General features: G+C 43.0%; 1 protein-coding gene and 1 long non-coding RNA gene across 2 annotated transcripts; both read left to right on the forward strand.

Moving 5' to 3' along the window:
- Nucleotides 1-8,038: 8,038 nt before the first annotated feature.
- On the forward strand, nt 8,039-33,990 carry LOC131923065 (uncharacterized). Its single transcript, XR_009382495.1, has 3 exons — nt 8,039-8,371; nt 32,306-32,430; nt 33,837-33,990. It is a non-coding gene; the product is annotated as an uncharacterized LOC131923065 (long non-coding RNA).
- A 651-nt stretch (nt 33,991-34,641) lies between these two features.
- Epha4 (EPH receptor A4) lies at nt 34,642-59,390 on the forward strand. Its single transcript, XM_059278795.1, has 10 exons — nt 34,642-34,747; nt 34,982-35,093; nt 43,338-43,396; nt 45,003-45,116; nt 45,782-45,967; nt 50,310-50,371; nt 50,805-51,014; nt 52,869-53,018; nt 56,424-56,617; nt 59,231-59,390. The coding sequence occupies exons 1-10, from the start codon at nt 34,642-34,644 to the stop codon at nt 59,388-59,390; spliced, it is 1,353 nt and encodes a 450-aa protein (XP_059134778.1).
- The last annotated feature ends 84,789 nt before the right edge of the window (nt 59,391-144,179 follow it).

The following is a 144,179-nucleotide window of genomic DNA, read 5'->3' on the forward strand; positions in this document are numbered from 1 at the left end:
AAGAGCACAATAGAAATAAGAGACAGACTAGGCATTGGCAGAGTCTCAGCATTGACCTCTATGGGAAGCTAAGACTTCTTCAGGACAGCAACAAGTGATGGATGTGTCCAAGTGGTTCAGCTTTGAAATCGTGGACAGCTCTGCCTTGGCATTCGTATTGTGAAAACACATAAACTGCTGTGATAAAAGGTTCTGCACCGTTCATAAATCTCAGAAGCGGCATCCCTGGACAGCAGTCTTTATGTAAACTAACCCAGCCGTCAGGGTCAAGGGAAAGCAATTAGTGGTGGCAACGTATACAGCTGTCATGGGGGAAGCAGGGGCTTCATGTCGGAATCCGAACCTGTACACCCCCCGACTGTTTACTCTGCTTTACAACTTGTCTTTCAACCAGAGAGAGATTAACAACAAAAGCTTATCTGAAGGGTGGAAGGGCTTTTCCAGCTAAGACACTGAAGTATTATTGACAGCCCCAAAGTTGCACGTGCTCCGCGCGTGCGCAGCCTTATGAAATGGAACCGGAGCCCCAAGGTGCCTCTTCCTCGGAAGATAATGTCTTGTAACTGGTTGCCTTGGCGTTTTATCGGGTGACAGTTGCGCTTAAAGGAATTGATCATGTTAAGAGTTACGTTTTCTGCCCAGGCTCCTGGGATGCTCCTTGCTACTTCCAGAATTAATTTCATGGCTCAAGCATTGAATTTTAAAATGGTGATTAAAAATCAGTTAAGTATTAAAAATCTGTAATGGGTCTGGATGCCATGGGGCCACAGGAGCCCTGGTACTGTGACTTTTCCTGTCAACTGACTGACGCCTTGTCTTGGTTACAAACTAGAACTTTTTTTTTCTCTAATATTTTAATATGAAGTTGCCCTTCCTTCCTTTCTTCCTTCCTTCCTTCCTTCCTTCCTTCCTTCCTTCCAACTTTTCTCTCTCTCTTTCTTTCTTTCTTTCTTTCTTTCTTTCTTTCTTTCTTTCTTTCTTTCTTGTTTATTTGTCAGCTTTTGTGACACACACACACCCAGGCTGTGGCAATGTTGTGTCTGATAAGGCAGTTGCACTGTCCAGATAAAGGAGTCATCGCTTACTCCCTCGGCAATTAGGTATTAGATTGCTAAATATCACTAGCGTGCAGTGTATCATGGGACTATAAGCAATAAACCGTGAAGGAAGCTGAGTAGGTGAAATACTTGTCTGCAGGCATGAGGACCTGAGTTCAATTCCCCAAACCCATTTTTTTTCCTCTTTGTTTCTTTTGTTTGCTTGTTAATCCAATATGGCGGCATGCTCTTGTAATCCCAGCCCTGAGGCTCACTGGCCAGCCAAGCTAACCTACTTGTCTAAACCCAGTAAAACAAGGGAGCTTATCTCAAAATCAAAGTGGACGGCCTGCGAGGAAAGGCTCCTGGGGCTATGCTCTGGCTTCCACGTGCACCAACATGCACGTCCGTCCACATACGTGAATACACTCAAAAACAGTCATAAAGCGAGAAATAAGAATGGAAACTAATATTCTCACAGGAAGGAAATAAAAGGTTATGTGATGGGCTGCCTCGGGGTCTGTTAGCACTTTGATTCCCGTTGTCACAAGAAATTAAATTTTCGGGTGTTCGTGGAACTTTACACCATATGTCCGTAGGCCTGTTAAACCCACATCCAAATGGAATCATCATAGCTCAAGTATTAATCTCTTCCTTTACGAATTAAATCTGTTTCCAGTTCATAGGGGTTGGGTAGAGTGCACCAGCTCTTGGTGCTGCGGATTCAGCTTCCCATGGCATAAAAGCACACGATGGCTATACCTCACCTTGGACACACGTTAATGCCCAGGTTCCTGGTTAACTGGTGGGTTTACATCATGTGCGTAATTGTGCATGTGCAGGAAATGTGCATGGGAGTGTACTGCCAGCGGAGACCAGAAGAGAACTGGAGTTAGATGCAGTTGTGAGCCGCCACCCGACATGCGTGCTGGAAACCAAACTCAGGTCTTCCGGCGTGAGCAATGCTCACTCCCCCCACCCCCCCACCCCTGACCTTGCACTCACGGAGATCCACCTGGCTCTGCCTCCCGAGTGCTGGGATTAAAGGCGTGCCCCACCACTGTCCTGAGCAATATCCACTCTTAATCACTGAGCCATCTCAGTTGTAGGTGCTGTCTTTCCCCAGAAGACAACACATGCTTAGTGAAGGGGAAAGACAATCCCTTTTGTGATATAACATGATATTTTATGTGCTGTGATAACCCTTGGTATCTGCTATAATTTGGCCTCTAATTTCTTCGGGGCTTCTTACTGTCAAACCCTTGTCAACCGAATATAAGTTGACATTCCACAAGAAAACAATAATTACCCGCCGTAACACCTTTCCCCTGTACCTGCTAGGTGATGTGGAAAGCATTTCACACCCGCTGAAGGAAATGATGCTCATTTAACGTCCCCAGTGGAGTGCGTTGCCCATCTTGGTTAGAGCAGTGGGAAGTAAAAGGCATTTCATTCCTTCCCTCAGACAATGACATGAGGTGTAACTTAGATTTTAGAAATCAGGGTTGTTCCCGACCTCCTAGTCGGAGCTTCCTATATTGACTTGTGGTGCACTTAGTGTCCATAGTTTTATAGAATTAGGAGGGTACCTGTATTTACTATGCTACGGCAGAATACCTGACAGACAATTCTCGGAGGTGGGGGACGGGAATGTAATGTTGCTCACAATTAAGGGGATGGAGGTCCATCATTGTAGCAAGTCACAGAGGTGGATCTTGGGAGCTGCAGCAGGAACAAGAGTAGCTGGTTACATTGTTGCAAGCACACAAGTCTGTGAGTGGTACCACAGCTTCAGAGACCCTCTTCCTGGGAAGAAGGATCTTCTAATCCAGCGGTTCTCAAGATGTGGGTCACAGCCCCTTCAGGGGTCGAACAACACTTTCACAGGTAAAGCCTAAGACCATCGGGAAACACAGACAAGATACTTATAATTCGATTCATAACAGTAGCAAAATTATAGTTATGAAGTAGCAACGAAGATAATTTTAAGTATGGTCAGGGGTCACCACATCATGAGGAAATGTATTAAACCAGAGCATTATGAAGGTTGAAAACCACTGATAATCCCTCTCGGAATGATTGACAAGCAATGGCCAATTTCAGCTGCTGTCTACTTTTGCCAAGATTTCCTGGGTACAGCCATGCCCAGTGGTGGAGATACTTGCTGTGGCTGCTGAGCGGTTGTTTCCAAGAGCATATGGCCCGTAAAGACTAAAATATTTACAACGTGGCTATGTAATAAAATGTTCTTACAAAGAAAGAATGCTGACCCTGCTCTATTCATAAATTAAAGGTTATTGCATTTGCCTTTTGTTTCTGTTAGTATAGTTATTATCTGTGCCACTAAATTATATTAAAAACAAGAAGGGCATTCAAAATGTGAAAACTTTAAAAGAGTTTCACATGCCAGCCCCATTCTTGGGGTGCAGAGACAGAGAATGTCGAGCTCATGTGTGAATGCCATGGGGAGATTCACAAATGCGATTCAAAATGAGTGATTCAAAATGAAACCGAGCAGTGCCTGCCTTCCCTTACGAGCATTTCAGCATTTGATTATTTCATATTTAAAAACGGCTTAATTTGGTGATAAAAATAAATTAAATGGGGGAGGGGAGCTCTATTAAAATTCTATTAAAGGCAAATATGAGGCTTCCTTTGGAGATGTTAGAATCCATTTCTTCCAGAGAGATTTTAGCTAGCTTCATGATAAATTATCACCTGAGAACAAAGCAGAAGAGAAATTGGAGCCTTCAGTTCTGACTTGACAAAGCTTTAACTGACAGGCCCCGTTTTAAAGCCCCAGGTGCAGTGGTTAGTCACGGAGTCTGTAGGAACGGATCAGAGCAGGGTGCATGCTTGCCCGCTAAGTCCAATGCACACACACACTTCATATTTAGATGCCCTTAGCCTGTTTCCTCTATGAAACCTCCTCCTAACTAGGAATCTGTCACAAATCCATTAAAATGAATCAAAGTGTTTTTTCCCCCCTCTCTACTCTCCAACAGGTGATGAAATAAGAGCTCAATAGATATTTGTTAAGTAAACAAGCACTCTACAGCACCCCCAGCATTGGTAACCATTGATACCGGACACATAGTCTTTCCCAGCTTTTCCAGTCTGGTTAGTCTATGGGAATGAGTTAGTACTAGTGAACCTTATGGGAGAAACTGAATGGTGCAGCTTTAACTCAAGGAAGCCTGTTTTTACCCATACTGTACAAGTTACATTCAAGGACTTCACTAGCCATCCATCTACTCACTCATCAAACATTTATTGCGCTTTCTCTGAACTAGATATTAGGAAATAATGGTAGACAGTGGGAAATAATGAGAACATTGATTCCCTTGAGGATGACTTAGACACAGGTGATAGATGAGGACAGATGTGGAACGGATGTCTGGTTAGCAAGAAACTGTCAAGCATCACAAGCGAATTGGGCCACAGAAACAAACAAGGAACTGAAATAGGTGTGGTACCATACTCGCTGCCAGCCTTGTATTCAGGCTAATATCGATAGCGGTTAAGACATTTTGTTCCTCACAGTGACCCGTCAATGTGTGTTCAGTGAGGGCAGTATAGGCAGAATGATTAGAAAATTTGATCCTATTCTGCTGTAGCTTTGATTGATAAGTCATATAGTCCTCACTCTGCATGCATTTGGGATTGGCTCTAGGACCCTCAGGGATACCAAAATCCATGGACTGTCTCCACCCATATCTAACATGACATGAACCACACCATTTTCCTGAATACTCTTTGGGGACACTTATAACTAATACAATATCATGCTATCTGAGTAGTTATACATGCTGTATTTCTTGGGGAATAATGGAAAAAACCAAACAACTAGTATGTTGTTTTATATTCATGAGAACACATTCTTTCTTGAATTTACACCCGGTTGATTAGATCCCTGGAAGTCGACTCCGTGAGTACAGAGCCCTACTGTACTTGAACGGAAGACTTCACTTGCAGATGACCTTGTCTCTGACCAGGAAGGAGGGCCATTCACCTTTACTACCTGATACTCAGATACAAAACTTAAATGGAAGAGAAAATAGGTCGTGATCAGGTTTTCTTTTGTATGCTTCCTATTTACTGGCTGAGAGTTCATGTTTCTCAGAACGCCTGCTTTCTCTTATGAGATATCCCTGCAAAGAGTTGCCATAATGGTGTTAAGTATAGCTGGAGACCTAGGTTAGCTTTGGCGTCATCAGGTCCATCATTTTTTCCTACATTGTCTTGAGGAGAATTTTTCTGTGCTGAAGAAGCAGTGGCCCTTCACTATAAATGAGGAACACACTCATTCCATGTTTGTCGTCTTTTAATTGGCAAGGGATATAAAAAGAAACCACAATGCCACAGACAAAACACAGCCACCATTATGATTTCAGCTTGGAAAGCACGTGTGCTTCTCTGGGTCTTTATAGGCCAGTTGGTTAATTATACCAGGCAGGGATTTCCATGTTTCCTTTCCCCCTTTATCATATGACTATAATTGTCCAATTCATACACGGCTACAGTGTTCTCATCATGTTCTAGGACAGCAAAATACGACACACAGGCAGAGCTGTTCTTCAAACCATTCGAGGAGGTGCATTGAACTTGAACCTCTTTTAGCATTTAACTCAAGGCCTCCTTTAAGAACCAAAATGACTGTTTGAGACCACAGCTTGTTTTCACATCATCCCTCCCCCGAACCCCCGCCCCATGAAATCCTGCTGCATCTTTGTATTGCTTTCCACATGGCAGTGTTACATCTCCGGGTCCTGTGACCATTTAGTTTTCTGCTCCATTTCTTCTCTGTTTAGACACCGCCGTGCCCCGTCCTACATACTAATTACTGACTTCTTGCCTCTGCGGTACTTGGTTCATTGTGTCACATTTTCCCATGTGAAAGTGGACCAGCGAGCCTTGGCAAGGAGGTTAATGGATTTCAGAGTCACTCTTGCTTCGCCCTGGAAGTCACAGGAAAGTAAGAACCGGTGGCTGACCCATTTTATAAACCAGACTGCGGCCAGCTTCAGCTGCAGACCGGCGAATGGCTTTCACCGCGGTGGCCATCACATGTCACAGACTTTGAAGAGTAGAAAGTGCCCACTCCATCTTGAAGCAGCGCTTCTGCCTGGTGGAGCAGAAATAATCCCCGACTCTAGGACACAGTCCTTTGAGACTTTAGTAAAATTCTGTTATGAATTACATTGTGTAGATTTGTACTATTATCTGTTTTCTTTCTACATCGCAGCTCCCTCGTCTTTAACATTTAATACTTAACACCATACTTGGCTCTCAGAGTCTGATATTTTCAGTAACTCCATCCACACATATTTGTTCATCCTTACTTTATCCTATCTGCTGTGTTCAAGACCATACATTGAGTCTTGAAATCTAAATAAGAGGAAATTTAAAATTCTGTTTCTGGGGGGTTTCTGAAGTAGGCTTAGCTTTAACACAAAATTTACAATAGTTTTGATAAGGTTCCCCCCTCTTAAGATTTGAAGGCTGGGGGGTAGATCTTACAGTTAAGAAAGGCTGTGGATAATTAGTCTCGGGGGTTACAATGAGAAGCTGCTTACCTTTTTAAAGTAACATCTTCAATTAAGCTGTATGAGAGAGAAGGAGGGGAGATTTCCCACGCAGAACGTTTCCACCAAATCCATCGGCCCCGTTCATCACCGCAAGTCAAGTGACAAATATTGAATGTGACTATATGTCCACAGGTGACCTGCCTCACTTCTGTCTCCATCACCTCTTTGGACCAGACTCAGTGTTCCGTGGTAGCTAATGAGGAAAAGCATCAATTCTATACAGGCCTCCAGTTAACTTCCCTTCCCGAGACAAGTGTAGAATTACCTTCAAAGCAGTTATCCCCCAAAACATGTGTGTATGTGTGTGTATATACACATAAATACGTGCATTACGTGCATATGTACACACACACACACACACACACACACACACACACGTATGTGTGTAGAAAGAATAGGTGTTTTGTGAAAACTCAGTTTGGCTCTTTGCCTTGTTTTTGTTGTTGTTATTATTATTTTATTTGCCTGCTTTAGTTTGGTTATTTTATAGTAAAGACTTCTTTTAAACATTTGAAACTGAGTTAGACCAAGAAAGCTCCTCCTTCAGCTCTCAACTTCTCCCATCGTCTACCTGACAGCATTTAGGACATAGCCTCTTGGCTAAAGGGTTGATGGTCGTATCTTCTGTTGTTTCTCAACTACCCATGATGCTTTGGATCACCAGTCATCGATGATGACAGTCACCATCAGCGCTCCCATTTCGGGAACGTTTTGATGTCAGCGGGAACGAATGTGGTTTTGGATAGCCCTTATCTATGGAAGAGTGAGAAGTAGGTTTGTGGTAGTCATAGACAGCCCGGGCCTAGCTCTGAGATCTCTTTGCAGCTGTGTGTTTCGTTCACATCGTGGCAATCATGTTAAACCAGTTCCTGCTAATAGCAACATACCAAGTGGTTTAACTTTCACTTAAATCTGTGGCCGCAGACTCCTATCTATATCGCTCTGATCATTTAATTTGCTATTGGTAATGCGTCCCACTGAGCAATCAGAACATGTCTTCAAAAGCCGTCTCTTAAGTATTCATTTTCCAGTCCCCCACAGCCCTGGGAACCGGAATCTCATTTGTAGAGCCGACTTTCAGAAGGTAAGATGGAGACCAGATAACATATGCTGCTTCCCTGCCAACTGAGAGCAGGCCTGGGCTTTGAGCCCGCTTGCTGTGGAGTGGTTTCATGTCTTGAAGTGGCATGTTTATTTGAGCTGGAGGTAGAATGAGACCCACACGCACAGCTTCTATCGTATTGTTCTTTTGAAGGATTCTTTTTGTTAGCTTTCTTTGCCTTTTGCTTGCTCTGCCAAATGGGCCTTCCTTCTCTCCTAGAGCTGCAGAGAGAGTCATAGAAACCCCCGACGGAGTCCAATGGGATCTCAGTTCTTGTTGTGATGGTCTGTTTTCTCTTCCCCCAGGCCCGCCATCTGCTCCCCTCAACTTGATTTCAAATGTCAATGAGACGTCAGTGAACTTGGAATGGAGCAGTCCTCAGAACACAGGTGGCCGTCAGGACATTTCTTACAATGTGGTCTGCAAGAAATGTGGAGCGGGTGACCCCAGCAAGTGCCGGCCCTGTGGAAGTGGAGTTCACTACACGCCACAGCAGAACGGCCTCAAGACGACCAGAGTCTCCATCACCGACCTCCTAGCACACACCAATTACACGTTTGAGATCTGGGCAGTGAATGGAGTGTCTAAATATAACCCTAGTCCGGACCAGTCAGTGTCTGTCACCGTGACAACCAACCAAGCAGGTAGGAATAATAATTCCTGTTGTTAAGTCATGGGTGCTAATAATCATGAATTGTATTACTGTTCTGAAATCAAAGCAAAACCTATTATAAACCTAGAAGCTGTGTTAGAATACAAAAGATTTGGAGGAGGACAGTTATTAGTTTAGCAAATATTGTATTGCTTCAGACAGCAGCTGCATACCATGCCTTGTATTGGGCAGCAGGAATAAAATGAAGAATCAGTGTGATTGACAGACGATAACACATTAGCAAACTGAGGCACTTGGGTGCATTTCATACTTGGTTTACTTTTCTTTGTCTTTTAAGATTGAATTGTTTATGTGTGAGTGTATGTGTGTAGACAGACATACAGACATACATCAGTAGAAGAGCCTATGAGCACAAAGGCACTAAGAGGTCAGGAGAGCTGGTGTCCACCTCTAATTCCTGAAGAGAACAACTTCAGGAATGGGGCTCTCCTTCTGCCTTGGAAACCAGGGATTGGATTTCGGTCAGGCTTTTCTGGCAGGCAGTTTTACCTGGTGAGCTACCTCCCTGGCCAGGTTCCCTGTTTATTTTTGAAGAATTCAGGAGAACGAGGAGGAAAGTGGCTGGTTTTGTGAGAGTCTTATGATAGCAAGCATGAGCAGAAAAGGGTTGTTAGAAGCTCTCAATCCTGCTGTCTCATATTTAACTTCTCAGTGTTTCAGGGAGTAACCTCCATAGTTAGGTGAAATACGCGTATTAGTTGATCTGGTAATGAAAGTCTGCCAAAGACTTAATTCAAAGCCATTTTTTTTTTCATTTTACTCTGAATTTCCTAGTATATATTTAAAAAAAAATATTGGGAAAGATTTTGAACAAGGGCTGCCATGAAAAATCTTGGTTTTTTTGAGACAGGATTTCTCTGTGTAGCTTTGCGCCTTTCCTGGAACTCACTTTGGAGACCAGGCGCCATGAAAAATCTTAAGATGCTCATGTATGAACAGTCTCTTTACTTATAGTTATGAACCATGAATGTGAACTGGGCAGGCTTTTTATCTCTTTTATGTGTATGTTCACATGTGGGCAGATGTGTGTGTCGGTGGTTGTACATTCACGTGTGTACATATGTATGGTAGAGATCAGAGGACGACTCTGATTGTCACCTTCAGGTACAATCTTGTTTACTTGATTTATTATTATTATTATTATTATTATTATTATTATTATTATTATTATTATTAAGGCAGGGTGTCTCATGGGCCTGAAACTGGCCAAGTAAGTTACGCTGTTTATGCAGTGAATGCAAAGGATCCCCTCATCTCCACAGTTACAAGACTCTACCTCCAAGCTTGGCTGTTTTTCCCAGGCATGCAATTTACTGACTGAGCTACGCCCCCAGTGCCTGGGCTTTTGCCTTTTAATTTTGTAGTTTGAGAGCATCAGCGCTGTTTGACGTTGTTTCATTTTTCTAAAAGGTCTAGAATGATGTCAGAGTTTTTAGAAGTATCACAAGAGTAATCGCAAGTAATGTTTGTTGTGTTGTTGGTGTGTGTGCGCGCGCACGTGTGGACATATCACAGCCCCTTGGACCATCATTGGTACCTCTGTATAACAAGCAGACAGCATGTGCAAAGCAGTCTCCACACTTAGAAGAATATGGTTATGACTGGTCAGTCCTTAAATGAGGATCCTCATTTCACCCACAGTGCTGGGGAAACCAGGCCTTTGTGCACACTAGACAACCACTCTTCCACTGAGCTACACCCTCAGTCCTCTCTCTTTTATTACACCCCTTCAATTACCCACATACAAATAAGAGCATTGTGTTCTTACCCAATTTAAAACTAGGACTGGAACTTTACACATCTCTGCAGGGTCAAGTTTGAAGGCATTCTCTGACAGCAGAGAGCAGCCCTCAGGAGATAGTCTCCATCTCTACAGGGTTTAGGAAGAGACTTCCATGATTCTTCATATACTTAAGGGCTCCAGCCAAAAGATTATGTCAACCCCTGCTATGCCAAAAGGTCCAAAGAGCACGGTGAAGGCATGCTGAAAATCTTCCACACGAGTAACACGTGCAAGAACTTTATTAGAAAGAAAGGAAAGAGTCAAAACTTTTATGAAAAATGTTGTTGTAATTATTTTAGACCTAGCAGAGAAGTGGACAGGTAATTCCTCTGGAACAATGAGATGTCTCTTCCCTGTCATGTTGAGCCATCCTGCAGGGAGGTTGGCTTAATAGAACAAAACTTCATCTCTTTATTTTAATTTTCATGGAGGTGGATGCTGGGAAGCTGTTCAAAATTAAAAATAAATCTTTCAATAAGGAGACCACCTATGAGGTGGGCCAGAAAGTGGTTTTGCTCAGTGGAGAATCCATATATGTGCAGGGCTGCCTCCATGTCTTGCCACACTTGGAAGCTCCTCACTGATTCAAACTCACTGGGTAGTTTGTCTTTGCTTAACAAACCCTTTCTTCATAAGAGTGAGAATTAATAATGTAGGCCAAATTCCTGGGTGAATGTAGCAGTCATCAGCTCTATCAAAGCTCCCCTAAGCATATTTACATATGCACAATTATATTCTAATTGCATTTGGTTCCATCATTCCATTAAATTAGATTCCTTAAGGCCCTTTATAGGCAATGATGGCTTACTCTATAAGGAATTCATAGAATTAATGGATGCTAGCATTCAGTACCCAGAGGCTTCCCAATCGCTCTCTACCTTTGTTGTGTTTCATGTTTTTCTGTTGTTGGTGTTTTGTTTTGTTTTCCTCTCATGAGTAACATGTTTTTTTAAAAAACAAACCCAAACCCACTATTAGATAACAAGGAGAAAAATCTTAGTGTAGACAATGGCCTTTCCTTAAGATTATTAGGAAATCAACAGAATCGATAGATAGCCTTTGTGGATTCAGCATGGCCTATTCTCACTGTGAGAAAAAGGGGTGTGAGGTTTGGATTTAGAGGGGCTTTGATGGGAGGTGGTGTGAACGGGCTGTGTTCTCACAAGAATGTGTGAACCCTTTGAACCATGTGAACCCAGAGAGAGCAACAGCCTTTTCCTCTCCCCCACTGGGTTCAGAAACAATTGGCACAAAGGACAAAGGAAATCAGGGTATCTGGCACTTGATTATTGATAAGTTGATTGATGGATGCCAGCTTTGTAACTGACCAAAAGGGCTTAACGGAGTGACGAGGTCATTACCCAGTAGGCTGGTGGCAAGGGTCCTAGGAAGGAAGCCTGTACTGAAGCTGAAGGGTGGCATTCCATATGTGGTGTGAACTGTGCACTACCACTCTGGAGTACCTAGTCTCACCAGATGCTGAAGGCAATGCCATCTACTCTAACCTCCATCTCAGGAGTGATGGAGGAGATTGGGTGTGGGGATCTACCCAAGGTTTCACCTCATTAAATAAAGTCTGAGGGGGGAAGCTCCTCCCAGACTCCCTGACCTTCATGACAGGCGAAAGGAGTAAACTGAGGCTTGTCTTCCTGTATCTTCCATCCTGTAGCCTTTCATTTGGAAAATTGTCTTGGTGTTTATGAAAAATGGATATGCAAACTGCCGCGTTTGATTTGTTTTCCTGGAGGCTGTCTTTCAGTTTACTTGGACTTCAGTGGACCATCTCAGGCAAAATGAATGCAGGGTGTGTTTCTAGGAGAGAGAAATGCTGTGTAAACAAAACAAGGTTTTTCTGGCTAAGGAACGGAATTGTGATAGTTTTCCTTAAAATGCTGCGGGAGCAGCCAGCATTAATACGGTTGAGTCATCTTTACTTTGCTTTCGCCGGTCTCCTCAGGCTGGTTGGTTGGCTCTGGGACCAGATCGTACTGAGAGGGGATGGTACTTGTTTGACCTCAATCATTGGTGACCTCTGAGTAGTTTTCTCTACTGACCCTGAACTGTAGCCACTGGCAGCGGCAGCCATTTTTTAAAGAGTGGTCTGTTTGTTTACGTATGAGAGAGTGTGGATGGGTGCATGGGTGTGCACATGAGGGCACGTGTGTGGAGGTCGTCCTTCCAGCATGAGACAAATGCCTGGTAACCATTTTACCTGCTGTGCCTTCTCACCAGCCCTGGTGTACGTTTTGGGTTTTCATTGGCTTGTAACAGGATGGAAATGATCTGGCCACTCCCCACCCCCACGCCCACTTTCTGGCAGCAGTATTGTTATAGTAACAAACATCTATAGCACTGAGGCCAGAAACATTCAGATATTTTATAGATTATGTAAACCTGCCCGATGTATTACTACTTGACAGAGTTACTATTACGATTGAGTGTATCACGACTAGACAGAGTTAACCCATTTGTTTTTACTGTAATAAAAGTTAGGTCAACAAACATTGAGTAACTTCTACTGCCCTTTCTGTGGGATCCTGTGCATTCGAATGTCCAGTCATGACTTTGGAGTTGATAGGTCTGGACTCTTGAGGATAACATTCAGAAGCGGATGTTAAGAGTGATCCCGAGGTGGGAAGCAATTCTAAAGAGTTTCAGTATAATTGTCGTCATAATTTTGCCACACAGGTGTGACTTTACAGTAATGCCCGTTTCCTAAGGATTCCATAGCCAAGTGGCATTTACCTGATGGGTTGTAGCAGTGTGTGAACCAGGCTCCCTGTTGCCTTGGTTGAACTCCTGTAGGCTGAAAGTATATGTTAGTCATTGCTGTTCTCATGCAGTTCATGTTGCAGCCTTCAGGTGCCTCTGTGAAGATGTTTCCCAGTTGCTTTGCGGTCACACAAACCGGTAGTGCTTGTTCGATTGGCATTGTTCTGTAGGCTTGCCCAGTTAAGGAAACTGCAAGAAGAAAGCCACGCTACCAATAAAATGGTGTGACATTTTGTCCTCACCCCACTGTACCAAGGGCAGTAGGAGTTACTCAATATGTTTGTTGACCTAACTTTTATTTACAGTAGAAACAAATGGGTTAACTCTGTCTAGTAGTAATACATTCAATAAACTCAAAATAATGGGAAGAGAAAAGAAAATAATTAAGTACAAGAGGCACACTGTCTGTTATTACTCAACTGGTAAGTTCCCATTCTTTCCTTCGCTGCCATCTTTTAATTAGACACATTATGTTATTTGAGTGGGATAATGGCGAACAGTGGGAATTCTCATCCCCACTGGGTATAATTGCTACCTGTCTTCTAGACAGCAGAAGGAAGCTTCAGGGAGAAGGAGAAGAATCTTGGGGCAATTGAGTGAGGTGATGTGCCATGGGCATAAAGGAGCCAGGTTTCCTGGGGGTCTGAAGCTGAGATAGGCTTTGTGTGATTCAGGGGTGGATTGGGGCTCCAAATAAAATGAAAAAACAAAAAAAAAAAACAGAGTTTGGGACCCATATGAAGAAGGTTCTTAGTTTTCCCGTGTCCTATTCTGACAAGGTTGAAGAGAATACAATTGTCAGACAAGGAGACCACTGCATTAGTATGCTCAAGGCAGAGAGAGAGAGAGAGAGAGAGAGAGAGAGAGAGAGAGAGAGAGAGAGAGAGAGAGAGAGAGAGAGAATTTGGTTTACTATGAAAGGTGTTGAAAGGCAAGGTCATAGCTCCATAGGAATCTGGCCAGTGCTTAGGTGTAAGAGGTAAAGGCCATACTGGATGTGAAATCGAAGGACAAGCAGAAAGCACATTCCCATCGCTTTAAAGAATTTTGGTGGAATACAACACTCAAATGGCGTGGACTCAGGACCAAGGCTTTTCTTTAAGCTTGCAAAAGGAGGGGAAAAAAATTACTAGTATTAGAATTGCACAAATGTTAGCTGTGTTCAGTATCCTACTGCCCATATCCTCAAACAACCCCTAACGAATGGCTTTCGTATTTCTGAAGAGCTAAAGGCAATCAAAAGATGAGTAATAGTTCGTTGGCATATGGGCATGTGGAATTTAGATTTTGGCATCTATGGATAAAGTTTTATTGGAACACAAGGCCAGTCATTTGTTCACATGTTGTGTGGGAGGGCTTTCCGGCTGCGGAAGCATGGCTGGGTAGCTGTAGCAGAGCGAATGACCGGCAGCGAAAACACAATTAACTCTCTGGCTTTACATTTATTTTATAAGCTGGTCTCTGCTCTGGCATACTAAATCAAGCAAGGAGAGTAGTCAGAACGGAGGTTAAGATGTTGAAATGGCCATGCCACTTGTGGGAAACTGTGCTTCAGGGGAAGGATGTGGCGGCTTAGCACTCCGGTTAATCCATATGAAACAGTTTGCGTTTGGCAAGACGCGTTATTTGTAAGATGTTTTGATTGTGTTTAAAAAAAAAAAAATTAACCAAAGCAATTACGATTTCAAACATGACTCGCTTCCTTCTACCACGAATCTTTGCTCCCTGATACTCACATTGAAATGTGTGGAAACGTGCTTCTCTCGCGAGGTTGGTGTGTACAGGTTCTCTTCAGCTTTTGAAATTATTTAAATTTTTATTTTATTTTATTAGGTGTGTGCATGCGTGATGGGGGGGGCACATATGCCATGGACAAAGGACAACTCTGTGGAGTCAGTGTTTTCCTTCCATCTTTATATGAGTTCCGGGCGTTGAAGCCCAGTCATCAGCCGTTCTCCTCCCGGAACCATTCTGAGAGCTCCTGGTTCTCTTGAAGGTCTCCGTCATTTACCACTTCGTGTCTTCGATAATCACACGCTCTGATCGTTCATGCTATCCTCTCACTGAGATGATTTCCTGTTTGCTTTGATCTCTAGGAAATCGTGTAATTTTTCCTTACCCCTACAAAATCTGAGGGGGAAGCAAGCAATAGAACTAGCGAGATCTCCCAAGGAACTCAGATTGTAAAGAAATCCCACTGAGGCTGCGCTGATATGTTGTCTGCGCATCCTTTGTTGTTGGTCTGTAATGTTAGGAGTGCAAAAGTGGTGGCTAGTGGAGAGACCTTTGCTTGCTTGGATAATTATAAGCTTGGCCAAGCACACAACGGGCTTCAGAGAAGCCAGGCTGTGGTTTTCTCATTAACAGCTCTACTCCAGCCACGGGCTCCTGGTCCTTCTGAAATGTGTATTTGAAAAACACACAGTACAATTTTTTGAAAGAAAAAAAAGTCTCTTGATTTAAACTTAATACCAAAAAACAATTTTATTTCCATAGAATCTTGTTGTCTCCATTGTAATTAATAAGCCTACATATTAGTTCATTATTATAATTCTAAAATCAAGTACATGAGCAATTCAATAAAATAGAGCTTTTTTTTGTGGTGGGAGCCAGGATTTCTGGATTTATGTTCATGGTTGGTAATATAAGGTCTGGTGAGGACAAAAACTGAAAAGCCTTCCAAAGGAATCTACTAAATTATCTAACTTCAAGGTTGATTGAGCAGCATAGACAAATGGTACTATCTACAGCGCCCAGTGGTAATTATTGTGTATGAGTGAAAGTTCTCATTGTTTAGAGAGGTAAATATTTCATTCTCAAAAAATGGACGTTGCTTTTTATTTATGCAGCCTAGCCAGAGAACACTGTTTTTCTTAACTCCATTTGCTTTCCTACATAAATATACACACGTGTTCATCTTTGAGATGGGAAATCCACCCCCTTGCATGCTCTTGGCAGGCTAATTCTACTTTCTCATTTCTCAGTGTTGTGCTTGTTACGTGGAGCTCCACTGCCAACTTGTACACTATGGAGAAGCCATCAAGAGATCCGAAAAATAAATGCCTGCCTGAGATAGATTGAAGAGTGCAGGGCTCACATGGGTTTTTAAGGTGGGCTTCTGCACTCTCTAGGTGTCCTTCCAACCAGCACAATTAATCACTATCTCCTTTGAGTAGCCAAAGAAGACTCCAGAGTGCTGTCTGCAATTGAACATCAATGAAAAGATGCAGAGAAACTTTATCAAAGCTTCCATTAACCTCCTGCTGATATCTCTAAATAGTCAGGACTAATTCTGTTTTGAGATCTAAAGTCTGCTGGGATTAATTGGAATCCTTGCCCATGTCTTCCCAAGATGAGTCATGGTATGGCTATTCAGGAAAACATTGTATATGGTCTCAAGTAGATCTGAAAGTACTGTCTTAGGTTTGTAATTTGTTCAGAGAAGCAAGCCTTAGTGTTGGAACATTAAAAAAAAAATTTAATTAGCCTTTCCATGGTGCCGACCTGGCTCCAATGCCCTCAACACGTGAACCTTCTTTCTCCTTCTTGACTTGTGCCCAAGTACAGTGACAGTTCTCAGATATACAGTAGTGACAAAAGAAAGATAGGGCCACACATTTGTGTACTGGTCTCATGAACAAGGTGGTTTTCATTGAGAAGTGACACTCTGCTCCGGTGTATTGCTTTCGAACTTTAAGAACAAAATCCGTGTGTGTCCCAAACCAGGTCTGGCTACCCATGCTCAATAAACCAACTGAAAGAGCCAAATTAATACTGATAAGTAGGAAAAGGAAATGTACTCAATGTGGCCTCTTTGGGAAGAGGGAAAAAGAGTTCCAGCAAACTCCTGAGTCTGTCCTTAAGGTCCTGAAGCAAGATGAAAGTTTCAGTAGGGGGTCAATATCCACATCTGAGCAAGTGCAGTAAAGGAGTGGTCCCACCCACCTCTTATCATTCATTGTCTGGCCTTCAGTCCCATCCTGTAAGGTGGTCTGACAAGTTGTTAGATCTGTGTGAAGTCTCTGGCTGGCACCTTTTTGACTCCCAGCAGGAGAGTCCTTGTGTTTGTGTGGGATGGGGGTGGGGGTCCCATTTCTTTTAAAATAGTGGACTGGGGAGATAAACTTTAACCACAGAGGAACATCTTCATTTCCACCAAACCCATTACAATATGAGGGTCTGTGTTAGTGACTGTATAGACACAGAGCAGGCGAACCACTTAAACTTAAAAATCCTTTACCTGAGGGGTTCATCGCTGAGCCTTACACCGTAGTTCTCTACTGAGCTATCTTTTGTGTTTTGTTATGATAAAACGTAGGGGCCACTTACTGAAATATAACCTCTACAAAGTTTATTGTGGAGAAAGTTCCAGTGCCTTGACACATTTGTGCTATTTTGCTCTCTTTCTCAAGTTGGCAAGGAAGAGTGTACCAACTGGTTTCATTCTGCAGTTCCCAAACGATACCATAGATGGACAAATTCCTCGGGCCGTTTGAGGCGCACTTTCAAAAGCACCTTTTTGGGTGAAAGTTGCAGAATGGATGTTTTTAAGAAGATCTCACAGGGACCTTTGGTCTGTGGCATATGCATCCAGATTTGGGAGGCAGCTTCAGTCTCTCAGTGAGAGCTAAATAAGGACCTGCCACCAGCAGGTTCCCAGGATGTAGCACACTTCGGTAAGATCCATCCATTAGAACACACGGGGAAAAGGGACAGCTCACAATGGCTCCCTGCAGGGTTCGTGTTTGTCTGGATAAGGCAGTGCAGGCAGTAAATCTGCCATCTGTGGAATCAACTCTTTTGGTGGGAGGGTGATTAAGTGTGTATTTGGGTCGTAATAAGGTAAAGTAGATGGAAACACAGCTTCATCCATGTACCCTTAGCTAAGGCCATAGAAAGAAGCCAGGCTCTCAAATGTGCTAGTAGCAGAAGGCTTGCATTAGCTTCCCCCACTAAGGTAGCCAAGGACTATTTTTAGCTCTGGAAATTACTGGGGATCCCAGATGTTGAGAGTGTAGAATGGATTCCTTGATTGTGTTGGAGCTCAGTGAACCTTTCCTGAGCCTATAGGGTTCCTAGGACCCTCAAGCCAAGAGCAAGGCTTGAGGGAACGTCCTAGGAAGTATTTCTTCCAATTCTGCATTGGGGGCACTCCCATCAACTCGTTTCTTCTCACTTAAAATGGAGGGTTAGTTATCACTATAGAATGTGGTGGGTCTCTGTTGAACCCTAGACAATGGACGTTAGGAGAAGGATGTCTTCTCATGAGGGGCAAAAAGCATGGACAGAGAATTTTAAAGCCGTAAATGGTGTTTACAGCTTCCATTTGCAACTTACTCCACCACAGAGAAGTCAGTCACCAAAGTGACAGCCTAAGACAATGCAATCAGGAAGTCTTCACAGAATGCAAAAACGGGTTATTTGGAGGAGAAGCCCTTGAAATATAAGTGCTAATTTCTCAAAGCATATTTGAGCTAGAGCTTCTCTTTGCACAGTACATTTTTCTCTTCCTCCTCTATCTCAGAAGCCATGTACAATAACTTACCCCAGCACACCGGAGCTGGGCTTTATGTGTTTCTTAGTGACGGTGCTGAGGGAGTATTTCTAGGTGAGATCTTGTTCTAATGAGGTTCTTCCAACTGGATCTAGGAAATTTCACACTTGAGCAAATTGTGTTTAAAGAGAGGTTCTTGAGCATTGTTGTGACGCACACACACCCCCATTTAAAAAAAAAAATCCCAAACCGTTATGGCTTTCCTAATGCATCCTTTGTTATATTTTATGACTACAAAAGTCATCTTGAATTCTTAAGCACAGATCTAGTTGAAGACATCTATTGGCCTTAATAACATTTTAAATTTTAATGGCTCCGTTGTTTCCGCTCAGAGCTTATACTGCATGTAGGAGTTTAAACTATCTGGCACACATAATTCTGTTTCTGGCTGATACCCCAAATATTAAAAAAAAAAAATTGTGGTTGCCAATTCCCAAGCTTAAAATCCCTTCTCATAAATGACTCTTCTGTTGCTAACCTGTAATATAGCCTTTTAAGAGAATTGTCCAAAAGATAAAGTTTCAGATGTGAGGATGGCTGGAAGACCATTTCACGGCTGTGGTTTTTGGAGAGCGTAGCATATGGTGACCATACAGAGCAACCATTTTCAAAAGGAGCTGTTTATAATCTAATGCAAAAGTCCCTGTCTCTTTCTCCAACCCACTGGTGGCTCCACTCTGCCCTGTCTACCACAGCAGGAGAGACAGCAGCATGGAAAATGGACGCCTGCGTCACAGCTTTTGCCCCATAAATATTCAATCCCCTGTGTTTAGAACTTCCCTAGACTTCCATACTGTGGAATCAAAGAGAGGGACTAAGATTTGATGTCTCACCAGGCCATGGTGCACGCCTTTAACTCCAGGACTTGGGAGGCAGAGGCGGGCAGATCTCTTGAGTTCAAGGTCAGTCTGTTCTATAGAGTGAGTTCCAGGACAGCCAGGGCTGTTACCCAGAGAAACCCTCAGACCTCGTGTTTTCATCCATTCCATCACTCTCTTTGTCCTTCATTTCCACGTTGTTATCCAGAGTCATCATTTTTTTTCCACCCCATGCTTCTGTAAGCCAAGTGACATTTGGGCTTGGAGAGCTTCCACATACAGAAACCACTTCGATTTGCCAAGGAAAGATTCACCAGCATCTTTCCTGAGACAGTAAGGCCCTGTAATATTCTTTGTCCTACAATTTAGTGTTATACTTTATTGTTTTCCGAAGAGTGCTGTCTGAATATTCTGTCTTCAGACAATGTACTTCAAATGCAATGAGAGAGAGAGAGAGAGAGAGAGAGAGAGAGAGAGAGAGAGAGAGAGGTTAAAAAAAATAGAGTTTAAAAGTTTGGGTAAAGGGACTCATTCTCAGTTCAGAGTAACCCTGACTTTTGTGAGTAGCTTTTTTGATCTCTTAAAATGACCAATAGAAAGTAGGTTCTGCGTTCCAGATACATACATCATATATATGGGATGGGGAATTGGATGGCCTCGAAGATGACTAATGGGGCTCTGGACCTTGCTGCCTTTGGGTCACCTTTCTGAATGTGGACGACATCCTAAGTGATCCAAAATGTGACCATTTGGCAGCCATGAGTGACTATGTTAATGGGATTGGTCTCAGTCCAGGTCTTTGTGGACAGGTGCTCACATCATAACTGACACTAATTGACTTCTTAGTGTTTCAACTTGGAAGACAGTGGCCCATCTCTGAGACAGATATAATGAAGGAGTTCATGACACATTCAGTCTCCCTTGAAAGTCAAGAAAGTAAAATCACTGAGCAGGAACCCCCCCCCCCCCCAATACCTTGTAAACATTGCATATGTCTCTCATGGGCCCCATTAGACCAAGAGATAGGAAATAAGAATCTAATTTTCAAATTTTGCCAATAACTCAGAATGGCTAATGCCTCTTGTCTTTGAGCTTTTCTTTTCAATTTTCCTCTAGGGTTGCATACCATTTATGAAAATTGGTACTTTGTTTAGGGTTATTTATAACAATAGCTGCAAATGATACTTGTTGATAGAAAATATAAGGTTATATTCATGTCTCGGTAAAATGAACACCAATATGAAAAGTCACATGCGACCCCTTTATCAACCCTTTATCAGTAAATTTCAAAGCCTGGTCTGGGTGCAGTGGTGTATACAACTGCAATCCCAGCACCACGGAGGTAGAAGGAGGAAAATCAGAGTTTCAAGGTTGTCTCTTTCATAGCAAGCGTGAGGCCAGGCTGAGCTACATGAGACCTTTTCTCAAACAAAAAAAATCAATAGAATAGAATAGAATATCAAAGAATGAAATTACAGGAGACTCAGCCAACACAGATTCTCTTGTTACAAGTACTTGAATCCAGAAGAATAAGACATCATTACTTACTTTCACTTGGGCATTGACCTGAGACTATTAATATTAGTAAGACCGACCCTGGAGATTTTCTGGGTTTATCTACTGGCATTCTTCTTCTCTTCCTCCTCCTCCTCCTCCTCCTTCTTCACAGATGATTCAAATATCCCTATAGCAAATGACAAAGCTACAACTCTTCCCGAATTAATTATCACACTTTTTAAAAAGTCAAAATGACAACGTGGTTGATCTATTTACTGACACCGCCAGGCTCATTTGGTTAATGTTCAACGCCTTACCTCTATGGAAAGGCTTTATAGAAGTAAGAAATGGAGAGTAGCTGATAGACGTGAATGAACAGGACTTTATCGGACAGTTTCTGGAGCAAGATTTCAAGCTACTCTGTGTATAAATGTGGAAATTTGAGTGCGGGAAGCAGCAGGCAAGAGCGAAGATTTACTGAGTACATCTATCATGTTGGCGTTTAGAGGTTTGGTGATTAAAACATGTTTAATTGAGGACCAGTCTAGATGCTCTGGATGTCAGGAAGCTAAATGTTGCAGCAATGTCAGGACGATTAGCAGCTGTCTGGGAAACAAAGCGAACCCGCAGCCCGCCGGCCAGCTTTTCAGTTTGCAGCCTTGGAAGACGCAGGGCTCCCCAGTGGAGCTGACAGTTGACGAAATAGAGCCTTGGTGTGGAGCAGTTAATCCTTCTCTCCCCTGGCTGCTCAGTACAAGAGGTTTTCCTTACATATTCCAAATAAATGTTGGAGCACATCTTGGGTCACAGAGGACCTTGCTTTGACAAGGGAGTCTCTATCCAAGTCATATACAGAACAGTTGAAACACTCAATAATTCTTTAATCTAGGGAAGCCCAGCATGAACATCCCTCTCACTGGAAGCATCTAAATCAGGAAGGGGAAAAAAAAAAGAATTACGCTGTTTTGCTGTGGCCAGATTTACCGTGTTCTTATCTTAATACCGTTGTCTTGTGCGGGCAAATTTTTATAAATGACCCTCAAGTGGGAAGGCTTGTCTTCCTGTTGCCTCAAACTGGCATTCTGACTTAGCAGGAAGTACACGCGTGGAGTCCTGTGGTGTTTCTATTGGCAAGTGTTGACCTATACTTGTCGGAATCCACCAACAAATCTCTTAAACATGCAGAAAGTAAAAGGAACATTTGCAGACATACTCGATGCACGCATAAAGATCCCGGAGCAGGCAACCTCGTACGGATTCCCTGTGAGCTGTCATGTGCGATTCTAGGACCAGCCCTGTGGTGGTGCTTAAAATAGTGTCTGTTAAAAATGACATGATAATGCAATTTTCTTCATTACCAAGAGCAGGGATCCAGGTGTGATTTCGACAGCATCGTGTTTTTATTTATTTGTTTGTTTGTTTGTTTTGGTTTTTCAAGGCAGGGTTTCTCTGTGTAGTTTTGGTGCCTGTCCTGGCTGGCCTTGAACTCACAGAGATCCACCCAGCTCTGCCTTCCGAGTGCTGGGATTAAAGGCGTGTGCTACCGCCTCCTGGCAGCACAGTGTTTTTATAGCCACTGAAACTGCACTTTGCAAAATTTGCCTCTTTCTTGACTTTTTCCCAGCCCAAGGAGGTTTACCAAGGATTTCGGATGAGTCTTTCTGATGATGATTGCAGTAATTTACTACTTGTACACTTTGACAACCTAAGTATTTGTTTTAGGATCTCTTTGTCATGAAAAATATATGCATAAATATAGAAAAGCAGGCAGTATTCCAACATATAACTATTGAATTGTCTCAAAGCAAACACCTGTTTGACCATCACCTGGACCAACGCACAGAACAGTAGAATATTGTAAATCTTTCAAAAACTTCTCCTGTACCTCTTACCCTTCCTAATTCCAAATACTATTATTTTTATATTATATTTGATTTGATCTTATTATGATTTTATTTGTTTTATTTTTCTCTCAGTTCTTTGAGTTAGTTCAACATGAGGTGATTCAACATCAAAAGCTTTGGGATTTGAGTGTGAGCAGAGGAGGCCATATCCGGTCGTTCAGGCAACTGCCGTTATACATGGGAAGCCCTGTATCTGATATACAGCTGACATTGGGAAGATTGACTTCATGGTGGTTGCTGCTGTTACTGTGGAAAGGAAGGTTAGCTTTCAAGTATACAATCTCTCACCAGTAAATGGGCATGGTGGTGCAGGCTTTCGAAGTCAGGTGGATCTCCAAGTTTGAGTCCAGCCTGGTCTACAGAGAGAGTTACAGGACAGCCAGAACTACCTTGAAGACCTGGCCCCAGCAACCATCTTTTGATAGCTTGGCCTCAGTAACAAAGTTTGTCTATTCTTCCCAAATGGTACAGCCACTGGGGAGCAAGTGTTCCCATGAGTCTGTGGGGGCATAGTTCCCACTCAAACAATAACAGAAAGGAAATGCAGTGCTTTCTACAGCTCGGTGGGTGAGAAGGTGAGTGCTAGTGTATGGCTTTGAAATTCACCAGTTCACAGAATTACCTTGAGGCAAGTTCAACTCTTGGTCCTATATTGTCCTCATCTATATGATGGGATAATGATAGTATCTATTTCATGAGGTGGGCATGAATGAATTCATGCCAGACATTTAGAATAAAGCGTGGTCCATCACTGTTGCCTAACGTGGGTTCATCGTGTCTAACTACAGTCGCGCGGTGTAGAGGGAGGATCCTCTATGTGAAGTCAGACGGACTTAGGTTTTTAACTCGTTTGATAGCATTTGGCAAATTATTTCTCCTTGCTGGAATTCCTGAATTGGAAACTTAAGGATGGAAAGGTGTTTTGTGCGTGTGTAAACGGCCTGCCGTGAAGGCGGAAGGCAGCCTTCCTTTCACTTATGCCTCTGCCCAGTTCTTACCCACACGGGCCCAAGTCTTCCACTGTGTCCGCTGCTAATTGTACAATGGAGACTGAATTACCTCCTTTCTAAAAAAGAAAAGCTCATCCAAGGCCACCGTCTTTCCCGTTTCCCACGAATACAAGCTCAGCCGAATCCCTTGGCCCAGTATTTTGTCATTTTGCTGAGCCCACTGGAAGAAGGCTCATGGCGGTGACCTGTGTCCCTGAAGAGCCTCACAGCCTCTGCCACTGGCCCTGGCTCACCTCACGGTAGCATGCTCCAGTTCCTCACAAATGAGTGCAGATCTGCCCATCATCCATAGCCAGGAACCTGGAAGGAACCTGGACACCATTCTGGCAGCTTCAGACCACAGATCAATCTTTTATTGGCCACAGGACACTGCACTTCATTTGAGTTCATTGTTATGAAAATGTCTTTTTGGCTTAGATGGCCCCCACTTCACTCCAGCGGGCACCTGCTGTAACCCTCAACGTCCACAAGCGGGTTATTGCAATAAAGCATAATTTCTTACTGAAGTCACATTCAGTTGGTGGTGATGTGGGGAGAGTTGGCATGGGGACTCCAGGATAGGCTGAGGTTGGCATCAACCTCCAGCTGGCAGATTACAGATGAGAGAGAATGGAGAAGTCACAAGGGAGATATTCATGAGTGAGTCTAGAAAATGAGTAATTACTTCAACCAAATTCCATAGCCTCAGACTCAGTCGTATGATCGTCCTTGGATACAAAGAAGTCTAGGAATGCGGTTTGGGCTGAGCAGCTCCATCTTTGAAACAGCTATTTGGGTAAAGGGAACTCACATCTCTGGACAGTAACGAAGGGGAGTGTGTATCTCTAAACTGCCCACTGCAGCACACAAGCACTTTACATGGAAGTTAAGAAGAGCTTCAAGTCCTGTCACCTAAAGTTTTATCGATGGCTTTCTGTAAAGAGTTGGTGGAAAATAATTTGCTGCCCACCTCTTGGGGGGTTGGGGGAGGAGAGAACCTTATAAAGTTTTGATTCCACATTAAGCCGAAAAATAAAGACTGACTGAAAGCCTCTGCAAAGTCTGAGCACTTTGGAACTTAGTGTTCCAAAATCAGATTCTCCAAACTCTTGGAAGCATGGCTCAGTTGCACCCTTCGATAAACATTCTCATGCGCTGCTTACACTGTAGTATTTGTAGAAAATGCATGCTGCCCTACCCTCAGAAAAACCACTGTCTGGAAAAGATGCAATGTTCCTATCTTTCAAAGTTTAAAATTAATCCATATGGATCGTCCATATTTAAATCTAAATAAATGTCATTTCATTGAGACTCATCTGAAGGTTTGGCTGAAATTGTAGCTGTATGTTTTTTGTCAAATTGAAAAACAAAAGCTGTCCCGGCTTTTGTTTTTCTGTTTCTTTTGCTTGGTTGTTTCTGTTTTTGTTTTTTAATTTTAGGTGGTTGTTGTGGTCTTTGTGCGGGTCTCACACTATAACTCAGTCTGATCTGAAACTACTAAGCTCAGGATGGCCTTGAACTTAGGGCAGTCTTCCTGCTTCGGCCCCCTGGATTACAGATACGTGCCACCAAGCCCAGCTGCTCAGTTTCAGAACGATAATGTGCTCACGTGGCGTAGTAACTTATGACTTCAGAGCTGTGGGGAGTAGGGTAGGGTTCTTACACGGTGGATCCTGAGGTGCTTGAGTTTTCTAATGATTTTGCTGTGGAGAAAAGCAGCAAAGCTAATCCAACTGATTGAGTGTACTACAAGCATCACGTGTGTGAAGCTTTTGGCACTATGAAACACTATAAGAATAATAGCGTTTTTTAAAAAAACAAAAACAGAAAACCAAGTGTATAGAAAGTGCTCAGTGGTTAGTTCCTGGTGCTGTAGATATTGCTGAGTCCATGATGAGAAATTCTTTTCTCTCCTTGAATGTGGGAGAAAGCAATTAATATTAGTACCAGAGTTCTTAGCATCTCCGAGATGCAAAACCCTTAATCACAAGGATATCATTAGTGCTCTGAAGCATTTAATTTTGATGCTTGACAGCATTTTAAAATGCACAAACCTTTGATAAGGAGCAAATCAGAGCCTTGGTGTTGAATTGAGAAAGGAAAGAGTGAACAAAACCCACCTTAAGCTCTAAGTAATTAAAGTTAAATATGCTGTTTGAATAAAGCAGAGATATTTATAAACTGGGTTTATTTTTCCTCAGAGGAAAAGACCGTTTGGATAAACATCATCTATATAAATCTAGATTCCAGGGAAGGAGAAAGGTCCCCTTGCTGTGGCCAGGTTGTCTTCCTTCCAGACAGTGGCCAGTGTAGCATCAGCGGGCTATTCAGCCTTCTAGACTTTGTAGGCTGTTTTCACTCATCCTTACCCACAGGCAGGAGACATTGCATTGTATCTGTTTATTTCCTGCCCCATCCACCACCACCATCCTGCCCCCAACACTAATAATTTGAGTCAGGAATGAAAAGCAATTGGGTAATTTTAGCTGTTTTCTCTCCCCTATTAATCCCCCCAAACAGTTTTCTCATTCATAGCTCATGATGCTGGCTGGACTCAAGAAAGCAGTGGTCCAGCCCAGAAGGTACATCTTTGCCTGTATCTCTTCTCCTTGTCTCTTTTCTCTTCCCCATCCCATTCGGGTGTCACGAGCACCAAACTGCAGCAGTAAAATGACTTGTAGGTGTTTAATGGCAAGTCATTGAGGAAGCGAATAAAAGAAAATTGCAGTATTCACATCAGTGGGGAGCAAGGAGAACTGCTGAGCTTTGAACCAAAGAAAGTTAAATTTACCATGTTCTTAGAGGGAGCCACCTCTGTGTGACATCAAAGCCCCTCCTGTCATTCTTCCTCCTGGTGAAATGTGCCACTGTTAGCATTGCGAGGGAGCCCTCTAATCTAGGCAGTTTCTGTTTATCCAAAACACACACGTGGAGACGAAACCACATGTGCCTTCTGAATGCTTTGTGGCCGGGCATCTCCAACCAGATGCATCTGCAGGTACAGAGCAAATGGAGAGTCTCAATTCTCATTTTCCCAGGGATATGTGAAATTCTGAATGCAGAATAACTGGTGTGTGAGTGTACGAAATTTATTTAGGTTTTCTATTAGAAAGCTCAATTCAGTCATTTTCCAAACATGGCTGAATTTTCCCTTTAATCTTCTTGAGGGTTTTAGTTTTACTCTATGATACAGCAATTTTCCTGGTTTGCATCAGTGTGTAGAAGGATAGTCTGTTCCAAATGTCTAATGTTGGCGCTCCACATTGGACTGCAGAGGGCTCTGGATCCCTCTTGTGCCTCACTAACCTGGGGGATGGACGTTCCCAGGGCTGTAGGGTAGCTTGTGATGACTCCTAAGGCAGCTGCCTGTCTGCAGCGGCCCTTGTAGTCTTACACAATGAAATGGAATGCTGGGGACCTTCTGGACTTCGGAAGATGACCTGCGGATCTCATCTATGTCCTCACAATTAAGAAGTCAGGCAAAGTATTTGCACACATCTTAGAGGTACAGATGAGAGACATCGAACAAACTGTCAACACCTTTGTCAGCCTGAAGAGCAATCCCCTCAAAATGTCTGGAGCAGGTGCAGTGAAGCCTGGCTTTTCTGTTAGCTTACATTTGAATGACATTTTACAGCCCGTGTGTTTGAAAAGTGTTCAGGAACGTCACGTGGACCTCCGAAACGGAGGTCCCATTTATAATTAGAATTGTCATTTGCTTCGCCTCCAATTGTCAATGTCTTGGTTAAACTAAATGACAAAACTAAACCCACAAAAGGTCACGAGAGGTGGGTGCAGATTGGAGAGTTTGAAGGATGACTCGTGACTGGCACTTAATATTCAGGAAACGTTTCACCGACCACAAATAAAGTAGATCAATTTTAACGTTTAGTTCATTATTATTCACTCAAATGTATTGACCACCCACGGTCTGTGCTAGACATCCTGAATCCCAAGGATGTAGTGACAATCCAAGTAAGACCTGCCCCTACAATAAACATTCTAACAGCTTAAGCTTGTACCTGGTAGGCAGGTACTTCACTAACAAAGCCTTAATGTGAGAAAAGGCAAGGGACTTGCCCAAGACGGAAACTAACACATTTTACAATGAGATATATTTTTGTTTTGGTCTTTGTTTTCTCAATATTTTTTGAAAGTTCAGCATTCTACTAAACCATTTAGGTGAAAAATACTTAAGATATGTGGACTGAATGATTTTCCCATCTTTTCCTATTTTTCTTTTGTTGGAATCCTGTTTCTTCTCAGCAGGTCTGCTCTTTCCTGTCTTACTTCCTCCTCACACAAGCTTTTCCTTTTATTCTTCCTTTTCTTTCATTTTTTGAGACAGGGTCTCTTGTGGCCTAAGCTAGTTCCTGGATTTACTATATAGCAACGTTCAACCCGAATTTCTGATTCTCCTGCATCCGCCTCCCTAGTGCTAGGGTTCTAGGTGTGTTCCACCGTTCCTGATGTAAGATGTCAGAAAAAAAGTCCTAACGCTCATTCAGTTCTTCCATGGAAGAACGCTGTCCCCAAAGGTGATGGGAGTAGATCACCAAGCAAACCAGCAGGCAACTGTCACCTCCTTTTCTACATGATCTTCTTATATAGACTAAAATTCCTATAATGGTTAGAATCTCCATGTTTTGAACTAAGTATTGGTTTGTTTTGCTTTGTTTTTAATTCTAGTTGGGGTCTTGATGTTATTTTATTTATTATTCATCTATTCGCCTAGTTTTGTTGGCAGCGTACAGAGCCTTGGCACGTTAGAACACAGGACCCAAAACATTTCTAGGTGGGCCAGGCATGGTGGCACATGCTTTTAATTTCAGCACTCAGGAGACATGGGCAGGTGGATCTCTGAGTTTGAGGCTAGCCTAGTCTACAGGTTGAGTTCCAGAACAGCCTGTGCTACACAGACAAAACAAAACAAACGAAAAGAGAAAGTGCATTTCTAAGTGGACTGGGAATAGGCAGTGTGGGTAGATACTGGTGGTGGCCTTGAAAGTGGTCCTAGGGAAGGACCCCTGGGTTGTTACAAAAGAAGGAATTGCCTTAAAATGAAAAGAAGGAGGAGGAGGAGGAGGAGGAGGAGGAGGAGGAGGAGGAGGAGGAGGAGGAAATGCCTTAATAAATCCCCTAAGTTAGTTTTTTTTCTCAACATCCTCAGTAATTCTGAGTTTGCCAAGGTCAGGATCTCAACAGTGATAGGATAGCCTCAATGTTTCTTTCATGCAGGCAAATCTCACATTTTAACAAAGTTGGGGGAGGCAGTAGTGCCCAGTGAAAGCTGATAACATGGTTTCACTTACATTTTATATTTTCATGGTTATCTGTCATTAATTGGAAATAATAATAGTGTTTAACTTATTAACGGGAAATTTTCTTCCAAGATAACAGTTTTAAATAAATAGTGTGTGTGTATTTCAGAAGAACATTGCTTATTCATGATACAAGTTAGAGGCGTGGGCAGCAAATGGGTTGTATGAGAAGACCAGTGCTTGGGAACCACTGGGCTAAGAGCAAGATTTGGGTGTTCTGTTGCCAAATACCTCATCTAGGGAAACGAGCTGCAGGCAGGCACACGTGGCAGGCTGATGGCTTCCAGATGTGAAGTTGGAGGCTGTATTGGAAACAGGAGAGATAAAGGCAAGGGGTGAGCCCATATGTGGCTTATGATGTGGAGGACATCCAAGTTGCCTCTTGTCCAAAGTATGGCAGTATGGCAGAGCTGAAGTTTTCTCAGGCCTGAGTTCTTCCCAGGGGAAGGACGAGCGAAGCTCTTCTGAGAGAGCATGGCATGTTCAAATGCCTGACTTGGGTATGTTTCCCGGAGTCACCCGGCCATGGACAACTTTTGTCACGGTGCCCATTTAAACACACCTCTCAAGAGCAGCTGTTCAATAAAGAATTCAAATATGACAGTCCAATCCCAGGGTACTTTTTGTGAATTAGAGCTGTTTAACCCATATTTCTGTAGATGGTACCAGAGGCATACGTCAACTCCGAACTCTCCTGACTTCCCTCGTCCGATCATTTTCCTTGTCTTTCTTTTACATTCTGTTTGTTTCTCTTTTCCCATTCCTCTCTCCCGTGTTTTATGACATCCCAGACAAGATCCACTCTGTCCGTTTTATTTCACATCAGCGCACATCAATTTTTCAAGTAGGTGTGCATTAAGAATATTCTATTAGCTATTGTATTGTGTTGTTGAGACTCCCTGCTTGGGAATTTCAAACACCCAAGCTGAGCTCAGATTCCCTTTGGTGGCTGCAGGAACGCTGCTGTTCCAACTTCAAAAACTGAAATGGATTCGTTTCCCCATGCCGCAATGTCCGATGCCCTAGCCAGAGAGAAGCCGCTTTAGTTCAGCAGTGATCTCTGAGGGCAGACAGGCAATTGTTGCCCAAAGAACCTGTCGATTTTCCAGAATCTAACCCAGACTGCTTCTGAGAGAAAGTTCATTTGATAATTCTCTGATTTGTTTCTCTCCTGCCTTTCCTCTAATGGCTTCGCTTTCCTATTTCATTTCCCAATCTCAAGCATCAGAATTTAAAGAGCCCCCTTTTATGAAGTGTATGCTAAAGTGCTCTTTTAGGGAATATATTTATTACCTGGAGTGAAATGGCTTTTCACAGCCAGGCAGCCTTCTGAGCCTGCCTACCTCTCTGCCTCTACATTTAAGAAAGCTGTTTCTTGAATTTTATAGGATAAAAGTTCTATGCCAACCAGTACAGAAAAAAAAATCATGGTGTGTGTGTGTGTGTGTGTGTGTGTGTGTACATCTAACGAGCACATTTCCGTTTTTCATTTTCTTCAGATGTTCAGTGGCTTCCATATGTCTGCTGCATGCAGCTTTGTTCAACCAGTTGGGCATTACTAACCTTGGCCTTGCCTTTGATGGAGACCATGTGTATTGTATGCACTGTATCTTTCAGTGGTGTCTATGCCTGAGTTCCAGTCTGGAGTAGCTGAGAGAAAGAGAGAGAGAGAGCAGCATTGCGGAGGGATGTCTGAATGTATGTTTCCATCTTGCGGCATCCCTAACAGAGATGTCAGGCTGTCAGTATCTGTGTATAGGAGACAACCCGTGCGAGATTGGCTATGTCATGGAGACTTCCTTTTATGACTGGCCTGTCCTCTCCACTCTGCCACCAAGACACACATCCCATATGGTCAGGCAGGTCTGGTGGCTTTCCATATTCTGGTTCTGGTGATAATTTATTTTACTTACTCCTTCCCGCATTGAGAAGTGGCAGCCCCGTGGGTACTGGGGGGTTGTATGAGGAGGATAACATTTGTTTGTTGGAAGCCCATTTTCCCATCTTCCCACAGTTTGGGGGAGTAAAGTGAACGTGCATTCAATTTAGCAAGCCCCCTAATCTCTGGTACTTCAGGCCAGCTTTGTGAGATAAGATGAAGGATTTCATGAAAGTTTCCTCTTCTCTCTGGGGATTGGACATTGGCACTGGCCCACGTCTGTCACAGCAGAGCTGCTAACAGCTGGCTGGAGATGACAGCACCACAGAGGAGAGATGCAAGCACTGGGCAGCCTGATTTTATAAATCTCAAGTATGCACCCCCCACCCCACCTCCACCCCCACTCCAATAACGTACCCCAAAAGACTGCTTTTATGTTTCTCTCACTGGAGAGGAAGGTTTGCCACTCAGCAGGCACAAGAACAATTTCAACTCTTGTAAAATGGTTGCATAATGTCATTTATGTCCAGAGAGACCATTGTGGCTTTATTTGTGTTCTTCATTATTTGCATGGCCGTGTTTAAATGGAAAAGTCTTACTGTAATTAAGCAGTACCTTTATTTATAATGGAAAGTGTATAAATCCTTGCCTACCAGCATTCCCCACAGCAACTGTGGAAGGATGGCGAGTCCCCCTGATTGTATAAAATTAAATATCAGTAAGATGCATCAGCACTTGGGGGCAGGGTGAAAGACTTACTGAGTTTGAAGAGAGGTCACCCTGAGGCAACTATGGTTTGTAAATGGACACCCCAGGCAGCATGCCCTGTACCCACAGCCCACCCAATAGCAAGAGTGTTTTCAGATACTAGGGATATAACCCTGTGGACTTTTGGAGTCACTCACCAATACTTTACTTCACAGTTGAGTGTGTGTGTGTGTGTGTGTGTGTGTGTGTGTGTGTGTGTGTGTTGGATAGTGGTCATGGGATAATGTCAAGTATAAAAAGATACCCAGTATCCTCCTCATTTTCCATCACTTCCCCAGTTCCAAGCTTACAGTGCCAGCTACACCCAGCTTTCTTGTGGGTGCTGGGGATTCAAACTTGGGTCCTCGTGATTGCAGAGCAAGTACTTTATCCGTTGAGCCCTGTCCTTAGCCCCCTCACAGATGATCTTTCAAAGACAACCCATATACAAAGCAAAGTCTGGAGAGAATGGTAATGAAAAATGCTGTGCTTGTTTGGAGACGCCTAACATGGCGAGGAGGGAGGCGAGTCCGTGGAACTCTCCAAAGTAAAGTGAAATCATTCAGGGATGGTTCCTAAAACATGTTTCTTTCTAAAGTAACATCCGTTCTCCCCGCCCCTTCTTTCTCTCTCTCTGACAGCGCCATCATCCATTGCCTTGGTCCAGGCTAAAGAAGTCACCAGATACAGTGTGGCTCTGGCTTGGTTGGAACCAGATCGACCAAATGGAGTAATCTTAGAGTATGAAGTCAAGTATTATGAAAAGGTATTTCTTCCCTTCTCTCCCTCCCTCACTTCCTTCTTCCCCTCTTCTTCCCTTCCTCTTTCCTTCTTTCCATTCCTTCCCCTCTGTTCTTCAAGCATTAAACATTTCTAAATCATAAAACAGCACTAAATACCGAAATCAAATGCATCTTGATTCCCATCAAGATCTGATTATGAAATGTAATGTTTGGCTCGTTACCTTGCAATACACACATTATGTTCTAATATAATTATATTTTCTTTCTAGTAAAAGAAATCAAGACCTAATCTATATACCTTCTATCATGGAGAATGACTCATAACTGCTAAAATAATGATATGTTTAAGCAGATCACTGCTGTTCAAATGAAGGTGTGGGTTTTGATGACTTTTAACAGAAACTGGGTGAGGAAAATTACGTTCTTCAGCCCCTTATAGAAAGGCATTAATTCGGCAAATAACTTGTCTCTAAAGAGAGCTATTTGCATCTAAGCTTGTCCTGAAAATGAGCAATCTTTTTGTTTTGCTTTGTTTTCTTTTCTTTTGTTTTTCAAGACAGGGTTTCTCTGTGTAGCCCTGGCTATCCTGGAACTCACTCTGTAGACCAGGCTAGCCTTGAACTCAGAGACTCACCTCCCTCTGCCTCCTGAGTGCTGGGATTAAAAGCATTGCTTATTGGCTTCCTTAATAGAAGCAGAAAGGGGACTGGATTGTTTGTTATCAGATTACAATATTTTTGCCATTTTCCAGACAGTGAGGGACCTTCCTAAGGGAGGCAGTATATGGAGTAGAAGGACTAGAAATGGGTGTAATGGTTTCCAGTGCACAGTTGTGTCCCAGTCTACTGTACACTGAGGACTGGGAGGATGTGCACAGGGGGTGAGACTCTGAAATAAAGACCAGCTTGCTGGTTCAATTTACTAATAATAATTTTAGGGTATCAACCATCATATGATATTCTTTTCTTTTTTTTTTTTCTTTTGTTTTGTTTTGTTTTGTTTTGTTTTTCGAGACAGGGTTTCTCTGTGTAGCTTTGCGCCTTTTCCTGGAACTCACTTGGAAGTCCAGGCTGGCCTCGAACTCACAGAGATCCGCCTGGCTCTGCCTCCCGAGTGCTGGGATTAAAGGCGTGTGCCACCACCGCCCGGCTGATATTCTTTTCAAAATCAGATTGGTTCATCCTCAACATGGCAAAAAAAAAAAAATTATAAATAAAAATAATCATCAGTGTCAACAGTGACCCTGGACTCTGTCTTTTTTTTTTGAGTCTGTAAAACGTGACACCAGTACTTCAACACTGCAGAGCATTTCAGGGACCATGGGGCTTAGAGAATGTGTCCAGTGTCAGGTCACTGGCTTCCACCTCCTACCTAGATTCAGGCGATTCATTCTGCTGCTTCACCCATCTTACCTTCCTGCAATGTGTAGGACCAGAATGAACGAAGCTATCGCATAGTGCGGACAGCTGCTAGGAACACAGATATCAAAGGCCTGAACCCTCTGACTTCCTATGTGTTCCACGTGCGAGCCAGGACTGCCGCTGGCTATGGAGACTTCAGCGAGCCCTTGGAGGTCACTACCAATACAGGTAAAGAGACCACCCAGAACCACCCATTCCCAGATGCTTTTATTTATAGGTTGAGCCTCACCCTACTGAAATCCAAAGAGCTGTGTATAATTTTTGGCTAGGTAAGCATTTGGCTATTTTGGACATTTCAATGAAACAAGATGATAACCAGTGTCTACTTATTAGAAACCTTCATACTGTTTGGAGAGGAACATTTTTCATAATAGTTTCTTATCTGTCTTCCGATGAATGAAAAATGATGTCAACGTTAGTCTTTTTGAAGCTTCTAACCGACCATGAATAATGGGTTTGCTAACCTGACTAATTGAGGGTTCTGTAGCCACCTCACATTAAGAAAAGTTTTCTTCCTGAGAAGATTAAAGAACAAACCAAAATTACCCATTTTTTTTCCCTACTTATTTCTAGGAATCTGTTTAAATCGTGTCATTAGTGTGCATGTATGTTTTTAAGTCCTTTGTGCAAGCACTAAGTCTTGCTCCCTGGAGAGCTGGCATGGCTGACTGGACAATAGTTTCCTGAGTGAGAGATGCTGCCTCCTTCATTACTGACCCAAACTGGACCTACTTGATAAGAAGATGGTGGGACTGAATTTTCAACATCTGTTATAGAATCAAAGTGATCTTATTGACAGATTATCACATGAGGATGAAGAAGACGGATAGGAAAGTTGAGATAACTTTAAAGAACACCGACATCCTTGGTTTTATCCGGAAGGCTATAAAGAGGGTGGCTTTGAGCCCAACTCTAATAGGTTGAGTTTTAATAGCTATGTGTGGAAGTAGAACATGTCCCTCTTAAACTTTCCAAATGTCTTTTTCACAAAGGACTCTACTTTTTAAAAAGTAGGGATGGGGGAGTGGGGGCTTCCAGAGGTGTTTGCTTCGTAGATGCTGTTGCATGGATAGCTTCAGGAAGTTGAATGTGCTAACAAGTTCCTTCTCTTAGGACCACCCGCTATGTGACCCCCATGTGATTGTCATTCCAGTGCCTTCCCGGATCATTGGAGATGGAGCCAACTCCACTGTCCTGCTGGTGTCCGTCTCTGGCAGTGTGGTGCTTGTGGTCATTCTCATTGCGGCTTTCGTCATCAGTCGTAGGTAAGGACAGGAACGTGTCCTCCTCCTTCTCAGTTTTCTCAGGAGCCTCTTGTCTTCTCCACACAAAGCCAAAGGCTTTTGCATGCTGGGTTCTTCCCTTCGCTTTGATCATCCCACATCCCTCCTGTTCTGGGTGTCAGCCTTCTCCATGGAGAGGCTTGGAAAATGTCAACTGATTCCAGGAAGCCAATGGGAGGTTTCTAGATGCATTGAGCTGTGAGGTGTTAGGTTTATCTCTCTAGTAAGCCTGGACTCTGCGCCCCAACATTGAGCATTGGCATTTGACAGCTGTATTTGGTTTCTTTTATATGATAGCAGTGGCTATTTATTGCCTGCCTCCAAGGGTTGATTGTTGGCAAGAAACTGTGATAGACACATTAGGTACCACAGCAACGTAGTAGACGCGTCAGCATATGATTGGTTAACAAGAATGGTAGGGAGTATGAATGAGCACTGTGCCTCCTCATCCCTTGGAAAATGCCATCAACGTTTTCAGAATCTGATTGGGCGGCATCTTTATCCCATGTGCAGTTAAGGGGTACCTTGATACTCGAAAGGGAAAGGGAAGTACTGATGGCTTGGTTGTACAGTCTTTGGAACAACGTTAGGGTGATGCACACACGTGAGAGTTTGCCCGAGAGGCCCACTAGTCACATGCGTTTCCTAATATCATGATCGCACCCTTGCTTTCCAGAATACCCCAGTACACAAGAGATCCATTTGTTCCCTCTAATAATAACACAACATGGACCAATGTTGTGCTCTGTCTGGTGTCTTTGTGTGTCAATGGCTTCATTCCTTTTGACCAAGTCTGTAAGTAGGTGTATTTGACTAGAGTGGTGAGTTATGTCTCCAAGAAATAAAAAAATTGAAAGGCAATCAAGACTTTTCTGTATTTGCTGCCATGAGATTTGCTTGTGAACATGTGCCATGTGTAACATGCGTTATGTGGTGTGTAGGGAGTGATGCATTATCCCAAACTCCTCCATTTGCATGGGAGAACATGGAGATTACATGAGTATCTGTTTGCATTAGTGCATATTTCAGTGTTTCAACAAACACAGGAAGTACAAAACTAGGGGAAAAATGAATGAATGACAAGAATGACCTCTACCTCAAAAAAGTAGCCTGAAGTCCAGCCACTCTGTGATGCTTAGAGATGCATGAGTATTCCAAACACTTGGCAAGTGAACTCGTCCTGTGCATTGACTGAGGACATTTTGCAGTTGTGGTCCAGCTCTTCTGGAGATTTCCTTTCATTTTCTTTTCCTTCCTTCCTTCCTTCCTTCCTTCCTTCCTTCCTTCCTTTCTTTCTTTCTTTCTTTCTTTCTTTCTTTCTTTCTTTCTTTCTTCTTTTCTTTCACAGTTTTTTTTTTTGTTTCAATTGTCCCCACATGCAGCCATCAGACTAAACAATTAGAGATAAGTCATTCTCTTTGGATATTCAGCTTCAAACATCAGCTTTGATGACAAGAAAGAAAAACCATGACATTATAATGCAGGGAGACAGGATTATTCAAAGTTGAGGCTGTGGAAAACAGCATCCTCAAGTCTGAGGACTTAATTTCCTTTGTGCTTTTATTGATCACTTTATTATATAAGAGAAGAGTGGCCATGGGCTGCATGGGATTTCCAATTATGAGGCCATCCCCCCTTAGAGAACTGAGCCTGTCCAGTTACTCAATGATGATTTCTGCCCCTTCCTCCCCGTTTAAAAAAAAAAAAAAATGTCACTTCCCAAGGCTGATAAACACTGCTCGGTGATTGGTCCTCAATGGATCACATTTTAGAAAATGAAATGTCAGCCCCTTGCCCTCATATTGATTCTTCCTTAGTGCCAGCCATAAAGCTGTCAGGGGAAGGGCTGCCTGGAGCCAGGTAGTTGACAGGCCTTCCGTGGAGGATGCTCACTCAGCTAATTCTTCTCCCCATGCAGGCTGTCTGCTCTGTTATCTGGGACAACTACATGTGTTAAAATAGGACAAACAACAGGTGAGCAGAGAAGAGACAGGGACTGCAGACAAAGGCGCCAGGCCCAGGGTTTTAGTTAGAGGACACATGACAGGTAGCCCATGGTACCCCGAAGTAGCCTTGGCCAGCAGTGTGAGAAAGTCTCAGACCGAGCATCATCCTGCCCAAGTCCTTTGCCTGTTACCGCCTCTGGCTTCTGAAAGCCCCAGAATGTTGGTGTTGGAAAGGATCATTCTAGGAACCAGGCATGGTGTGATCCAGCGCTGGGGAAGCTGAGGCAGGAGGATTGAGGGGTGTGGGCTAGCCTGTGTCTACAGTGAAACAGAGCCCCTGTGAGCTGAGCTGAATCCCACAGGGGCTGTGCTGTGGGCATGTGACTGTGAGATCTCTAAAGATGTAGATGGAAATGAAAGTTTGAGAGCTTCTGATGTCGTCACCGGGAGAAAATCTGTTTGTTGCTAATTTGTTATTTAAGGGGAAACCGCCTCAGGCTCACAGGTGGCGTGTTGCTAGATTTTCAAATAGTGGTAATGTTTATTTATTTTATTGTATTCATTTAATTTATGATGAGAAGCCTGAACTTGAGGTAAGCAGGATCAGCCCCAGAGTCTATCAGAAGGTTATTTCCTTCCTTCCTTCCTTTCTTCCTTCCTCCCTTCCTTCCTCCCTCCCTCCCTTCCTTCCTTTCTTTCCCAACTTGAATGTGTAAGCATTTAGGAATTTCTGTCAAGGAATGAAATTACTCGATTTATAGATTTTATTTAAGTATTCAACACGCAATCAACATTAAATGCTGTCCTGCCGTGCTAAGTGTGTTGACTGAGATATGTTTTTACAACCCACATAATTTCAAGTAAATAAATTAATTTACTCTTAATTTTTTTTTTTTTTTACATTTTCTATATTGTCTATGTTTATGTGTGGAGGTGAGAGGACAGCTTGAGGGGGTCTGTTTTCTTCTACCATATCGGTTCTGGGGATCGAACTCAGGCCTTTAGGCTTGGCTGTAGATGCTTTTACCCAGTAAGCTGTCTGGACAGCCTCTAATTTACATTTTACAGCATTGTAAATCTGTGCTTAGTTATCATTTCAGGAGGGTATCTGTTTTCCAGAGCACCTAACTGTCTTGCTTTACTGTAAACTCGACACCGGGATACTGTCTTGAGAGCTTTTATCCCAAACTATACTCATACATTCTCTTAAGAGCAAAGCACCATTTCTCCATTTACATGTTTGTATACTTATGGCTTTTAGTTTAACCACTTTCTTTACTGCTTTTTAAACTTCCCTTTCAAAGGGCTGTTAATAGTTGTATCATTAAATGCTGTTTGAAACCCAGAACCTCCCAGACTAACAATGGGTTCTATATAGAATTTCTTTGACAACCCTTCCCCTGTGATATCAATGATTTTATCAATTTACCTTCAAAATCAACCAAACTGGTTGTTTTAGACTACTCTTCTTCTATGGTAATTATTTATTCATTTAGCATGAATGTGTGTGTGTGTGCACACACATGTGTGCCACAGCATACGCACACAGGTCAAAGGATAACTTGCAAGAATTGATTCTGTTCTTCTACCATACAAGTCCCAAGGATCAAAGTCACGTCTACAGGCTTGGTAGCAAGTGCCTTTGCCCACTGCGTCATCATGCTGGCCCTCAATAGTATTTTATTGTTCAAACATGTGAAATGGTATTAAGAAAATGACTAAAGTATGAGAAGAGTTCTTGGGTTTTCTTAAAAGACTCTTTGGTTAAGGGACAGCATAACTCAGGGTGCCCTAATACTGATGGCCAGTGCTATTGGGTTTCCATTCCTGTAAGAATTATAAAATGGCCCTTTCACCAGATTACAAAGCACCAAATTGATTTTAAAGAAAGCAATTTAGCTTCCATGGAAAGATTTAGATATGTTTCTCAGGTCCTGTAAATCAACCTGTGATCTTCGAATAAGTGACATTAAATGCATGAAACAAGTTGAGTTAGTTTATCTTCTACCCGAGGTCAACAGTGTCTACTTTGACTCTACCTGTGTCTACCTTTCTTTGAGCCCTCATAATCTTCTCTGGAACGTTATGCCCCCGTAGAAATGAGTACACTTAAGTGTTTGCCCAAATAGGCTCTGATGACGTCATGTACATGCACACAATTAGCAGGCAAATGATTCCCAGGGGAACATTTCTAAGCAGCTTGCATGCAATCACACGGGTTCAGTTCCAGCTCCATCAAAATGCTGCTTGGGAGGAGCGTTCAGGCGTCTTTTGATGTGGGAACAGTGGCAGCTTGAGGAAGGGGAAGAAGGATGCTGGCTATGAATCTCTGGAAGGGGTCTCTCCAGGAGCCGTGCGCCTCATTACTGCTTCTTCTTTAATCTGCACTTTAGTGAATAAATTACTTACCTTTTACTAATTAACTTTGGAACCGTGAACCCCATCCATCAAATCTGTCCACTTGATGGGGAAAGTGGGTATTTTGATAAAAGCGAGGTTTATGGGAGGCCCCTGCCACACTCCTGTCCTCTTATTTGTTTTATTGAGTACTCAAGGTGCCAGGAAGAGACGTCCATCGGCTGGGCGGTTTCCTGCTGTTCCCTCTGGTGATGGTTAATGCCCTTATTAGTCAGTCCCTGGGTCAGCAGGGAGGCTTGCATTCACTCTAAAAGTTTCACCTGCAGCGTGGGGCCCTTTGCCAGGACGCCTTCTGTGGCAAGGTTCCATGTTTCCTTCTGGACCATTCTAAGAAACCACTCCACTACTTCCCCTTGCTAATCACCTTGCCCACATCTTTGTAATTAGGAAATCTCCCACAAAGCCTTGCTTCTGCCATTCAGGTGATCTGTCTGGGATGTCAATTTAGACTGAGCTCCTCAGGAGGGCTCACCCAAAGTAAGCTTCAGTGGTCTTTCTTTCCTGGGATAATAATGAGTCACATTGTCCCACTCTGAGCCAGGGGGAAAGGGTCAGAGGTGACGGAGGTAGAGCAGGACTCAGGCATTTTTGTTTTCAAGGTATTATTAGAGCACTAATAGGCTGCAATTAGCCTTTGAACAGTAATCCTCGTGTTTCTTTCTCAATGTCCCCTGTACCCTTGTAGGGTCCTCTACTCCAAATAACACTCCACATTAAAAAGATCCTTAAATGTGCACCTTTGACGCTCATTTAATTCTTCTGTGTTGGCAAGTCTGAGGAAAGGATGGGAGGGTCAGCCTTACCATTAATGACCTCTGCCATTTTGTATTTCCTCTGGCTTTGTCCATTTTTAATGAATGTGCTTGATGTGAAAACAGCCGTGCTTCAGGCTTGCTTGAGGCCACTGGTTTCTGTTGTAGGTATCCATTGTTTTTTTTTTAAACCAACTCTACAATTTCCAATGAATGCCAAGAGCTCAAGGGTATGACTCAATGGTAGAATGCTTTTCTAGCACGCACCACTTTCTGCACTGGGCCTCCAGAAAGATAAATAAAGGAGGGCCGTTACTAAAGCTTTCTTGTTCTATGTATTTTTTTTCCCCTTAATTTCACCATTGGAATTCTAAAATGGTTTAAAAGATAGTCTTGTGATTGCAGATAAGGCTTTTAGAGTTCTGATAAGACAGCCTATCGCACCCTGGGGACTTTTTCTGACCTAAAATATTGTTCCTGTAGTCTCCGACCTAACACCTTTCGGTTAACTTTAAAAGGGGGCAAAGGACAGGGGAGGGGGCGGGGTAGAGGGGACTCCATACTTCATAGAACGTTCTTTCTATTCACAGCGTTGAATCTGTTGGTTTCTTTGAACCCATTGCTTTCCCGGAGCAGTTGAATCTGATTGGTGGATTGACTGATACACTATGCACTGTTAGGGCTGGAGAGAGAGCTCAGCCAGCCAGTTGCTTACATTGTAAGGACAAGGACCCTCATTCAATTCCTAGTACCCAAACTGTACCAAAATAAAGCCAGCATAGTAGTTAGTATGTACACTGGTAATCAGTTTGAGAAAACAGGGACAAGGCGGATAACTAGTAAGCCCCAGGCCATAGGAAGAGCCAAAAAGTGGACAGTGTCTGAGGAACAATACCCAATGTTGTAGTCTGGCATCCACACTAACATGTGCATGCATACACACACACACACACACACACACACACACAAGCAAGCAATCAATACTTTTGAATGTACTATTAAGTCTCGTCATTTATCTTGTAACAGTCATCTTCTCTAGGAGAGGCACTGTGTGGGTCTGGGTTGACTCACGGCACCCATCAAATCCTGTACTTGCCAGGAGGGAAAGTGAGTGAGATTCACTTGATGCCCCTGGTTCTGAGTCCTCATCTGTACAATGGAGCTGAACATGTGGTTTCCACCTGATTCCTTTCATAGGGTTGTTGTGAACAAGCAATTAAATAATAGATCCTTTGAAGGCCCTTTGAAAAGCGAACTGCAAAGGAAAACACAGGCTGTTATTTGGTCCTGAAATATGCACTTTGCAGTTAACTGTGGTAACTGGGGTCTCTGTTTTGTTAAGCTGGCTTGTGCTTTGCAAACAGTCAGGGGAGGAGATAATGTATGTAATGAGACTACTTTGAAAAGTTAAGTGCAATGTAAGAGCACAAGGTATTATTATTTGCGAGGGCATTATCCACGTAGAGGAACATCTGTGGGCTCTGAGGGTCTGATTGCTGAGCTGGTGCCCGCGGAGCTGACAAACGAGAGAGGCTGTGGGAGGAAACTTTGCACATGTGCCCAGGGCTGTGCTGCCAGAGGTGGGCTGCCTGCAGCCCGATGTTCTGCTTGGCTCCTTTAGTTTCTCTGCTGTTTTCTCTTCTGTGAGGTTATCCTGCCTCTCTACCTGTTCAAAGTTGAGGGGTTGCAGATGTCTCACGCTGATAGGAATGCAAACACCATGGCCTTCCTTCGTGAGTCTTACCCTACCTTTGAAACTCAGAGCACAATGATTTAATTTCATTGTAAATGTTATGTTATGATAGAGTCATACATCAACATGTTTTATTCTGTAATTTGGTTTTAGTCTCCCAAAGTGAAGAGATCTGTATTAATCAAATGAGTTGATTTGCTAATTATTTTAGGTGATGTAACTTCTCCTCATTCACCATAATATATATTTAAGGGCCAAGAATGTAGTCCAGTGTAGAATGCTGGCCTAGCATATGCAAAAGGCCCTGGGTTCCATTCCTAGAACCACACACATAGGCACAAGATTATATATGTATATATATATTTTTGTGTGTGTGTGTACATGTTTATATATTTAACATTTTTAGTTTTCAGGTCTTGAGTTGATTTTTCACTTTATTAAAGCTTTATAAAAACAACAACAACAAATCTTACCCCAACAGTACATGGGCAGGCAGCATGCAAAACTTTGAGACACCAGGTACCTCTTATTAGAAGAGAATTATACAGACCTAGTGGTCTACAAAATCTATTGGAATGTAGTTAAGTATAAAGCAAATATTTACTTCCTAGAATTTAATTTGTAACTTAGGTATATTATGCTTTTATATATATATATATATATATATATATATATATATATATATATATATAGTGCGTGTGCGTGTGTGTGTGTGTGTCCTCCCCCTAACCTCCAGATGAGGACCTAACCTAAGCCCTTGCTCTTGGTAGGTAGGAGCTCTACCACTGAGCTAAATCCCCAACCTCTGAAACCTAATGTGATAATGAGGTGTTACGATACTATCATGATTATAGCAACAGGATGTGTTGTTCATTACCTGTCACACACTAAACATTATTGCCATTTCACTGATGAAACTAGCTTTAATTAAGAATAATATGTATGCAGGGCCAGCAAGATGTCTCAGAGTGAAAAGGCAGTTTAACTTGAGTTCAATCGCTAAAAGCCACAAGCCACGGGAAGGTGGAATGTAGGAATCAACTCTTCAGTGTTGTTCTTTGACCACCCACCCACCCATGCTTGCACAGTTCTCCAGCGTGCGCGCACGCGCACACACACACACACACAGAGAGGCTATAAATGGATAAATAATGAGTAAATATATAATAGGGTTATATGGAAAAAATAGCCAATCAGGTGGTCTGGACTCTGGTGGCTCAAGCTTCTAACTCTGACTCAACACGAGATGACATTATTCTTTCTTACATGGCCTCTTCCAAGCCTCAGTTTTCCTTTGTGTGAAGTGTGCACTGACTATCCACGCGACTTCTGTTGTGGTCGGGAAGAATTTGCTTACAGCTGTTTCGTTAAAGGTTTTGTGTTGGAAATCATTTTCTTTTTTTTTAATTTTTAATAGACGGAGTAAGTACAGCAAAGCGAAACAAGAAGCCGATGAAGAGAAACATTTGAATCAAGGTATAAAATCGGTTCCAAAAGTAATGTCATTTTTCTGTAGAGCATGCTTTGTGTCGTCTAACTTAGAGATGTTGGTTAATGTGCCTATTAATATTTATATAATATATTCCTTATCCAAATAAGATTCTTCAAGGAAGTCAAGGTGCAATTGGTGATTCAACTATGTAAAGTGAGGTTAAAGGCAGGAAGTTCTTAAGCGTCTGCTTATCATATCCTCTGCTCTGGAAAAGTATTCCTCTAGCTGGCTCATTTCTGTAGCTGGGCGGCAAGATGTAATGGGTCATTATTTTGTTGTTGTTGTTTGTTTTTCAAGACAGAGTTTCTCTGTGTAGCCTTGTCTGTCCTGGAACTAGCTCTGTAGACCAGGCTGGCCTTGAACTCAAAGACATCGTCCTGCCTCTGCCTCCTGAGTGCTGGGATCAAAGGTGTGAGCTACCACCGCCCAGCTAGGTCATTATTTTCATAAGCAAAAAATTGGGGTGTGGGAATGATAAAAGAGTAAGAGGTTACGTAATGGCAGTATGTGATGCTGGGATGACAGCCATCAAAACTGTGTAAGGGGATTCTAGATGTTGATGTTACAGACAGGCTCAAAGGAGCAAATTCAAAGGAATTGAGTTAAGTAGTTGAAAACACTTAAAAGAAGCCAGATGACGCAGCAGTAATTTGTATGGTACTTTCTGAGATGACAAGATAGTGTCATGTGAAAAAAATAAAAGCTCCAACCTATTCAGTTATTCATTATGACTAAGGAAGAGAGAAGGAAAAAGACGGACAAGTCTGATGATCAAGGAGATTTGATCAACTGGTATTTACATACTCCTGTGCCCAATGCCAATGCCAGTAGAAAGCTGTTAGTAATGCATGTCACCAGCTGCCGCAGAGCTCATATTCTCAACTTGTTTGTGAGTGTGATGGGTGAATTGTACTGCAAGTATTCACACATTCAGCTAGACTACAGCATTACCTTCTCTCCCAAACAGAATGCAAGCAGAGGTCCAATGTAGAGGCCTTCTTCTCAAATCAACTGGTGGCCAGTATTCCTCCCGTGTACATTAATCTAGGCTTAACACAAGTCTGTTCGTTATTGGTCATGTATTTATTTGGTCTAGATATGGGGGAAATGCGACACCCTATAGACAGGGCCTGTGGAACGTGAAAGTGCCTATTGTCCTTGATAAGGGAGAGTATTTGAGATGAGGGCTAGGACAACGGAGCTAGGAGCCACTGGCTGGGAGAAAGTATCCAGCCAACTCATTCCAAATTTCCTGATAAGGGATCCTCTTTTTCCTCCAGGGATGCGTTGTTTTTAAACTCTTATCCTTCAAGTGTGAGGACATTCCAGGAAGTCAGTAGAGCTGCAGTGTCTTAAGCAGCTAGCAAATTCTTTGTTTACCCACTAATGAAAACCAGAGCAAGAATTTAAACATTTTCATATGTCAACGACCATGTAGCTAACCCAACTTTTCCAATGTGAAGGGTTGGGTTTTTTGTTGTTGTTTTGTTTTGTTTTTTTTTTTTTTTTTTTAATAGAACTCGACCCTTTATGTTTATTCAAGTTTCCTGGGAGATGTCCAGTCACCTTATTCCCTTGTTCATTACTTAGGTGTTAGAACTTATGTGGATCCCTTTACCTACGAAGACCCCAACCAGGCAGTTCGAGAATTTGCCAAAGAAATCGATGCATCCTGCATTAAAATTGAAAAAGTCATAGGAGTCGGTAAGTGTCTGAGTTCAATAAGTCAGCTCCCTTTGTGAATGTTAAATAGGTATGTAAATTAAAATGTAAATTACACCATTACATTCACATGTGTAAGTGTGTTGTGCATACGTCTATATGTAAATATTGTGCGCTGAGATTTCCCCATTCAGAGTATGAATGAGATGTTCTGTAAGAAACTCTGGTGCAAATTTGTACTTATTTGCAGGAAAATAAGCATGGGGGTAAAATAAATGAGCACATAAGATCTGTAGCTAGACTGGCTGAATCCAGAATGTTCTAATTCTTGCTAGCTGCAAGACTTTGGTGAGGTTTATTTACCCTAAGCTTGAGTTTCCTATAATAAAACGAAGTCCCTGAGAATAGTGCCCACTACAAAGCTTTGTGTGAGGGGGGGTAAAATAAATGAGCACATAAGATCTGTAGCTAGACTGGCTGAATCCAGAATGTTCTAATTCTTGCTAGCTGCAAGACTTTGGTGAGGTTTATTTACCCTAAGCTTGAGTTTCCTATAATAAAACGAAGTCCCTGAGAATAGTGCCCACTACAAAGCTTTGTGTGAGGGGGGACTAAATGAAATTATCATTGGGGTTCACTAGCGAAGTGCCTGATACAATGCAAGTTATTTCATCTTGAATGCATTTCTGGTGCATCTTCTCCCACAGGTGAGTTTGGAGAAGTGTGCAGTGGGCGTCTCAAAGTGCCAGGCAAGAGAGAGATCTGTGTGGCCATCAAGACTCTGAAAGCTGGTTATACTGACAAGCAGAGGCGGGACTTCCTGAGCGAGGCCAGCATCATGGGACAGTTTGACCACCCAAACATAATCCACCTGGAAGGCGTTGTCACCAAATGTACGTGGGTCATCCCCCTCTACAAAGCTAAGTTGAAAGTTACAGGGAAATTAAATACACATTTTCTTTCTAGGGAAATGACAGATGGAACAGGCCCACTGATTACTAATAGGAGGAAATCAGCGCAGTGCAGGACCAGTCATTAATCTTTCAGTCAGCTCTAAATAGGTCTATGACTGCAGCTGATGCCCTGTCTCCAAGGCAGCTTGTGTGAGATTTGGGGGAAATTAATATCGCAGAGTTTTGGGTACGCCATCCCATCTTTCAAATCTTTGCTAGACCAAACTGATCGTCACAGGGTAGGCACAAGCAGATGGTAAACGAAATGAATTTTATATAAAGCAAAACAAAAGCTCGCCACACCTTGGATTGGAAGCTTGGGTTCCAGATGCAGGGAGCGAAACTTGGGAATCTTTATTATATCTGGGGATTCGCTTGTCTGCTCTGCCTGATTTATGGCTGTTACCATTCAGCACCTATTTACAGTAACACCTGGTTTGACCCTTCCTTTTTTAGCCCATTAGCATTCACTGAGCTCGTGAACCACGCTTCAGTTAAAATACGACACAGCTCAGCAGATGCGTTTTGTGAAGGGAACCCTGTGTGCATCTGTACAGCTGGCTAAGACGAGCTTTTAAAGCGCCACATGGAGAGAGCACCAAAGCAGTGTGTGTTTAAGGTGGCTCTGCTCCAGGAGCCCCAGTACCTAACTACAGTTAGCACGAGTCAAGGATCTTGTAAGCCTGGGGCTCTGTCTTCACTGGGGCCAAGATGTCTCTTGTTTGATTTAAGAGGTCTTAAAAGCTTGTCAGTCAACAAGTGGCAAGTGTCAGGATGGCTGCTTCAGTGAGTGAGAAACAGGGAGGGGAGGGGGCTCGAGTGGGGTAAGTGGGAAAATGGACACAGTTGTAGCAAGCCACAAGGTACACAGTCTTTGGGAAGAAGAAACCAGAAGGTTACGTTAGATAGATAGATAGATAGATAGAGAGAGAGAGAGAGAGAGAGAGAGAGAGAGAGAGAGAGAGAGAGAGAGAGAGATAGATAAAGGCAAGCACCTCAAATTTAAGCCAACATCAGAGTCTTCTAGTAACGATTTTTAGGGGCTAGCAAGATGGTTGGTTCAGAAGCATGTAAATGTGCTTGCTGCCAAGCCTTGTGGCCTGAGTTCAATCTCAGGAACCCACATGGCTGGGAGGAGAGAGCTTAACTCCTGAAGATTGTCCTCTGACTTTAGGACAAGTTCCCTGGGCCATACATGCCCGCATCCCATGACCCTAAATAAATAAACAGAATTAAGTGTTTTCTTATAGTTTTTAGGGCAGCTTCTTGGGCCTCTTCTAAAGAAGTTTGAATGGGTAAGGGGTGGGGGGTGGTGGAGGGTGCGGAGGGGTGGAGGGTAAGGGTTAGGGGAGAACCATCTAGGCTTTCATTCCTAAAGGACGAGGTAAAGGTGATACCAGTACCATGTGTTCAGGATCCATGTTGGGAATAACTGGCCCAATGATAAGAGCATTTGCTCACACCTCTATCAGAAGCTGGTGGTGGCTTTGGTGGCTTGGCCAGTCTTTTGTTTCACTGGTCTCGTCTATAAAAACGGAGATAAATAAAACTTGCTTTGCAAGGTTATTTGGGGAGAAAATAAAATATTTAGAGTGGGTTGCACAGTGGCAAATTAAACACATACACCTCTTTAAGTGTTAACGGGTGTTATTGTGTCTGAAGGAGTACATCATTCCTCACATTGAGAATTCTTCAAAAAAAGAAATTTGAGGCTGAGGACGTATAATTTCCTACCTCAGGTGAAGGCTATAATTAGCATAGAATAGTTCTATTTGCTTTTTAAGATTGTTTTTTACAGACAGGATATTTTTTCTGTTGCCTATGGCCTTCGAAGCTGCCCAAGCCCCTCACGACTTTAATTAAAAGATAACATTCCCTTTAAATACTTCTGCAGGTCCCTTTTCTAGAAAGGGGGCTCTGTTCAACAACTCGGGTGTTTTTCCTGCCGCAGACAGTGATTTTCATAGCACCTCTGCTGAAGAGAGAAGAAACAGAGGATCTTTGTGTTAAAGTCCCACCGCGCCTTTAAAAACCCAGAGCTATTACAGCTGTAACTGTTACAAACGACTGGGTTCATTTGCATAATGCAGTTGTCGCTGAATTAGAATGATTTAAAAATTTCCACCAGAGAAGTTGTTGGGGTCCCCTCCCTTTCTGCTACGTCCCGCCCCCCCATCCCTGCCTGTTGTATGGAAGCAACCATCTCCATCCCGGAGCCCACCACTGCTCAGTTTAGAAGCCCTTCTGTGGAGAGCTCTTCAAGATGCCGACAAATGGATACTTTTAATAAACAGACAAGGGAATACAGAAAACTTGAGAAGGTGGCGAGCAGAGTCAAACTAGGGAGCGGTGAGGGTGAACGGCCCAATCAGAGTGTGGTTTCAAAATCAACCAGTTCCCAGAGAAGCTATCTAGACCGAGGGGAGGAGGATCATAAATTCTCCCTGCTCCTTCCTCTTGGATCCTCTCTGGAGAGAGCTCCAGGGGAACTAGTGAAATGGAATTAGGTGTTAATGCTTGGCCAGGAGAGCTGACTTTTCCTCATTAGTTGACAAAGTATCTTTAGATTGAGGCAGGGTGATTAAAACTCACACAGGTGATTTTGTTGTGGCCAAGGACTTGTAGAGGACAAATGTACAGAGACCTCGCCATCTCCCACAGAGCTGAGCAAGGCGAGAAAGTCGCTCTGAAGACCCTTTTCAACAAGACCAGAAGCATTCTTAGGGTCTTTCTGTCTACACCTCGGTTCTGATTTTCATTCCTCACTGAAGTATGCATGGGGTCATTCTCTGGTTTAAAGAGCTTGCCTCAGAAATATGCCTTAGACATGACAGTAAACATGTACACACACACACACACACACACACACACACACACACACACAGCCAACAGAATAAATTGGACTTTTTAGGAATGAAAAATTCAAAAGTCCTGCCTCCGAAGTGAGGGCATTCCCTCCCCTCCTCCAATTACATCGTCAGGTTGAGAGCATACTGTGTAGAATAAGGAGTGCTTTTTCAACAGTGAGATATCCCAGCCTAGTTTTCTGACTAAATCACTAAGTTCAGTCAGCAAGAACAATAAAGGTAAATATTGTCATCAGCTCAGGTTTTACTTTCATCAAAGGAGATCTTTTGCTCTGTTCTGCCCCACATTTTCTTAGAGGAAAAAAATAACAGGGTTACTGCATTTGCTGGACACCCCCCACACACACCCCACCCCCACCCCAACAGTGCCCCGTAGAAAAAATTTTCAAATCTGAGTTCGTTGCCCATGACTAAGAAATTAAAGGAAGGTTATCTTCTCAGGTCCCCCGGAGAACTAAAGCAAAACAAGAAGGTTGATTCCCAAGTTTCCATAAACCTTCCAACTGTTTTCCTGAATTCAAGCTCCTGTCTCAGATGAAATGATTTGGAGATTTTACTTATAAAATAATCTTATTAAAATTTAAAAAAAATGTATTTTGATCATATTTTTTTCTCCTCCCCCAACTCCTTCTAGATCCTCCCAACCTCCCTACCTGATCACCTACCTGTTCATTCCTTCTCTAGGAAAAAAAACCCAAAACCCAAAGATCAAAACCAACTTTACAAAAACGATTTGTTTATTTGTTAAGATAAGTTGTAAAAGGAAGCAAATAGAACAGATGAGTGAGATGAGAAAGGACAAGAGTCCTGGACAGGAGCAAGAGATGGGTAGAGTTCTATATGGTGTGTGCTTCAGGCTGTGCGTTTGAATAATGAAGTATTCAGTGTAACTACATCCCTATGAAACCTGAGTTTCTCTAAATAAAGAGGAAACTTTCTCTGTCCACAGACTTTATTTAGCATGACACAAGCTGCTCTTCTGGGGATAAAAATCAATGGATTATTCAAAAGATTCATTTTCTCTCTCACACCACACACACACACACACACACACACACACACACACACACACACACACACACATTTCAACAGGCCTGCCCATTTATCATTTTCATCTGTTGTTTAAGAGAGCAATTATCCATTCATGTGATCCCTGGGTACTAGAGGCCACTTTCGTTAAGGACCCTGTCAACAAGCTATCCGAAGGGTTAACCTTCCAGATGGAATTTAAGCCTACTTGTCCTTTGAATATTTCATTCCTAGCTTCCCACAGCTGAGGCATAAGCTTGGATTGTTTTAATTAAATTAGATCGCACAAGACAGGTGTCTTGGCAGTAAAATTTTGCACAGCCCATTTTTATCTCATTAACTGCACGGCTCATCAAGGGCTTTTGTTTTTCTTTTGGAAACTCTAGGTAAACCAGTAATGATCATAACGGAGTACATGGAGAACGGCTCCTTGGATGCATTCCTCAGGGTACGTGTCTACTTTCTATTGAACCAAGGAAATACTAGTATCCAGTAACTAACAGATTCCTTGTATACATTCTGTTCGGTTGCATTTGTGGAATTTTTTCAATAGGGTTCAAGAAGAGGAGAAATGGAATACGATGTGATTCTTAAGGCTATTGAATAATCCATGGGCAATGAGGGTAGTATTTGATTTATTCTCACACCGTGGAGCTCTGTGAGCCATAGATTCATTAAACTTGGACAATATCCATCTATCACAGGAAGCCAACCCAGCTCTCTTCGTGAATTAGTGACTTTGCTCAGAAGGGCCCGGAAATAATGCCGAGTTTCATTGCATGCCGGATACAGATATTCAAAAAGAAGCCGGTAATAAATGCTTGGTGATAATTGATTTGGCCTAATGCTAATGGGCTTGTTCCCTCTCTCTTCCTATGCAGAAGAATGATGGCCGATTTACAGTCATTCAGCTGGTGGGCATGCTCCGTGGCATTGGGTCTGGGATGAAGTATTTATCTGATATGAGCTATGTGCACCGAGACCTGGCTGCTAGGAACATCCTGGTCAACAGCAACTTGGTCTGCAAGGTGTCTGATTTTGGCATGTCCAGGGTGCTTGAGGATGATCCCGAAGCAGCCTATACTACCAGGGTAAGGACCGTTGGCCACCTACCTCTGGCATAGCATCCACTCTGATGAGACTGTCATCTTGATGCTGGAACTCTTTCTAATTTTTTTTCCTTCAAGTTAACTCATTCTTCAGGCCCTCTCCATATTTCTGCATTCCTTTTTCAACCATGCCTTTATAAAAAGAGGATCTGAAGCCCACTCTTAACAGGTATCCATTTTGTAGAGTCTCAAATTACAAGCAAAATGAATTCTCTTTCTTCTAAATTTTCTTGGGCAAAGTATTCACGAACAATGTGAGGATGTCACATTGAGCCAGATCAGAAGCTACTATCAAGGGCAATTGACTCAACAAATGATACATTATTATGGAAATCAGAAGGTTGGATGACTTATTGTGCATGTATGCATATATATATATATATATGCTGTATCCCAAATATATATCCATGTAATGCTAAAGTTCTCTTCATTTCTGAATTTTTTTTCTTCCTTCTGTACTCCTTGTCTTATCTGAGCTTTGCTATTTGGTTCTTCAAGGGGCAAAATTCTTTGCTCTGTATAAGCCAAAGCAATATTTCTACTTGTTGTCTAGTTGAGTGTGGGAATGTATGTACAGAATTTATAGGGCATTTCCCAATATCTAATGGCTTTCAGTTTAGTACTGATAGATAAGCAGGGATTAGGACACAGTGAGAAGTGCTCAGGGTGGGCTCAGAATGTCTGCTCTCTTAGCCTCATGATCAGAATCTAACATTCTAAAGGAATAAACACACAGTCCTCAAAGAATTCTGGTACTTGTGCAGATCCTCTTCTGAGTCCCGAGAATATCTTTGGTGAGCCCAGGAGACCTTTTATTGTTGTTTTTAGTATTGGAAGAAAAGCAAAGTTATAGAGGCTTCTGGAAGAATCCATGTATATAAATAGATCCCTTAGGAAAATGTTTAAGGAAAGCATGTGTGTCCATCTGTAGATAAGGTGGATGAACACAGTGCATGGGGTTCTCACAGTGAACCCCAGAGCAGGAAAGTAACTCAGGCAATTTTTTCATCCTGATGAGTCAGCTCTAATAAAGCTGTGGCAGTCTTAAATGATGGTTGCTGGAACTGTGTGTGCATGGATCTAAATTCAAGTTCTTTTCTCCATGTAGAACCTTCGGAAATTTGAAACTCAACTAAAAGTATTTTTTTTTTTCACACCTAAGGGTAATCAAGAAACATTTGAGAGTTTTTAGTGTAGTTTTATTTTGTTTTTGGAAAACATTTCATCTTTTTCTGGGTGATAGTTTGTTAATTTAATATTTTTGTAATTGTTTTAAATTTTAAATAATTTAACTAAGTCATAGTCTTTCCTTCGTGGAAAAAATACTGACTTTTCCCAAGGGCCCATTACCTTTTGTATATATTGAGTACGTTTGTCATGCTACAGAAGACTAGGAAGACAGCGAGGTGGGGAGAAATGTCCAAATTTGGCTCCCTTTGTTCATTGTTTCTGAGGTAGTGTTAAGCACTGCCTTGACAAGGCTGGATGAGAGAGTGCAGGAAGAAGGCAAAATAAATATAAGCCCCATCTCCTTTGATATGCCCCAAATAACATATGTATTTATGTAAAACCCGAGATTTCCTTTCTGTAACATTGCCCTAAGCAGCACTCCGAGAATAATTAGACAGATTACTCCTTCCCTTCCCCGTGGTTAACGAACACACATGAGAACTGCCTCAACCTGGAAGACTTTACTTAAACAAGCCTGTTATTACTGAAAGGACCTCAGGAATGCTGTTGTCTTCGCTTGTCAGTGAGTCACCACCCTCAGAAACAAACATGGCTGGCACATCAGTGGGGACACGGGGAAATAACAGATAGCTGGAATCTTCACAGGGCGGCAAGATTCCTATCCGGTGGACTGCACCAGAAGCGATTGCCTATCGGAAATTTACATCAGCCAGTGATGTCTGGAGCTACGGAATCGTTATGTGGGAAGTGATGTCGTATGGAGAGAGACCGTACTGGGATATGTCCAATCAAGATGTGAGTTTTTACCCCGAGATTCAGGCAGTTCTATATTACCTTATGATTGAGTAAGCATTGGGTTTGAAATGATGACATTAAAGTTGACATTCTTAATACAAATAAATATGCCTAGTAACCTCATTCCACATTATAACCAACAATGACTTGATTTCAAGACCAAAATTAAATTGTTTCCACGGTGTAGTGTAGGGGAAGAAAGACATCCGTGGATTTATAGATAAAGAATGCAAAGATTTCAAGGCAACAAATTTCACGTGTGGTGGAATTGCCACAAAAGTTTTGTTGAACAAAATCTAGTGAATATTTTAAAGCTGGTATCGTTGTAATTAGACCTTAGCCCTCAAGGACTCTTAAATAAAGCTTCACTAAATGACCCTTTGTAAATTATGCACATCCCTTTAAACGTACCATCTGGACTCGTTCGTGAGGGAGTATCTGCGATGCATGCAATTTCAGAGACACATTCAATAATGACACTAATAAGATTCCAGGCTAATAGAATTTAATTACAGACATCTCCAGTGAGGAAGGAAAAAAACAAATGCAAAACACAGTAAGTCCCAGATGAGGGATTTCCTAGAACACGTTTTAGTTAATTCTGGAAAAATTTGGGGGACTAGAAGTGAAGTGACCCCCCACCCCCAAACCTTTCAAAACTTTTCTAGTATTTACTCATGGTAGAACATTATAGAAGAGTCTTTACAATATACTATTTGGTTTATCAATTAAAATGATACTTAGAAGTGTCACGCTCTGAGCTAGCTGAGCACTTCAAGCGACATTTCAGAATGCTCTCCTTTTAAAACTTGGTTTTGATGTGGAATGTTGTCTGCCCATCTATCTGCCTCATCCACCTAACTCAACAGAAAATTACAAAAGCCTGACAGTTAAAGACCCAGATACACCCACACAGAATGCAGGTTCCTAAGAGCAATGGGGAAGCCATGTATTCACATCCAAGTGTGTGTGTGTGTGGGGGGGTGTCCTTAGTGTGCCTAGCCAGTTTAAAGCAGAATGATAGCACAGACATTGCACCATTATGAGAGAAGATTCTCGGTGGACAGGATGAAAGATAACAGCTAGCATGAGTGATAGGCAATTACAAGATGGGAAAAGATCGGAGGCGAGTGCTGTGTATGTAGTTCATTGTTTGAAGTGACTATGGCTTGTAGATATCTTAAGTATTCTCTTGCAGTAATGTTTGGAGTCAGTCCCTCAGAGAGGCAGAGGGAACCTGCTGAGCACAGCATGCACGAACTCACATAGTGAGTTATTTGGCATTAAGCTCCCTTTATTTGAGTTGAGAGTCTCAGCTAAATGAGTGTCCACTAAAAGAACAGAATTCCTGCCCTACCTGTTCTCACACTGGATCATTTTGACAGTTTCTGTACTTCTTCAAAGCAGTTTGATTGTTCTATACATTTTATTTGGGTGACTTTGAGGCCACTTCTGGCTCACAAATAATACTGATATGTCATCCGTATATGTATGTCTGTCTGGATTTGGGGAGCAATGGGAATCATCAGGAAATAAATGTAAGTGATATAATTGGGCATATGGTAAGTGGAATGATGATACTAGGGAAAATACATCAAAGTTAGTAATTAAAAAAAATTACCTTTTGCTCTCCCATCCAAAAGACTCAGTAGTGAGCTGAAAAACATGCTTTATTTAACCTGAAAGCTATCTTCCCAGCTGGTCATGGGTAGGGAGTCTTGGAGAGAGTATCCATCACTTTGGGGTCTCCCAGCACCAGCCCAGCGCTGTTTATATTCTCATCAATGGAGAATGCTTCCATCAACTCCAAAGTCAATACCATGTACTTGGAAGATAAAAGGAATAAAAGGTTCAGACTGACCTAATATGCTTGTCACAATTAAATACAATGAAGGTGCTTGTCACAATTAAATACAATGAAGGTACCCAAGGCAGAGTCATCTAACTTAGAAGGAAAGGCAGATAATTCTGATACAATAAGATATTGAAACACACTTGGGAGGTGGTCCTCCATCAAAAGATGACTGTTAGATTGAAACAGTGTTCTGGTTAAAAAGATAGCAGTCCAATCTGAGCCTAGAGTCCAGATCCACTCATTGACTGTTTTCTGCTGCCGGCCAGTTTCTCAGCAGTCAATGGCCCCTGGTGGGATAAATCCAATGTGATTTTGAGATGGCGGTGGCACTCTGTCATCTGGGCAGCAATCATTTGGGTAGGGGCAAAGCAAAAACAGCAACTAGAAGACTCCAAGTATCATACAAGTAAAAGTGCTTCCAATATCTGAAGCTCCTCATGAACAAGGCTTATGAGTAAGAAACAGTATGAAGCAGTTCCCCTCTTGAGTTTTGCACAAGTCTGCCAAATCACCCCTATGGGTTTCCCATCCCAATGGGAAGGGGATTTAAGGGAAAGTCAGAGAGATTGAGCCAAGCATGGTGGCTGAAGCAGGAGGATGGGGAATGGGAGGCTAGCCAACTGAACTCTATTGTTAGATCCTGTCCCTAAAAAAAATAAAAGGGACAGAGAAAAACACTAAAAGACAGAGAACTCATGTGAATGTGCTGTCTGTGAGGACACATTAGAAGGGCTAAATTAACATGAAGTTGAGTGATTGCTTTAATTAAGCAGGTAGACAAACCACTCCAGATGGCCTTGAGCCCTAAAGCAATAGGCACCTACCATTGAAACTTTCATTTATGTTATGTGTAAGGATCCCCCTTAAAATATGAATGTATTAGCTGTGTGGTGGTGACACACACCTTTAGTCCCAGCACTCAGGAGGCAGAAGCAGGTGGATCTTGGAGTTTGAAGCCAGCCTGGTACATGGAGCTTACATGGTAAGCTCCAGGACAGTCAGGGCTACACAGAGAAACCCTCCCCTGAATAGTTATTCAGCTTCAGACTGTGGCCAAGACAGAGACCAAGTTGATGTCTAAGGGTGTAGATCTCCTAAAGGGAAAACGGCTGGGTATCTGGAAGTGGGCACTGATGCTGGTATACATAGTAGCTACTAAATGAGGGGACACAGGGGCCAAAGTGATGCCCAGGGCATTCCAATTTGGAATTACTTCCTAAAGAACGCCCGTGGCACTGGGTGGCTTTTCCTGGAGTGTGTGGGTGTGCTGATGCTGAATGGCAGAGTGCAGACAGAACTCTGTGATGTTGGGAGGGCCCGTCACCAGAGCTCTGTCACCATGCTGTGATCTAATTGGGTCCTAACCACTTTGGAATATCAATGCATCTTTAGTTCAAGTTGCAGATTGGCATCGCGTTCCATTTAACAGCTGGCTTTCTCCCCCGTCTCGTTGCCGGCAGTACCTAGCTTTGGCTTCTGTGAAGGGGTTGGAGCTGTGCCCGAGCTTAAGCTGCTGGCAGCTCACCACATCCTCCTGTTGTCTTGTCTAGGTGATTAAAGCCATCGAGGAAGGCTACCGGCTCCCCCCACCCATGGACTGCCCCATTGCCCTCCATCAGTTGATGCTGGACTGCTGGCAGAAAGAGAGAAGCGACAGGCCGAAGTTTGGGCAGATCGTCAACATGTTGGACAAACTCATCCGCAACCCCAACAGCTTGAAGAGGACAGGGCCAGAGAGTTCCAGGTTTGCCTCGCTAACTAACAGTGATATATGAGGGGCTCCATCCTATGCGGCAGGCGAGTGCAGAGCATCCAAATTCCTGCCTTCGCAAAGTCACAGGCTGCTTCCAAACTCTGCAGCCTGATGGCTCCATAGCCAGGAGGTCTATGAAAACTGTAAAGGTCCCAAGGCCACTGTTCACCAGGAAGTTTCCTTGAGGGAAAGAGCTTTACTGTCAACGGGTTCAGGACACCCAGTAGACACCAGACTCATCTGGTATAGATCGAGGTAGAAAGGCTTGTCGGTTAGACTCAGGCCTGCCTCAGGTGAGGTACCCAGTCAGCTCCCAATCTGAGCTCTTTAAAGATGTCTCTTTTATTGTGACCTTAAAAATAGAACATCCCTTCCATGTTAGTATGTCTGAGGCCTTCCAGCTTCTGCAGACCCTTTGAAGTTCTCCTCAAAACAGCCTTAACATTCTGGAAAGGAAGGAATACATATCCTATCACAATACAAGAAAAAGGGACCCTAGAGCAGATAGCAGAGGAACCTTCTATTCTCTGTGCTTCTAAATGCCTCCCACTGGCCACGGGACAAAAAAAAAGGGTGATCATCAAGCTCTTAAAATAATAACGTTAAATATGGCTAAAATTAACATCTTGCTTAAGCTGAGGGCGTGTGTAACTTTACTAATTGAAGGAAAGACATTTTTTGCCATGTGAGGGATCTCACCCCCCACCCCCCCACCCCCACCCCCCACCCCACCCCCGCCATTCTTAGGTTAACATGGCTCCCAAGCCTCCTTTCCAGGTCTAAGTCAGTTTCTTCAACTCCCAGAGTGAACCTCCTTGACCTTGTTCATCTTCAACTGTGTTGTTTGGAAGGGAGAGATACTTGTTTAAGGCCAAGTATTTGTACCTTTAGTGTTTTGTACTTCTCGTAGCATTTAGATAGATCTTAAAAGCTCCTCAGCCACTAATAGCCCAAGACCACGTAATGTCTGCCTTACACCAAAGCCTAGAGCCAATTGAGTTACAGCATGTACTTTTCTCAGTTCTGAACGTTTTCTTGATACTTACCACTATTGCTGATAATGGAATATAATAGAACATGGGACATAATTTAGCACCAAATTAGGCAAGTTTGGCAATGACCTTTGGGACCAACTGACACCGAGTGAAAACATTTTCACCCTGAGGTTAGGCTGATCTTTCATGTGCTTAGAGCCCTGCCATGAGCCTAGCCTGAAGTTATGGGGAAACACAAGTGATGGGTCTTTGTTTGACAACAAATGCCATAGCTCCACATCCCACACTTAACGGCAAACATAAAATTCTACGTGGTAATGTAATTCACTCAAAATTAGGAGAATTCGACCTTCGTTATTTTTATTGTAAACAGATGCTGGATTTTACTCAGAAAAACCAGACAACTGAAATAATAGATACAAAAGGAAGGTCAGAAAGGCAAGTTATTTGAACACAAAATTGATTGGTGTAAAAGGAGTTTTAGCTAAAATAATTATGTGAAAAAGAAATAATGCAAATCAAAATAATTTAGGTATAAATGAAAACTTTTCAAGGATTGGATTCATTCTGTATAAAAAAGAAAATCTAGGCATTACAACAACTTCCTTCTGTTTTTTTATGAGATCCTCCCCCCCCCCCCAATCGAGGACATTATATTGACTTAAATGTTGGTGCACAATCATAGTGTCAGTCTAAAATATTAAAATCAGACATAGACTTTTCTAGGTTTTGAGGGCAAAGAGAAGTTTAAGAAAGCTGCATTTCTATGTAGGAAATTACAGTAGAGGTGTCATGAAATGCCTCCCTGAAGGTCTAGCCTGTGGTTCTTAAGTATTCTGAAGATGACTGTAAGTCTCCTATAAACTTTCATGGATGAGAGATTCTTTGTGTATCTCTATCATTAGGAAAGGCAAAATGCCTGAGACCAGTCAGCATTGACTGTGGATCTGATAGTAAACACCTGGCTTGAGTATGAATAAATTAGTAACTAAGTTAATAAGAAGAACTGTGACTTTACTGGAATGACTATTGACAGATGAATCTGAGGAGCACCTACCCCAATCCAATCAAAGAGCAATCAAAATGTCATTCTCTCTTTTGGTCAGACATGGGTTGATTAAAGAGTGGATTAATTCCTGCTGTCCCCGGTTGGTGGGAATGCACTGAGCCTGTCTGCACATCTCACTGAGAGCATGCTGGATTTGAACTCTCAGTGCTCTCCCTGATTCCATCAAGCTCTCAATTTTCCTCCCTCGTGCCTCACTGAGGTTTCCACAGTTGCTGAACTAATGTTTGTGGTATTTGTAGTCCTGATGGAAAGTGGATTCTTTCTCCAAAGACTACACAGGTTTGAGTCACAAGGGCTCCCCCATTCTCTACTGAGTTGGGATGGTCAGAGACCTGCTATGAGATTCCATGTTCAGAGCAGTCCACCTAAAATGAACGCCGAGAAGAAAAAAATGAAAAGAAAAAAAAACAACAAAAAAGCACATGTTTATTTTGAATGACAGTTATTCCCCTTAAACCTCTTCGTTTGGCCCTTGGTTTCCCTGGTCTGTCCTATGCACTCTGATTTCTTTCTGTTTCTGTATTCTCACTCCACTTTCAGACCAAACACAGCCCTGTTGGACCCCAGTTCCCCTGAATTCTCGGCTGTAGTATCAGTGGGCGACTGGCTGCAGGCCATCAAAATGGACCGGTATAAGGATAACTTCACAGCCGCCGGGTACACCACGCTAGAAGCTGTGGTTCACATGAACCAGGAGTAAGTACTCAGCGATGTAACACCAAAGGGTAAATCTAGATTTCATAGTATTTTCCTGTTTGCTTTGACTTTCATAATCATTCCCTACTCATTAAAAAAAAAAAAAAATCAAAGCTGGAATGCCTCTCATTTTGATAGAATATAATTTTACACAACCTCTATAGTACCTCATTTTTTTATTGGATTGCTTAATGGAACATTTGTGCACCTTCCTTGTACTGTATTAACTGTGGCTGATTCAAATGTATGTCTGCATGAAGCCTTGAGAAGGAGGTTCTGTGCACCCCGCCCGCCTGACTTTTTCTTCCCCTCTCTCTGTGGCCCGCCTGCAGTGACCTGGCGAGAATTGGCATCACCGCAATCACACACCAGAATAAGATTTTAAGCAGTGTCCAGGCGATGAGAACACAAATGCAGCAGATCCACGGCAGGATGGTCCCAGTCTGAGCCAGTACTGAATAGACTCCAAACTCTTGAAATTAGTTTACCTCATCCATGCACTTTAATTGAAGAACTGCACTTTTTTTACTTGTCTTCGCCCTCTGAAATTAAAGGAAAAAAAAAAAAAAAAGATCTGCAGCATTGCTTGGTGTATGAGATTGCCGAAACCATGGGGCTTACGTGAATGACCTTGATCATCCATCGGATTTAAACCTGGAGCCAGTAATTTCTCAGAAGTACTCTGTCCATCGCGGGTGTGTATAAAATACATGTACTTATCTAGATAAAACTCTGCCTCTGAGTTGCGATGCTGTGTTTCCTGTCACATACCGGGGTTTTGAAGTCACCTTAATCCTCCCTCTGTTTGGAGTTGCAACGGAAGGATTTTGTCTGTGGCATCAACTATCATTGTCACTCCTCGCTGGAATGAAGAAACGCCGTGGCCCAGGAGCATTGTTGAAGGACCCAAAGGTCAGGGCCTTGGTTCAATCCACGGAATAAAATCCAGGTGGAAGCCACGTGCTGCCTCTTCAGTGCCCAGGACAGCTGGTGGATTTCTGACATAAGGGGCTAGGAAGAAAATGAAAATGGATTTTTTTTTAAAAAAATGCAAACTCCCAAGCCCTATTACCCCTAAGTGGACAAATGAGGTCTTTTTGGGCCTGAGGCTGTGCCATATGAAGTCTTATTTGGGAACGCTACAAACTTATCATAACTACCTTACGGATAGTGGCCTGTGACAATCCTGAGTCAAGAAATTTCACACTCTCCCTGTTTTAAAGAGGCAGCTCCCAAATTTACAAGGTAAGTTAAAAGAATGAACAATGGCTCTGTGGTGAAAAATCTCTCTCTCTCTTTCTCTCTTGATTCCATTCGAAACACTGAAAAGCACGCTCTTGATTCCATTCGAAACACTGAAAAGCACGCGTGTCGGGTGCTGGGTTGTGAGATATTTTGGTTCTCTTTTGATAGCAGAAGACACTGAAACCAATATGGCTCCCCTGTTGTTAGAGACAGTAATGAGGAAGTCACAGCTGTTCTCAGCCTCGCCACTGACATTTTGGCGAATCCTCTTGAGTTAAGTTAGTCTGGTACGAGGATTACCGGGTAAGACAGAAAATGCTTCTTTATTTAAGTGACTCCCCCCCAAAAGATGGGACACACAATTTAGTAGTTACAAAGGCCCCTAACACTACATCTGACTTCCAGATATTAACAAACTTGCCTGGCCTCAGTGAACAGCATCAAAAGTGGGGAGAGGACCCTTCTTGAAAAACACAGCCTCTCTATTTTAAGTTCTAGAGCTTTCTTCATGAAACCACGTATATTAATGTGATCGGTAGTCCATTCCTAGATGCAGAAGACACAACTTGGTGCTAGGATTTTGGTTTTTAACTATTTCAGTTTTACCACTTTGAATCAAGAGTTTGGCTGAGTTTAATAACTTCTTTTTTTTTTAACCTCTCATTTCTATTCCCTGAAAGCTATTTCTTATAGACTAGAGTAAAGGATGCTGAATTGGATGCTGTCAAATCCTGACAGTTTAGTAAAAACCTTTCTTACACCATTAGTTGTAAAAAGCTTTTCTATTTCCAAGGAATATGATATTTTTTTTAAAAGTACTCCAACAATTTTTATTTTATCACTGTTTTTGCTGAAGTCTAGGAGTGCTTGATTTCCATGCTAAAAGTTGACAAACGGGGTTGGGGTTTTACATATATTTTTTTAATTTTGCTTACTTTATTTCACAAATACAGTTTTCTTTGAGAAAAGCTCTGGAAATTTGGAGGGGGATGTCGATTTTGTTTGTTATTTTTATCATTCTCTCTGTGTGCACATGCATGCACGTGTGTGGCATGTCTGGAGGTCAGAGGACAGCATGGACAAGTTGGTTCTCTCATGTGGGTACCAAGGATCGAATTCAAGTCATCAGGCTTGGCAATGGGCACTCTTCCCCCCGGCCATCTCACTGGTCCATGTACATTGTTCTCGATCTCTATCGTCCTATTCTAATAAGAAAGCAAGCATTTCGGAGTTATAGATGAATTGAAAACAGAATATTACCTTGCAGTCAGTGCTAAATGATTAAAAGTTTTCCTTTTTTTTTTTTTTTTTTTTTTTTTTTTTTAAGTCACCAACTTGGAGCTTGATATGTTTTTCTAAACATGGAACATGTTCAAAGCATAACTTCACTAAAGTACCCTAATAAGTGAATATTATTCGTCGTCTTGAAGTCCCTTTTGTTATTCCTTAGCAGTGATCTCTGTCTATGAAATAATATGGAAGGTTACATCATCCAAAGGCCACCTTCTGAGTCGTAGTCTGCGTTAGAGACAAGGCCAATGGAAAGGCCAAAAAAGGATGTTCCAAGTGTCTGCAATAATACCCCAGGAGCAGTAAAAGTGTTTACTGCCTCCGAAGTCTTAGCAGTGAGCCATGAGAACAATAGAAAAGCTGCACTGTTTCCCAGGGTTCCGTGCCAGACTCTGGCATGCCGACAGCTATGGAGTCTAAAGCCAACCGAAACGTTGACACTGGAAACTCACCCCACTTTGCTTCCTAACTCAGTTCCTCCACCTGTAAATTAGAGAGATAATGATACCTTGGTAATAATAGCTTTCCCGACATGGTGGTGTGCGCCTGTAAGACGTGCCCTTGCAGAGGGAAAGGAGAAGAGATGCCTTCTCTCATCCAGGTGTTGGGAGTTGTGATCACAAATGGTTCACCGAATGTTCATTGCACGTGGCCCACTGGTCACAATGCAGTCAGGCACAGGGAACCAGGCAGATGAAGTCCATTCACTTTGCTTTAGAGGAGGCTGGGACGAAACACGGATCAACAACAAAACAGCAAAGGTGACACCTATTAAGCGATTTGCATGTCCTGTAACTGACTCAGAAGAGCGGCCCTTTTGTGTAATGAGGCACATTGCATCCTCTTTTGTGTTTAAGACCCTTCATAGACCACATTCCTTCCGTGGCTTCTATTCTAAAATCCCCTTTAATAAAGGACCTGCCTGGGCTCTTCTTACTGTGACATTAACTAGATGTCAACTTTCAGGGTCCCTTCCTTCTCACCTTGGATATCACCTTCACCTGAGCAAGTCCCCACAGTGTCCACTCAGTATTGTGAATATAGTTATATAATAGGTATTTATAGTAGCAGACTGAAGGAGGTAGACGTTGCAAAAGAAGCTTTGTACCAAAATTTTGCCTGTGCCTGTGTGTAGGTGTGGTGGAGTTTTAAGGTCAAGTTCATATTCTCCTTATCCTTTACATGAGTATATGTGTAACTGATGAAATTTGTGTATGGTCAGGTTTCAAAACCTACATTTGGTTTACTGCTTCCCAGAAATGAAGAGTTAGAACATGTCAGTTCCTGTTTCTTTCTTTTCCTTATTTTTCCTTTTAATTTTTGCTTATGAGACAGGGTCTCATCATGTAGCCTGCCCTGGCCTTTAACTTTCTACAGACCAGGTTAGCCTCAGATTCATAGAGATCCACCTGCCTGTGCCTCCTGAGTGCTGAGATTAAAAGTTTGTGCCACTATGCCCAGCTCGCTCTGCCTCTCTCTCTCTCTCTCTCTCTCTCTCTCTCTCTCTCTCTCATAAAATAATAGCTTGAAAAAGGCAGGTGTGGTGGTGCATGCCTCTAACGCCAGCAATCAGGTGGATCTCTGAGTTCAAGGCCAGCCATGATTACATAGCGAGACCCTGTTTCAAATAGTAACAACGATAACAAGAGTTTGGATAATTATAAACAGCCTCTGTATTGATAAGTGAGTTGTTCTTATTAGCCCATGTTTAATGTACATATAAATGGTACTCAGCACGCACTGAGCCTGTCACTTGCTGTGAACCCAGAATGCTGTGTGTCCTGCTTCTGTTTGATATAAGCGTGACTTGGAGCTGATTGGTTGACTGCTGGCTGGTAATACTGGCTGACGTTTTTTGTCTCTCTTTTCTCTACAGGGAATAGATTCTGCTATCTCAGCCTCACAGCCCTTCCTGTTGATTACAAAGCCCTTGGAAGAAAAAAAAAAAAAAAACAGAACACACCCTCCTCAGTTCCTTCTGAACGTTTTTCTTTGGCTTCTCTTCTGCCAGTTTTGAGGCAAAGACACTTGACGAAACACCTGTACCTGAAAAGCAGAGAAATGTTTCAAGTCCCCTTCACCCAGGAAAACAGCAGCATCACGCTTTGGTATCTGTTCTCCAGCCACACTGAGGAATGTGTGGTCTCAAGGCACCAGCTCTGCAGAGCCCTTCCAAACTCCTTGTGGTTTTATTTATATGTATTTCCATATTTCATTCCTGTACGTCACTGCTGCATCCGTGTGGCAGCAAGTGACCACATGTTACAGGTTTCACTATGGACGCCAGGCCAGGCGCCACCACGCAGAACAAAGCCAGTTCCGTAAGCTGCCTACGATATGCATTGCTGAAGTAACATTTTACCCAGGGTGTGCCATTGCAGTGATATAAATATATTTTTTTCCTAGACTAAAATATGACCTGAATATCTCTTTTGATGTGTGTACATAGGTCTGAGTGTGTGTGGGGTGTGTGTATGTATGTGTGTGTGGATGTGTGCGTGCGTGTGCGTGTAACCTCATGCTTCGAACTGCCTGTGAATGTTGTGGAATGCTACGCCTGGAGAGTTCTGGTTTATCACCAGTTCAAAGATAAAAAGAGTGATATATGGGGCCTGGAGACCATGCCCGTCCCCTTGGGAAGACAGCTTGGAAACGCTACATGGTCTGTATCAGTAAGTGTAAGGTAGCTGTCACATGTACCATAAGAAGCAATTCTATGGCTTTGGACAGATGTGGTTTCACCTTCATGATGGAATGATTGTTGGATATAAACCCGCCCAAGGTTGACAGCCTGTCACCACAATCACAGATTCTGGTGGGACTGGTCTGACTCGCCAGTTCCACAATGGAGAGAGAAGGGGATGGAATCCGTGGAGCGACCCCAGATGGAGTACAAGTCGCCTTTGTTTCCCTGCATAAATGAACTTGATGAATGCAAACAAATATATGCAATTCATAGACTTTTGGAGATGAACTTAAATATGTGTGTCAGCCTTGAGATGATGTGTCTGGAGTAATACTTTGTGTCCCAGTGTCACAGAAAAATACGTACACGCCAGTGGCTCTTGAGGTTAATGTAGTTGGGTTGAAATGGCCTCTAGCAATTCCAGGTTCCCCAATTACATGTGGAAAGTTCTCTGGTAATTAGTATGCAGCTAACTCCTTTTGCCCTCAAAAGTGCATCAGTCTTCTAGGGTCTGAGTTCTGGTGTATGAAGATTCAGTATTGACAGAATACGTATACCAAACTCCAGCCAACATACTGCCATTTTACCTAAGCTGAGTGGCTGCCTTGCTTATTCTGAGCTATGGTTGCAGAAACTGTGGCCATTTATATAAGCTATAACATCAAATCAGGGAAAAACGAGGGAAATAAAAAGATTCTGAACCATATATTGTTGAATACGTGGAGGAAAATCACCAATAAATATTTATTGCATTCTGACAGGGTGTGTGGCATTGTATTCTCGACTATGCCTGAGTGACAAAGTTAATTCACCCCTTTTGGGGGGACCTTAATATATTTTTAAAGGGATGTGCCTATGCATTGATGCCTGAAAAATATGTGTTTAAAAAAAAAATGAGGTTGAATCTCCGAGTGGATCATCTTTCCCAGAGGTCAGGTGGGAGGAGGCCAACTTCCGGGTCTGTGTCTAGCCCAGGAGCAAGTGCTTGCCTGGTGAGCTGGAAGGCTAAATTCTGTTCAGATCTATTCAGCAGCTTCAAGCTGCTCCCTGTACCAAATCCAGTTGTCTCACCTGTTTGGCAATCTTATAAATGAACTGTTCTGGTGTGTCTGTCTAAAAGAGCGGAAGAAAGGTTGTGTTCACAACACGGTTGATGTGTGTGTGTTCTGAGACCTCTTGTATTCATCTGTGAAGGGTACGTGTATTAATCCATACACTCCTATAGCCTCAATTATTTGTCTGAAGACACAAATTTTGACCAGTAAAAAAGTTCTAGAAGCAATATTTTCACTCCTCTTTAGCATTGTCCAAATAACATCGAGTATTGATAAATGCTGAAGAGTGCATTTATTTTGTATTACTCCAAGTCTGTTGGAATATGCAAGGACTGTGGTTATAATTAGAATGTATAAGGCATATTATAATTTAGTTCATTCATCCTGAAGAGGAAATTAACCGAACATCTCTTGGTTCATACATGTTCCAAATTTTGAGCAATCTTTTGAGTTAGCCATAGATTTTTCTATTTTGTTTTCATTTGTCAAGGTGTTTCTCCTCCCTTCATGAACTTTAGGTACACATAACTTATGTCATTTATTTATGGTCTTTTATACCTAGTTTGTAAAGTTGTAAAATAGCAAACTAAATGCAAAGAGTTTGCATTTGAAAGTAATAAAGTAGTTGCCGTATACAAACCCAAAATCTGGTCGTCTTTATTCTATTCCATTTTATTGTATTCATTGTTGGCAACAACATCCTAGGCAAGTGCTTTACCAGTGACCTAGACTCGGCCTTTCTTTACTTTGAGATCTTACTAAATTGCCCAACCTGGTCTGACATTCATCTCATAGCCCAGGCTGACCTCGAATTTGGAATCCCTTGGCTTCCCACTCCCAAGCACCTGGGATTACAAACTTACACCATCCTTCTTTGGCTGGGCTTGAATGGTATTTATAAATCATTATTGTTAGTCATTTGATTAGACACAAAATCTTAATTCCTAATTGAGCGAACTCATTTGAAGAATTTAAAATATTTGATGATTTAATTCAAACATTTATCTTTTGTTGTTTGTTTGAGAAAGTGTCTCACCCTGTATGTAACCCAGGTTGGCTTCAAAATCTCAGCCTCCTGAGTACAGGATAACAGGCATGTGCTGCCATGCCCGATTTACTAATTATTATTTTAAGTGTACGTGTTTATGAAGTCCAGTGTGATGATTTGATTACACGTATACAGTGTGTGAAAAAGCGCTTCTTAACCTTGCCATTGGGAACCATGTATCAAAATATCTGATTCTGAGATCCTACATTCCTTTTTAGGACTGTAGACTTTGGAGGCCAGGCTCCTCTGCTTACTGATTACAGATTTGTACCATAGTAACTATAATACTCTGTGCCTTTATAAAGATTAAAATTGTTGACATGTTTGCCACAGTGTCTAGGATCTATAGTAGTTGTTCTTAAGTCTGATAACACCAACTTCTTACCCTTAGCCCTCTACCTTGTTACTAACCCAAGATGCCAAGCAGTAGTTATATTTATTTATTCATTTTGATTTTTTGGGACAGGGTTTCTCTGTGTAAGTCTGAGTTGTCTTGGAACTCGATTCGTAGACCAGGCTGGCCTCAAACTCACAGAGATCCGCCTGCCTCTGCCTCCCAAGTGCTGGGATTAAAGGCGTGCGCCACCACCGCCCGGCCAAGCAGTAGTTCTTATTCTGGGCTTTGAACCTAAGATCTATGAATCCTAGAGTGAAGCTCAACAAGGTTCAAGATGGTGCCGCCCCCCCCCCACTACATAATTGTCACTTTTACATGTTTTGTACATTTATTTTGATAGAGGAGTATCATAAATGTCCTCAAATTCTGAATTGATTTGGAGACACCAAACTGTTAAAAACTAGTCTTCAGGTAAATGCTGTCTTTGTGACCTTATTTCATTACATAGTATCAGTTGGTAAAAATCCCTTTTCTTTGAAAACCAGACTCAAAGCCTTAGAGTCAAGCAAAACCTTGGGAGCAAGTGTTGATTACAAAGAGCAGAGGCTAGGTAGCATATTATAGCCTGATGCAAAGGATCACCATGGCAACTCATCCAAACACTAAATGATGGGTCTAGTCCCCTCTTGCTGATGCCATGCTTGATATGCAAACAGACGTCACCATAGAAGGGAAATGAATACGGACAATCATATTCAGAGATCCATAGCTGTCCCTGAAGGACATTTTATTTGATTTCTACTTTCTCATCAGCTAGAACTCAACCACATGTTCCAAATGCAAGTGCTAGAACAGTGGGAAATTTACTGGTGGGGTTTTTTTTTTGTTTTGTTTTTTTTTTTTTTTTTGTTTTTCAAGACAGGGTTTCACTGTGTAACAGCCTTGGCTGTCCTGGAACTAGCTCTGTAGACCAGGATGGCCTCTACTTCACAGAGATCCACCTGCCTCTGCCTCCTGAATGCAGGAATTAAAGGCATGTGCCACCACTACCTGGCTAGGAAATATATTTTTAAATGCACAGGGAGAGAAACTGAAACTTGAGAAATGGACCAGTCCACCACAGCACAGAAGGGCAATACATCTGGAAGCCCTCAGGGGGAAACTTAGCACATAAGCTTCTGAGTTTCACCTTTACCCACAGACACTTCAAAAGTTCATTTCCCAAAGACACAGAGAAGTTGAGCCAGGATCAGCTTGGCTAGAACGTTCACATTCTCCTTGTCTGTCACATGTTGCTGGGTATCCTGAAGAATAGATGTCTACAATTCTCTAGCCACGGCCCTCTTCCTGTAGGGTTTTAATGGTCTTAGCCATTCCATCTCCCTGGGAGGAGGGTAGGGAGTTCATAATTAAGCCCTAATCTCTGCAAGATATTTGAAGAGTATTCTCTTAAAAGATATAACTAGAATATGGAAAATCATACTAACCTGGATCCTTTACTTTCTGATGGGTAAGGCTTTAAAGCCTTAGTATATGACTCCAAAAGCATTGGTTCAGAGCCTATGCTTTTAGGCTTTCATTTACTTGAGTACTTCTGAACACTAACTACTTATCGGACATAGTGCTGGGCTGCGTTTATATAATTCTCACAATAGTCCACAAAAGTAAAACAAACGAGAAAGGAATGTGTTTTACCCCCATTGATAAGTGTGAATACTAGGTGTGGTGATTAGATAATTAGTCCCAGGCCACCTTGCTGATAAGTATTGAATTGGAAAATTAAATGTAAGCAAAGAGCCTCTAAAACAGCAGTTCTCAACCTGTGGGTCTTGACCCCTTTGGGGGTCAAAAGACCCTTTTACAGGGGTGGCCTAAGGCCATCGGAAAACACAGATGCTTACATTGTGATTCATAACGGCAAAATTACAGCTATGAAGTAGCAATGAAAATATTAAAAATTTTATGGTTGGGGGTCACCACAACGTGAGGAACTGTATTAAAGTGTTGCAGCATCAGGAAGGTTGAGAACCACTGTTCTAAAAGTTGCAAGTTGGCACTTCACCACCCCGACATGTTATATGAGGTACCCAAGTTGCTCCACCCAATGTGTACTCTGTCAGATGAGTACGTTCCAGTGTGCACTCAACAGTATTAACACACCATTGTCAGCAGTGTGTCCTCCACAGCCTTTTCCCATGGCTAGTCTGTTGCCAGGTGGGCTATTTTTAAAGGATCCATCTCTCTGTCCCTCCCTCTGCCTGTCTCTCTCTCTCCCTGCCTCTCTCTCTCTCTCTCCCTCTCTCTCTCTTTGCTTTCATTGAACAAATGATCATTTAAGTACAATGTTTATCTAAGACAGTGCTCTGTAAGAACTAATCTCTGGATTCTAATTTTTGCTAAAAGTATAATCTAGTAAAGCTAAGATAATGTCATCTGAAACGGAGTCAGGGTAGGGTGGGAAGAGGTGGCGATTTTCTTTAATTACTATTCTCATGTTCTGAGCATAAAAGCCACAGGCAACACATCTGAAATGCCATTCTTCACTTTGATGGCCGGTGACACAGGCTAGTCATTACCCAAACAGAAACACGAGATGGGTCCCATGACAACAGGAAGATTAACCGAGGCGTGAGTGGAACATCATCCAATAAAAGGTTTTATAGGAACACCTCCCTCAGCCACTTTCTAGTTGCGTGACCTTGGACGAATCACTTCACCGCCCTGAGAGGCACTTTCCCCATCTGTCAAACGAGAGCGAACTTCCCTAGTATCGTCCATTTGGTGTGAAAGATCAGAGCAGTCAGTTCAACGGAAAACTGCTGTGCCAAACAGATGTCTCCATAGGCCAATCAGATGCCATGGATGCCAGACAGATGTCTTCACGGGCCAATCAGATGCCATGGATGCCAGACAGATGTCTTCACGGGCCAATCAGATGCCATGGGTGCCAGACAGCTCAGCTAGGAAGCACTGAGAGGAATGTTACATTGCTAAGATGCTACTGGGGTGTGTGTGTGTGTGTGTGTGTGTGTATGTGTGTGTGTGTGTGTGTGTGTGTGTGTGTGTGTGTGTGTGTGTGTGTGTGTGTGTGTGTGTGTGTGAATTGGAGTGCACCAGGGTTCTGGAGCTGAATGAGAAGGGATGTGATACATTCTACAACACTCCTTTGGTTTATTCGATTTAATAAACCCATTGTTTTTTCTAAAGGCTCTGAGCATGGTAGTGGTGGCTCATGCCTTTAATTCCAGCACTCGATAGGCAGAGGCAGGCAGATCTCTGTGAGTTCAAGGCCAGCTTGGCCAGCTTGGTCTACAGAAAGAGTTCCAGGACAGCCGGGGGCCAGGGCTACGGCTGAGAAACCCTGTATCAAAAAACAAAAAACAAAAAAAAAACTTGCTCTGAGAAGACCTCTCCTAAACCAGTTTCGCCATTTTAATCTAGAATTTTGAAACTATATTTGAAACTTGAAGCTTTCTAACGTCGCTGGAGAATGGGGGCTAATTTCAAACACATTTTGGATATCCGTTCTCTGGAGTCTCAAAGACAAAAACAGAGCAGCAAGCAGAGGGTGAGGGCTTCCACGCTGCAGAACTGAGCTCTTTGGGGTCAGTGCAAGAGCACCTTGGCTGAATGGCTCTCCTAGGCCCCCCTGCCACACCTCAAGGCATGTCCAAGTTCTGACCCCACTTCTCAGCTGATTGGAGATTTCCCTTTCTGCCTTGGTGGTCGAGCAAGCAGCTGTAGTTCTGGTAGGGTACAGAGCATGTGAGATTCCGAGCAAGGGTTAGAGAGGCTGTGGTACCTCAGAAAGTGATGGCTGAAGTTTTCATCTCCGAGTTGACTGGGCGGTTGTAAACCATGGAATTTACAGTGTGCACCCAAGTCAAGACCTGGCTAAGATGTCTGCATTCTTCCAGGCCTATGAAAGAACCAAATAGATTTTGACAATGGAAAAACGGCACCACCCACTTAAATCAACAACCCATTGCTGAGTGGGGGGCTGAGGCCTCAGTTATTTTACCCTTTTCCTCTGGAGGAAGTGCCCTGAGCCACTGATGGCTCCCAGTTGAATAGGTAATAGACCACTGACATTTCTGATTTCTGGCAATCACCCTGGATATGTTTTTTGTTTTGTTTTGTTTTGTTTTTTTGTTTACAGCACTGCTGGAGAAAACTTGATGAATACTTGGGAGAAAATAGAATTAGGACCTAAGAACTGAAATCAACTTAGTAAAAGACAGAGCCAGCTTTGTGTAGAGCTGGAAGATAGACATGCAAGAAAGTGGCTTAAACGTAGACCCAGAGAAACTATCTATTACACACGTAATATGTAAGAGGCAATTATTGCCTACTGCACTAATCTTCAGGGCCTCCCTACCTAGTAATCAGATTGACATATTCTAATGAGACCCATGTTGTCTGTAATCAGACGGGCATTGCTTATTCATATCTCTATTCCATAAGATGCACTTTTAAATGGCTCGGATTGCACCAGATGCTAGAAGAAATGACTTTCCATTTTATTCTATTACCAGCATTTTTCCTTCTTCCAATTAGCATAATTTAAAATCAGCCCGAGGCAAATGTGAGGGACTGAAAAGTTGCAAAGAAGTTTAAGAAATACTTGATAGAAAAAGGCAAGAAGCCGTCCTTGAACCACATTTTTTTTTTAACAACATGAGCAGGCGAACATGGCAGTTGATGGTTTTCTTGTTTTGGTTGCTCAGGATTCACCTCTGTGACTTATCGAAATATTAGATCCTCTCTCAGGAGGCTAATTACCCTGGAGGTTTTCTTGCTTTTACATTATCTTGTGAATGACATAATAGAACCGCTACCTCATTTACTATTCTGTTAAGGTTTAATTGAGTTCATCCTCTCTCTCTCTCTCTCTCTCTCTCTCTCTCTCTCTCTCTCTCTCTCTTTCTCTCTCTCTCTCAGTAGTGATGAGCTTATAGAATCAAAACAAATTCTCAGGAGGTGGAGAGATGGCTCCTCAGTTAAGAGCACTTGCTGCTCTTGCAGACGCTCAGAGTTCGGCTCCCACCACCTACCTCAGGTGGCTCACAACCACCTGTAATTTCAGCTCTGAGATCCGATGCTCCTTTTAACCTCTGTAGGCACCTGCTCATATGTGCCATACACACACACACACACACACACACACACACACACACACACACACAAGTTAAAATAGATCTTTAAAACATGGATTCTCATTTGTAAGAACAAGAAGAGGCTGGCAAATTGCCTCTTTATAAGTCAGGTCCTGGCTATTTATAAAACATCTGAACTTGAAACCTGAAGTAACATAATGAAGTGTTGCTTCCTGACACAGAACACCGTGAGGTTGATACAGATGGACAGCTAGTAAGGGGAGACTAATTTTCCAATGATTTACAGCCCCAGAACCTTTGGGTATGAGCTCTTGTCTGGAGTTCCTGTGAGTAACATATCCAACAGTGTCATAGCCCTTGGGTCACTTTCATTTTTAAGGTTTTTAGCATCATATATTAATTATATATAGTAACGGGTTTTGTTGTGACAATTTTATACATGTATTTTGATCATATCCACTCACAGTTACTCTCTCATTCCCTTCCCTATCTCTAACTAGTCCCCCTGATTTTATGGTTTTTCTTCTTCTGACCCAGTAAGCTTAGTTGACTTGTTTACAGGAGCACAGGTGAGGAGTTATTTACAGATGCACAGGCACCTACCAGTGGCCACACAACTGAAGAACATGTCTCTCCCTCCCCTAGAACCAGAGCTTGTTAGTTTTACTTCAACTCAGCACAGGCTAAAGTTGTCTGGGCAGAGGAAAACTCAACTGAGGGAATGTCCCATCAGACCAGCCTGTAGGCGAGTATGGGGGGGGGGCATTTTTGTTATTAATGATTGATGTGGGGTGTTGAGGCCACTGTGAGTGGTGTCACCTCTGGGGTGGTGGTCCTGTATATAAAGTAGGTTGAGCAAGGCAGGGGGAGCATGCCGGTAAACATTACTCCTCCGTGTTTTCTGCTTCAGTTCCTGATGACTCCAGCTTCCTGCCTCTAGTCCCTACCCAACTGCCCTCCAGCGTTATACTATGATCAGGACGTGTAACACAATCCTTTCTCCTCCAAGCTTCTTTCTTCCTGCCCCGTGTGTTCCTTTCTTTCTCGTTGGGCAGCTGGTTGTTAAACACTGACCAGCTATGGACAGCCCGGAACTCTGGCTGAAGCCTGGCTTACCTCCCTTTCCATATTAAAAGTGAGTTACTTTGCCTTGATATTCCGTTATTGTGAACTCAAAGTATATTGACTAGGGGCTTCTCTGTACTAACAAGAGTTATCAATCCCAGAGCCTTGACCGAGGCTAGGAACTACACTAAGTACAAAGTCCCTTTAGCTCACACAGCTGTTTACCTCTGCACAGAAGAAATATTTATAACTCCTAGCTCATAAAGAAACTTAGCCTTAGGATGCAAATGCCACTTCCCTATGCTTCAAAGAGACCTGCTTACAGTTCTCAACTGTTCAAAGCTGCAAAGGCTCAGGCCTCCTTCCTTTCCCAGGCTCTCACTTTTCTTCTTGGTGGACCATGTCCCCACTCATCCACAGGATACAGAGTCTTTATTTACGGAGGGTTTCCATCATCCTCTTAGTCTGAACTAGATGACCACCCACACCACTACACTCACTTCCTTTTAACAATGCAGATTGCATAACTGATTTTCTTGCACCTCCCCCCATTAGACACCAAGATCAACCAAAGCAGAACTCTTCTGTTTGTCTTGGCTGTATCTTTATGAAGACCATGGCTGACATGCACAGTAGTTACTCAGTCAATGCTGATTAAGTTGCCTCAGTCAATGAAGGGACTCTTAGGACTTGTTTTTACTGCAGTTTGTTCTTTGACAATTTCATACATATGTGTAATGCATTCTAATTATTCTCACTCCACCCTCTGTGATCTCTCCCCCACCCTTCCTAAAACTCCCTCTCACACACTCATGTATTTTTGTTTCGTTTTGTCACCCACTGAGTTTAACCAGGGCAGTCTGTGTGACCACAGGTTTGGGGCCGTCTATTAGAGGTTGGTGGACTACACAACTAAGTGGTACATGCTCCCTTCTCCCAGAATTTATTATAGGCAATAGTTCAGCAAGGAAGAGAGGGGTTCCCTGGGCTCCTCCTCAATTCATGGTGTCTACTCTTGTTAATCACATATTCTTATGAATACAAATCATCATGCAGCTATCAAAATTCCTTGCTTTCCTTACTTTTCTCTCCCTTGTCAATATCATCATCATCATCATCATCATCATCGTCACCACCACCACCGCTATCTACAAAGTCATACATATATGCCCAGGTATCCAGCAGATAGAGAAATATGTTGAGAGCTATATACTGAAGAGCTATATATTGAATGCACTATATTTATGATTACTGGCTTTCACGCCCAGTAGATTGTTCATGGATTCTGGTTGCACCATTTACTGGCTGCATCATCTCAAGACTAATTGTTTCATTTCCTCAGATATAAACTGGAGATGGAGATGATTTCTAACATACAAACTTGCCATGTGAAAGTCAATAGTTGGTAACTGGCCAAGAGTATGGTGTAAGAAATTTTTTTACCTTCATCAGCCACACTGTGCTCTGTGGATGCCATCCACCTGACCACCCTTACCCCAACCTTTAAAGAACTGCCACCACAGATCTGATCTTCATTTACTAAGTCTGGATGTTACAAATTACTACAAATGCATCCTACTAATCCTAACAACAGTAAAAAAATAAACAACAAAAACCACAGTGTTTACTATGAACCATGGGAGATTGAGGTCAGAACGATGTCTTAAACAGAATCCCCAGCTTGTGTTTGTAGATTTCTGATTGGGGGGGAACAGATTAATATTTGTTTCTGATCCCTTTCATGTTTCCATTCAGACCTTGTGCCTATGCAGTCAGTCAGTGCCTGGGTGCTTGTGTGGACACATGCAGACATGTGTGGCAGTGTGTATCTACACCTGCGTGTGCCCATGTGCTCACAGGAAAGAACAGGGGACAGGGGAGGGTGAGCTTCTGCTCACAGATGGTCAGAACATGAAACCAAAACAAAAGCAATGTATTCCTTGTTGTGCTTCTGCGTTTTTGTTCTAGCTGAGGGGGGGGGGCGGGTCTCAGCGGCTTGGACTGAGCCACCCTCGCCCTACACATGGTATTAAGACTGAATAAGAGACTTTGGAAAACACCCTTTGATGCCTGTGCGTGCCATGTTTGGGCCATCAGGCCAGTCTGTACCTGATAGCTGATGATTTCATTCTGAATGAAAGGTTAATCCTTGTCAATCATCCCAGAGGTGGGAAGTTCCAGAGCTAGACCTTACATGACTTGTGTACTACTGGAGAGAAGGATATATACAATTTTTTCCCCCTGTAAGGCCCCAGGTAAAGGCATGGAGCAGTTCTGAAGGTCTGAACTCTGGTACAGGAGTGTTTAGGTTGCTTTAGTAGTGAGAGCTCGTGGCTACTGTTCAGGAGAAAGCTAGGATACGGAGAGGGTAGTGACCTAGCAGGCAGAGTTGTGTTCATAAGAAGGTAAGAGTTGTTAAATTATTGTTGGAGCCTGTAAATACTAGCTAAGTTGGGGGAAAACCACATCTTTCCTAATCCTGCCCCGGTTTCTATTTGGGAAATTGAATTGAGCAGAAAGCTGGAGTTTCAGTGGGGCCTTGATATGAAATATAGCTGCCTGGATAAGCCGCTATGGGGGGCATCCTCTGTAGTTCTGGAGAGACAGGTAGATTCGCTTGGGAGCACCTGGGAGTCTGGGAAACTTGGTGAGGGAACTGGCTGACAGCAGTTGGTTAGAGATAGTTGAGTCACGAAAGAAAACGTGACATGATTTTGTAGTTGAAGAACTTGACTCATGAGCTGCATATAGGCTTGTTAGTTTGTTTTTTACAGACTTAATTTGATTTGTTTTTCGAGTATAAAAACCCTATGTTGTAGCTACAGCTGGAGCCTGGAGCCTCTGCGTGGAGATTCTGAGTGGGTTTTCTTTCTTTTTAAAGTAAAATTATTTTAGGTAGCTTTTGCATTTATTTTTCTATCATCTATCTATCTATCTATCTATCTATCTATCTATCTATCTATCTATCTATTTATCTATCATATAGGTGAGTTTATGCCATGGTCCACATGGAAGGCAGAAGACAAGTTGTGGAAATTTGTCCTCTCCTTCCACTCTGTGGGTCCTGGGAATTGAACCCAGACAATCAGCCTTGGCAATAAGTGCCTTTACCTGCTGAGTCCTCTCCCCAACCCTGGTGTGGGTTTTCCCAAGATGGTTGATGAATTCCTGATGGGGAGACTTGGTGAACACAGTCCAAAGGTTGAGGATCTTCCAGAGGTACCATGGCCATAGCTCTGAAGATCACTGTCCAGTCCCCTGCAGAAGTCTCCTTAGCTTTCCAAATCTGGGTCGCCAAGTTCTCCAGGCCCTCCCTCTGCTCAGTGTCATTTGCTATTTGGTGAACGTATGTTTCTTAACCTATGCACACTCATGATGAATGTGTGCATGTGTGTGTGTGTGTGTGTGTGTGTGTGTGTGTGTGTGTGTGTGTGTGTGGTGTTCCTGTGTGAGAGAGGAGTGTATGGGCATGACACAACATATGTTTAGAGGTCAAAGGACCATTACTCAATTCTCACTAATAGTGATAATAGTACTATCATTTCTACTTCCCCACTGTACAAAAATGGGAGTTAGGTGGGTTCATCTCTGGCCCAAGTTGTAATTGCTTGTGAAATGATGACAGTGAGACCAGTGTGGGATTCATCAGCTCCCAACAGGATGGAGGTTTCCTGCCAGGATTCCTCTGAACAAACACAGACCTAGAGAGGAAGGGGCTTCTCCTTCGTTTCCTACACCTTTTCCACAAAGTAGATCTGGGATGTGTATTTGAGCAGGTAGTTCCCTCTACACTGTCATTATTGCTATCTGTCCAAATGCCTAGATGGAGGAGAGAGATGGAGGAGAGATGTGTGTTTTTGCAGGAGCCAACATTTCACATCTTAGGGTTTTTAATTCCCTGATTGATGTCCTGAAATTGATTTTCTCCCTAACTGTAGACCAGAGTGACAGAAAACCTACTTAGTGTAATAGGCACTTCACTTCATTATCTTTGGGAGGAAAAAAAAACCCAACCAACCAAACAAACAAAAACCATACAGTTTAGAAAACAGAACTCAGCCAATAGGTGAGCAAGAGGCTGTCACGTGATTTGTTTTCTGACAGCAGGACTTCGCCTTCATAATCTATAGCTCCTTCCCTCCTTTTCTTTCTGTGCCTGTGTGTGTGTGTGTGTGTGTGTGTGTGTGTGTGTGTGTTCTCAGGTGTGAGAGTTGTATGGACAGGCATGACAGATTATGTGTTTAGAGGTCAGAGGACAACTTCAGCTGTCTGTTCTCATTCTTCTTTGTTCGAGGCAGTCCATTTGTCGTAGTCTGCTGCATATGCTAGGCCAGCTACCCAAGCTTCTGGGCGTCTCCTGCCGACTCCCCATCTCACCTTAGGAGCCTGGGATTCCTGACAGGTTGCGCTTGCCTGACTTTATGTTTATGTGTAATCTGGGGATTCAAACTCATGTTCACACACTTGCCTGGCAAGCTCTTTATCCACTGAGCCATCCTCTCAGCCCTGTATCACCTTTCAACTCTGAAATTCTATGTGTTCTGTAGAAGTCCTAAATACAAGAATGCTTAGACAAGGACACTGTAGAGAAGGAGGTCATGTATAGTCCTGTGTCACAGATGCATGGCTGGAGCTGCTGGAGCTGCGGGAGCAGTGGCCGTAGTAGTTTCATTCTTCCATGGCAGTTGGTAAGTGGCCGCTGTCACACAGCATCCTCAGCGACCCTCTGCCCAGTTGCACTATCCACTCCCCGGCCACAGTTGCTGAGTTAAGGTATTTCATAGAAGATTATTAGTTTTTTTGGTTTTCCTTTTTTTTGGGTATAAAGAAGTTTTGACATATTTACAGTAACTGTAATCCTGAATAGACTTAAGAGAGGGGAAGAGGTGAGAGAGTAAGCAAGTGAACAAATGTGACAGGGAGGGAGGGGAAGGGAGAGGGAGAGATGGAGAGATGGGGGAAGCAATCGGCATGTTTCTGTTACAGGACAGGAGGAAGGTCCACGTGAAAACTTATGCTACACTACCTATGGACGCTCTCTCCTCCTGCATTACTGCGTCTTCTCCCACCCCACCTTCCTCTTCTCATCCTTCAAGAATTAAAGGAAGGAAATTCGCGTTTTCAGATTTCCTTGTCGATCAGTTACTGTCAACAGAATAGAGTACTGAATATGTAAAAAATTACATTTCCTGGGGGAAATCTCAGAGGACCCCAACCCTAAACGAAGAACTCTAGGCAACAAAGGATCCTGAAAATGGGGAAATGCTCTTCTTCAGAGTACCCAATACCACGTGGTCAGCCCTAAAATCATATACATACAAGTAACACTATATAGATTGAGCAGGTTATTTAAAGAAAAAAAAAGGCCAGAGACCATGAATTTGAGAGAGCAGGGGTAGGGGTGGTGGGGGTGGGGTAGGGTAGATTATATTTTAATTGGAAAAGTTAAAATTTAAAAAAAAAATTAAAAGAAGAAAAAATTACATTGCCAGGGCCAGGGAGATGGCTTAATGAGGAAAGGTGATTGCCGAGCCCCTCAACACGAGTTCAGGATCTAGAACCAACATGAAAGGAGGTGACTGAGTCCCGGAAGTTGTCCTCTGGCCTCCACATCTATGCCCTGGCATGTGCACACACACATGTATGTGCACACATACACACCCACAATAAATGAATTAAAATATAAAGGCTAGATGAAGCGTTGGTCATCTGTAATACCAGCACTCTTTGGGGAAATATGGAAAAAGGAAACAAGAGAATTGTTCACAAACTTGAAGGTCAATTAGCCTAGAGCATACACAGTATCACAGAAAAACAAGAGGTCCCGCCTCAGTGACTTCCCAAAGCTGTCCTCTGAACACTGTGGCATGCATGCTCTCCCCTACCTCACAACATACAATAAAAGAAAAAAAATTAAAAAAAAAAAACCCTTATATCTCCCAGTATTTGTGGTATGAAAACACACACAGAAAGGAAGAATTTCTAGTGTTGATTCATCCATTACCCTCATCATAGAACAAATGTTCTCTGTTCCTTTGGGCAGGGGATGGGGGATCACCACCAATCTTTTGTTGATCTGCAGACCATGTTCCTTGCCAAGGTAGTCCAGAAATCTCCTGTGGTGGTTTGAATGAGAATGGCCCCCATAGGCTCATGTGTTTGAATGCTTGGATCCACCCCACCCCACCCTCATTAGTGGAACTGTTTGGGAAGGATTAGGAAGTGTGGCCTTATTGGAGGAAGTATGTCACTAGGGGTGAACTTTCTGGTTCCAAAAGCCCATGCCAGGTCCAGTGTCTCTCTCTGTCTGCTGCCTGTGAATCGGGATGTAAAGCTCTCAACTACTACTCCAGTGCCATGTCTGTCTGCTTCCTACCATGATGATCATGGACTCACTAATCTCCTAAAATTGCAGGTGAACCCCCAATTAAATTCTTTTATAGGAGTTGCTTTGGTTATATGCTCTCTTCACAGCAAGAGAACAATAGCTAAGACATTCCCCACTCAATATAAGGCCTAATGGAGCTTATGAATTTCTAGACATTTTAAATGACTTGCCCAAGGACCCTTCAAGCCCTTCTGGTCCTGGCATGGTTAGTACTCTTGCCTCACATGAGTATTTTAGGAGGCCTGAAGTTGAGTGAGATGCTGCATGTCAGTATGTGTGCACATATGTGTGTGCACGCTGTGTGTGGTTCCCCTTCTTTGAAACCGCCTTGTCTAAGAAGGTGCCCCCCAAATGATAAGCTCTGGGCTGCTGTTCTCTGATTGGCACCCCTAACTTCCAGCCAGCTTCCTGAAGTTCTCTGAGACCCTATTGCTATTCTTGACAGTTGTGGAGCTGATTACTTTGAAGCCCACTTATCTTCCCCAGCTGATTGAAGATGGAGCTGATGTGCTTTTTTTAATTAGTTTGTGGAGTGGGTGGAGTTGGAGGGAAGTCAATTCTGTCCTGCTCCAATCCAATCAATGCTAGTTGGCTAAATGACTTCGGTTTATTTAGTTGATTGACCCCGGGCTGCTTCAGAAGTTGTTTGCTCTTACTTCCAATTTTGATGATTTGAAAAATGACATAATTGCAAAAGTCACTTCTGTGTTTCTTAGTATGTTTGCAGGAAACTGCTTCAGTTTTCCACTGAAGTGTAACTCACGAAGCACACAAGATGATTCAACAACATTTGTTATGCCAAGCTATCACTGAGAAAATCCTGATTCTTTCTTTCTTTTGACTTTTCCATTTCTTGGGCTGCACGGGCAAGTATTTGGAGTATGAAAAGATTGCCCAAACTTTGTAGAAATATTTATAGTGCACTTTCTTTTGTTTCCCTTTGCTTTGGGTCTTTGTGGTTCGGTCATTTGCAAATCCTTTCCCTGGTTAAACTTTTCTCATTGAAGTAATGAATAGCAAAGCCGTGCTTTCCATTTATTTGAAGTAGAAAGATTGTAGCCGCCTGCCTGGGCATCTAGCTGAAATGCTTACAGAACCATTTCAAATCCCAAACAGCTACCAACCGAATTCCGTTTCTGTCAAAATAATAGAAACAAATGGTTCCAGGCAGAAACACCACTGGTAAACATTTTCATCAGAATCAAGTGTGGTGGCTATTAAAATTTATCCAAATTAAATGTTTATTTCTGAAACAAATGACTTCTTTGTAAAATATTTGCCAGCAAAGATACCACTCGCCCTGAGGGGCCAGCGCACTCATGCGAAAGATCTATGATTCATGAGAGCCTAATTAAATAGAGAAAACTTGAGTAAACCTTTCTCTAACAGGAAATGTTGAGTCTACAAATTTAATGGGGAAAATGAAAATCTTTTCTGAAACTTTATCTCAAAATGCCTTCTCTCTCTCTCTCTCTCTCTCTCTCTCTCTCTCTCTTTCTCTCTCTCTCTCTCTTTCTTCTTCTTCTTCTTCTTCTTCTTCTTCTTCTTCTTCTTCTTCTTCTTCTCCTCCTCCTCCTCCTCCTCCTCCTCCTCCTCCTCCTCCTCCTCCTCCTCCTCTTCTTCTTCTTCTTCTTCTTTTTCTTTCTTCTTTTTCAGTGGGGAGGGGTACCATGCATGCTGGCCATGGTAGCTGCACAGAGCCAGCTCCTCTAAATGACATCTTAAAGAAATGTAATAGTTGACTCCTGGGGAGCTCGGGCTGATGGCTCTTAGTCAGATGTATCAAGCTATTTTAAATGAAGTTCTTAAAGTGGACTCAGGCTTGCTTTGGTGGAGCATCTGAAGTAAAAAACACTGAGACGGGAATTATATAGCACTGGAATTATATAGATAAAGGTCTACCCCCTGGCTCCACCTGGATTTTAATGCTAGAAAAGGATATATCAGCAATTGCCATATAAAAATGGCATATAAACTATCTAGAGCTGTGGGTCTCAACCTGTGGGTTGTGACCCTATGGGGGGGGTGTCAAATGACTTTTTCACAGGGGTCACATATCAGATATTTATATCATGACTCATAACAGCAGCAAAATTACAGTTACGAAGTATCAACGAAAATAATTGTATGGTTGTGGTCACCATAACATGAGGAACTGTGTTAAAGGGTCCCTTCCTATTAGGAAGATTGAGAACCACTGTTCTAGAGAATACATGGCATTTGTTTCTCCCTCATATCCCTGGTGCTTAGCTGGGGTTCTACTCATCTGGGATTGACTTGTCTGGCTTAACTCTGTAGTGTGTGTGTGTGTGGGGGGGGGAGTCCAGGTATATATGACGTATCTCTTATCTTTCCTGGGCCATGTGCTACGTAAGACACATTCTCAGAGCAAACTCTGGAGAGCAATGGGCCAAGCTGAGCTATGCATGCCCAGGTTAGGCTCCTGCGTATACCCTATAATCTAATATCCTATTGGTTATAACAAGCCAGTGGTATGTGCACCTGGGGGTAGTCTCGGTAAACAAATGAACAAACAAGAAAAATAATAATGCAGAAACATCTGGAGATACGTGCTGTGTTTTTGCCAGGGAATCCCCAAGCAGCAGGCTTTTATTGTGGAAAGAGTTCATGATCTTAGGTGCTTTTCTACCTGATAGTCTTTCCCTACTAATGATATCTATGTATGTTTTCACACCACACATAGTTGCTACATTCATGAGCAGGGAATTTGTAGAAACTGGTAACTTCTCAGTAAACCCATTTTCCTTCTTTTTTTTTTTTTTTTTTTGGCTCAAACATTAATCCTCCTGCCTCAGTATCCAAAACGCTGTGGTTATACATGTGAGTCATGAAGCCTGGTGTTTCTATTCCTCCTTGAACACCCATGAGACTACATTTCCCAGCATTCCTCATAGGTAGTTGAGGCCATGAGATGAGTTCTAGCCAATGGAATTTGATCAGAAATGTCACTCTTAAGACTATCTGAGAAAATCTGGGCCTGGCGGCACAGGCCTGAAATTCCTGCTACTCAAGATTCAGCGGCAGGAGGGTTATAAGTTAAAGGCACACATCTAGGCTACAGAGTGAGTTTCAGGCTAGCCTGAGCAACTTAGTATGAGCCTGTATCAACTTTTTAAGAGAAAATAAGTAAACAACTAATTGGAATTATAACTTTGGTAGAATGCTTGCCTACTGTGCATGGAGCCCGAGGTTCAATCCCCAAAACTTCATAAAGAAAAAAGAGGATCAAATAAAAGGCTGGAGTGCTTTATTCTCTATACTATTTTCTTTTCCAAGGCTTGATGTAGACAAAAATGTCACCTTGGAAGTTTTGTATGAATGATGACAGGGACGCATCAGAGAAGCCCAAGGGGTTCTTAAGTTCCCACCTGGAGGGGAACACAGTGATGAGCACGTTATGTAAGCAAGGAACCCAAATGTTATTGGACCCATGTGCACATCAACTTTTTCATCTACAAGGTGCTACAGTGGTTCTGAAATATGTACCTAATATGCGGCATTCCTTTTAAATGGTCCTGCTGAATTTTCCTTCTCTTGATTACACCCTGGGTTTGGCAACCTGCCTTCAAACAAACAGTGTCCCTGTGCATCACATAATGACGGGGTGATGCTGACAGAGGTGTCATCGGGTGATTTCATCATTGCGCAAACACACAGTGCATTACATTCAGAGAGAAGAAGGTAAGTATGACATCACTAGGAAAACGCATCCTGGCAGGATCGCCATCCTCTATTCAGCCTGTCATTGATTGGCACCTTTTCTTAGTGCATGACTAGATAGATGGTAGAAGTGTGGGTATGTGGCCTATGAGATTAGATCCTTAAAACACACTGTAATGTCTTGCTCTTGTTCTTAGTCACTGGTTCTGGGTGTATTACACTGTCATCTTGTAAAGACACTCAAACTACATCATGGAGGTGTCCACGTAGTGTGGAAAGGAAGTCTTCTGCCACTAGTCAAATTATTTTCATGCTGAAAAGCCTCTCATCCCAGGCCAGTCAAGATTTCCAGTGGTTATAGTCCTCGATGACATCTTGACTGCCGCTTCAGGAGCCATGTGCTGGGGAAACCCAGCCTCTCTCCAGTTCCTGAGGCCCCAAATCTGTGTGACTCATGGGATCTAGATCGGCAAAAGGGGCATCAGGGCACTAGAGGGGCTGAGAGAGATGTCAAGGTCAATAGTTTCAAAGTTCAAAGGACAAGCAAAGACTTGCTGCAAAGAGAGGCATGCTCAAATGGTGAGCTGGAACAGCAGAGCTAATACTCAGAACAGCGCCCGAATCCAAGGTCACCCAAGTAATACTGTTATGCATGATTATGAGATCTAAGTTGCTAAGACCAGAAAAACTGAGGACTAAGATGAACTGGAGAAAAGGTTGTTGGACATAATAGGCTGGTATAATAACCAAGAGTTAAAATAAGGACAAGATAAATTTCAGCAGAGTCTAGGACCTAACTGGGGAGGCTTGACCAGAGGACCCTTGGTAGATAAACTCAATTGGGTGCGATAGTGGATGCTGTTGCCTGAGACACGTGCTTCCATGAAGTGTGTGTCTACTGGAGGGACAAGGAAGATGCCAATTCATGTTCAGGCTCCAGGGTGTGTGCGGACAACAGCAAAATTCTAAGGGCTGATGGGAAATCATGCTGTCAGATCATGGCTAGCCTGTGGTAAAGGTGAGAAGAAACAAGCCATACCTGGAGAAATAGTGATGTTCAAGAATTTGGCTAATACACCGAATTTCAGATGGAAAAGTGGAAGGGTTAGGGGACAACAGGAGCATGGTATGAAATTGGGAGACTACAGGGCCACATTAGGAGTTTGTAGAGCCACTTAAGGATAAAAGCCTTGATGGGAATGAAGAGGTGGGAATTGAAACGATGGGAATCTAGAGATCTTGAAACAGCGTGGAAGTGGCTGAGGTATGCATAGGTCATCATGATCGTGTGAGCTGCAGTGCGCTTCTAAATAATGGCTCACTAGAAATCATCTACATTCTTTTCTTGAGGTTACCCTAGGCCAGCCTGTTGGTAGGTTAGGAGGTGATGGTACACGGTGGATGGGCCCATGGAGCATCGTGGCCTCCTTGAAGTTCAGTGTGGGTGCTGTCATAGGGACTCCAGAGGCTGGTGTCACTTCTCAAGTGGTAGAGAGACCCGCTGTGGAAGTCTCCAGAGATCTCTAAAGTGATACAGAAATTCCTATTTGAAGAGTCGCAGCTTCCTGTTCTATTGATAGGTTCGAGTATCAAGTATCCGCAGGGTTCACTCAAAAAGAAGGAAAATTTTGTTCAAGACTCAGCCTTTTAGATTTAACCCCCTCCACTCTCCTTTGCTTACCTCAAATTACTTTCAAAAGGCTAAAGCCGGTTTCCTGAAGGTCTTCAACTATAATTAAGCACAAGGGAGTGGATTCAGATGTTTGATAGCATCGAGGACAGAGAATAAGTACTCTTTTTACCTCTGCAAAAATGGTGGCTGAAAGGACTGTGGGAATTTGAGCACCACAGTGGAAACTGAGGCAGGCCCTCCTCAGGCAGGTTTGGTGAGGCACTTGGTCTTGTTTCACGTACTTCTGAGAATGCACGAGCTCTCCAGCGGGCCTTGAAGACTAAATTAAGGCTTACAAAGCACGAGACCTAAAGCGCTAGAGAAGCATAAACGCAACACACGCACGCACGCACGCACGCACGCACGCACGCACGCACTGGGGTGGGCAGAGATTCATGCTCTGACCTGGGAAGGTTAAGCAGTGAGTAAAGGAGCCTTTCCAGCCTAGAGGAAAATAGAGCATATGGAATATTACCCTGCCATCAAGGCTTAATTTTTGCATTTCATTTTTCGTTCACTTGGCACTTGCTGTATACCTATGCTGTTGGTGCTCAGCGCTTAACCTGACTCACAAACTTGGAGAGCTCCCAGTGTGAATGGCCATGTGCCCAGTGTTGGGGAATCTGTGCCTGTGTGTGTGTGTTGGGGCGGGAGGTTGGGAGGCAAGGGGAGTTGGTAGGGTGAGCTCCCTAGGAATCTTTGTCCAGAGACTGAGAGGTCTTGGGAATGGAGGGAGATGAGGAGCAGATTAAGTTTGACCCAGACACAAGGGTTTTTCTCTCTCAGTTTTGGTTCAGGTAATACCATTTAATTAGTGGCTGGGGTATTAGAAAGCCCGGGACCTTTGAGCTCCTGCTGCCAAGCCCAGAGGATGGCTATTCCAGCTGAAGAAGAGACAGAGTTGGTCCTCATCCCCCCTGGTGTTCCATCCAAGTCTTACCCAGATTGAACCATGCCCACCCTCTGTCTTTACTCTCTGTATGGATTCAAATGCCAGACTCCTCTAGAGTACTATCACAGACACGCCCTGAAATCATGTTTCACCAGCCATCTGCTGTCCTTATTATCCAGGCAAGTTGACACATAAAATGAATCATTGCAACCAGTGTTTTTAGTATCTGTGTGATCTTTCTGAATCTGTAAGACATTGTGGCCCAGAGTCAGTGCAGCTTGTCCTGGCTTTCCTAACACATGTGACAGCCACAACAGGACTACTTTATACTGTTTCCTTTCCCTCCCCCACAAGATGACTCCAGGGGTAATTACGAAGTAATAGCAAACACTGCTTCCGTGATTCTTTCTCCTTAAAAAACAACATAGAAACAATGCATTTCAACATCATATTGTTACTAAAATTCAGTTAGGTATTTGATATAGGAACTTAAATGTCTCCTTAATGAATAAACTCACAGCTCACATTACACTTTGTGGTTTATAAATATCTGATACCAGAGTTTCAAGGAGAAGACAGAATGACAGAACTGAAGGAGCTTGCCCTTCACCTTTTCAATCAGCTTGTTCTTATTTCTAATCTACTGTTTGCATATGCAGGATTCTGGGGGCTGACCCTGTAAGCATATACTGCACCCAAATGAACTAGATTGACTGAGAACATTCCTTATTCCTCTAAGAAAATTCTATAGCTGGTCCTGTGTTTGGAGGCTAACAGCAGAGGTCTCTGAGTATCTCCTATGCAAGAGACCATGTATATTAAAGGATAAATAACAAGATTTGATCACTTGAAGCTTGTATTAATTTCACAGTTTTGTGTTGATTTTGTTGTTATTAAAAGTTGAATAGTTGCAGCAATTGTTAAGAACTTAGGGGTATGGAGCTGGAGGGACGGCTTAGTGGTTAAGATCATTGGCTGTTCTTCTAAAGGAGCCTCATTGAACAGGGTTCACTTCCTAGCACCCACATGATGGTTACTCACAACACTCTATGACTCCAGTTAAGACATTCTCATACATGCAAGCAAAACACCAATGCACATAAAAAGTTAATAAAATAAATTTTGTTTACGTTAAGTTTTTTAAAAAAAGGAACTTGGGGCTGTGTGTGGTATTGATACCCAGTGTTCTCTCTGTGCCTGAATGGAGAATACAGTGATGTCCATAGTAGTGAGAGAGGCAAGTGGGTCCCACAAGCACAGCAGGGCCCTGGGCCCACCCAGTAGCTGCTGCATTCTGAGGTTTTCCAGGAAGTTTTGCTGGTAGAGATGCTGTGCCGATGTAGACCCTCTGTCAGCAGCTTGGATGAAACGCATCACTCCCAGAAGACCTCAGGGGCCTCTGCCTTCTGACAGCCTACAGTATAAACAGGGCAGCAGTCAACAAAAAGCAACCCAAACAAGAGAATTGACTTGAATAGCTTGCAGAATTTGATAAACACTGTATTAGATTTGCCTTCACAGGGCATCATGAGAGATGGAACACTGGTGCAAAACTACTTAAAATGTGTGTGTGTGTGTGTGTGTGTGTGTGTGTGTGTGTGCCATGCCTCATGTGTGGAAATCCAACAACGTTGACTGTGAGTCCCCCCCCCCCCCCACTGTATTTGAAGCAGGCTCTCTAGCTTACCGTTGCAAAGAGCAGGCTAGCTGGCCTTCAAGTCTCCGGGGACTTTCCTGTCTCTACCCTGCATCTTGGAGTAAGAACACTGGGAGACCTATGTGTGTTGTGATGTGCTTTGCACGGCTTCAGAGGTGTGTGTGTATGTGTGTGTGTGTGTGTGTGTGTGTGTGTGTGTGTGTGTGTGTCTATAGTTCTTCATGTGCACAACACACTTTCCACCTAACTGTCTCACCAGCCCTTAAAACAATCCTTCAAAGAGAAATAGAACTTGCTAACTCCAGGACAGAATGTGCTCCATTGTGGATTTAAGTACAGATATTTGAAGTAGAGGGCATTACCAAAAGTCCTTGCAAATTAAACAATATCATGCTATTCAAGGTCATTTAATGATTTTTTTAAAATTTATGAGTGCTGGTGTATGTGTATGTGTACCACATGCATGCCTGCTGCCCACAGAGGGAGTTTCACCCCCTACAACTTTTAATTGCAGGCGGTTGTGAGCGACTGTATGGGTGTTGGGAACCAAATCTAGGTCTTCTGAAGAGCAGCCAGTGCTCTTGGCCCCTGAATCATCTCTCTCAAGCATCAAAGTTGCTTTTTTTTTTTTTTTTTAATAAAATCTTTCATGATGTGGATCTGGCTGTCATGCTGCTGAATTATAGTGATTTTTTTTTTTAATTTTAGCCTCAGTGCAGTCCTATGGGGCAGACACTCTCCTCGTTCTAATTATGTAAAGGAGAGGCCGAGGCTTTGTGTACCAGCAGAAACTACTACAAAGTTCATGAACTACAAAGCGGCAGGGATGGGTGTGAGTGCAAACTATTTGTTGTGATTTGAAATCGCTCCCCAGGGCAGTGGTTCTCAACCTGTGGGTCACGACCCACTGTGGGGTTGCGTGGCCCCTTTCATGGGGGTCGCTTAAGACCATCAGAAAACCCAGACATTCATATTACTATTCATATCAGTAGCAAAATTACAGTTATGAAGTAGCAACGAAAATAATTTTACGGTTTGGGGTCACCACAACGTGAGGAATGAGAACATAAGAAAAGGGTCACAGCCGTAAGAAGGTTAAGAACCACTGCTCTAGTGGATTCGTGTTTTGAAGCTGCCAGCTAATAGGACTTTGGGGAAGTGATTGGATTGTGAGGGCTGTAACTTGGATGGATTAATCCATATCAACGGGGTCATAATTGATGGCATTATCGGGCCGTGATGGAAACTTGAAGGTGGCAGGTACTTGGAGGAACCAGGTCACTTTTCTTTTCTTTTTTTTTTCTCTCACTATCTGTGTCCCAGGTGCCAACTTGGCTGTGCCATAGGCTCCCCACCGTGGTGTTCTGCCTCACTCCAGACCCAGAAACAACAGAGCCACGTGACCGTGGACTGAGACCTATGAAGCGAGGAGCCCACATAATTCCTTTAGACAGTTTCTCAGCTTTTTGTCATAGTCGATGAAAAACGAAGCCGTTGTCCGACCACAATCTTTCAAGTGTCTTCTAAAGTGAACCCAGGACCCTAGTTGAGCTCCAGTCAACATAAAGCCACTTCTCTCACTTCCAAGCTGCACGTAAGGCTGGCATAGCTGTGCTGTGGCAAGCCATCCTGCAGGGGCTTGCCTGAGCCGTGCATGGGAGAGACGGGGATTGTTAATACCAGCTACCATCTCAAGAAGATTCCGGTCTAGGTATAAACTGTACTACAACCACTTACTGATAATCAACCCTTTGCTGAGTCATTCATACTTTCTTAAAAAAAAATCTTTTAAAATACATCTATTTGCCGGGTGGTGGTGGCGGCGGCGGCGCACGACCTTAATCCCAGTACTCGGGAGGCAGAGCCAGGCGGATCTCTGTGAGTTCGAGGCCAGCCTGGGCTACAGAGTGAGTTCCAGGAAAGGTGCAAAGCTACACAGAGAAACCCTGTCTCGAAAAACAGAAACAAAACAAAACACATCTATTTATTTGTGTGTGTGTGTGTGTGTGTGTGTGTGTGTGCAGGTATGTCATAGCATGCTTACGGTGATCAGAAAAGAGCTTGCAGAAGTAGGTTCGTCCTTCCACTTTGAGGGTCCTGGAGATCAAACTCAGATCATCTGGCTTGGCAGCAAGCTTCCTTATCCTCTGAGCCTTCTTACAAGCCCCTCATCTATCTTTTCTGAGCTCTGCTTTCTCCTCCATCCCATGGTGCTGTTCAGGTGTAAGTCTCCGAACTTTTGGAAGATTAAAGGCAAGTAGATGCACTAACACCTGCACTTAATAGGTGCACTAACACTTGGAACTGAGTAGGTGCTTCTTCGTGCATTACTCTGACATATGCGCACACCCAATAAGCGGATCTCCTCTCTGAAGAAAATTCAGCTGGCATTGAAGTCAACCTGTCTACACAGACATACTTTGAATCCCGAGTAAAAGACCCTGGGATTGCTATTTATTTTAAACAACAAACACCTGTCACTGCTCAAATTAGAAACACTTGTAGAACCACGCTGCAAAATATTTATAAATTCACAAATGTGTTTTAATTGCTGCTAAGTAAAATGAATTCAGCTGTAGTTTTTTCACTTTGTGAGGAATTCGCCTTCATTGCTTTCTCCCCGTCCTAATTATAGCTGTTGAATATTGAACTCATGCAGCCAATTGTACAGGATGTGTGCTAAAGGGAACTCGGAGCTGTAAGGAGGGGAAGAAGGCTTTGGAGGGAGATGGTTTTCGGGGGATGAAGCACTCTGAATTCCAAGCGAAAATTGGGCCAAGACCATATCTCAATTTGGCCTCATAGCTCTTCCCACAGTGGGAAATTCTTTTACCTAATTTGTGGGCTACGTTTTCCTTTTAATTTGATAGTGTAAGTCTGAAGGTACCTCTAGTTATTTTCAGTTTTGTTTCTTGCTAGATTCCAGGGGAAATTAACAGCAATTTTATCTAACGGAATAAGTAATGCCGGTTAACTTGAGCTGGCTATGCCTTTATTTGAATTACATCTTTGACCCTACTTCCCAGCAGAGTTTTAGATATTAAGGTGTCTAAGTGTGAGCTGCCTCTAATTTAGCATAATTTCTTTGTGGGAGAGCTATAAACCAGGAACACTCAGCCCAAATCTAATCTACATACATGTTTTAATTGCTGTTTCAAACCTTCAGGTGAATGTTTTCTGTATCATTTTTTTTTAAATAGGAAGTGGTTTTTAAATGTTTTTAATGCTTCTCATTTTAGTAGAGATGGGGTGGTATCTTGCCTGATGATTAGCGATTGAAACTGAGCATCTTTTTGTTTACCTGCTACCATTTGTACAAGGGATTGGTGCCTTCATAAGAGGCTCCGGGGAGCTCTGGTACCCACCCTCCTTCAGCCCCATAAGGATGCAGGATGATGTCAGCAGTCTGTTGCAGGGAAGCAGGCTCTCACCTGAGCTTGCCTGAATCTGATGATGCATGCTCGCTGATCTTAGACCAGCAGCCTCAGGAGCTGGAAGAAATGTCTGATCTTCATAAGCCAACTATTCACAAGTATTTTACTATAGCAACTCAAACTGAATTAAGCAGTTATCAGAGTTCTTCACAGAGTTTGGATTATTATAGCTTTAAAAATAGAAATTGAATAGGTGTGTTGCTGCATGCCTGCTACTCCAGCACTAGGGAGGCAGAGGCAGGAGGACAATGAATTTAAGATCAGCCTGGGATACATAGCAACATTCTGTCTCAAAAAGAAAAAGAGAGAAAGCTTACAGATAACATTTAACTGGAAAAAAAATCTTCACATGAAGCTCTGGATAGCCAACTATGAACAAGAAAATAACTTGAAGATTAGTGTTTCTTTGTCATCGAAGATACAATAAGATAACACACAAAGAGGTACTGGAAATACATGTAAATCATCTAGGTATAGGGCTCCTGTTTGTAATTCCAGCACTGGAGAGAGAGCGAGCCAGGAGGATCAGGCGTTTAAGGTCACCCTTGGCTACATATCAGGAGAGTTCAAGATCAGCCCGGACAATATGAGACCCTGCTATACATACATACATACATACATACATACACAGACAGACAGACAGACAAATGTACATTTGCACATCAGTAAGCCCTGGGATATTCTGTAAGCCAATTTGTGTTCTTAATGTCCTGAAAGTTAAAAGATGAAAAGTTTTTCCAGAGTGAGGAATATCAAAGAGGCATGCAAACTAGAAATAATACTGAAACCTTGACTAGCTCCTGGGCAGAGACAAAAGTATAAAGTAAGTACTGGGGTTGCTACGCCTCTCCAAAAGGCTGCCAGGAGCACGTCTGTTGACTATTAGTGAAGGGAGGGTTAGGGAGGGTCAGCGAACCCTCACCACAGATTCCTCCTCCTCCTCCTCCATGCCATATGTATGCAATTCTGCCCTAATTGCGCATGGCCTCAGTGGGCTTGGGAGGTACGAGAGTGTCTAGGCTTCGGAAGATTAACTGAATGGGTGTCATCAGTGTGGATGCGGGGAAGCCATCACCATGCTGGGTGACGACTGCAGGTGGGTTTCTTTGGGGTCACCTATGTACTGTACCTAAGCCTAATAAACTCACTGGTTCCTCAGGGTGAGCTTTGGTGGAAGGGTACTTCTTTGGTTTGCCAGAAGGACCTGCTATGGGGGATGGAGCATAGCGGATTTTTTTTTTTTTTACATACCCCCTAGGGAAGAAATTCTTCAAACAGGACAATTTGGGAACCTTTTTAAAAATAATGGACTTGGTATTACACAATGTCACGGACTTGTTACTACATTACTGAAGTTATTGTGATAATAGTGACACAGGAGAATGTCCCTGCTCTGAGGAAATGCAAGAATTTTATTTTTTTATGTTTACTTTTTTTTAATTAAAAAAAAAAAGGGATATTATGTTTTGCAAATGGCTAAATGGGGGAGGGGGGCAGTCCTGTGGCCAAATGCTAATCACTGAAGAATTGAACAAAAGTGGGTACAAGTGTTTATTTTGTTATTTCAACTTGTCTGAAGTTTTTAGAGTGAAGAATGGAGAAAATAAACGGCAGGGCACAGGGAGCCTTCTGGGGGAGTTTGTCATGATCTGTTTTCCAATGTGAGCGATAGTGACAAAAGGGTCTTCAACTTGCAATCCTTCACTCACGCTGTGTATACTGTTCCGTGCACACGCTATTTGTCAATCAGAATGTTTTAAAATCACGCCATATAGTTGAGCAAGAAATATTCTGGGGTGATTTATTGTCGTGGCCCAGCAGGAACATAGGCCAGGTCTCAGTGCTTGTGGAGTATGAGGATTTCACCAGGTAATCAGACACTGGCTTTCCTCTCATTTGTTTTGCACATCAGGTTCCGAATTGCACATTCGAAATGTGATGGGAAATGGCAGGGAAGAGGAGCAGAGAGAAGAGAAAGCCTAGAGAGGATGATTCACTTGGGGTCTGATTGTGGTGTTGGGTGGCTTGGAGTTCACACTGTACTGAGAGCTTTTTTTTTTTTTTTTTTTTTTTTTAGGGAAACCATCTAAAATCTGGTTTGGAAGTCAATGTTGATTTAGGTGGAGTCCAGAGACGGTGGTCCGAAACGTAAGTATTAAGTATCATCATTTTGGTGAAAAATCTGTCTGGAAAACCTTCAGCTCTCCTCACTTGGATTTCATTGTATTTTAGCCAGCGCAGGCTTTACTGGATTCTTGTTGCTCCTTCCAGGTGCCTCCTGGGAACGACAATTCTTATTTTTTTTTCATTAGGACGAAATGCTGTTTGTCTCTAAGCAATGTCTAAAAGGGGAACACCAGCTTTCAGCAGTAATATTATAGAGAACAGGACTAAGGCAAACTCTATAACTTGTTCCTATTTAAAAGTAATGTGCCAGTTGTGGTGGTGCGCACTGGTAGGATTTGCTGAGGGAGGCGTGAGGCAGGAGGATCACGAGTTCGAGGCCAAATTTAGAAATCAAAATAAAATAAAAAAAATAATAAAAGTAATGTACCAAAGAAGTCATGTGTGCCAAGACCATGTAACAGCTTGCGAGGGACCACATGGCTTCACTGAGCCTTCCCAACGGCCTCGTGGGATGGAAGTGACTCTCTCCATTTTCCCACTGACAGCTTTCCCCCTAGTCTACCCAGAGAAAGCCTGAGCTGGGAATTAAATTCAGGAGGGTTTGTTCCTCAGGCTCAAGCTCTCCCCATAGCACTCAACACCACCAGCCAACTGGAGTTCTTCCGCTCACAAGATGGGCCGTCCAAATGATCGCTATCTAAAGACTAGAGATCTGGTGTCTGTTTTTCGGGAGATGAAAATACTGGAGAGCTGAATTTTAGAGTCAAGACTGTGTAAAGCAGGAGGGAGAGGAGAATCATAGTGCTCCAGCCCAGGCTTTCCAACAAGGTCAATCCTTCCCACTTAGCTCCTGTCGCCTCTCCAGATCCTCAAAGTGGACATGGGAAAATGATACGGTGCTGATGTGGGGGACTGGGGATGTAGTTTGGTTGGCAGAGTGCTTCCTAGCATGCACAAGCCCTGGCTGGATTCAACCTCAGCACCTCATAAAACCATGTACATTGATTGCATGATGTAATCCTAGCACTTGGGAGACAGAAGCAGGAACATCAAAAGTTCGAGGGCACCCTCAGCTACATTATGGGTTCAGGGCCAGCCTGAGGTACATGAGACTCTGTCTCAACAAAACAGTACAAGTAAACGAGAGAGAGAGAGAGAGAGAGAGAGAGAGAGGTGCCTTTCATAAGCTAAAATGTATAAAATGTATCTGGCTTATCAACATTTTAAAACTCCAAATTTTATACTGATGTCACTACATTAATGTGATTTTCTGGTTTCTTTCCTAAATTGTTTTCCTCGTACACAAGACAATTCAGTTTGCTAAGATGGTATAAAGACAGTATAAGGTAGTATAAGGATCTAAGCTTGTTTTTCAGAGACATCTTTTTTTCCTTTTTAAAGTGCTTTTATGAAACTCTGAGCAACAAAGACCGAGCTCTCTTTCTTTTTAAGAAACTGGCCAACCCAAGTAAATAAGCCTCGCTAAAGGACCTTACCCAGGGTCAGATGTCTTTCTGTAAAAAAAAAAAAAAAAATCACATGGAAAATTATGCACTCTTCCTGCTTTGTGTAAACTGCAAATCAGCATCAATCATGCTGTCTTGATTTGGTCGCAGGTCCTAGCGATATGACTGGCAGAGCTTACCCGGGCTTCAGCATGGCTCACAGCAATCACCGGCGGATAAAAACCAGCCAGTCGTTTGAAGGCAGGCATCTGAGAGCACTTGGTAAAACCAGGCGGCCCTCAGCTCAAGTTAGGCTTTCCTTTCCGGCTTGGAGGGCCTCTGCCTTCATTCAGTGACATTGTCCATGGACCAGAGGTCTGCAGTACACAAAACAGATATGTTTTCCTTATAGGTCTGGCCAGCAAGTCTTGTCTTTCATTATAAAGACAAGTTTATTGATACTGAGACAAGCCAAGTTCCCAGTTTCCACTTGTGTTTGAATTCCTGGGCTGCAGCTGAGGATGTCTCCACTACCAACGGGCTGCAACTCCAGATATGATGCAGGGAGGGAAAACTTCCTTTCAAATAATTCAGGCAGAACACATAGGAAGTCCCTCAGCTTTTGCAAGAGTGTTTTTTTCTAATCATTAGGGTCATGGGTAGGAATAGTCATCAACTAGCCCAAACAAAAAAACTAAACAAAGAAACAACAATGGCCTGCAGCTAACAAATATATGCATGCTTTTATGTAACAATCAGGTGCTCTCTCTGAGTCCTCTGGTCTCCACCCACCTTGGAGCAAGGATTATAAGCTTTTGTAGGATGCTCATCTTGCTACGGTAGGATTTGAACTCTGGTTCTCTTGATTGTGCGGCAAGTACTTTTGACCACTGAGCCATCTCTCCAGCCCAGGACTGAAGCTTCTTGAAGACTGTCTTTCCCTGTATCTGTTGGAGGACACCTTCTTTATTAACTACTTATTGGGACACTAAACAAGACCCTCTTTCTCCTGTATGCTGACAAATCCTCCCGCTCAGCATCTCCAGGCCTTCCAGGAGCTCCCTGAATAGAGTGTGTCCTCGCCCTACCGAAAACTCTTTGCATCGGTGAGTACAGCTTCCTCTCAGCTCTGCAAAGGCTTGGGTGGATATGAGAAGGTAAAAGTTGGGCCCAATTTTAATAATCATCCACTGTACCTGATAGTAAAAGAACTCCATAAATATTGTATCTTTCTGAACAGCTATTACACTGTGGTTAACAACAGAAACCACTAAAATTCACACTAAATTTAGTCAAAACCATAGGCCGACTATGTATGAGCTTCTGGTGTCTTTACTTCTCACTAAAAGCAGACATCATTCAGCAAGAATGTGTACAATGCAGCAACATAAAGGAAAACAACCTTTATTTTGGTTGGAACTTTGTTATGGTGACCAGCAGAGAGGAAGATAAAGATGGAGTACACAAGACAGGCATTAAAACAGATGAGACCGAGGCTTACAAATAAACAGTGGCTAATACCCCCTCATCCTGGACCCCGCACCCTGTGTGATTTAGCACAGGTCGCCTGACTGTTCTTGAGGTTATGTGATGGAAGTCGAGGGGAAGGGAAGGGGTACATTCCACAGCTTCAAAGAACTAAGCATGGGGTTTAGGAAGTTGTTTTATGGTTGAGAAACTATGCAGAGACCCTAGGATCCAGAGCACTGAGTGGGAGAATGGGGCCATGAAACTGTCTTGAATTGTTTGATAAATATGTAAATGTTGACTGGTGACTTACAAAGCTCAAGGGCTACTTACTGCTGCTGGGAGAAGCCCTGCTGATAACTCAGAAGATGCATTAGAACTTTCTACAAACAAGGAGAGCAAGCGGATCCGTAACCGGAGACACAAAGACTAGAAATACTTTCGAAAGTGAGGTTGCCTTAGCTTCCCCCTGGGTGTGTTTCCTAATCTTTTTGTCACAGAGTTATAGAAATATATGTCATTAAGTGAGACCAATGGGGTAAAGAGAAGGGGGCTTGGTATCATTCTGGGGAACTGTTCTGAACTTTTAAACCCAGATTCCAACCGTGGAAGCATAATGAGAAACAATGCCATTATCCTTAAAGAAGCTTTTATTTGTTGTTGTTTTTTCTTCAGTCTTATAGGTATAACAGAGAAGATGGTAAAGCTTTAAAAAACGCAGCCAATTAAAAACATACTCACTCATAAGTAGGAAAATGATATAATCGTGACCAGTGTGGGTAGGTAGTCAATGTGGTCTAGGTTATGGCATTTTGCTCAGAAGCACTACCTGGCATATCTACTTGAGATAGTGAGATGAGATGTGTGTGTGTGTGTGTGTGTGTGTGTGTGTGTGTGTGTGTGTGTGTGTGTAATGCTTTCCCTGCTACGGCATCTCACTTTTATCAGACATGATTTTAGTTTAAAAGGGGTGGGGGGAAGAGAGTGAAGCCTGCAGTTCTACCTTCAAAATGATGACGCTCGTTAAAACACCATCTTGGCACATTTCTTACCATGTACTAATACGACAATTTTGGTTTGTTGGATTTTAATCAATTGCACGGGTCAAATAATTCAGAAAGTGTAGAAAGCCGAGTTATTGATTGATGAGGTCATTGAGTGGGAGAGGTGGGTGCTTCCAAGCCATACTGAAAAAACAGCTTTGATCCGATCTGGTTTGGGGGGAGGGTTTAAAAATATTAAGTAGATGTAATTAAGCAAGGCTTAATTAAGATAAGGTCATTCCAAGATGCGTCCCCTACTGTTTCTCTTCTCTGGTTTATTTCTGGTAATCAGCAGGAGAAAACAGAGGTGGATGGAAAATTAGCTATGACAACCAATCGGAAGAGTTTCTGTTGCAAAATGTCCCTCTGAACTTTAAATACATGTAGATTTGACTATGTGTCAACAAACATACCTCCCACTCAAGTTCATGTGGGCACACGCTGAGCACTGTGCCATCCTATGTATACCCCCAAGCCAAGACTTCTATAGCTTTTCTATGTCTAATTCCATAGTTTTCTTCTTCAGAAACCCACCATGACTTGTTTTTATAAGTAAGGAAGAAAGAGGAGCCAGAAAAAGACAAGTTACATCAAATACGATGGTAAGACTGAATTCAATGTAGACAGGGCTATATATATAGGGGGGAAAACCCTACGATGAAGACTGAGGGGATGGATCAGTGGGTAAAGTTCTTGTTTCGTAAGTATGAGGACCTGAGTTTGATCTCTAGAACCCAGTAAAAAATACCTGAGTGTGATGGGAGAGACAGGGGGATTCTTGGGACCCCCTGGGCAGTAAGCCTGATTGGTGAGCTTCAGGCCCAAGGGGATGGATGATGTTCATTTAGATGGCATCCAAAGCTGTCCTCTGGCTTACACAAACACACACACACACACATTGATGTGTGAGGACATATACATACATTCACACACACATACACACACACTATAAGTAAATAAATAATTTATATATACCTGGCCCTGTGTAAATTCATAATTCCAAAACGTGCTCATTTTTATCAATTTTGTTTACATATTCCTTGGGGATGTTTAGATTGTAGCAGCTCCCTCCCTATCTTCAACTATATTAAGAAAAAAGTGGCTCTGAGAAAGGTACCTGGTCCATTCTCAGGGACTTGGGCACCTGCTGGGCTATATTTTGGCCTAAGCACATGCCTCCCACCTTTCTGTGGAAAATGACCATGTATGCAAGAGTGCTTACATTGAGGATGTCTTTAAGAACACAGCTACCGTCTTCCACCATCTATATGTTATCTATGTAATTTCATAAAATCTTCCTCAGAACTTTGGGAAGTCAGTGAGTTTGGAACCGGTAATAACCCAGCACTGAAGCATCAGGGTACTAGTTGAGGTGGGAATGATGAACCTAGAAAGGGAGGAACCAGAGGAGTTTAGGGTTGACCGCAGGAGACAATGGGAGATCGTACTCCAAGACTGTCTCAAGAGCCTCCCCACCGCAACTAGTTCTTTCTGCTCTGTCCTGGGTTATCCTGTACAAGTGTACTCGATTATCCCCCTTTAAAAACTATATCTTTGTCTGGGATGCAGCTCAGTTGGTAGAGCGTTTGCCTAGCATTCACGAAGCCCTGGGTTTAATTCCCAGCACAAGATGAACTGGGCATCATGGTCCACTCTCGTCGCAGGCAAGATCATCTTCAGCTGCATAGTGTGTCCCAGGCTAGCTTGAGCTACATGATATCCCATCCCAACAAAAGCAAAATGAAAACTCTATTTTATACCCCTTCCAATCTTGAAACCCTCTAGTGAATGCAGCATCGTTTGTTTTAACATGCCATGTCTATTCTCTGGGCGCCATTGTTCCCGTCATGCTCATCTCCACACTTGTGCAAAGCGCATCTTTCTTTCGATTCCTGCCTCCCTTCCTGGGTGACCTCAGTCTCACTGTGAGAGAATGGAGAAGGACGAAGAAGGGGTGACTGGATTCAGAGAGGTTCAGTCATTTCCTGGTTGGTTCCTCAGTGCGCTCTCTCTCTCTCTTTCTCTCTCTCTCTCTCTCTCTCTCTCTCTCTCTCTCTCTCTCTCTGTCTCTCTCCCTCTCCCCCTCCCCCTCCCCCATCCATCCACCCACCCATACATCCATCCACCCATCCATCCATCCACCCATCCATCCATCCATCCACCCACCCATCCACCCACCCATCTATCCATCCACCCACCCATCCATCCATCCATCCACCCACCCATCCATCCATCCACCCACCCATCCATCCATCCATCCATCCATCCATCCATCCATCCATCCATTTTGTGCCTTGGAAATTCCCGGAATAAATTCTTGCACTGAGATCTCCAGCTACACTCTTAGTTGGGGTTTCTACTGCTGTGATAAAACACCATGACCAAAGCAACTAGGGGAGAAAATGGTTTAGTTCACCCTACACTTCCACAGAAAATCAGGACAGGAACTTGAGGAAGGAACTGAAAAGGCCGTAGAGGAATGCTTCTTATCAGCTTGCTCCCCCTGGCTTGCTCAGCTGCTTTCCTCTATCATCCAGGACCGTCTGATTAGGGATGACACAATCCACAGTGGGCTGGACCCTCCACATCAATCAATAATTAAGAAAATGCCCCTGAAGCTTGCTCACAGACCAATCTGTGGAGCCTTTTTCTCAACTGTGATTCCTTTTTCCCCTATGAGTGTAGTTTAGGTCAAGTTGACATAAAACTAGCTAACACTTACTCACACTCTTCTTACCATTGTTAATGAGCTCACAGAAACTTCATCTCAAGAATTCGGCGTGCAGATGCAAGCTTGGCTCTCAGTTTTAACTGCTTGTGTGCCACCACTGCAGTATAGATTTTCAACACCCATTCTCATTTCTCATACACGCTATTTGTTTTAAATCTCCTTTAGACAGCAAGCCTAGGTATGTCCTACAATTTCTAGATGACATCGTCCAGAGCTCCTCTTTAAAGAATAACACACATCCCTAAATCAACATGGCTGATCCCTGATGAAAGGAGGTGGTGCTCCAACCCGAGCAGAGTCTCCATCAGCAAACTGCAATGCGACATGGGCTAGTGTGCTGCCTCTGCCATGGGAACCAAGTCTCCAGGGAGCCTGGGACTACCAAGAGTGAAAGAAGAAGAATGCTGAGGGAGGAAGGGTCGTCTTCCTGGGGGATAGAGTAAGAGGTGTACTTTGTAGTAAAGGTGTTAAGTAGACAACTGGAAAGAGAAGATGAAAAAAATTATCATGTTAGGGGCAAGGAGGAGCAAATACCACGGCACACCAACTAGAATAAGTCAAGAAAAGTGCTGGCAATGGTAGACGCTGTTGAGGTTTTTAGACACCAAAGCTCTCATGCTTTCCTATTGGGAACAGCATAGCTACTCTCGAAGACTGTTTCACAGCTTCTTGGGGAACTTAAATGCACACTTGCCATGAGAGTTGGCATCCTCTTCGTGGGTATTTACCCCAGAGAAGTGGAAATGTATGTTCATGTGGAAACCTGTAAGTCAATGCATACAACTGTTCTATTTATCATTACCTAAAACTGGAGAAAAATGAAATCTCCCTCAACGGCTACATGCAGAAACAACCAATTAATAAAGTGTGAAATTACCCGACAATGAAAAGGATGGGATGTTGGTACATGGAAAGGTGAGGCTGGATCTCAAGAACGTTGTGCTGGGTAAAGGAGGCAGTTTGGGAGGTTAGTTTCTTATTTTTATTTTATTTATTTTGGTTTTTCGAGACAGAGTTTCTCTGTGTAGCTTGGTGCCTTTCCTGGAACTCACTCTGTAGCCCAGGCTGGCCTTGAACTCACAGAGATCCTCCTGGCTCTGCCTCCCGAGTGCTGAGATTAAAGGTGTGCACCACCACCGCCCAGTGGAAGGTTAGTTTCTATAGGCTTCTGTCTAAATAAAACGTGTGAGGAGATAAAACTCTAGAGAGAGAGGGCAGATCAGGGGTAGCCAGGAGTCAGAGGTGGAGCCAGGCGGGTTATGAAGGTACTGCACGAAGGATGCTTTGTTCTCCCAGCATGTTCTCATTGGTAATGATTACTGAATCTATGTGTGCATTAAGTTGGGCTGTCCGTCAATCAATTGCCATTTTTTTTATTGTATCTGAACTTACAAATTACATTTTTGAAATGTAAGAATTATGAGTAGAAAAGAATACTTCACAGAAGTTGCTCTCTTTAGTTTTTCAATTTTTATTTTATGTGTATGGGCATTTTGCCTGCATGTATGTCTATGCCCCATGTGTGTGCCTCATGTCTTCAGAGGCCAGAAGAAGGTGTCAGGTCTCTGGGAACGGGAGGGAGTTACCAACAGCTGTGATTCACCATGTGCTGGGAACTCAATCCCCAGGCCTCTGTAAGAGCAGTCAGTGCTCTTAACCGCTGAGCCATCTCTCCAGCCCCAAGCTACTCCTTTAGTAGGTTAAATATAATTAAAAAGAAATAAACAGCAAAATATGCAAAATGGTCCTGAAGGAGTTTTTCTTTTTCGTTTGATTTCTTGAAACGCAGTCTTGGTGTGTAGCCGTGGCTGGACTGGAATTTTCCGCATAGTTTAGGCTGATCTCAGACTCTCCCTGGGGGCCAGACTGGCTTCAGAATCAGGATCCTCCTCCAGTGATGGAATTATAGGAGAGAGGCACCAAGCTTCACTCCAAAAGGAGGTCTTCCTGGTCCTTTAAGTTTCAGATAAGTGGCTAGGAATTTATCAGTGTGGTTTTTCAAGTTCAAATGCAACTAATTTTCTCGTATTCAAAATGGAGAATCATATGAAGAACCGTGTCTCTAGCATGATAGCAACCACAGAAAAGTGACATGCTTCCAGTGTGCATTTGTTTAAACAAAGTCTTGACTAAAATGTGAGCCCATAAAAAATATTTCCTGAGGAAAGTTTAAAGTTTAAATCAACATATTATCTTTGGACATGATATTTGCTAATGAGAACCCAGTGGCTTGAGTCAGGAAGTTTTGCTTCCCGATTTTACGGCTTTGAAGGCAGACTTCAGCAACAGAGGCCACAGCCAAGTGGCCCAAAGTCCTTTTGTTTTATTTTCCCTTTGTCTTTGGCTCCTGGTGCCTGTCAGCCCCCGAATTTATGGGTTTAGTTAGATGCAGCTTTGCCTCTAACTTGGGGACCCATGGCTTCATGTAGTTCTGCGGTTCAGATTCTCGTCAGTGCGCATAAGGACATTCCTTTATCATGTGTGTCCCCTTTCCATGGTGTGTGTGTGTGTGTGTGTGTGTGTGTGTGTGTGTATAGACTCCCCTGGAGCAGGTGATGTTTTGTTTTGTTTTGCTCCTTTGAGATCTTTAGCACTCAAGAAAGTTTTACTTCTTTTTAAAAATTTATTAAGACTTTCTTATAAAAAACTGACACACAAAAAAAACCCATGCAGTGAAATCACCAGACTGCAAATCTATATATATCTTTAAAAAATACACTGAGATAATTTTTTTAATGACATTTATTTGTTTGTTTGTTTGTGTGCCTGAAGAGGTCAGAGGACATCTTGGGAGAGCTGGCTCCCTCCTACACCCTGTGAGTCCTAGACAGTGAACTCAGGTGGTGAGGCTTGGCCCAAATTCCCTTACCTACGGAGCCATCTCACCAGGCCCTGTTTAGCTGGTTTGCTTGTTTTCATTTTTAACTTGAGACGGGGCTCATGCGTTCCAGGCTGGTCTTGAACTTGCTGTGTCATCAAAGCTGGCTTCACATGTGTCATTCTGTCTCTGCATACTGACTGATTGCAGGCATGTACCCTCACTCTTGGCATGTTTGCCCCAAAAGTTTGTATTATTTACTAAAATTATGTATTTTCGTTTGTTTACTTAGTGACCCACTCTGTCCTGTAGAGAAAGCTGTTTTCCAGTTCTAATGGCTATACCTCAATATTCCGAAATCTATTTTTTTCTCTGCCCATACAGCATCTGTCAGTTCAACGAGTTACTATGGTGAAAAACACAGCACAGCAAAATCATTTGGTGCAGAATATAAGGTCCTAGCATATGACAATGTAAATTATAAACTATGACCCAACAGCTTGACTTTGTTGATAAAGTTTTATTGTAACATAGTCACACCCCTTCATTTCTGTATTATTCATATAAATCTTCAGACCAATACAGCAGGGTGATGTTGTTTTCCATCAGACACTGCATAGACACAGAACTAAAAGTATTTAATCTCTGTTTCTTTGCTAAGAAAACATGCCAAACCCTTGGTAAGAATATAAACCTGAGCCAGGGCTTCATTTTTAGTAGGACAAACTTTATCTTAAACCTTGAGCTTGCGTTGTATTTAAATGAATTCTCAGTTCACTCAGAAGGAGAAAACTTTGGGATGTGTTAAGTGGAATTTGCAGTTAAGCACTGGACACAATCTGTAGGGACACTGCTTTACTGAAGCTGGGATGTGGAAAGGCCAGGGCTGGAAGTCCACGATGAAACCCACATGCAACATTTCACAGCCATTAAATATCAAAGCCCTCTGCTCTTCCTCACCTCCTTAAAGGAGAAAGAAAAACAAGCAAAGAACAGGCCCTTGGGTAATAAGGACGCCTGCCAGGTGACATTGGATCTGTAGGAGGCATACAATTTTTTTTTTTAGGACTAAATCCCAGCATAGCTTAAAAAAAAAAAAAAAAAAAAAAAAAGTCATCTCAGAGGCAGGCATGACTATCAACAAAGAAGTTGACATTCAGAGGTCAGTGACGTCTTCAGCATTTCCCAGTTGAGTTGGATTTGTGTAAGAACTAGCGAGGAGAAACAATGCAGGTGTTACTGTCCATTCTTTATTCGGGAATGTGAGTTACACTGACTCGTTATCCATTTTCATGGGTTTTAACCCCTCCCCTGATTATGTAGGAGACACAGGCTGAGTCTGCAGTCCTCCAGTGTTTCTGAGCTCCCCCTGGTTTGTTTACGGAGTCTGGACGTTAATTCCGGGTGTAGCTGTCCTGGAAGGTACAATATCCACTGCTAATTCCTTGAGTGTGACCTTTGAGGCAGGACTTGCCTCTGGTTGCCTTGAGGCACCCGGAATGGTTAGTGTCAGTGCCCGGGTGCTGGCAGCCTTAACAAGCCTGGCTCAGCTGCCGTGTTAAACAAGTAATAGAGAAAAGCAGAAAAAGGAGATTTACTTCATGTCCCCCTATTAGGACGAGGAACCAAGAGGTCCAGTCCTGCCCCCACCGCGTCTGTCTGCAGCATCCTGAAAGGAGGTTCAGGTCCAAATATAGAACAAGAGGTATGCATAACGAAGCAGTTCGAGCCAGGCTGTGGCCTCACCCACCACCATTGTCTCAGATCTAGTTTCTCCTGCAAGGTGGTCTGACAAGCTGTCAGAACTGCATGTAATCTCATCTTGGAGACAAGCTTCCTCTCTGGCTGGCAAGAGGCCCCAGCTTTTTCCTTTTCCCAGCGTAGGACTCTAGGGGAAATTCCAAATCCTTGGGGGCTATTGTCTCAATAGTGGGGTAGCTGAAGGGAGGGGCACAAGTGTCTCTTTAGAATATCTCCAATCGGAGATACTGCTGTTTATAGGAGAGGGACGGTCCATGCATCCTCTTCCATGCAGCCGCATAGCGGTGCCAGGCTAGGATCATACACCAACTCCACATTGTACTAGAAGCCTGTCTGTTCTCCTCCCTGCTGCTCTCCTTAGATCTTTCTGTGATGTGGCTAATGTTCAGATATGCACTCTTATTGAGAGGTCAACCCTAGGCTTACTCTAGTCTTTGCTATAGTCCCACTTACTGTCAATTTTTTCTTTTTTCTTTTCTTTTTTTTTTTTTTTTTTTTTTTGAGGCACGATCCTTGGTTGTCCTGGAACTCACTCTGTAGACCAGGCTGGCTTCAAACTCACAGAGGTCCACCTGTGTCTGCTTCCAGAGTGATGGGATCAAAGGCATGCGCCATCCCACCCTGCATCAAATTTTTAATGTAAAATAAATAAATAAATAAATGAATAAATAAATAAATAATCAAGGAATTTCTCATGGGAATGGAGCGTACTCTTGTTTCCCCCAGCAGGACTCCTTTGTACCTGTGTCAGTTAGAAGTAATTAGATCCATGGAGGGAGAGGGCCAACCCTACTATCACCCTAAAGTGACCTTCAAATGTCAACGGGGCCTTTGAGGGAGGTGCTGCTAGGCAGGCCTTTGACAACCATCTTTAAGGCCCATAGCCTCTTTCCAGAAGAATAACTAAAGGAACTATGAAATAGACGCTGGAAAATCCGATTTTTGAAGTTCATATGTGAGTGTCACAAATATCAAAATGTGGATTATTCAGAAATGTAGTCCCAGAAAAGTCTATAGCAAAGTCATCTAGACATTCTAAAACTACCAAATGCTTTATGTTCCTCAACAAGCCAAGCTGGGGATCTATGAAAGAGAAAGTTTAATAGTAAAAAAATTTACATATTTAAACACTATTCACAATTCTGTATACATGAGTGTGTTTTGTTAGAACGTCGCAAATAGCCAATCCTATAAGAGGAGCCCGACTCTTTTCAATCAGTTTTTAGTTGACTATAAATTTTGTTCTCCAGCATTCCTTCAGTGTTTACACCAAAAGCAGAGTATCTTAAATTGAAGCCCAATATCACACATATCAAAAAACACCTGGATCTTTTAATAATACCTCCAACAAATACGTTCTTCAGATTTCAATTAATAAATGCTCTATATAGAGACCCGGTAGGGGCTCACCCATACAGAAAGATTGCTAAGGAAAACAAACAAACAAACAAACAAAACTGTAAATGGCAGTTTTCTGAAGCTCCATCTTCTAGGACGAGCAGGGATCTGGAAGGGATCTGGAAGGAAGTGGAAGGTTCAGCTGCTGGCTGGTTTACACCACGGTCCTTTTGCTTGTTTATTTTGTTTGCTTTGTTTAGGGCCCAGCAATATTTTTTTTTCTTTTAATCTCTTAAAATCAGAGACACTGAGATTATGGAGGCCAATTTGAAATTGTTTCCTTGTTGAAAGGAAGCTGTGGATTTAAGATCTGTTGACCACAGACTCAGAGTCATTTCCTGAAAATTCATCTGCTCCAGAGGTGTCTACACACACACACACACACACACACACACACACACACACACACACACGCACACGCACACGCACACGCGCACACACAGATACAGAAATTAAATCTTCAGCTATCTGCAGTGCCTGATGTTAGACAGCGAGGGAAAACACAAAACGTATCTGCCCTTTATCAGTCTTGAATGGGTTTTTGTATGAGTTAATGTTCTCATAATTGACAAAATAGCCAACAAAAGCTTCTTTAGGAAGGAAGGGTATGTTTTGGCTCACAGTTTGAGGGTGCACAGTTTGAGGATCACTGAGGGATAATCCATTCTGTCAAGGAAGTCACTTTGACTAGGGCTTGAGCAGCCAGTCACATTGTACCCATAAGCCAGGAGGCAGAAAGAGAAGGGTGCCGATGACCAGCCCACTTTCTCCTTTTCTATTCAGGTCAGGATCCCAGCCCAGAGAACGGTGTCACCCAGATTCAGGGAGTGCCTTCTCACTTCAATGCATCTAATCTTGAAAATCCCCTACAGACATTCCCAGAGATATGCTCCTAGGGGATTCCAGATGCTATCAAGTTGACAGTCAATATGAACCTATAGCAATTATTAATTTAGTAGACAGAGAAGTGATTAGTCTGTCATCAAAAAATGTTTGTTATCACAGTAACATCTAAATTTACAGGATTTATGTGATGTACTCCTCATCCACCAGAGAAAAGCTTTTCAGGAGGCCGGGCTGGTTATGTTTACTGGGTCTGCATCCTACCTAGTCTTCACAGCGTTGATGCCTTTTCTGCTCCTCATTTTCAGCTCACCCTCTCCCTCTCGCCTTTCTGTCTCCCTGGCTCCCGCAGCCTACCTCTCTTCCCTTCCCTTCACACTCTTCTGTAACTCTGTGTCTGAAACTAGGTCATGAGCCTGTCAAGATGTCAGCTTCAAATTTAGTTCTCAAGTCTCTGTCTTTAAGCAACTTGCCTACTTGGAGGACGATTTGCTCTTCCCTGTGGTTAGATGGGAACAATTTGAATGCTTTTTATATTGTACATGAGTTTTCCTTTGTATGTATCTGCTTAAACAGTTTCTTATAAGCTGCTCTGCATCAGTATTCACACATGACAGGATTCGGGTTGGCTTCAGAACCTTAAGGTCTTCATAAATTGAAAAAAAAAAGGGAGGGGTAGGGGAGAGAGGAAGCACCTTGCAAAAGGAACATGTAGTTAATTTTTGTCACTACATTTAGAAAATAGTTCCAGTCACCAAACACGGCTGACTTTTTACAAATGTAATTATGGCCATGCCTCACTGAGGGAAACTTTTAAATATTAAAAATAAAATGAGCCACAGAAAACTCAAATACCCTCCCCTAGGAACAAATAGTAAAATCTGGTATTCATTAAAATACTTGAATGCTAATGGAAGAGAAAAATGTAAGCCCTGTGTGTCTATTTCTTTGGACCAAGACAGTGTGGTTTCTCAGTTTTCTCAAGTCCTGGCCAACTTAGGATCTGGTGAGACTCTTTGGAGACAGGAAATGTGAGGTTGATGTAAAATACAAGTGAGTGAAATGGTTTGGGGCTGCCTTGTGCTGTATTTTGTCTTGGACTTCCTGTGGAGGAGCATTTTCAGATATAAGACACACATTCCTTGTCTGCTGCCCAACCTCCATGGTGGCTCTGGACATGGAGGAAGGGGTCTTGAAGAGGCAGAACATGTATGAATTTTGAGGTTATGGACAATGAAGAAACTGTGGGAAAAGTACCATGAAAGATGACAACCTCCTCCTGTACCCTGGGTCCCCACATACCTTCATGCATCCTCCTCCAGGTAGACCAGTTGGCAGAGCAGGACTGACCTCGGGGTTTTCTTCATTTCAGTTGGTCATATTATTAATGCTCTACACACAAAAGTCATTTCAGTAGGAGATTTCCCTCCATCTTTTAACCTTAATTTTATTTTTATTAGTCTTGATTCAACTCCAGAAAGGTTAAAAAAAACAAACCTGTCATCTCTCAATGCTTCGGAGAAAAAATAGTTGACTCCTTTTGCCTTCTCCAGAATTCCTAGTTAACACCACCATAAAAAGGAAATAAGACTTCTTGTTGTGGAAGGAGGTGGCATTTCTTGATGAGAACTTGGACAGAAGGTGTGGGAAGGGGGCAAAGGAAGTTTATGAGTAGCAGAATCTGAGACTGGAGGTAAGCTTGCTGGGTCTGCTGAGAAGAGATGTGAAAAGAGAGCAGTAAGACAGGTGGGAAGCTGTCAGAGTTAATACTGAATTGGTTCACATTTGCCCCTGGTCATGAAAGACAGGAAAGCTCTGGGCCCTGGAGCGTCCAGGAAAAGAACTGGAGCAGCCATAGGAGAGGCAGCCAGCAGCCAACTTTCTGACTTCTCAATTAGGTGAAAGGCAATGATAACTTCATTACGTGTTCATTGAAATATTTCTTGCTAGTTTGCTGCTTTTTTCAACTGATGTCCGAATGTGACAGAGTCGGGCACACAGTGTATACTAAATAAACATCAGCTGTCTTTAGCACCAGTATGCATTTTAGAAAAGGCAGAAATGACATTTAGTGTGAATGAAATTCAACTAATTCATTTCTTAAATAGCTAACATAGAAAGACAATAGTCAAACTTGACTCTTTTATAGAAACAGAAAAAAAATGTAGGTTGTTAATGTAAAACACTTGGCCAAAAGGGAATTATCTTGTACTTATATTTTCCACTACTTTTTTCTTTTTTACTAAATACATAATAGTTACAGTTCAATGTCAGCAAATAGGGTCGTATCATTTTTAATGGCTGAAAATCATTCTAAGCTGCAAAGTCACATATCTTAACAGTCAATTATTGATATATCCTTAGGCTATTTTTAGTTTTATTAAAAAAAATTACCATTCTGTGGGCTGGAACAATGGCTTGGCAGGTAACATGCTTATTGCACAAGCCTGCTGGCCTGAGTTTGATCCCTAGACCACACATAAAAATCTGGATGGTGTGGCACACATCTGTAATCCCAGAACTCCTACAACAAGATAGGAGACAGAGATAAGAGAATCATCTGGAAGCTCCAGGGCCAGTTAGCCTGGAACATTGTGTAATAGCAGAAATAACAAGAGAGATCCTACCTCAAAACAAGGTGGGAGGTGAGATCCTGCTCCTTAAACTTACCCTCTGACCTCCACACATACACTGTGGTACATACATGCCTACATACACAAATATATACACAAAACAAACAAATACCATCATATACAATGCTGTAATGAGCTTCTGGTCAGCTATATTTTGTACTAAAATCTCAGTAATGGGAAAAGAACTTTCTGAATACTGTACCAAAGGGCAAATTAAAAGAAAAAAAAGTCTAATAATTTCTATTATATAAAAAAATCATGGCACATTAAAAAGAAGAGATAAATACAATCTTCCTGGAATTTTTAAAGATAGATATACAACACTCTGCAATATATACAGAAATGTTTCCCTACCCTTTATCTATAAAGGACACCCAAAATTAATTTTAAATGATACTATTTTAATGGAAATGCCGAGATGGGCTTGACACAGGCAGGTCATTCAAAATCAAGTATCTTTTAGTGACACACATTTGTTTGCAAAGATCAGATTTGGGTGCTAATCAATACCATGTGGGATTTTTAGGGTTATTAAGGAAATGAGGGTATGAGGGGGATCTTAACATATTAGCTTTTTTTTTTTAACCATGGTTTCTAGTATGATCTTTAAATAATATGAACCTTCAACACCACTCCCAAGTAATTATGCTGTATCTTTCCTTGGGAGCTTCAGGCTCATATACACTTGGGTCTTTCTATTTCACCCCTTGACAAATATCTAAAAAGTCATGTGAGCAAGTAGCTCCTAGTTTTCCTCTCAGCTCTGGAGGTCTTTCCTGAGGCTTTGGTTAGCTCAAAGTCCGTATCGTAGAGTAGAACTTTCCGTGCAAGATCCTGCATTTCTTTACACAGCTAGGACCCCCCTGAGGACATCAGCAAAATCTTCAAATAACCCCTTTTCGTCTATTTTTTCCCATTCATGAAGACCACTAGAGTTTAAATTGCCTTTGCTCATTCCTGAGCTACAGGGAGAGTCCTATTTGGTCCTACCAACTCCTCTCTGGCCACAGGCAGCCAGAACAATATTTTATAAACGTAAATAGATCATACTTTCAGCTTCTTCATCACTTGAAACTCTTCAATGGCTTCTCATTACTCTTTATTAAATTCAAACATTTGCTGCCCGGAGGAGCACATAGCAAGCACCGATGAATATGCATTGAGAAGATTATTATCAAGCCTTTGGTGGCATGCCACTGCCCACCACAGGAACTTCACCTTGAGGTTGTTCTCAGCCCCATTTCTTCCCTTCTCCCCTTTCTTCCATCTTCCCCCAGAGTCTTGAATGCCATGTCCTTGCTGGGTCAGGATATGTGTACCTCGCGAGCTCTTCTGTTTCCATGGGGAGCTCCTCACCTCATGGATCCCAGGACTCAGGATGCAGCATGCATCTGTTACTTCCTCTGTGTGACCCTCCTTCCCTTGCTAAAGAAGATTGTCTGTGTGATTTTAACCCTGTGGACTTTATTCATTTGCCTTATCTCCCAACAAATAGCTTGTATTATCATTTACATCACTTATTGGAGCTTATATTTCCAAATCTGGTTATGAAACAATGTGGTTACAAGACAGAGCAGCAACCATGGTGGCACTTGGCGTCTTAACTGCTGAGCCATCCCTCCAGCCCCTCTCCTAGTTTCCTATAGTAGTTCAAATCATAAGCCATAAAAAGAAAGAGGAAAGGACAAAAATCATACCATTCGGTTATTAGTACATTTGGAAAACTCTTTCTATGCCTGGTCCTCTGCCTTGAAAGAGATAACAGGAAACCTGTGGAAGTAGAGTACCTGATGCCAACGGTGTCTCATTTAGATGTGAGAAAAGTGGGGCTCAAAGAGGTTACTCAAAGGCCAGAGTTTAGACCCAAAGCTAGGTCCATCTGACCGCATAAGGGTCCTCTGTCACCATTTGAGTGTGTAGCATTACACTATTAGGACAGGAACCTTAGTCTTTCTGGGCCTGAACTTGACCTCAAATGCTACCCACCTGGAGCAGGATTTACTCTCATTGCTCCAGACTGCTGGATGGAGATGCAAACACAGATAATTCAGGCAGAGAAGTGATAAAAGGAAGCCATTCTTTTTTTTTTTTTCTTCCCCTCTCTGGAAATTGTCCATAATTAAGATGACCCCCTCCACTCAAGTTTCCCAGTTGGCTTCGCAGATATCGAGAGAATCATGAATATGAAGTGTCCGTGTACATACAGTAAGCCCCAGAGTCACCCTGTCCATCATGATCCGGGATGGCTGATGGTTGCTTGGCAGCCCTCCATCCTCTGCCTTCCTTTGTTCATTGTCTCTATTCGCTCACTATGCACAGGGACTCTCCCAGAGGGAAGCTGGCTTTTAGTAGCTTCCGGATCATATACCCTCCTCATCTACCTTCATGCAAGGTGATTGCCTCGTGAGCTGCCGGGACCTGGGGTTTAGGATCTATCTCCTGCCTGGCCCTGGACTGCAGGCTGCTGGTGGTTGGCCAGTACTCCACACACAGCAGGCTTCCTTATGGTTCCCAGAGGCCTCTGTAGGCCTGTTCATCTTTCATCTGAGTTCTTCCACCGTTGGCTAATCTCAAAGATGTTTCAGAGACTTAGGGAAGAGCAAACACGCTCCCCTCTTCTCTCGCCCTCCAGGGCTGTGCTGTGCCTTCTGGGAGGCTCATTCATTTCTCCCTGTCAAGCTCTCAAGGGAAGGACATGTCTCCTCGTGTTCTCCTCCTGCTTCCTATGTTTCTGGCTCAAACCCTGGTCAATTTTTGAAATGATAATAAGCAGATGGCTTTCTCCTCCGGCTTGTCATTTCTAACCCAGTGAATGTTTCCACTCTTGATTCATCATAGTGGGGATGTCATGTGTAGTAACTACCTAGCACTCCCCTGCCTGCCTCCTCCATCTATTGATAGATAGATGAGCTGCTAACCATAGGCTAGCCTGGATTTATTCTTCACTGGTGACCAGGCAATTGATACTACATCAAGATGTCAGTTTGCTGCAGTTCAAGGTGAATTTCTTTTTCTTTCAGGCAGTTTCATGTAAGTTCAGAGGGGTGGGGGCAGGGGCGGCTAGGTGGAGACCTCTTGCTGGCTGGTATTTTTCTGGAAGTGAGCTTTCAGGGGAGAGTCGGGAGTGGCAGGATTGATTGGATGTTGTCACCCTACTGTCATGGGGGCGGGGCTGGACTGATTGCATTATTTAGGGACGCGTTTGATTTTTCTTGCTTGTTTTTCCAAAGAGAAGAGTCGAAGGCAGCTGCAGTTGAAAAGCAGTGCATTTGTCTCATGATCTAATCTATCTCAACTTCACTTTTATCTACTACTCCATGCCCAATTGCACGCATTCACAACGCCAGCCCTGGAGTTGGCCCGAACCGCTGGCCAGGCTCTGTGACTGTGGAGGCTGGCCACTTATATAAGGAGGAAGAGCTAGATGCCAGCCCAGCAGCGGGTTGTAACTAGTCCTCCATGGAAAGAAGAGGTTTGCAGGAGTTCTGCAGAGGAGCATGGGAAATAGTTTTGGAATGTCTGGTGTTTAACTTTCTTGGCTGTTCCAGTTCTTTGTAATTTTTTTGATTGCTAACCATACTAACCAGATCTGCCAGTGTAACAATTCCCCAAACCTTAGGTTAACTAAAGTACAAAAGGAGTTCAGACCTTCCAAACTCAAAACAAAATTTGCAGAGGAGAAACATTCCCAGCCACCGAGGGTTAGTGTTTTCATGGGTGGTGATGTACAATGCTTAGGGATGGTCATGGGGAGCGGGGAAAGATTTTTTTTTTTTTTGAAAGTAACTTTTGTAAATACAAGTTGAGCGTCTCTTACTCCAACAATCTGGAATTTGAAATGCTCCAGTTCCGAAGACTGCTGTGCACTGACGAGATTCCACAACTGGAATATTCCACACCATGTGGTACTGTTTCAGCAAGTAGTCCTTTAAAACGTTACATACAATTTTAGCTTTAGCCAACACATGAAACATGTATATGACACATATTATACATATGTAACTATTCTAAAACTAAACAACAATAAATTTCTGGCATAGTTGGGAGCCCAGACTTCCTGGATAAAGATATGCAACCTGCAGAGTTGATCTTGGGACTGACAGGTCTAGCGTGAGACCCTTTTCTTACAGGGCACTGAGCTCCATTAACTTACAATCTCAGTTTCCCTGTATTTCACAAGAAATTAGGAAGTAGACATTGGTAAAGGAAGATAGACTTACTCGTAGTTTGGCTCAAATGCATATGTGTATATATATATGTGTGTGTGTGTATGTGTGTGCAGTTTTTTCCCCATTCTGCCTGTGGCTGCTTTACAATTTACAGAAAGCCACAAGACAAAGGTTAGACCATAGGCAAACTTAGCTGTAAGATGAGTTAATCAATCTCTTCCTGGGAGAAAGGGCTCTCGGGCCCTAGGTTTCCCTCAGGTCTCTGGGAGAGGGATAAGTTTTTTGAAATTGAAGTCCAGACCAAGAGAACCGGAGCCACAAGCAGCTCCCTCTTTTTGAGACAAGGTCTCAGGGTGTAGCCCTGGCAACTTACCGTGTAGACCAGGCTAGCTTCTAACCCACAGCTCCTGAAAGCTGAGATTTAAGATGTGCAACATCACACCTGGCAAGAGCCAGTCTCAGTTTTGAAAGGGAAAAGAATCAGGTTTTGTGAGATAGACGAAGTGTTCTCAGTCTGGGCCTGGAAGGATTGTTTCTCTTTACTCGCAGGCCCTTGAGAAATAGAGAAGAGAACTGTTTGGCATCTTTTCTTTGGAAGTCAGCTTTCATTTTGATTCCTGCGTGTCCATTAGATACACTGATTCTACCAGTGGGACCAGCGAGAGTCTGGTCGTCCCCATCTCTCGCCGGTCGGCTTTAGCCGAAGATCGTGGTTCTACTCCGGTACCGTAGACAGCAGGGCTCCCTCTTCCATCATGGCGTCTCAGGGAGTGTTTGTTGCACGGTGCACTCTGTGGAGCGAAGTGACTCTATCATGGCCCTGTATCACTGTAGACAGAGGGCAGGCCAACTGTGGCCGGCAGGATGCGGAAGGAAAGGAATAAAGTAGGACCCAGGCTTTCCTTCCTGCTCCTTCCTGCTCTTCTGTCCCCATCCCCTCAACTTTGAAGTCACCCATGGAAGGCCTTGAGAGTCCAGGCAGAGCATTCCCACTATGGCATGGATGGAGAAGGCCTCTGGAGGTGCGCACACTCCTGGTGCCTTTGCTGTGCTCTTCCCGATGGAACAGCCGGCACAAAGAAGGCTCTAGAGTGTCTGAGGAGGAAGGTCTTTTTTAGTTCATTCTGAGTGTCATCCCACCCAAAGTTCTGTAGAAGGTGCTTCTCCTAGCCAAAGAGCTGCCATCTTGCCTGCTTGCAGGGAGCCTATGGCCTCTCAGTTTACTACCTGGTGACATTCTCTTACAGAAGGAGGGACTAGGGAGGGTCAGTGAACCCTCCTTGCCTTAGACCCCAGCTGCTCCTCCCAGCCATCTCTACTCAGTTTTGCTCTAATTGCCCATATCTCGGGGTCCTAGGAGATGCTAGAATATAGAAGCCACTGGAGTTAACTGAAGAAAAACTCCATCTATGGGGCCATATATAGGGAAGACATCATTGGTATGGGTTGAAGCCTTTCCAGTACGGCCGCTTTGAGGTCACCCATACTCCTGTAGGCAACCTTACCCCCTGTGCTCTGTAAGTAAGCCCAATAAATGAACTGCTTCCCCACGCTGAACTCTGGCAGAATCCTGCTGTTGTTTGTTGCTGAGGCCTTATAAGGAGTGGGTAGATGTTGTTTATGTCTCCTCAGGGAGGGATTCTTGCAACACTCAAGGAAGTGGACGCGGCTATGGATGGCTTTTTTTGCTTGGTTGAAATTCAAGGTAACTTCCAAACCGAGTGAAGAAATGTTTACCTTACTTTGCAGTCCACAGCTTGTCTCTCCTTGCTGCGTACATTTATTATGTTATTTTTAGAATGTTGATTTAGCGTATAGAGCTGACCAAGGAGAATCTGAGCCTTTTATTAGAGCGTATCTGTGTCTTCTATCTCTGGACTCCACTGGCAGAGACCGAGCCTAGTCTACAAGCCCCTCCCTCTACTGGAAGGTGGATGGTTTGTTAGGAGGAAAAGAAGCAATAGTCCCTCTTCATCTCTCCTGAGTTCCTTCTGAGACCGAACGCAGTTATCCCTTGGTGTAGGTGACCTTTGTTCCCTGGGACTCCGTGGATATCAGAATCCCACAGATGCTGAAGTCCTGTACATGAGAGGGACTATTTGCATGTAACTGACACTCAAGCTCCCATTTCCTTTAAGGCTTCTCTAGGTCATTTACAATTCCTAATACAAAGTATATACTGTGTCCAAAGTTGCCCCTACTATTCTGTTTGGGGAAGAGTGAGGGGAAAATAATCAGTATATTCAGAAAAAAAAAAGGCATCAAAAACAATTTTTGTGGCTATAAAGCCTGTAAGTTCTACAGGTCAACTCTGAATATTTATCATGGAAATAAGTTATTTGTCTTGAAAGGAGGGGCTGTAATTCCCTGGCAGCTCCCATCTGGGGCTGCGACACTGATGGTGACAATGGTTTCTTTTTAAAGAAATTGTTTTTATTACAATTACTTATGTGTGTGTGTGTGTGTGTGTGTGTGTGTGTGTGTGTGTGTGAGCAAGTGCCATACAGCACATGTAGCGGTCAGAGGACACTTTTCAGAAGTACATTCTCTCCTTAGACTCTGAGCCCCAGGGACTGAAACCACACTGTCAGGTTTGGCAGCAAGCCCCCTACCTGCTGTTTTAGTTAGTGTCTGTAACATGGATCACTAAACGGTCTTTCTAATAAAAAACCAGGAGCCAGACATTGGGGTGAAAGCTGAAAGATCAGAGGGATAGAACAAGCCCGCCACAAGTTCTTACCGCTAGGAAATCCTCAGCCCAAGAAAGGTACTTCTTGTATACTCACACCTTATATTCCTTTCTGTGCCCTGCTATCTTACTTCCTCTCTCCACCCACTATATCACTTCCTCTCTCTGCCCAGCTCTATCACTTCCTGTCTGTCTGTACAGACCTCCAGACCTCTATAGTTAACTAGTGCTGGGATTAAAGGCATGTGCTACCACACCTGGCTGTGTTCCCAGTACGACCTTGAACTCACAGAGAGCCAGATGAATCTCTGCCTCCCGAATGCTAGAATTAAAGGCATGTGCCACCACCACTGCCTGACTCTATGTTTACTATAGTGGCTGGCTTTGTCCTCTGACCCCCAGGCAAGCTTTATTTGTTAGAGCACAAATCAAATATCACCACAAGTGTTCTATTGCTGTGAAGAGACACCATGACCATGGCAACTCTTATACAAGAAAGTAAGAAAGCTTGTATAACTGGGGCTGGATTACAGTTTCAGAGGTTTAGTCCATTGTCATTATGGCAGGGAGCATGGTGGTATGTAGGCAGACAGGACGCTGGAGAAATAGCCCAGAGTTTTACATCTGGATCTGCAGGTAGCACGAAGAAAGAATGCTACTGGCCCTGGCTTGGGCTTTTGAGAACCTCAAAGCCCGCCTCCCCTTGACACTTTCTCCAACAAGGCCACACCTCCTCATCCTTTCAAACAGTGCCTCTCCCTGCCACACCTCCTCATCCTTTCAAACAGTGCCTCTCCCTGGTGACTAAGCATGCAAATCTATGAGCCTCTGGGGGCCACTCTTACTCAAACTACCACTTGCCCAGCCATATTGTCATAAGCTTCTTCCCACTATTTGCGTGGCAGGGTGGAAGTGGTCCTGTGTCGGGCACAAGAACTCTTTGTCTCTGACTTGGCATCTCTGCTTTCCAGCGTAACCATCACTGCTTATGAACTTCTAGTGGCAGATAGAGCTCTTCGAGGTTCCCCAAGTCCCCCGTCACTTGCCACACTTTCCCTGTGGCTACAGTGCCTCCCTCGGTCCTACCCGTCTTTCCTGCAGCAACACCTCACCCACTAGAGAATACACTTCCAGCTCTCACAGCAACTTACACTTTGGTGGCTTCAGAGGTCCTCATGGTCCACACCAGCCTGCTCTTGGTGATGTTTAGCTGTCAAGAGAGACTTTCATGGGCATCTTTGCGTGAATACAGCTTTATTTTCTGAGTACCTTGAAAATTTCTGGGGAAATTAGCCGTTTCACTCTCTGTACCAACAATAGTTGATAAACAGTAGATGCTTAATCAATGCCTGAAGATTGATGTTGGGAGGCTGGCTCTACCCCCACAGTAAGAGCTAAGTACTCTCACGGTCTTTACTGGGACCATTAAACCCCAGGGCCAGGTTGTCTGGGAGGTTGTTTTGCTTTGTTTGATTTTTGAGACAGGATCTTACATAACCCAGGTTGACCCGGAACTAACAGAGTGTAAGTTCTTTTGTCTCTGCCTTCCAAGTGCCGGACCTGAAGACATGTGTTACCACACTTGGTGTCTCCAGAAGTTTTGCAAAGTAATATGTGACAATCCTTGCTCCTTCTAAAGGCTTGCAGGTAGAGATGGTAGATGTTTTGAGGAGAAAGCTCACATTGTTGGAAGGAAGGAAGGAAGGAAGGAAGGAAGGAAGGAAGGAAGGAAGGAAGGAAGGGAGAAAGGGAGAAAGAAATTTCATTGTACAGAGACCTTACTGACCCACCGAACCCTTGAGCATTTTAACAAAGCAGAGAAATCATGCAATAAACAAAGCTTTGTCATTTTTATTGAACATAACATTTGCCAAATTTGTTTTTACCATAAGATGAACTTCCCCTGTCCCTGATGTAATAGCTTGAACTCCCTAGAAACCTAGGATCCTGTTAACCACACTTCGAGAGGGTTTTTCCCAACCAGCCTTTCCATCCATCTTCCTCTAAGCTATGCTTTTCCGTGTGTCTGGCTGTCTGTGATGGGGGGAGAGTACCTGGGAAACTGGACCCCAGTGTGCCTCAAACATCTGTTCTTTTATCCAGTTTGCCTGATGGAAACACTCCTCCCATGTCTTCCTCTCTGCTTCACATCCTTTTAGCAAAGTCCAGATGAGGCAAGCTCATCTGTTTTAATGACGTACATAGACATTGGAGTTAGGTCATTAGACATTTTTGAACGCCTCTGCTACTTGCTAGTCTGTAAATGTTTCCAAGAGTTCCTACTCCAAATGGATCTTTGTTTTACATGTCTTAAGAACGCACTTGGAAACCGAGTAATGTACTCATAACTTGGGGCAAACTTAACTAGTCTGATGGTTTTGGGGTAAGCAGGCTTCCCCATAAACTTTTTAGATGTCTCCTGATTTAGTTTTCTATGTTTAATTTTTGTCTTTAAATCTCTTCAAGTCAGCTGAGATCATCACAAGCAGTTTTGACCTCTCTAGACTACCCACAACCAGGCTCTTCAGTTCCTCCTTGCATACACCATGGTTTTCATTTGTTTCTCTGTTCTGGTCACCCACATCTGAAAACAGGGTTGGTTAGAGTCCAAACCCAGTCTTCCAATGTGGTCTGACCTCCAGGCTATGGAGGGGTATTCTTCTGCCCTCTTAGTGTGCAGGGACTTTTTTTTTTTGCTTGGGTAGAAGCATTAAGCTTCTCAGTGGCCCATGCATCCTTTGGGTCATGCCTGTGTCTGTGTCTGCATCTGACCTAGGCACAGTCCCTTCACCTGAGGTTTAGTCCTCCTCCACACAGATGGTTAATTTAGGTCCTCTCTCATTACATGCTAAGCTTTTGTCTTTCAGCCAGAAAAACCTGCCTGGCGTTTCCCTGCACCTGTTCTTCACTTTCTTCTTTCTCTGACCTCTGACCTTCTGTCAAATTGTCCTTCCTCTTTTATGTATGCTGAATGGTGGCTCCCCTTGTGTAGTTCTTTGTCTGAAGTTTTATCATCCCTGCAGGAACAGCGTAGACCAGGCTCTCCCAGCTCCTGCCTTGCCTTCCTCAAAGCTGTAGCGTATTCCCAAGTCTCTCTTTAAATTGTCAGCACTTGGGGAACATTCTTCATATGTTCATCATATGTTCTTGCGATGGTTGATACATGGTTTCTTCCTCTCACCTCCTTAAGCTACCTTTCTCACAACAGCAGAGAAGCAGTAGTGAGCATTCATGTAGATCTGACACGTCTTGAAATATTTCCACGGACACGGAGTCCATTGCCTTTCCTCTGTCTCTCCTTGCACAGAGATCGGCAAATACCCGTATCTATCTCATTTTCAGAAGAAAATAGCGAGCCTTGAGGATATTTACCAGATCAGCCCAAACTCTAGCTCAGTGTCATCAGGATCACTAACTCTGATCTCTGCTTCAGAAGTCAAGTTCCTTCAAATTTCACATTGGCTGACAAGATAGTTTGCTAAGAGTAGAGAGCAGGATAGCAACACCCTGATCTTATACTGCAAATTTTGGTTTTGACAATTTTCTCAGACACTTAGTGTTCCACCTTGCTGGTCCTGCATCCAAAGGATTTGCTCATTCTGGAAAAGATTTGGATTTAGATCTTCATTTTATTTTCTCCCATTCTGCATTCTTCAAGTGCACAGTTTTTACTTGACTCAGAGATTCGTGTTGTCCCAGATATGCCTTGAAAATCATTCTCGAAGCATATGTTAGAGACGAGAGCATTCTCTAGTACATGCATTCTGACACTGTCACACACTGAACAGAGAGGACTAAGACTGGGCCACTGTGTACCAAGATATGATAAAGTATCTTGTGTATAGTGGAAGGGGCTAATTAAAAATATTTGGTGAAAAATAATAATCCTGTGGACTAGAGAGAAAGGAACAAGCAGTATAGACAAGATTCTTGATCTGATGGACTTCATATTTTTAATGAGAAGACAAGCTATAGCAAACATATGTGCAAATAAGGTTTGGTGCACATAAGGCCATTTTTGTGCACATAAGGCCATTTTTGATGGCCATATGTGGAGAGAAGAGTGCTTAGTAAGATGTGTGAGAGTCAGTGAGCTCAGTGTGGTGTGTGAGTAGAGATTTGATTTTATATGTGCGTACATGATGTGAGTTTGTGTTCGTGTTGGGAAGTGTGGGTGCAAGTGGAAGCATGTGTGTGTTTGTGGGTGCAGAGGCCGAAAATTGATGCTGGGTGTCTTTATCAATCACTACCCACCTTTTTATAAAATCTTTGGTAATTTAAAAATTCTATATATGTATGTATGTATGTATGTATGTATGTATGTTTATGTGGGGGTACTTTAGCATGTGTGGGAACATGGGCATGGAACTGCCCAAGAGGAGCAGACAACACATCAGATCCCCTGAAACTGGAGTTGTAAGCAGTTGTGAATTACCTGATGTAGGTGCCGAGAACTGAACTCAGATACTTGGCAAGAGCAGCGTGTGCTCTTAGCTTCTGAGCCATTTCGATAGTCCCCACACCTTTTTATTTTATGTTTTGTTATTGAAAAGGTCTCTCATTGACCCTGGAGTTCTTTGATTTGGCTAGGCTGGCCAGTGAGCCCTATGGATCCACTCATCTGTCCCTCCCCAGCAAAGGTTTTAGAGATCTATACTACTGTACCCAGCTTTTACATGAGTGCTGGGGATCTGAACTTAGGACTTCTTATCCATGCGGCAGATACTTTATTCCTTGAGCCATCTCCCCAGCCTCTTAGCGGAGATTTCAACAGTAAGATACAGGCAGCCATGTCAACATGGGGGCGGGGCAGCTCCTTTTATACAAAAGACTGAGAAGACAAGGACCTGGGAAGGAGGGGGTGTTTGAGGTTTAGGAAGAGGGTCAAGAAGGCTGGTGTGTTCTGAAGAAAGATGACAAGGACAGGAAGTGGGAAGCTGACATGGGGTCTTAGAGATCAAGAGAGCCACTGGAGGGTTTAATGAGGGTAGAGGGAGTAATGTTACTGAAGCCGTGTTTTAGAAACATCACACTGGGCGTCTCTATGTATCAAGGGATTCTAGGGAGGCAGAAAGAAAGACTGTATACTCTGTTAATATTAATCCAAGTGAGAAATGGTGGTAGGTGCTGCCAGACATTATGGGCGATAAGAGAAACGGCGATTTCAGATGTGTTTTGGATGCAAATGGCACAAGAGGTTAACTGACTCAATGTGGAAGTGAAGGGAGAATGAGAGCATGACTCCCAGTTGCTTGGGGAAATGGAAGGATTTGCTCCCTGTGGAGGATCGTTCGACAGAGTCTGATGTGAACGCAAGGTCACTGCTGCCGTGTGCGTCACCCAACAGTCTACAACACCTCTGCTGTAGCTCTAGGAATGGGAATGTCTCTGGCATTATAAGAGAACATCATATACACTTTTCTTCTTGTATCATATTCTTGCAAATTCTAAGCCAGGAGCAATCTAGAGGCTCATGATTTTTAGCTTAAAGGCAGAAAAAGATTGCAATGACTCAACAACATAAAATGAGTTAAGAGCACAGCCCAGGTCTAACATGGGCAGGAAGGAGATGTTCTAATACAAGGGTCTTTTCTGAGTTGTTGGCAGATAATCAATTAGTTGGTAATATGGCTGTAGTAGTTCAAATGTAATTGGCTCGCACAAGCTCATAGGGAGTGGCACTCTTAAGAAATGTGGCTTTGTTGGAGTAGGTATGGCCTTGTTGGAGAAAGTATGTCACCATGGAGGCAGGCTTTGAGGTCTCATATATGCTCAAGCCACATCCAATGACTCAGTTCACTTCCTGTTGCCTGTGGGTCCAGATGTAGAACTCTCAGCTCCCTCTACAGCACCATGTCTGCCTGCATACCACCATGTTGCACCATGATAATAATGGACTAAACCTCCAAAACTATAAGCCACCCCATTGAATGTTTCCCTTTATAAGCGTTGCCAAGGTCATGGTGTCTCTTCACGGCAATGGAAACCCTAGCTAAGACAACGACCTAGAATATATAATCAAAGGGACAGCATGGGCACTGGGAAGATGACTCAGGAAATAAAGTTCTTGCTGTACGAACGTGGTGACCTGCGTTCAGATCCCCAGCTCCCATGTGGAAAGCTAGGTGTGGTGACACACATTTACAATTCTAGCTCAGGGTAGATAGAGACAGGAGAATTCATTGGGGCTTTTGAGATACCCAATCTAGCAGACTTGGCAAGCTCCAAGTCCAATGACAGGCCCTGTGTAAAAAAATAAACTGGAAGAGTGATTGAGAAAGACACTCTACATCACCTTCTGGCCTCCACATGCACATCGTGCACATGCACACATGTATACCTACACACGTAGAAGAACACACACACAGAAAACACACACACACACAAAATAAAAGGAATACTGATTTTCCCTGATCGCCTTATTCAATCCCAATTTCACTTTCTCTAAGCTTGTCATGGTTTTGCTATGTTTTTTTTTTTGTTTTTTTTGTTTTTTTTTTTTTCCTAAGGAGGAGGTACTGCCCCATTTTGCTTGTTGGTATGTGTTAGTCAGTCAGATCCTTACAGAAAATAGGCAGGCCATGGAACGGAGAGTTTTGAAAACTTTTGTAAAGGCACTTGTTGAATGGTCCAGGAATGGAGTCATGTGAAGAGTCTTCTGGTGCCTGCAAGACAACTCCAAGAAAACAACACAAGAGTTTTATGACCTTAGTTTTTTCAAAACATGGAATTGTTCTTGGAATGTGTTTTCATGCTCCTCTCAGGTGTATCTGATAGGTGAGTTTACTTCTGATTATTCATTATTGCTTACTGTTATTCAATTATCCTTTATATGCCTCTATGGAAAAACATGTTTTTGTCATGTGCAGCTTGTCCTTGTGATTGTATACAGCATGAAACCATGAGAACTTTACTCAGATGACCCACTTTACTCAGATGACCTTTCTTGACCCTCATGTTATCAATTGTCTGAGGCTCTGGATAAAGTTGGCCATTGTATGAGACTTTAGTCGGCCTCTTTATCGGATCCATTCTCCCTGATTCCACCACCTTTAGAGCATTGAGAGGGTCTATCAATAGAGGGCCAACTATGGATGCTGAAGTACCCTGAGACTTGTAGAAGTGGTAAGAACTGATAGGTCCACACAACTATGGGGTGAGAAAAGTACTACCAAATGAGGAAGGTGAGCAGAGTCATGGGAGAAAGTCTTGAGAAGACAGTCTAGTGCCCACAGTTTCCTCCCTAAATGAAGTCCAGCAGGGAACAAGCAGAGAAAGGATCCTGCCACATTTCCCCACCCTCTCTCAGAATAGCAACTGAGGTCTCCCAAGAAAGCTAGAGGGTCAAAGACCCTGGCTTACCTATAGGTGAGGGCAGAAGATGAGTTTTTTTTGGGGGGGGGTGAAACAGGATGGCTTTTTAATCCCTCAAAGCTCACTTTGGTTATGTGATTAAAATATCCTGAGAAATGCAACTTGGGGAAGAGCGGGTTTATTTTGGCTTACCATTACAGATGGATAGAGTCCATTATGGCAGGGAGGACACGGCCCAGCAGCATAGGCTGATTTGAACCCACCACATCAATACTCAAGAAACAGAGCATGGACAGAAGGAAGTGGGGCCAGGCTGTCCGACATCACAGCCTACCTTGAATGCTGTCCTTCTTCCCTTAGGTTCCACAAACATCTCCAACAATGCCGTTAGCTGGGGACAAAGTGTTCAGACACATAGCCTGCTGACGACATTTCTCATCTGAGCCACAAAATTCAAGGAAAGGCAAATTCAGTCGCAAACCATATTGTCGAGCATGCACATTTCGGGAGAGGATTCTTAAAGACTGTCACGAGGGCCACTGATGTTTCTCATGTCTCTTCTCATTCTTTGATGCTAGAGAAACGTTTTAGGGATTAGGTCATAAAGGACTTCATGCCAGGGAGGAACTGGAGTGAAGGAAGCCTGGCCTAACTTGAGAAACAAGAATTGTGTGTTGTATTATTGCTTAATCTTCATCCCAACTTGGCTACGAGATACAGCATCCATTCTCCTGGCTTCTTCCTTCTTATCTGAACTTAACTGTGATTATGAAACAAATCATGGATCTATTCCACATCCTCTCTGATCTTTTGAAACTGCACAAAATAAGGCTTAATGAAGGTGGCATGCCTCAGAATGACTTAGAACTGAGAATATGACTACATCAAAAGTCTTTCGATGGCAAAATTTTAATGGCTGAATAATATGCTGGAACAGAGGAGTAATTTCCCCTCGAATGCTAGGATGAATTATTTATGCTTTGACAACATTATGTGTCTCTAAAGCAGCTTTTAGTTATTCGCCACTTCTGGGCTACAGCTGATCCTGCTGCCCATTCTTGTAATTACATTAACCTCTTGACTTTACATGACAAGCTTTTCCTGCGCACTGCGATCAATAGCCCATAACTATACCTCTTTAATAGGGCCATAGTTACACTTCAGTTCAGATACAATTAACTTTTGTCCCCCTTTTCTTTTTGGTAGGGCATGGAATAAAATTTCTTATTTTAACATCTGGAACAAAGAGAATCATCGTGAAGGGGGGAACACACACAGATACGAGGATCATATGAAAAGCAGTGATTGCATTGATAAATAGGCCAGATGAAAATCTAATTCTGCAAGCACCTGGGATTAGAAACACCGAGAGAAGCAGTGGATATCAAAGCCCTAGATTTGTGTGGTGGCCTTGAAATCTCGGCTTTTGTAAGGCTTTATTGGTTCAGTAGGATTAAAGGCACAGTGGACTGCCTCGTTTCCTATTTAACCTATACCAATTAATGATTGCACGTAAATGTAAATGCAGAGAGTATCATGTTAAATGCTAAAACATTTCTCAGGTTAGTCAAACCCTTCGCTTTGTTGGAAGTCCTTTAGGAATGGGATAGTAAAGCCAGGTCCTGCTGGCTCAGTCAGGCTGCCTGTGCAAGTTCCATCATGTCAGAAACTGGAAGTAGCCAGAGGGATTATTTGAACCACAAAAAAGCAGCTAATGCTAGGCTAGTGTCTGACCCCTCCTCCAAAGGAAAGAGCTACACATTTTCCTGCATACCGCTGTGTGTATGCATGTGCACACGTACAGCACACACATGCACCATTGTGTGCTTTGCTGTGCAGACATTTGGCTTCTATTTCATACAGAAAGTAGCCTTACAAAGCTTTCTGAGATTACATTTTTTTTTTTTTTTTTTTTTTGGTTTTTCGAGACAGGGTTTCTCTGTGTAGCTTTGCGCCTTTCCTGGAACTCACTTGGTAGCCCAGGCTGGCCTCGAACTCACAGAGATCCGCCTGGCTCTGCCTCCCGAGTGCTGAGATTACATTTTTAATGCATTGTGTATGTTAAGATACCCAAGCATAGCCATGCACACTCACCATGGCTACCCATACACTTGAAAGAACTTGCATTTTAGGTAGACTTCAGTGGCCTAGAATTCTACAAGCCCATGGATCACTTTGAGGAACTTAACAGAAAGCCCACCGAAGTGAAATTAATTCATTTCCTGCTGTAGTTCTGTAATACAAAAAGGAAAAAAAAGCCCTTTACTGTCTACTGTGCTATATCATCACGGCCATATATCTTAAAACTAATAAAATAAAACTACCTATTACTAATAGCAATAATTTAGGACCCATCCAGTGTTCCTCATAGATAATGCATCTCATTTAATATCACCTCAAGAAATAACCGGTGTCTGCTTAAGTCCATTGTCAGCGTGCTCTAATTTTCTTTTATGGTACTGTCAGATTGCTATATTGCAGAAAAGTGATCTGTATCATATAAAGTGTGATGCCTATGCATATTACATGATCAGCAAATTAAACATGAAACAACTGTATCTAGTAGGTATAGAATCAGTGGTGAAGAATGTGTGCTTGTTATTACCGAGAAAAACTGGACTGGAGAATCTCCTACATCCCAAGGCTTGAGCAGTCCCAGTTCATAAGGGGATAGGGCCACGTCTCCATGACTTTTCTTGTTGATTGGAACAAATACCTGACAGAAGCTACTTACTAGAAGATTTTATTCTGCCTTATGGTTTCAGGGCTATCATTGACTTATGGCAGAGAAGGTACAAAACTAACCCCAGCCTTAATGCAGTTTTAAATACACATATAATTCTCTACAACAGTTTTTGAGCACTCACCAAGGTAATCACTCTACATTAATAATGTTATTTACCTTAAAACAATTTTATTGCTTGATTTGGATAGGCACAATTATAATCATTATTTACCCAATGATCAAATTAGGTTATTGTAGGATATTGTTTATAAATGGGAGAGTCAGCTTCGAGTGCAAAGTTTTGGAAGTATCAGGAAAATTAGGCTAGCAATTGAGATTTGTTTACCCTAGTGGAAGTTATAGCCCGTTCGCTCTGGACCAGATTATCCCAGAGAAGCAGACAGCGGATACGGAGCTCTTCTTAGAACATCCGCAATTCAAAGTGTGGAGAAGGTGGGCTGTTAATACCCAAGAACTCCATAAGCATAATTCCCTTCCATTGACAGTGTCTAAGAACTGGGTGGTACTAACAAGAACGATTAGAGAATCTGCTTCTCTTGGGGGCTGTAAAAGGGTTGTGTCTTTTATTACTTGTAGTTGATGGAAACATAATCTGCTGCAAAGGTAAGAAGGGATGATGTGACAGGTCATTTCACAGTGTCTTTCTTATTCATCTAAGTTTCCTTTCGTTTAGTTCAATGGGGATAGCCAATGTTTTTGAGGATATACTATCTAATAAAGTAGTTAAAGTTTACACTGTGCATTAAACTCTGGGGATGGTCATTTTTCTTTTCTTTTTATGGGTGGTCTGTAGGAGCCAGGAGAGTAACAGTCTGCAGACCCATCTGAATGGAACATACACATTACAAAAACATTTTGCCTCTCTGTTGGGTCTAAATCACGGGGAAACAAGATCTGGACCCTTTCATGTAGATGAGGCTAAAGGGTTTGGTATCAGCCTACAAAACAGCACTTTGCCAAGAGGATTCAGATTCTTTCAGATCCAATACAGATTCTCCTAAAACATCTGGGTCCATTTCCAGAGGAAAAAAACAATCAGTGTGAGCTAATGAAATTGCCAGATGTGACTACCTGCCAAAATATTGCGATGCTTTTGCTGGCCAAAATACTGGGATGCTTTTGCTGGCTGCTGGCTACATTAGGGATGTACCTGATGGGGTGGAAACTCCATTCTGATCTTCTCCCTAGAAACAAAACGACTTTTCCCCCCAAGCTTTACAAACACACAGCACCATCAGAGTCATTCATTGCCCCAACGGGTTCTCTGCTTTGTGGGTAGCTAGATAAAAATCCTTTCAGAATTTGTCCTTCTCAACATTCTCCCAGAGTTATTTATGCACCGCCCCCCTCAATGTTCGAGGCAACAGTAAGATCCACTCTGGATATCTGAACACAGAGATGTCTAGTTTTGATCTCTTTTTCTCTGCCTGAGATTCAATGGGAACAGTGTGAAGCAGTCTCTTCGCTCTTGAGAGGCAAATATTTCCTTCCTGAAGGGTGAATCACTCCGAGAATAATAAATCCTGCTCCAAAGCTCTTGTTTTATGTTACAATTCCTTCCCTAATAGGGACATATGACCCCGGTAAACCCCTCTTTCCATTCCAAAGGTACAACCTCAAATCCAAATAAATAACTTCTCCCATCAAAGAACTCTGAAACAAAACACACTTGAAAAAAAAAATTAAGTAAAACAATGGCGACACTGAGTTAGGGCTTACTGTACCAAGTAACCTTAATGGGTCTCCTCCAAATCCCAAGCAAGGTGTTCAGATCACGATGCAGAGGAATTAGTAACCACAGAGACAAACCAAAGACTCTAAAAGCAGCCACCCCCCCCCACCCCCCCACACACAAAGATCCAGACATTGTCTTGTTTGGTGCAGAGAAGGCTGAACAATGGATGGGAACAACTGGGAAATTCCTCATTCTGGTCTGAAGAAAAGTAGTAGCAGGTATGACCGATGAGTTGAGATGAGGGGAAGCCATGACCCTGCTACAGCCCCGTCTGCTGCAAGATGCAAGCTTGCCTGCCTAGGAAGCAGAACCTACTTCTCTGCCTGAGGGAGAAGGCATCTCTTCCAGATCACACTGGGAGGTTGACTCTGCCTTTGAAGCAAGGGAGTATAAACTGTCTCTCCAGGTCACTGCGTTCTCACTGTCTGAGAGACAAGGCTCCGTTCTTTCCGGAAGGAGATTGCTACATCAAACAAAACCAAGAAAACCAGGAAAGGACTGTAACTCAGGAAAGAAGCCGCAAGGCGGGGTAGAGCGTGGCAGTCCTGACACCAGGGCCAAGATTATTTGTGGTTGTCAGTGAAGTCTAGTTTCAGAAAGGGTTAGCTCGGGTAATGGTGTGTTTGATGATGAGAGAGTCAAAAAAACCTGTGTTCAGTACCTGTGGCTGCAGACTCCCCAAATTAAATGTGTTATGTTGGTTTGGGGGTTCTTACAGTCATTTCTTTAACTTTATATTCTGTTCATCTTTTTGAAACCTGTGGGCAGGTGGGGTATCCTATTTCCATCAACCCCCTCCCTCCCCCTTCCCTTCCTCCTCTTTGTCTCATTTCACGGTTCTTCTCCCTTATCACGTTGTTGTTCTTGTGTTAGTTTGGAGACTGACTAAAAGTCAAATGAAGCCACCAATGCCCATGTTTACTTGTTACATTGTCATGCAGTTTCCCAGCATAGGAAAGGGTGGTGTCTGAATTTTCCCGATGTTCACTGGGTGCCGAATGTCTTACAGAAAGAACTAAGTTTTCCAGAATGCGGGGGTGGGGGGTGGGGTGGGAGTGGGGGTGGGGGTGGGGGTGGGTGTCTTGGTATGATCTGTCACTTGCTGAAGTATCTAGTTTGTGGTGTTTAATCATTAGTTATAGCTCAAATCAAAGACCCAAATGTTTCTTCACTCCTTCATCTGGTACTTGACTGACATTACAATATTATCTTCTTACATGGTTCTTTTAGAGCTAAGGTATTTGGAGAATTTTAGGTAAAAAGAATTCAAGATGCAATACCTTGCTTTCTCCCCCTTACCTCAGGGGAAAACAATGATGACTCTTTCTGTCTCTCTGTCTCTCTCTCTCTGTCTCTCTGTCTCTGTCTCTCTCTGTCTCTCTCTGTCTCTGTCTCTCTCTCTCTCTCTCTGTCTCTGTCTCTCTCTCTCTGTCTCTCTCTGTCTCTCTCTCTCTCTCTCTCTCCTTTCCAATTCTCTCTTGCCTGGATACTCTTACAGAGTTTAAAAGTTGAAGATTCACCCTTATTACATGCTAAGTTTTCCCTGACAGGCTCACACAGAGAACAAGCTGCCTTTTCTTTAGAAACCGGGCTAATCATTTTCTCTTCAGACCTGACTATTGAATACCTTGTAAGCTAAAGGAATAACATTTCTGTTCAAATAAATGACCAAAGCCACTTCAGAAAGCAGAAAACGTCAAACAGCTTGGTAATTTGCAGAGCCCTCTGGCACCCCAAGTGCATAATGGATTTGCAAGTGACATTGAAGATGGAGTAGATGACTGTGAGGTCACAACTCTATTTAAACATTTTTTCCTCAATATTTTTAAATTTTGGGAGAAGACATTAGGTGATACATAGTCCCCAAGAAGCCACTGTGGTTTCCTCTCTGCCCCGGGTAGTCTGTATGTCCAAAGTATGCAGTTGATATATCCACAAACCTGAGGTGAAGTTTAGCTTTTGTAGGTTATAGGGTCTTAGTAAACAAATTGCTTCAGGTAATCTCAGAGGTTCTTTGGGGTCACATTCACAAAGTGCTATTTTTGTCCCAGGTTGTAGATACTGGAGGAAAATTGTGGTGCATCCAGAAGGAACACATGTGAGGTCTCTGTTCTGTGATGGGGCTGTTTTATTGAGGAACATCACCCACTTTAGATTTATGGGCACTAGCAGAAAGCTGGGGACTGTAAATTTTGAGGGCTGCTTATTAGAACCCAAGGGCATTTGACAGTACCCATAATTAACGATCATTTGCTAAAAGTATTTTGGGGGGATTTTATTCAAACAAAGTAAAAAAGAAACACATTAAATATTAGTTCAGTTATATATTACAGGACATTATATCCATTTGTGTGCCCATAAATCATTTAGCTATGAATACTTAAGAAGAGCAAGAAAGTGATATCCTCCACGCACTCTGAGATAATATTGTCTTAGGATTTGATTACAGTCACTGTGTCCTTAATGGACAGATTCATGCTCCGTATCCAGTGTCCAGTTGGAGCTTGGACACCAGGCAATGGGAACCGAAAGATATTAGACCAGGATCAACCAGAGTTCAGCTGTGGGAAATTGGTGATGAAATCAGACATTTACTGGGCATGTCAGAGGTCCTCTGTCTCTTTTATTGTATTGCTTTCCATTGATTTTTGTGGCCCTGAGTGTGTGTGTGTGTGTGTGTGTGTGTGTGTGTGTGTGTGTGTGTGTGAGAGAGAGAGAGAGAGAGAGAGAGAGAGAGAGAGAGAGAGAGAGAGAGAGAAAGAGAGACAGGGGAGGGGGTTGGAGAAGAGGAGGGGGAAGGGCAGGAGGGATGAGAAGAGAAAAGGGGAAGGGGTTTGCTAAGAGAAAAGTTGGGGAGAGGGAAAAGGGGGTACTTTTTCTTGGGAGGGAAGTATTAAAAATGTTCCTCCTGGTTTAAGGATTTGTTGTTGTTGTTTTTCTGAGACAGGGTTTCTCTGTGTAGTCCTGGCTGTCCTGGAATTTGCTCTGTAGACCAGGCTGGCCTCGAACTCAGAGATTCGCCTGCCTCTGCCTCCTACGTGCTAGGATTAAAGGCATGGGCCACCACTGCCTGGCTTTAAAGATCTTTTTATTGGACCAGAGGAAACAAGAAGGGCAGTGGCCACACTCTGGGAGTTTGAAGAACAAGCTGACTTTTAAACCGAACAGAAAATTTATTCTTTTAGGATAGCTGCAAAAATACATATCACTGTGATTTGAGTGAAGCCGGAGTCAAAGCTTCGTCTCCCTGTACTGGGTGTAGTGGAAAGTTTAAAGAAGAAAACAAAACAATACTAAACAAATAGAGGAAGGAAGGAAAATAAGAAGAAATACTTCCCAGGGCTGGAGACACACTATGTACTGAGGATTTCTCAGAGTGATGGGAAGAGCCTAGGACAGGACATGTGAGGCTGGGGGTGGTGGTGGTGGTGGTGGTGGTGGTGGTGGTGTATGTGTGTGTGGGAGTGTGGCGTGTGTATGTGAGTTAATTGAACTGTCTGGCCTCAGTATACACTTCTAAATAATGAATAAAAATCAATCAATGATAATCAAAACCTTCCTCATTGCAAATATTTATGAATCCAAAATGACATTTTCAGGAAGCACACGAGCACCAATAAAAAAAAAAAAGTGGCTTTCATGTAAATGATCCGTGTAATTGTTTTCTATCCTTGGTTCAGGAGACACAGGCCCACTCTGCCTGACCATCACCACGTGTCATCCCTTGGTGCAAAGTCTGAGCTTTTATTGCCTGCCTGGAGAGGAAAGAGGGATTAAATGAAAATCGTTGAAGATCAAAAGCAAGTCACTGGAAAGCTTTAAAACATTCTTTTACGCGTTCAACTGAGTGCAGACTTTGTAAATTTGGCTGAAGAAAGGAAAAGATTTCAGATATTTATTGAGACCAATCAGTGAATAAAACCTTGATAAGTAGACTATGTGTGTATGTGTGTGTGTATGAGTTTTTGTGTGGTATGTGTGTATGAGTATATGTTTTTGTGTAATATGTGTGTATGTGTGTGTGGTGTGTGTGTTTGTGTGTGTGGTGTATGTGTGAATATGCATATATGTGGTTTTGTTATGTGTGTTAGTGTGTGTTAGTATGTGTTTGTATATATATGTGTAAAATGTGTGTGTTTGTGTGTGGTGTGTGTATGTGTGTGTATGTGCATATGTGATTTTGTATATGTGTGGTGCATGTGTTTGTGTGGTGTGTACGTGTGTGTGTGTGTGTGTGTGTGTGTGTGTGGTGTGTTTGTGTGGTGTGTACGTGTGTGTGTGTGTGTGTGTGTGTGTGTGTGTGTGTGTGTGTAGCAGCAAAAATAATTTTGTGGTTGGGATCACCACAGCATGAGGAACTGTGTTAAAGGGTGGCAGCTTTAGTGAGGTCGAGAACCACTGATTTATGTGGAAGGGTTGACTTGCCTAGAAAATGGCACCCTGAAATAGAACCCCTTCCAACACAGCTATGCTCAGCCAAACGGAAGAAAAAACCATATTGACCAATCCTCTCCTGTATTTTGTGCTTCCAAGCATACTTCAGCGTTGGAGTAGGGCAACTGGGCATTTGTGTATGTCAGAAGTTGGCAGATGAACCAACAGCTGAGCACTTTCTCCTCCAGGGCAATATTATGGGGTTCGTCTCCCATTAAACCTGCATACAAGCCAAGGAAAAGACACACACACACACACACACACACACACACACACACACACACACACACACACACGAGTGGGCTTTAAATAACGCAGCCCATGCCATTGTGCACAAGGCAGTTAGAGGTTTATAAAAGAACACAGCCAGAGAATTCTCTTCTGCTGCAGTAGTGGGCAAAGAGTAGTCTTCCAACCCTGTCAGGCCGTGTCCATCTCTTAGACCTGAAAGAGACATAACCCAGAAGAAAGCTGCTGTGAGAGAGGGGAAGACAGTGATGTCTACCTGTCTGGAGAGCTGGTATCTATTGGGCATGCTCACCTCTGTGTCTTTCTGAGCGCCTGAGGATTCAGAATAAAAAATTACCCAGGATTCAGAATTGCGGCTTAGTTGGTGCAGTGCTTGGCTAGAAAGCATGCAGCCCTAGACTCCATCCCCAGCACCAAACAAATCAGACGTGCTGGGACAGAGGCAGTCTCCGAGGGATGGAGGCTGAGGCAGGAGGATCAGAAGTTAAAGGCTACTGTGACTATCAACAGGGGTTGGGGCTAGCTCAGGATACATGAGACCTGGTGTCCAAAAATAGATAAAATCACTTTTTAATTTTTTTTTTAATCATGAGATTGGGATGAAGTGATGGGTTTAAAATCCCTATCAGCTTACTTTTTTTCTTTTAATTTAATTAAATTAATTCTTTCTTTTGGGGGGGCAAGGTTTCTCTCTCTCTCTCTCTCTCTCTCTCTCTCTCTCTCTCTCTCTCTCTCTCTCTCTCCCCGTCTTTCTCTCTAGCCCTGGCCAGCCTAGAACTCACTATGTAGACTAGGCTGGCCTCTGTCTTCTGAGTGTATACCATGATGCCTGGCTGTTAGCCCCATACTTTCTGGTGATGAGATTTCTCGGAGGTCCAATGTCATCTTTAGGCTATGTGAGTAATACTCCCTATCCTCAGGGTTGGTTTGAGAATCCTGTAATGTAGAATGACAGGAGGTTGGCTTCTCCTTAGTAACGACCAACACTGTCTTTCAATCAAAACTCCCTGGACAGAAGCACTCTCCTGGGAATGTTTCCTGGAAGCTAGCTCCATCTGTTCTTTCAGATCTCTGTATTTAGCTCTGGGTCAAGCCAAGCCTCAGAGATCTGCGTGTCTGTACCATGTCACTCAGAAGCAGCCCAGCAGGATGTTTACACTCGATTGTTCTTGGGAGCGCACCGTTCACCAGTCCGACGAGGCCTCGGTGAGCTCCCTGTCAGCCTCTCCAGGGTTGTATTTCTCTGTGTGTTCTTCTGTGGCCCCCATGGGAGACTTTGCTGGCTGGTCTTATCACAAATGAGTGTGTTTCTTCCGAATGACTTCTTCGAGTTTCTCTTTTTAAACACTGAATTGTTCTCATGCTTGGGGTCTTTCCTTTTGAAACAGACAGGCAGATTTGAGAGCCAGGTGGGGGTCTGCTCAGGGTAACTGAGTGGGTTTGGATGCCATGAAGCTATACCTCAGTGTTCTTCTGAAACCCATTTTAGACCCGGACTTTTGTTTCCCTATTTTCCACTTATTTTAAATCTGTTTCATGTTGCTGTATTTTTATTTTTATCTATTTTTTTTTTTTTTACATCTTCTCACGAAGTCATATTAAGTTCTTCGGTAGAACAAGGGAAGCAGGCGGCATATCAGTAAATCAAGAAGTAACACATACACAACAGTCGTTATTGTTGATAATAACAATGGGAACAGAACACACAGCCAGGAGGAGAAGGCTGATGGGAGTAAACCTTTCTAAATAAGGCGATTGACATCACAGCAAGGCTGAGCACTCATAAATGGCCAAGAATAACTTATATGCCATGTTCATCACGAAGGGTATTTTTTAAAGTGTGGGAGCACGTGATTTGTGCTAAGTATGACCGTAGAGTATCATCAGACAGGCTATAGTCCATAGCAATGTCAGAATACCTTGCAGAGAAACTTGGTTTTAGAAACAGGAATTTAGAAGCAGCCCGGACTAAGGGATGAGGAGTGTGGAAAACGAAACAGACTTGGGTGAGGATGCTGTAGGGAATGGAAGCAGAGCATTACAAGGGAGCGTGAGTTAGGCAGTTGTGTGGGAAAGAACAGAGCTGGACTAGGTAGGCTGGCTAATGGGTGCCTGAAATACGTCATGCCTCAGGGTGGCCGAGGAGCTAGGCTAAGGACCGGGTCTGAAATAGTTCTGGGAAATGAGCTGAGAAGAGAGCTGAGACATTTTGGGGACACTTCCCAGAATGAAGACCTTCCTTGGGCTTATTTGGTCTTTACCCCTAGACACAAGAGGCCGATGCAAGTTCACAATATCCCTTTCTTGGTACCTATATCCAGTCCATAATCCTGGGAGGCAGCTGGCACTATTTCTGTCCATTTCATTGATGGGGACATTGAGATCCAAGAAGCTGAGCGAGTTATTTGAAGTGACACGGACACTCTGTGACTCAGTCACTTTGACATCTTGACACAGTTACATTAGTGAAGGGAAGAAACCTCATCAACACAGGGCATAGAGCAGTGTAACCACATTCAGTAACAGAGACTATGCTGTTAGGTACTTTTGTATTAATGGAATACTTAATGAATATGCATATGGATATGTTTTATGGAAACACCAGTTTTACAGTGGTAGAATATAATTATAAGAAAAAGGAGGACTTGTTCTGGAAGCAAGCTATAATGATCTTGCTCTTTCTAGTAAAAACAATGAGGAATTATAAGAATAAAGCAGTAGCTTTTTCTAAAGTCTGCTGAGTTGGCCTTTGTGGACAGAAATATAATAAGAATGATCCCAGGGACTCTCTGGATGATGAGGCTTTGAGCCCTTGTGACTTCAACTGTATTGGACAGTAACAAGTGTTCAGAGAATGTCACAAATATAGGAGGTCCAGACTCTCTAGGGACTCCCATCAACTGCTGGAACACAGTGTCCTTCCCAGTGTCCCTGAGTGATGGGTCACTTACTCCTCAGCTTTTACTGTGCAAGCACTGTGTGTTAATGTGGACCAGTGAAACCCAAAGTATCATATAAACCAAGAGAAACTGTGAGGGAAACCAAGTCACCCCTTGACGCAGGGCAGTGGAAAGCATGGCTTGGCCATTCCTGAACAGACAAGACTGTCATGTCACAAGGGTCAGGGAAGGGTGGAACAAGGCAGGGATTCTGGGGCTGTGCCAAAGGAAGCTGTGTATCCACTATTAAGTCCAAGCTAGTGACCTCTGAAATATCAAAGAACAAGAGCTATCGAAGAGAACCAGTAAGATGGCGTGGCCTCAACTGAACCCCAAACTTAACAAACAACAACCATAAAATCTAAGACAACAAAGACAGGGTCTACCCAAGAAAGAGATATCCATAGATGAACAGAAAACTCAGTGACTTTAGCATTAATTGCCCAAACCTAAAGGTGCTCAGTATGTGATTTGGTGAGTCTATTGGAGCTGGGAGCAAAATCTTAAAGGGATAAGACCACCAGCACAGACAGACCACAAGTGACTCAGTCAAAATTCCTTTGCTCTGTCCTTTGTATCCTCCCAGATGCCAGGGGACCTTCAGGAGCACTCCTACCATGAGAACTGCCAAATAGTTAAGAATAGATTAGAACAGACTTGACTGGAATACACAGACGAATCATCAAAGCATATAAAATATTAAACTGTCCTCAAAGAGATTTCAAACAGGGTCTGTAGCTCATGCCAAATGGTATACGACATTAGGGAAGGAAACTTATTTAATTGATAAATATTTATTGAGCACCTAGTGCACACCAGGCCCTGCACTTGACATTTTGTACAATAAGGAATAGAGCAGACAGAATCCTTCATTAACAGAGCTTGCAGTCTAGAGAAGTTCATACATTAAATGAACTCATTAAATTATAATAAATGTTATAAAAGAAAACTCAGGATATTTTGAGAAGAACAGGCACATAAATTAGATTGGGATGATGTAAGAGGTAATCTTAGCAACAGACACTTGAGAACTCCAGAGAGAGAGTGGGGGGTGTTGTACAAGTTAAGAAAAGACATTCTGAGGCTGGAGAGACTGCTCCATGAGGACCACAGTCGCCGACCAAGCGAAAGGCCTGGCTTGTCAGTCCTCACATAGAGCCAGATGGCTTAGTCCTCCTCCTACTGTGAGATGAGATGCAGACAGAGGAGTCCCTGGGAGCCTGTGGACAACCATGTCCCAAATAAGGTGGAAGTCCAGAATGACGCCCGAGGTTGTCCTCTGACCTCCGTATGTGGGCGGTGGCATGCGGACATCTACACTCACAGACGGGAAGATACACTAAAAATAAAGCAGGAAAGACACTCTGAGAATAGGAGCAGAGACTGAGCTCTCTGTCCCTCCAGCCCTCGGTGACTGCTTTCTAGCAAACAGAACGTGATAAAGGCAACAGCAGGCCATTTCTGAGTTTAGACTTCATGAGGACCATGACTTTGGTCTTCAGTGTTCTTGTAAGACAAATTGCTAAACGGTCTTATTAATAAAAATCCTGGAGCCAGATATTGGGGTAAAATCTGAGGAATCGGGGAATCAGAAAGAAGCAAGCCACATTCTTGCCCTCGGAAATCCTCAGCCCAAAAGGCTTCCTCTATACCCATGCCTATACGCCTTTCTGCCCCTGCCGTCTCACTTCCTCTCTCCACCCAGCTACATCACTTCCTCCTTCTGCCCAGCCCTGTCACTTCCTGTCTGTCTGTACAGACCTCCAGACCTCTATGGTTAGTGCCCGGATTAAAGGTGTGTGCCACCACTGCCTGTGTTTACTATAGCAGCTGGCTTTCTCCTCTGATCCTCAGGTAAGCTTTACTGTGGTGCACAGATGAAATACCACTACATGTTCTTTCTGGCATGCTTTGAGGGAAGCCAGCAGCCATGCTATGGAACGTCCCATGGAGAAGGTGACAAGGTACTAAATATGGTCTCCAGGTCTTCAGCCAACAAGACACTGAAGTCCTCCTTCTAAGAGGTGACAAGAGACTGGGGACTGTCAGCAGCCTTATGGGAGAACTTGTAGCCTATCCCCCACCTTGCCAGATAAGGACCTCAGCCAACAGTTTGACCCAACCTCTTGAGAGACCTAAAGCCTTCAATTAATGATCTGGAAGAAATGGAAGATGGGAAATATTTGCTGTTTTATTCTAATTCTATTAAACTTTAGTAATTCGTTATTTAGCAATAAAAAAAAGTACTGTACTTGGTCCATTCTGGCTATGGCTTCCTAGCTTTTATAGAAGCAGACATTGATGCTCAAACATTTAATCGCATTGTTTGTCTTCTCCAAGCTGTGTTACTTTTACTTATACCTTCTACCACTTGAGAAGGCTGATGTGTAGTTTCCTAACCACAGTGAGCCTTCAAGGTATGTTTGCTGATTGAGCAGAAAAAAAAAAAAATTACTAGTCTGAGGCAGGTGGATCTCTCCTTCTCCCATTTACCCTCAGTAGATGGATGACCAGTCTTTGACTTGGGAAGAGAGCAGCGGTCAAAAATCCCTGTAAGAGCCAGAGGCAGTAGAAGAGTACAAGGAACGAGCCCTCCAGACAGCGCACGTAGGAATGCACAGTGATTGTGAGAGCATCCAAAGACCTGCGCAAACTCAAGCCAGACCAAATGTCAGTACGGAGAGGATAGTCCCAGCCCTAGCCAAGGAGCCATTGGCAACTGAAAGCTGCTGAGAGATGGTCAGTTTTCTTAAAAAGTGTATCCTGCTGCATGGTGGTGGTGCATGTCTTTAATCTCAGCACCCAGGAGGCAGAAGCAGAGGCAGGTGGATCTCTGTAAATTCAAGGCCAGCCTGGACTATAGAGAGTTCCAGGACAGCCAGGTCTGCTATACAAAGAAACCTTGTCTCAAAACAAACAAATAAACAATAAATAAGTAAATAAATAAAAAATATAACTCTTGGTAAGCTGACCAGTCTCCAGTGGATAGATGTACATCCAAGAATATACTGATGTCACAAATTGGACTTGACAGGTAGAGAAAAAAAGGATATAATGTTGGATGAGAAGAAAGGGGCTGTGAATCCAGAAGGGGTTTTAGGAGTGGGTAAATATGATCAAAACACATTGTATGAAATTCTCAAAGAAGTAAAAAAAAAAAATCTCTGGAGCCAAAATAATTTCTAGGAGCAAAAATAAGCTAGAGAAACCCATGGAAAGTTATTTAAAGTAAAAGCCACATGTAGTTTCTCATCTTCTTCCCTCTGCAAGAAGTATGCATTTGGTTGGCTGGTTCGTTATTGTTCCAAGTGTATTACTGGCCATAGACACACTGAACTGGAAATACGTACCTTTAACTCAAGATCGTAAGACCCAAGTGAGAGATTTGAAGTTAATACTCTGTAAGTCAGTGTACTTTCGCTTCTCCTACCCTTCAATATGAATATGACTGGGGCACAGGATAGGCTAAGGACCACAAGACCCGAGATAACTAGACATTCCAAATGACAAAAACAAAATCCAGGAGATGAAAGAGTGTTTATGATTCTCCCGAGGAAAACAAGCAGCCCTCGTCTGATGAGATCAGGACCATAAACACGGAGACTAACAACACTGGTCTGAATCACTGAAAATTAGCTACCTACTCCCAACACTCTAGAGACAGCACAATTACCATAGCTGGCATCATAAAAATAACATTTCAAACAAAGGCACACACAATGCTTTTGTTAGGAACCCTCTTGGCATCTTAACGAAACTCCCATTGCTGCTTGCCGTATTGTGAATATAAACTATCCCTTTGGAATACTCCCTTCCAGCTCTGTATGGACTTGAGGGCTCAGAAACTTAAAAAAATCCAGAGGAACTATGGGAAGGAGGTCCCCAGGGATCCAGAAACCATTTTGAGGAAGAAATAATTAAAACAACAACAACAATTTAAGACCTATCATCATGAAACTAGAAAATTACTTATAGAAAATAAGCAATCTGATTGAAAAGTAGTTGGATGGTTATGACCAGTATGTAAATTCAAGATAAAGGTTATCGGGAATTTTCTGGAACCACATAGCACATCAACATTAAGTCTCAGGTGGCTGAAGGAAAAAGTTGGGAAGTTCACTCTAGAGGTTGGTTGGAGGAGACAAAAAAAAAAAAATTCCCATGAATTTTTGTTGTTGTTCACTGACAGTTCTGAATATTGAAAAATATTGTTCCAGTACATACTGGAACATTCCTTGGCAACTATGTTTTATCTTACTCTAGGTTACTAGGCTAGACAGACTCTCCTCTCTTATTGAAACAGTCTTCTTCCATTGGTCCCCTTCCTGAGAGCAAATGTGGCCCATGAACTCTGACCTCCTTCTCTGTTGCCCATATTCTCCAATGAGCATCCTCTTTCTGAGTTCAAAGCTTTCTTCTTGGGAGTGGACTCAGCTGCATAGTGAGTTTACTGTTAGGAAAGTTGTGTATGTGCCTACTTTGTATCTTGGTTCCAAATTAATTCATAAGCTTCCCAAAAGACAGGTTGTGTGGTCCTTTCTGTGCCCAATTTTCCCACGACGCTACTCAAATCCCTTGGATATAGCTGCACCCTGAATGATGATTTTGGCCATGACAGATGAATAATGATGATGCTCTCCTGGCAAAAGAGGTAATTTAGAGAGGATCTTGAGGTGTAAGGTTGGAAGAGAAATGAATATGACACATACTAGTGGTTTAATTAAGAAACCCAGCAAACACGACCCTCCTCGGACTTAGGAGGACTCAGGGGTTGTCCTTACAAACAAGAGCTGTGGTGAGGTATGGTGGCTGACTAATAGATTGTACCTCCAGACGTAATCCTGTAAAACGATAAAAGTTTTGATTCAATGATCCTTGAATGTTCACTGTATTCCAGCTACCACCATATTTTAGCCTTGGAGATTTCCTATCGAAATGTGTTAAGCTTTAGGTGGCACACGAAGTAGACACACTGGAGAAGAAGCAAGCAGACAGCAGGATTCTTGACGACATCCCCACAGAGTCACATCTCCCTCTTGGAGGCTCATTTTACCAAGAGCAACACTTTTTCCATGATTTTGAATAGCAGTAAACAGAGGTTGCTTAAATGAAACCACAGATCATTATTTCCTATGTTATCACATCTTATACAATCAATAAGACCAAAATATTAGAAAATAAGTACTATTATGTTTAAAGCCAGCAAACAAGAACCAGGGTTACACGTTTAGGAAATAAAGAAAGCTCGATTCCTCTCTCTGTGTTCTCAGTCAAATAAACCAATACCTCTGATCTTTTATGGCTAATAGAACCAGAAGTACTTGTAGGGGACCTTTTATTTTGTTTTGGTGCTCAACAAAAGAATACAAGAACCCCTTTCTTAGGTGGGTGGGTCTCGCTGGGGTGAGTCTCAGTTGAGAGGTCAAGTTGGTACTTTAATTTAATACACATTATAAACTTTTTCCCCCTTTTTCTGAGAGGACAGATAAAAGAGAAGACAAGTGACCTGGACCTCACAATCTAATCCTCTGATGATGGCTTTGAACACTGAGGGAAAGAACTGGCCTGGGGGAAGGGGACGTGGTGGCCACCATTGAATTGACGGATAGTGTAGCACAGCTGTACAGTGGCAGCTGGGATTATGTTCTTTCTCCATCCTCAGCCCTCCTTCCTTGCCCACTTCCTGTTTTCCAATCACAGTTCCCTGAGATTTCTTCATTTGGTTGTTTAGCAATTATGCCTCAGAGTCAAGAGATCTGAAATTAGCCGACCTGTTCATGTCTGCTTGCAACCAACAGCAAACTCATGTGATGGTCCAGTAGGATAAAACATACCAGACAGGCCATGGGAGTAGTTAAGTTACTTGTTACATCTCTGAAGTTTACCAAGGCCACGGGGATGATTTTTCAAAACACAGTGATTCATAACCCAAACAGATTCCTTTACATGCTCAGAGTTAATGACCAATGTCAAAATGGACGAAAGCATTTGATGTCTGGACTAATGTTTAGCCTGGAGATGTTGGCTGTTTCCCAGGGACGGGAATGTCAACACAAGGGGCACGAAACTGTGAGGCAGGGAGGTGTCACACAAAAAGCACAAGCTTTGAAGTCATTTCTGTACTGACAGCTGTGTGACCCTACAATAGCTTAGCTTCTCCAAGTTTTAGTATCCTCCTGTGTTCAGTGGGAATAAGCGCATACACACTTCGAGTCGTAATTAGAATTCAGGAATCTAGAGTACTGGATGATAGTGAGTGAATGCTAATTTCCACATGCTATGGAAGCTGTGGTCCACACACAGGGGATAAGAACATCAATGTTTCAAGTTGCTTTCTACCAGCTCCCCTCCCACCCCCCCCCCCCGGGGGAGGAACTTCATACAGGTATGCATGTCTGTGTGTGGCTGCTGGGACTCATAGAACTAATATTTATAATTCTGAGTATCTAAGAGTTCCAAGAGGGAAAAAAAACTTGATATTTTTATAAAATATATGTACTATTTCTCTCTCTTTTTTCATTATAAAGAGAGAACTTTGAGGCTGGTTACTTTTGGAGGAAGTAGTTATATTTAGTTTTCAAGACTTGAAGTCCAGAATTGGAAAGTCTTATTGATTTGGCATTTCACTGTGATATGGTAGGAACAGGCAAGAAAGAGAGCTCACATCACTAGGCAGGAAGGCTGGGAAAGATCAGGTCCATTTATAAAGACCATCTCTAAAGAATTAACCAGGTCCCATGAGAACTGTCTTAACCACCCCGCCCTTCCCACCCCCCAGACTCTGACTCAATGGCATAAACATCTCCCAGTAGGTGCACTTAACATGTCGCCACATCGAGTACTTAGCTGTCAGCACATGAACCCTTAGGAGACACACCAGGGCCACTTTAGTGTATGAATGCTTGAACTGTACTCACCTAGTGTGGCTCAAAAGGGCAAACAACTTAGTTGGTGGGTACACCCAGAGGACTTCTCTACGTCCCAGCCACAGACACTCTTTGTTTTCTACGACTCTCACCCTAGTGAGAATTTCCTGAGGTGATCAAATTTCCAGCTCTTCTGTGGAGAAGAAACTCGGAAGTGGAGTAAAGGGAACTGAAGAGATGCAAGAAAAACAGATGCCCGTGTTTAAGTGAGAGAAAAGCTGTCTGGGGCTGGAGAGAGAGATGGCTCAGCAGTTAAGAGCACTAGCTACTGTTGAAAAGGACCCAGGTTCCATTCCCAGTACCCCACATGGCAGCTCACAATCATCTCTAAGTCCAGTTCCCGGGAGAACCAGTGCCCTCTTCCGGCTTCTGCAGGTACCAGACATGCATGCAGCACACAAATGTCCATGAAAGCAAAACACACACACACAAAATGAAAGTAAATCTGAAAAGAAGAGCCATCTTAGAAAGTTGAATCTGACCTCGGCAATGGCCCGCAATCATCATGGGTAAAGTTCAACATATTTTTATGTAGGAGTAAGACATAAGGCTACATAAAAATATTTTAGAGCTTAGGTGATTTAGTGGCAAACTTTTCTCTCTGGGAAGGGGGCAACCCTGTTCTTTCCTTCCACCTTGTCTAGGAGGAAGGATCCATCTTGAGTCTGCTACTGTATTGTGTGCTCCAGGCTAGCGGGCCTGCAAGCCTGAAGGTGATTCTCCTGTATCTAACTCCTCTCTCCCTGGGAGTGCTGGGATTACACACTTGTACCACCACACTTGCTATTTATTTATTTATTAAAAACCTGGGTTTTGAGGACCCATCTCAGGTCACCAATAAGGCAGGTATACCTAGTGCTTTTATAGGCTGACCCGTCTCACTGGCCCCAAGAACAGACCTTACGGGAATTGTCAAAAATGAAGAGCCACGGAGCTCTCCAAATGGTCCATCTAATTGTATTATCTGATCATTTAAAAGTAACATTCAAGCTGTTAATAATACCATAGGCTTTTTTTTAAATTCATTTTTTTATGTATGGGTGTCTTTTCTGCACATATATCTGAGGACTATGTGTGGTCAGTGCCTGTGGAGGCCAGAAGAGGCCAGTGCATTCCCTGGAACTGGAGTTACATACGGTTGTGAATGCTATGTGGGTGCTGGGAATCAAGCCTGAGTCCTCTGGATGAGCAATCAGTGTCCTTAACTGATGAGCCATCTCTCAAGCCCAATAACACAGATTTTTTACAAACACATGCAATTAGCTATTACCAGATCAACAAACCATTATACAAACTGAGTTGAAGAGAGGAAAGAAAGATGTGGGCCCAATCATGACTTGAGGAGATTTTGCAGTGTTCAAATATATGGTATACTTGTACAGGAATTAGGAGTATGTAAATGAGCCTTTTCACAACTGGGCCTCCTGGCTTCGAAGCAACACTTGATGGTCAAATAAAGCAAGAAGAAATTGGAAGGCTGGTTAGAAACTATCTGTAACTCTTAAGGTTATCCGATTTCAACTTGAAACGGTCAGAACTGATGGAATTATAGCTCAGTGATGCATGGGGGTTAGTGTGGTACCATGTTTTACAGAGTTGTTACCATGTCACTGTTTGTTTTGTTTTGTTTTGTTTTGTTTTTTGTTTTGTTTTGTTTTGTTTCCCCACAGAGCTGAGAACCAAATCCAGGGCCTTGTGCTTGCTAGGTGAACGCTTGACCACTGGGCTAAACCCCAACCCCCTTTGTTTTTTGAGGCAG

This window comes from Peromyscus eremicus, chromosome 13 (genome assembly GCF_949786415.1).
Source record: "Peromyscus eremicus chromosome 13, PerEre_H2_v1, whole genome shotgun sequence".
Taxonomy (NCBI): Eukaryota; Metazoa; Chordata; class Mammalia; order Rodentia; family Cricetidae; genus Peromyscus; species Peromyscus eremicus.

Coding starts and splice junctions, on each gene's coding strand:
- Epha4 (XM_059278795.1), top strand. CDS start 34,642: ATGAAGAAGACGGATAGGAAAGTTGAGATAACTTTAAAGAACACCGAC. Junction 45,968..50,309: donor GGAAGGCGTTGTCACCAAAT/GTACGTGGGTCA, acceptor TGGAAACTCTAG/GTAAACCAGTAATGATCATA. Junction 51,015..52,868: donor AAGCAGCCTATACTACCAGG/GTAAGGACCGTT, acceptor GAATCTTCACAG/GGCGGCAAGATTCCTATCCG.